The 119,285-nt window shown below is 41.7% G+C and overlaps 5 protein-coding genes across 8 annotated transcripts; 3 read left to right on the top strand and 2 right to left on the bottom strand.

Moving 5' to 3' along the window:
• The first annotated feature begins 6,305 nt into the window (after positions 1–6,305).
• Positions 6,306–20,823, top strand: LOC111671107 (integrin alpha-6-like). Of its 2 annotated transcripts, XM_023428119.2 has the most exons (26): positions 6,306–6,549; positions 12,285–12,412; positions 12,549–12,628; positions 13,032–13,293; positions 13,381–13,512; positions 13,634–13,847; positions 13,942–14,135; positions 14,252–14,349; positions 14,630–14,757; positions 14,838–14,927; positions 15,038–15,099; positions 15,306–15,475; positions 15,571–15,711; positions 15,822–15,937; positions 16,085–16,241; positions 16,381–16,464; positions 16,568–16,647; positions 16,811–16,888; positions 16,989–17,091; positions 17,264–17,434; positions 17,614–17,712; positions 17,824–17,934; positions 18,585–18,680; positions 18,878–19,003; positions 19,233–19,316; positions 19,922–20,062. In XM_023428119.2, exons 1-25 carry the CDS (start codon positions 6,374–6,376, stop codon positions 19,299–19,301), a joined length of 3,165 nt encoding a protein of 1,054 aa, XP_023283887.1. In that variant the 5' UTR covers positions 6,306–6,373; the 3' UTR covers positions 19,302–19,316; positions 19,922–20,062. The 2 variants fall into 2 exon arrangements, with proteins under 2 accessions (XP_023283887.1, XP_023283886.1); XM_023428118.2 differs by lacking the exon at positions 19,233–19,316 and having other exon boundaries at positions 19,922–20,823.
• A 60-nt stretch (positions 20,824–20,883) lies between these two features.
• Positions 20,884–31,022, bottom strand: LOC111671072 (uncharacterized). Of its 3 annotated transcripts, none has more exons than XM_023428064.2 (18): positions 28,997–31,022; positions 28,159–28,291; positions 27,621–27,741; positions 27,391–27,495; positions 26,746–26,836; positions 26,479–26,646; positions 26,142–26,195; positions 25,558–25,658; positions 25,227–25,355; positions 24,992–25,088; positions 24,836–24,905; positions 24,596–24,726; positions 24,282–24,511; positions 24,049–24,114; positions 23,322–23,538; positions 22,970–23,068; positions 22,602–22,790; positions 20,884–21,545 (listed from the first exon to the last, which is right to left on the bottom strand). In XM_023428064.2, exons 1-18 carry the CDS (start codon positions 30,734–30,736, stop codon positions 21,297–21,299), a joined length of 3,990 nt encoding a protein of 1,329 aa, XP_023283832.1. In that variant the 5' UTR covers positions 30,737–31,022; the 3' UTR covers positions 20,884–21,296. The 3 variants fall into 3 exon arrangements, with proteins under 3 accessions (XP_023283832.1, XP_023283833.1, XP_023283834.1); XM_023428065.2 differs by having other exon boundaries at positions 24,596–24,711; XM_023428066.2 differs by lacking the exon at positions 22,970–23,068.
• Positions 31,023–37,046: 6,024 nt separating this feature from the next.
• LOC111671130 (rap guanine nucleotide exchange factor 4-like) lies at positions 37,047–61,103 on the top strand. The gene is made up of 30 exons (XM_023428152.2): positions 37,047–37,200; positions 41,272–41,414; positions 42,965–43,053; positions 44,096–44,242; positions 48,414–48,486; positions 48,795–48,850; positions 49,842–49,948; positions 50,108–50,229; positions 50,737–50,920; positions 51,299–51,383; positions 52,240–52,300; positions 52,925–53,001; positions 53,515–53,661; positions 54,051–54,145; positions 54,333–54,418; positions 54,958–55,036; positions 55,881–56,031; positions 56,124–56,212; positions 56,325–56,352; positions 56,440–56,515; positions 57,153–57,299; positions 57,499–57,596; positions 57,909–58,034; positions 58,324–58,502; positions 58,650–58,740; positions 58,869–58,919; positions 59,232–59,319; positions 59,439–59,503; positions 59,638–59,692; positions 59,805–61,103. Exons 1-30 carry the CDS (start codon positions 37,133–37,135, stop codon positions 59,930–59,932), a joined length of 2,991 nt encoding a protein of 996 aa, XP_023283920.1. The 5' UTR covers positions 37,047–37,132; the 3' UTR covers positions 59,933–61,103.
• An 882-nt stretch (positions 61,104–61,985) lies between these two features.
• map3k20b (mitogen-activated protein kinase kinase kinase 20b) lies at positions 61,986–72,842 on the top strand. Its single transcript, XM_023428114.2, has 11 exons — positions 61,986–62,484; positions 64,504–64,591; positions 65,836–65,937; positions 66,659–66,724; positions 66,892–66,920; positions 67,060–67,197; positions 67,395–67,481; positions 68,963–69,037; positions 69,162–69,268; positions 71,018–71,198; positions 71,319–72,842. Exons 1-11 carry the CDS (start codon positions 62,326–62,328, stop codon positions 72,276–72,278), a joined length of 1,992 nt encoding a protein of 663 aa, XP_023283882.1. The 5' UTR covers positions 61,986–62,325; the 3' UTR covers positions 72,279–72,842.
• Positions 72,843–72,884: 42 nt separating this feature from the next.
• On the bottom strand, positions 72,885–109,505 carry dnah9l (dynein, axonemal, heavy polypeptide 9 like). Its single transcript, XM_023428069.2, has 91 exons — positions 109,293–109,505; positions 108,574–108,717; positions 108,108–108,298; positions 106,965–107,160; positions 106,582–106,681; positions 106,029–106,240; positions 105,709–105,942; positions 105,242–105,409; positions 104,589–104,705; positions 104,190–104,327; positions 103,831–103,955; positions 103,225–103,420; positions 102,280–102,384; positions 101,945–102,136; positions 101,444–101,644; positions 101,007–101,342; positions 100,783–100,860; positions 100,644–100,699; positions 100,368–100,488; positions 100,060–100,229; positions 99,705–99,927; positions 99,503–99,619; positions 99,192–99,278; positions 98,894–99,052; positions 98,617–98,700; positions 98,348–98,506; positions 97,954–98,076; positions 97,380–97,502; positions 96,880–97,104; positions 96,533–96,751; positions 96,148–96,315; positions 95,764–95,889; positions 95,569–95,676; positions 95,341–95,472; positions 95,105–95,265; positions 94,495–94,651; positions 94,249–94,394; positions 94,019–94,135; positions 93,796–93,934; positions 92,997–93,089; positions 92,635–92,829; positions 92,217–92,294; positions 90,835–90,967; positions 90,346–90,473; positions 90,078–90,226; positions 89,829–89,979; positions 89,522–89,653; positions 89,238–89,411; positions 88,942–89,146; positions 88,254–88,419; positions 87,703–87,805; positions 87,232–87,369; positions 86,965–87,066; positions 86,578–86,739; positions 86,229–86,312; positions 85,722–85,831; positions 85,394–85,556; positions 85,086–85,209; positions 84,398–84,540; positions 84,109–84,270; positions 83,825–83,884; positions 83,557–83,730; positions 83,319–83,465; positions 83,019–83,132; positions 82,607–82,750; positions 81,710–81,892; positions 81,265–81,366; positions 80,799–80,933; positions 80,396–80,569; positions 80,055–80,187; positions 79,822–79,924; positions 79,439–79,561; positions 79,128–79,332; positions 78,784–78,948; positions 78,486–78,626; positions 78,021–78,191; positions 77,827–77,949; positions 77,503–77,696; positions 77,090–77,238; positions 76,678–76,805; positions 76,290–76,427; positions 76,085–76,174; positions 75,814–76,005; positions 75,516–75,635; positions 75,154–75,213; positions 74,635–74,817; positions 74,238–74,420; positions 74,027–74,142; positions 73,571–73,683; positions 73,335–73,475; positions 72,885–73,235 (listed from the first exon to the last, which is right to left on the bottom strand). The coding sequence occupies exons 1-91, from the start codon at positions 109,488–109,490 to the stop codon at positions 72,988–72,990; spliced, it is 13,398 nt and encodes a 4,465-aa protein (XP_023283837.2). The 5' UTR covers positions 109,491–109,505; the 3' UTR covers positions 72,885–72,987.
• Between the last annotated feature and the right edge of the window lie 9,780 nt (positions 109,506–119,285).

Raw genomic sequence — 119,285 nt, 5'->3', positions numbered from 1 at the left:
TGTGTGTGTGCTGGAGGAGGACTGTTGTAAACTCGAGTCACCAGACTGGCGCAGGGAGGGTTCCCTCCTGATTGACACTTACAAGGTGGAAAACTTTCTCTGTTGACCTCCTAACTCCCTAAGTGCAAGGAATGCCTTTTTAAACAGTGGAACTATTTTGGAGGAGTGATCTTTCAGATCACAGATAAGAATCCAAAGCTATCCACACATCCCTTGATTCCTGTATCTCTTTGGCTTCTGTGTTTCTCTTTGTTACTTCAACACCCTTCCTGTGCTTAAACAACCAACGTGGACTGACAAAGTAAGAGAAGGGGTGCGTTTTGTATGTGTGTATGTGTGTGTGTGTGTGTGTGTGCGTGTGTATGTGTGTGTGCGTGTGTGTGTGTGTGTGTGCAAAGATGGTATGCATCGCCTGAGGCAGCTCTAAAAGGCCTCTGATAAATGGTGTCTGTCTTCTTCTGTCGTCTTCTCAGATTCAAAATCTCTCTCTCTCACACACACACACACTCACACTCACATAAACACACACTGGAGCTCACAGCACTGCACAATGCCCTCTGCGTGGAACCTGAGAAAAACCGGTTATACAAAAGCAATACCCTTTTAGCTGTGTGTATGGTGTGTGTGTGTGTGTGCGTGTGCGTGTGCGTGTGTGTGTGTGCGTGTGCGTGTAAGTCTCACTGAGAGGTGTGGAGAAATTTGGCTACAATCAGATAAGCTTGAAAAGAGAACAAATGCTTTGGTTCTTTATTCCTGTGAAAAATTCCCCTATACTCATTTTCTTTGATCTATTTCAAAAGAGCCCACACAATGCCATAATATTGATATCATTGTTGGTATTCAGTGCAATACTACGATATGATATATGTGATGTTTATATTAGTGTCCTGTGTTAATGTGTATGTGTCTGTATGTGTGTGTGTGTGTGTGTGTGTGTGTGTGTGTGTGTGTGCGCGCATTTACAGAATAGTGCAGTGGACAAAAACAGAGGGAAGGAAGTTCTCTCTGTGGAGCCAAAAGAAATGGTGGAACAGTGGAGGAATTTCTAAAACAATCCTCACGAGTTCAAAGGTCCCCGTCAGAATCCTCAAAGTGGCATTAAAACAGAGCAACTCAGTGTGTGTGTGTGTGGATTCTGGATTTTTTTTTAAATTAGATTCACTCTATTACTTCAAAAATAAAATTTTTTGTTGCTTTTGACTAAATATAGTTTGAAGATTTTAATGATTAAGACACATGCTGTACGACGTGTGTAAAGCCCAAAACGTTCTAACAAGAGTAACAATAAGATTTTAAACAAATTACAACGGAGGCTGATGGAAATGCCATTAGTTTTTTCTTTAATAACATATACAGTACTGAACACAGTACTAGGAATGTTTAGGGATCACTAAAGTCATGACAATTCATCTTGAGGGGAACAAAATCATTACCATCATGGCAATTTATCCAATAGTTGTTGAGATTCCTAGAGCAACACTGCTAGCATGGCTAAAATGAAAAAAAAAAAAATCAGTCAGAAATGAAGACGTAACAATAAAAAAAAAATTCTGAGATTAAAAAAATGCATTAAAACAGGAACAAGCATTTCAGTCTTATAATCATTGATGGTTTGCAATCAGGTTGTTTCAGAACCTCCTTGTTTTGTCTTCCAGCTGCTACAGCTTCACATGTGGGAGCTTCACAGTACAGTAACAGTCTTTTACTGTTCGCCACTGAGACATTATACTGGAGCAATTTGGACTTAACGATCTTTCTCAAAGAATGGGGGAGAGTGATATTTACTACCCAGCCCATATTGTTCCAGCTAGCTGAGGGATTATTCTGTCAACTTTTGCTATTATTGCCTGATCAACTTTCACCAGATATAATTCACAGCTTTACTGCTGTCAGAGAGAGGATGATGTTGTTTGAAGCGGAAGTTGTGATGCAACTTCAGTGTTGCAGATACAAAGGGCTTAAGAAATAAAAATTCAAAAGACAATTTATCATTGAAGTGCACTGGGAGGAGAAAATATAATAAAACAATTCAGTACATGTGGTGTTACTGGAATCAAACACCTTATCTAATCAGGGAGAGACAGTGACTCAAATGTTGTTATATAAGCTGAGATAAGCATCTGTTAACAACCTGAATCTGTCAGGAAAAAAATGAACAGAATGAAAGTTGGTGTTAGTGTCTTTTTGAAACACACCTGGACTCACTAACACTGGGTCCCCTCTTACAACTACTGCCATCTCATATTACATCCTCTGGCCAGGGATGGGATACACACACACACACACAGACACACACACACACACACACACACACACCAAACACCCTGCTCACTCAGGAGCTAAATTAACAAAAGGCAATTATCCCAAGGGTGTTACAGCCCTGCTGGACAAGAGAAGACATCAATTACTTCTTATTGACTGTAATCAATACACTCATCAAGATGGGTAGATGATCTGTTACAGCCTGCATTGTGTGTGAGTGTGTCTCTTTATGTTTTAACCATGAGAGTATAAGTTGCACTAAGACATAGGATCAATACTGTGAATATGAGACACCCATAGAGGAATTTAAATTAGACGCTTGTCCCCACAATGTCACTTGATTGCTAACTGATAGCTCCCTGCTTTCTTGTTTTTTTTTTTTTTTTTTTACAGTTCATGACACACACAGTATCCTCACCACCCTAACACAGTATATATAGATATCTTGTAAAGTGACGCTCCTCTGGAATGAAAGCATTAAAATCATGATTTTCCTGAGTATTACACTTTCACATGTTAAGAATGCATTAAAATGCATTAGACCAGGGCTTCTCTTTGTTTGATTTGTATTATCTCAACATCATTGTCATGTAGATCCCAGTTGTGTGACCTATATTTTGTCAACAACACATCAGTTTCGAATATGAAAATTTATATTTTTCTGTCCATTCTTATCCTCAACACTTCCTTGACATTTTGGGAACGTTTGTTTCCTTTCTTCCTGACAGGTAGATGACATTATTATTATTATTATTATTAGACATTATACCAGTTATACATTTTCTCACTTAAATCTAGACAAGAAAGCGAAAACTGTTCCTTTATTATATTCTACTGTACAACAAATTTACTCAAACCCATAAGGCCTTGTAAAGAGCTCAGTCAGCAGCGCTCATTAATCTTCCTGCACTGTGGTCAAAGTGATTCTAGGTTTTCAGCTGACCACTGGTTCATCGGTTTCTCTGATCTGCGTCACAGTCAGCCATAAACTCTGAGATGAACTGCTGTCAACACATTTACAGGTTTACATAGTGCTGAGGGAGAGTGCAGTGCAGCTGTGAAACACCTTGGGTGTGGAGTTCAATACGATTGTGAAACTGATGCATGTGTGTGTGTGCGTGTGTGTATGAGTATCCCAAGGCTACGTGTTTCTACAGTGTCATAAACACACACCCTCACCACTCAGCTTGCTGTGCCACACCCTCAGGTGAGTGTGCGTTTCCCTCAGAGCTGTACCTTTAAGAACAAACACGGGGCTGTGGCTCGGGCGAGTCCAGGCGCTGCATTTTCAACATGCGTGTGTGTCAGAGAAAATAGCTTTTCACTGTCAGTCCTCTGCTTTAGCACCGCAGGGAAGGGTTTTGCTCCTCTGGTGTCGTAACACAATATAGATGGATAGATATAACTCAATTCTTAATTTTGTGTGGAGATAATTCAAATAATATACAGTGTGTGCATGAATAGATAATATTTTATCAGAAAAAATGATTAAAATCACTGAGCAGAGACTGAATGAATGTGACATTTAGATCATGATTCAGATTTAATCAGCAGTGATTCACTGATAAAATGATCAGCCTATTCAGAAGATATGTACTGTATCTAACTGATCATTTATGACTGGGTCATTTGACAGTCTGTTCTCAAGTATCTAATCAGTATGTACCATATTTGTATTTATTCAGAGCCAGAAACTACTTGTTTACATTTCTTTAATTTGCGGTTAGTCCCTGATTCGTTCCTTAGTAACTATGCAGGATTTTGTGGTTAAGTGTCACCCTAAAATCATGACTGAACGTCAATACATTGACGCTCAGCTGTAGCTGCAGTGGCCTCCAGTTCTGTTTATGTGTGGACAAGATATGTGACCTTTATTTCCCTGGTGGATAGTAGAGGAGAAGAAGAAAGGGGGGGGGGGGGGGGGGGGGTTAATGATGTTGACAGGCTGTGGTGTGTGAGGTTAGATGAGTGGGACAAATAGCATGAACACAATCACAGAATTCATTTTGGCTGTGATCAAAAGCAACAGTAGCCATGGAGAGATGGATGACAGTTGGTGAGACTGAGAAGTTAAACACCAGAGACAGAAGGAGAGCTGTGGAGGACGTAGCTTCACTGTGGTGCTTAATACCTATACCAAGATGTTATGTAATCACCTGTGCCTGCTGGTTTGTTGGCTTGTCAGCAGGGTTACACAAAAAGTACTGAACCCATTTGCACTGAACTTAATGGATGGATGGCACATTGGCCAGGGAAGGACCCATTAAATTTTGGGGCAGATCTGGATCATTTTCAATTAATTTGAATTTTTCCTCTTAAGTTTTGTGTATGTGGTTTGACATTGGCCTTGGCAGAAATTCTAGTGTTGGTACTGTGTCAATATCTTACTACAGTGACAGAAATCCACAATCCAAGGGCATACTAAGGTAACACACTTCATCTTATTTAACACACTGCTGTTCTTATCAGCGATAGAACTGATTCCTGTTTGTGACCTTTTGCAGATAGAGTAGTAAATCACCTAGAACTAGATTAAACTAGATGGGACAAAAAACACACAGATGCAGAAAGATAGTGAACAGGCGGACGGTCACATGATTTAGGGATGCCTCTACTTTCAAGAAAGTGATTTTTATAAGCTACTGTAATATTATCAAAACATCTGCCCAGCATGTGACTGACCAGGACAAAAAAGAGCCTTTTGAAAGTCTAATTGAGGTAGGCCTTTGTGGTCTTTAAATACAAATCAAATGTACCTTATTTTCCCCACTTGTTAATTTAAAAAACTTATACTTCACTGCTCTTTTTTGTGCATTCCTAAGTAACAAGTAATGTGGAATCACAGAGGTGATCCATGTTGGAGCTATTTCCAAAGCCTGTTCATTAAGACTTAAGTAGATAACAGACCTATATAGGCACCACATTCTTCCCCTGCCCTTTTCCCTTTCTACACTCCCCTCTTCCACCATTATTTGTGCCTTTTATACTGTATGTGGGCAGTTTCTTTCTCCCTCTCCCTTTCTGTCTGCCCTCTTTCTCTGTGTGCAGACAAAGCCTGCGTTGTCTGCTGAAATGCTGTGTTGCGAGGACAAGCTTTGGGTCAGTGTCTCATGGAATGCCTTGAAAACCATCTAGTGAGGGAGTTTGTTAATGTGCGGGACTGTGCCCAGTCCAATCTCTGGGCTCCTTCTGGCTCCATGACTCATCCAATGAGTCAATACAGAAGAGACAGGCCCTGCGGTGATAGCATGAAATGATCTGCGCAAGAATGCCTTAGGGATTTTAATTCTAAATTCTGACTAATTTCTAGCTTTGGATTTCTGGGCAATGGTTTGTACAGGCCAGCTACTGTACTGCAAACACAACAGTTGCTGTATCTTTCTATTTCTTCTTTCCTTTAGTTCAGTCTCTAAGTGTCTTTATTCTCTCTTTCCATCCGTCTCTCCCACTCTAGGTCATTGTGTTGCTGTTGTTGTCTGGACCAAACAGAGAGACTAACTGCTGTACCAGCATGTTTCTCTCTCCCCTCTCTGCCAGCCTATTGTCTCATCTTCTCCTTGTTAACTGCAAGGATATTTCATGTCAGGAAACACAATTTATTATAAGAACAAGAAACAAGTGTGCGGATTGCACTCTTATGTCACTTAGTCAATATTTCCCCTCTTGTGGGCCTTAGGTTATGTTTTGTTTACTCTTGTTTCCAATTGAGTTTAACTGCAGCCTTTATTATAGTGTTCTACTTAGAGATCCTCTGCCAAAAGCTGCCAGTGTAACCTCATGTACTAGTTTGGATTGCTGCAGCCTGAGGCATCATTGTTAGATTACAACTGCTGCAAAATAACAACAGACTAACAAGGTATTATTCGTTTCTTACTCAAATGTACTTGACAACATCAGCTAGATTTCCAGGCACTTTTGAGGTGTGGTGGGATAGTTTGTGTGAGTGAGAGTGTGAGTGTGTGTGTGCCAGGAGAGGCCTGTGGGAGGGGCAGCTGTAAGCAGAGTGGACAACATCCAACCCTCAAGCAGCCAGCCAGTTGCACTCTGCACCTCCTTCAGTGAGGACTCACCTTTCGGTAGTTTAAGGGAGTTTTACCTTTGATAGTTTGTCATGGAGGGCAGGATCACCTGTGGACTGTGGCTGCTCGTTCTCCTCTCGGGATGTGGGCGACTGTCGGCTTTCAACCTGGACACCGAGAATGTCCAGCAGAAGAGCGGGGATCCAGGCAGCCTGTTCGGCTTCTCTCTCGCTATGCACCGGCAGCTTGAGCCGGAGGATAAGAAAATGTAAGACCCAGAGTTTTGTTTTGACGGGGAGCATGTTGGAGGCCATTTCTTCTGCTTTTACTTCTGTGTCGTCCGAGCCGTGGAGAAACGCTTTTAATGTCTTTAAAATAACTTCTGTAACCATGTAATTAAAATGTCACAGCGGTGCAGACGACTCAAGTTCATTTTTGGTTGTTAGAGAGGATAAATCCTCTTTGAACCCAGTTATGAGAACCGGTGAAGAAACCGTAGAAATACCACAAGAGTGCTAAATGCTATGTGAGCTCAGGTATGTCGCAGGTAGTTTCAAAGCAGTAACTTATTTTCACCAAATCTCAGCAACCCATTTAATTCAACCCCACAAAAGAATGTACTGTACCTTTGATACACCTGCTGCGAGTTTAACCACAGGCCTACCCCTTGTTAATCTTTATTAAGTCTTTCCTTCCAGGTTACTTATTTGTGAATTTTTACCGGACCACCATAGAAGCTTTTTGGTACACGGACACGAACAGGTGCGCGCGCACATGTTTCTCTTTTATTTTTTTGCGGTCTTAAGTGAGACCGAGCCTTGGCTTTTATGGCCAAAACATCTCCTTGAATCATTGTTGGCGTTTTTATGGGCATTGATTCAGAGGGTCTTGTCGGTCTGCATTAAGGCTAAATGCCATCAATTGGTCACTGGTTTGAAATGCTTAAATATAAACTGAGCTGAGATCAGGGGATATTTTAAATTCTTAAATCTGGGAAGCAGTTTGACTTTGTAATAATGAACCAGCCAGAAATACGTGTTCGCCTATCGCTCAAATTGTTGTGTAACTCCATGATCACTGGTGTAGGAAGTAGCCTTTATCAGAATGTGCATCACCTTTTATGAACTCATCATATGTTTTGTATGTAAAATCAAAATAAAATGAAGTAAAATAAGTAAGAAATAGAGCTGTCAAATAAAAACATAGGAGTAAAAAGCAAAATATTTCTCTCTGAACTATAGTGGAGTAGACGTATTGTGAAATGAAGTACTCAGGTGTACAAAAAGCCCAGATGGTACAGTAGTTGAGTAAATGTACTTGGCTATACTCCACCACTGTCCATAATATAGCACAAGATGCTACCTTGTAGATAATGTAATTTAAAGTATTTTACAGTACCAACAGGCCAAACAGCTCCTGGTAATGATAAGTTGAGTTATGTTACTATTAAATGCCCTTTTATACAAAAACAATCAATACACAGACTTTTCTGTCTGGTAATTAGTCAAACACATGAAACTGTAACCAAGTAGTTGTATTTGTCCAACTAAAGCCTAAAGGTCACCACGGTTTGTTTACCCTCTGTGAGATATTCTGGACTATGAAGGCTCAGAGCCACTAAGCATCCCCCAAGTCTTTAACCTTCTCCACAGAGGTTAATCACTGTTCTTAAACTTATGTACACATTTCTTCTGCAGCTGCTACACACACAGACACACACACACACACACACACACACACACACACACACACACACACAGTAGCAGTTTGTGTCCTAGTTTTAGGCTGTGTCCAAATGAAAGACACATGGTGATCAGCACGAGACCAAAGCTGCCACAAAGTCGTTCTGCTTCAGGTTGTAAAGTTAAATACATGAAAACAAAGCACTGTTGAGTTCTGTGAACTGGAGAACAACAGCTACCAGTGTTGTTGATGTAGACTTAATCTGCAATTTAGTTTTTTTTTTATATATATATAATTGATTAATTGTTTAAGTAAATTTTAAGCAAAAATGCCAAACATTTGACTGTTCCAGCTTTTTAAATGTGAGGTTATGCTGGTTTTCTGTGTTTTATATGATAGTTAACTGAATACCTCTGATCGTTCAAACAAAACAAGTCATTTTAATATGTTAACTTTGGCGCTGGGGGAATTGTGATGGGCATTTTTCACTAGTTTATGACATTTTATTGACCAAACTATTAAGATATTAATCGATAATAAAACAAAATGTCTATTCTAACTCTCGCTGTTGTGAGATGTGATCTCAGACGGGATTTCAGTGGGTGTATTTAAGATGATGCAGAGCTGTTTGTCCTCATCTGCTATCAAAATACAAAAATATTCCACGTAACTGAAGTCTTTTTCAACAGAATCTTAAACAGATAAGATAAACTTTAAGCATCAGGAGCATGTGCGTGTTACATCATAATACAAGCTTGAATTTGTGTGTGCTTGTTTGAGCAGGAAGCCATGTTTGTTTGGCAAGTGATGGTGCCATTACTGCTGTTACAGAAGTGGAATGTGCTCTCACTGTGGACTGTGTATGCACATGCACTGATGTGATGCCTGTGGATGTGTGTGTGCGTGTGTGTGTGTGTGCGCGTGTGTGTGCGTGCGCGCGTGTGTGTGTGTATGTGTATGAGATGTTATGTGTTGTAATGGTGCTGATGCATGCTGTGGCTGAGCACTGAGGCGTTGCCTTGTTGTCAGTCATTTGGAAGATTGTCAGAGACCTCACTGTGCCGCTTGATACATTCCTAACCTGAGGCAAAAAAAAGAGTGATAGATAGATTGATTGATAAATAGATAAATAGATACATTAGATTCCTTGTGCTGCTAGTGTTTTTCTTTTCTTCTGAGAGTTCACGTATGTACATTGCAACAACGTGTGCTGAACAAAGTGTTAGCGTGTGTGTGCTTGTGCCCCCCCCATGTGTGTGTCCTAGCTGCTGGGTGTGCACTGTGAGTCACAATCCTTTGCCAGACATGCATTCCAACTTTTATTCAGACTTATGTCTTCTGCTGTTTTTCATGCCCTACAGGGATGAGTGCTGCATGTACCTGCAGGAGAGGGCAGGAGCTGATGGAATCATGTATATGCATGTGTCTATTTAGGTGTGTGTGTGTGTGTGTGTATGTATGTGTGTGTGTGTGTGTCTATGTGTTTAGCATTCCACGGTCAGTTATAATTGCTAGATGGAGCTGTCTGTATCAAAAAATCAAGAGGGAAAGTGCTAAATGCATAAGGAGAGTTTAGGGAAATTCAAGAACTTGGATGGAGTGTGAGAAATGTGGGGGAGAAAATAAATTCATGTGTGTGTTCGTGTGTTTCTGGCTCTGAAGAAATGTAGCAAGAACAGTAAAGGATATCGACATGTTGTGAGAAAGACTAAAGCAAGACAAGCTGACACGTTAAATACTAATGCCAAAAAAATGATAGAAGAGATAGGAAGTGCGAAGTTCAATACTGAAGTCAGCTTTGTGTGTATGTGTATATGGTTTGTGTATATGAGAGACAGGCTCAGTCTCAGGTTAGTCAAGGTTATCCAACATCAAAGAGAGAGAGAGAGAGAAAGGAACTGCAGAAAAGAAAGAAGTGATGACTGAAAGAATGCTGAGAGGAGCATAAATCAGTTTTACATCTGGGTACCAAACATAAGCTGTTATTCAACCAGCAGGCTCGAGCCTGGCAGACGGATGCAGAGAGAAGTTGGATAACACGTGACATGAACCTCTGGATCTGCAGCCCATTTGGAGTTGAAGTTGATCGGGTGCCACTGGCTGTTGCTAAGCAACGGGCTGTGCCCTAATCGTCAGCCAGTTTTCTGCTAAAAAAACAACACACCTCTCTCCACGGGATACCTCTCTAATGGTCACTTTGCATGCCTGTGTGTCCAAGTGTCACTGCCAGTGTGTGTGTGTCTGGTTTTACGAGTCATTGCACACATGCCCCAAACATACACACACACTCTCTCTCTGTTTGTCTTAGTGCTTCCTGTACACTAAGCCTGTGTGTTTGGGGCTTCCTCTGCTGGTGGTGAATGATTAGATAAACGGCTGGGTCACTTGTCAATGGAGCAGCAGGTCACTCTTATCGCAGTGATAGTCCATGACACATTATGTCAGCATTTCAGTTTATGGTGCTGAAAAGTAATCATGCGCAGCAATAAAGACAACATGTGTCCATTGGGATATCTTAAGTCTTTTTGTGATTTGGATCATATGTTAGCAACTAGTGTAATTTTCTGCTGTTTATTACATATTCAATTCATCAGTAACATAATCTTGATATAATGTGTTACTTTAGTATTACATCACTTTCGCTGTTTTTGAACTATTGTTGTATTTTCCTGAATGCACTGAACAAGACATTGTTCACTGCCACCGAATGAGTCTCATAAAATGAATATGTAGAAGGAGGAACTATAGTATCCATTCATTCTTCTGTTAAACAGAGACCCCAAGACACAGTGACCCCTTTTCCCAGAGTCCATATGTCTCGGCAGAGCTCTTTCCGTCTATTCTCCGGACTTCCTGTGTCTCATAGAACAAGAGTGGAGATGTGCCCATCTGGGACTCACTGTTAGTCACAAATCCTTTCTTTGAAGAGCTGACTCATTCAAATAAGACTCATCTTTGATAGACAAGCACAGGCCCTAACAATTTCTCTTAGTGTGAAAACATGTTTTCTGTTTAGTGTGGCTGTGCGCGTAGAGGTGGAGAATTTACTCAAGACTATGTGGTATGAAGTGCTAAGAGGCATTCGCTCCCCTTGTTGTTTTAAAAAAAAGACTGGATTGGAAACTAAATAGCTGGGATGAATTATAGTGTTCTGGTTTTTGAAGCAAAACCAAACCAATACAGTGGTTAAAATAGGATAAACAGTGTACACTTGTCCATCATGAAGAAGCAGTGTGTCTCTATTGTGATGACTTCTCTAACTGCAGTTTATTGTAGTGAAGTTAAATCATATTTTCTTAAAATTTCCTGCAAAACTCACATAAATTCACCTCCTAACGGCAGCATTGAGAGACTTATATTTTTACGTCAGATAAATAGATTTATTGCTCCTTTGCTAATCCTCATCATTCCTGCTGAAATCAATATTCATAATGATTTACGCTGTCTCAAAAAGTTAGCTTTATAGTTTGAAATCTCCCATGTGCAATCAGTGTTTGCGGTGCTGACTGTGGAGGTCTACCCCGAGAACATGCTGATCACATTAGGGCTTGGGCTCTTCACTCTGACTATATGTCTTTGTAAATTCCCTCCCAGATGGTGCGCGCATCTGAGAATGCTTTGTGTCTCAGCTAAAAATGGCTTCGCTTAATGTCATCTGGTGCAGACTAGTGTGCTGTGCAACGTTAACTCTGAAGGTCAGGGGACAAACGAAGCAAATCAGAGAGAGAGAGAGAGATCCTGGAGCATACGTGGACCGAGTGTGTATTGAGAGAGTGTACGTGCCCAACTCTCCACTGTAAACCTCCACAAAGCATCAGTTTAAAGGGGGACGTCCTTGACTTGTTTGATTTACTCTGTAGGAAACCCTGGGAGCTAGATGCCCAGCGTCAAGGCTTGGGTGTGTCATTTGCCCTTGTCCTCGGTCCACAAAGGCGGCCTCTGTGTGTGTGTGTGTGTGTGTGTGTGTGTGTGTGTGTGTGTGTGTGTGTGTGTGGAGAGAGAGAGATAGAAAGCCTGGTTCAATCAACCCAAGCAGGCGTTTGAAAGGGGTCTTTGACTCGATCGGACCGTGAGGACATGGAACATCAGTTTGTTGGCGGATGTGTGTGTGTGTATGTGAGATTGTGTGAATATGGCTGCCGTGTGACACAGTAGACTGGAATGTGTTATAACTTAATGTTCAAGTGGAAGAAATGCCAGAGCGCTTCTCGTTTTGAGTCTCAGATGACAGAGGAGTGTCGAACCTCTTTCACAGTGTGCATTTGATTGAGCTACATATGAGTATTTGGCTTTAAGGATTCATGTGTGTGTCTGTTGCAGGTTGCTGGTTGGTGCTCCAAGAGCGAAAGCCTTACAAGGTCAAAAAGCTAAAGTGACAGGAGGACTCTACAACTGTGACATGAGCTCCAGCTCACCTGGCTGCAGCAGAGTTGACTTTGATAATGAAGGTGAGATATCTGCCATTAGCGCCTGTGCATTTCCCTGAGATAGTTTTAGTTACTTGGGACACATTTCTTCCCAAAGATCTGAGCCTCAGTATCCTCTTTATCTCTATTTCTGTCCCCGCCTTCTGTCTCTGTGTAGAGGATTTAAAGAAAGAAAGCAAGGAGAACCAATGGATGGGAGTGATAGTCAACAGTCAGGGGCCAGGAGGCAAGATTGTGGTAAGACTGTTTGTCTTTGTGTCTGAGCACGAACAGCTTCAGCAGCATTTTACACTCAATGGAAGGGTGCAGCCATTCAAAAATTGTCTTGGATTTTAACAAGCCAGTTTTTTGTATGATTTATATGACAACAGAAATAGATTATTAGAACAGCAGCTAATGACTATTGTGATTGTCGAGTCATCTGTTAAGCTTTTAAAATGTATGAATACACACATCACAATTTTGACATGTTTCTGTGTCTGTTTATGCTTATACTAGATGTTTATTCTTGTGAGTAGGTGTCTCTACAAAAAGAGATCTCAGTGACATTATCTGTTCAAATAAAGGACAAAAAAAAAAGAAAACTGGTTAAAACATCTAAACGACTAACGGTCACTCATCACACTGTTTTCCCTGGTAGACCTGTGCCCATCGCTACCAGCGACGGAGCAATGTGAACACACCCATCGAGTCCCGTGACATTATCGGTCGCTGCTACGTGCTGAGTCAGAACTTGGCCATCGATCCCATCTCAAGTGAAGATGGCGGCGGCTGGCACTTCTGTGACGGCCTGCCCAGAGGCCACGAGATGTTCGGCTCCTGCCAGCAGGGCCTCTCTGCCACGTTCGACAAGGACTACCACTACCTCATCTTTGGGGCTCCTGGAGCATACAACTGGAAAGGTAGTCTAGTGTGTCTGTGTGCGTGTTTTATTACAAGCCAAATCTATTCCATCTTTCCTCGTCTTAATCGCTGCTCCTCTCTTTAAGGCGTGGTACGCTTAGAGCAAAAGAACGACACCCTCTTAGAGCTGGGCATCTATGACGACGGTCCTTTTGAGGCGGGAGATGAGAGAGAGAGGAACCCCGACCTGGTCCCTGCCCCTGCCAACAGCTACCTGGGTAAAACGCTCAGTCTTCACCTTGAATCCATTTGTTGATTTACGCAAAAGAAGCGTATTCAAATGCCTGTACCTCGCCATCCTGACCTTTAAGCAAGCATTCCTCAATCTCTTTCTCTCAGGCTTCTCTCTGGACTCGGGGAAGAGTTTGACTAAGAAGAACCAGCTGACGGTGGTGGCGGGAGCTCCTAGAGCGAACCACAGCGGGGCGGTGGTGCTGCTGAAGAGAGGCCCGGAGTCAAGCAACATCTTGCTGGAGGAGTACACCCTGGAAGGGGAGGGGCTGGCCTCGTCTTTCGGCTACGATCTCGCTGTGCTGGATCTCAATGGGGACGGGTGGGTGACGAAGGGTGATACATATTGACCTGTAACTTCTGCTTTGAAAAATGCTGTTGTTTACTCACAAACCTGCGATGTTGCTGTTGGTTAGTTGGCAGGACATAGTGGTGGGAGCACCTCAGTACTTTGAGAAGGACGGAGAAATTGGTGGAGCCGTCTACGTCTACGTCAACAAGGCAGGAAACTGGAACAAAGTCAAACCAATCAGAATAGACGGAACTGAGGACTCCATGTTTGGCCTGGCTGTGGAAAACCTGGGAGACCTCAATTTGGATGGTTACCATGGTGAGGCTGCAGTGTTTGTACATATACTTATGTATCCTACTGTCACCCCTCTGTGAATGAAATGTGTGTGCCTGTAAAACCACGCTGTAAGTCACTGTTGTCCTTCTGTGTGACAGATTTTGCAGTGGGAGCTCCTTATGACAATGACGGTGCAGGGAAGGTTTACATCTACAGCGGATCAGCCACAGGACTCCACTCCACAAAACCTGCACAGGTATCTAATAAACTGGTTGAATAGCTGTCTTCACTTTTTCGACTATAACTCTGCTCCAGCATTTTGTCTTGTGAGGTAGGACGGCTGCCAGGCTGAGGAAAATACTTTGGTTTTAATATGTCTTGCTCTGATTATTGTTTGCATCCAAGAAAATAAAATCCTGTCAATAGCAAAAATAAATAAATAATCGGTTTCACCTTCATGCTCAAACCCTAAAAGTAAAAAAGTAGGTTTATACTGTTGTGTCTAGCTTACAGAAAATGTGTTTCTCTTGCTCTAGGTGCTGTCCGGCCAGACTTTAGGAGTGAGTCTGTTTGGCTACTCTTTGGCAGGAAACATGGACCTGGATGAGAACTCCTACCCCGACCTGGCCGTTGGATCACTCTCCGACTCAGTCTTTGTCTACAAGTGAGTAAACTGCTGCATTAGTCAGATCACGTGTCTCTGATCATGTTTACTGAGATGCTCACTGAGTTTGATTCTCCCAGAACCCATCCTGTTGTTAACATCAAGAAAGAAATCACGTTCAGCCCGAAGGAGATCGACCTTACAAATAAGAACTGTGACAACAGCTTCTGGTAAGTTTTGGCTGTGGTGTGGAAATATAGATTATTTTATTTATGTATATGTAGAACAAACTGTGCCAGTACTGTATCTGACAGTGTGTAAAACTGCACTGTGTCTCCAGCTTGAATATTGAGGCGTGCTTCACCTACACTGCCAACCCCACGAGCTACTCTCCCAGACTGAGTAAGCTGACCCACACTTTTCTTTATTTAAAATATATTTAATCTTTATCATGTTTTCTCTTGTCATCATCAGAAAATACATATTCAAAGTTAAATAACAGAACTTTAATAATAATGATACACAGTAATAAGGAGGTTAAAGTCTTGCACAATATTCTTTGTTTTCATCTGTCATTGTTTATACTTCATTTCTTCTGTCCCATCTAGCGGTGGCGTACACCATCGAGGCGGATGCTGACCACAGGAAGAACGGTCTTATTCCCAGGGCGACCATCCGCACCCCCCCCGCCTCTGAATCCAGCTTTGAATCCAAAGGAACCGTCACCATAAACACCAAAGGAGTGAAAGAATGTGTTACACGTCAGCTTGTCATTAAGGTAGTGACCCTCTCTCTGGAAAATTTCTCCCTTCTCTCTTGATCAAAGTGCATCATGGGTGGTTTGTAATGCGGCGTCATGTTGTCGCTCCACAGGAAAATATTCGAGACAAGCTGCATGGGATCCCTATCGATGTGTCCGTGGAGATCCAGGACGCCAAACGTAAACGCAGGCAGAGCTCAGCTCAACTGCCGCCGGTCCTGGACACCAACGAGCCAGCGACGACTCGATCAGAGGTGTGTATGCACGACACTCAGCGTATGCACTTATCGACGGATACATGTTATTGACATGTAGTAGATGTTCCCATGATGTTCTCTGTGTGACCTTTCATGTGTGTTTGTAGGTGCATTTCCTGAAGGAGGGTTGTGGCAGCGACAATGTGTGCCGGAGCAACTTGCAAGTGAAGTACCGCTACGGCTACAGGAAAGCTGACAAAGACACATTCTTTCCATTAGGACTGTAAGAGGACACACACACACACACACACACACACACACACACACACACACACACACACACACACACACACACACATACACGCACACAAATCCTTTCATTTTCATTATATCTAATTTTTATAAATGTTCATAAATTTTGTGTATGAAGGGAGGATGGTGTGCCGGTGATCACACTCAGCGAGCACAAGGACATCACCTTGGAGGTCACAGTAACCAATACCAATGGAGATGATGCACATGAAGCCTCTCTGATCGCCTCCTTCCCGCACTCTCTCACCTACTCTGCACACCGTGATGGACCCAATGTGAGTCTCTTTTTCTCTGACGCCCCCCCCCCCTCTTTTTCTCTCTCTCAAACACAAACATACACACACACACACACACACACACACACACACACACACACAGCAATTTGTGGTTCTGACTGGGACTTGTTGATTACAGGGGCGGCAGGTATCCTGCGAGGCCAACAAAGACGGTTCTCAGGTTGATTGTGAGCTGGGAAACCCTTTCAAACGTGACTCAGTGGTGAGAGAAAATCACCTTTTGCTCCTGTTTAGCTCCCCTGCACACAAGCCTCTTTGTTAATACCTTTTTGAAATTGTGTAAATCTGTGTGTTTGTGCATACAGACGACCTTCTACATTATTTTGGGTACATCACACATCTCTCTCAACATTACTGAACTGGAGATTGATCTTCAGCTAAATACGTAAGTATAACTAAGCTTGTAATCCTGCAGCACAAACGGCTAAATAACAAAGATCACAGAGGTTGCGTGATACAAAGATAGATTTTTAAATGATGGTTGGTTTGATGGTGGTTGTAGTTCCTTAGGGTCTGTGTTAACTTGTGTGTGACCTCTGATCCGACAGGACAAGCAACCAGGATAAAATAGCTCCTGTCAAAGCAAAGGCAAAGGTGGCCATTGTGTTGCAGCTGTCTGTATCAGGGTAAGAAACACACACACACACACACACACACACACACACACACACACACACACACACACACACACACACACACAAACTAATTTTGTTTCTGTCTGTCCAGACAAGTCCAGCCATCTCAGGCCTACTTTTCAGGAGAGGTCAAAAGTGACACAGCCATGAAGAGTGAAAGTGAGGCTGGCACTGCCATCATTCACCAGTTCAGAGTGAGTACAGGAAATCCACTAGATCAGAAGTCTCCTTAGCACTCTTACAATTTATCTTTCTGATTCACAGATTTTTTTAAAAATGTATCTGACCTTTTGTATTTACTTGTGCTTTAGTTAGATAATTAATACTGTATCAGCTGAGGTGGGACACTCTTCTTGTCTCTGTTAGATAATCAACCTGGGAAAGCGCTTGACAGGCTTGGGCAATGCCACCCTCAACATCCATTGGCCAAAGGAGACAAACCAGGGCAAGTGGCTGCTCTACCTAATGAAGATCAGCTCCACAGGAGTGGAGCAGATAGCGTGCACTCCTGCAAAAGAGATCAACCAGCTTGGCCTGGTCAGTGAAGGCATCACATTAATGTGTGGTGGTCACACTACACGCATGTGCACTTTTTTACTTGATGTTATTTTGAAATAGCAGCAGAGTCGTGTGGTGGAAGATGTAGACAATTTAAAATGTTTATATTTATATTGATTTAGACAAATAAAGAAGTACTTTTTCTTCTCTGCTTTAAGGAACCGAGTAAAACCAGGACAAGAAGAGCAGCAACAAACACCCAGGGAAATGATAAGGGCACCATTTCCTATTATAGTGACAAGAAAAAAGCATCTCTGGTAACACCACAGATCCTATTCTATTGTATTGTGTTATGTTGTATATTATGTGCATTTGCAACCAGTATTACAGGACTCCAGTAGTAACTTTACTCCTTTTTTTGTTGACAGTCCTGTGACAGTGGGGCAAACTGTGCGATCATAAGGTGCCCCCTGCAGGGTCTGGACAGTAATGCAGTCATCACTGTCCACTCTCGCCTCTTCAACAGCACCTTCATCGAGGTAACAAAGTGCTTTTACTCAACTACTACTTCAGGATTTGAGATGGGTAGAAACTCTCTGGCATTGGCTGTAAAAAATCAGGTTCACTGTCCTGACAAGAAAATGCTTTTTCACAAATGCTTTTTGACTTTTTGATTAATAATATAAATTTTATATTTCAAATTAAAATTAAAATTAGAATTATTCAAATGGGGTTTGATTTTCTGACTATTTCTTTTTCCTATTAATTATTTTCGAAGTCTCAGTCTTGATGTTAAAGAAATTACATCATATAAATTTAATTTTTAACTTACATGTGCATGTAAATAATTTAAATTAAATATAATCAGTTCATAAGTAGTATTACTTTTGCACCAGACAACCTCCATATAAAATCAGCCATCATTGCCATATATGATCATTAACATGTTCAGTTTAAAACAGTTTATAAATGAGGGTGCAGGCCTGTAGGTTTTATGTATGAGTTTAACTCTGATTTAGGTTAAATGAACAATTATTTAATTAAAATCACTCTCCTATCTTTGTAGGCTCTAGTTTATTTTTTTAATTAAAGGGATAAGTATCATTGCAGCAAATAAATGTGTTTTATTTTAGGGTTTTCTTTCTTTCTCACCATCTAAACTTGATATTCTCTTATTTTCTTTCTACAGGATTATTCCAAGGTACATTATGTGGAGATATCAGTGAAAGCCTCTCTACAGATCGATAGCGCAAGGAACACAGTGCTGGAAAAGGCTGAGTCACAGGTAATTAAACGCAACAGAGAGACACATGTGACTGTATCGCACCAAGAACTGGAGATGATTATTTACTGGCCTTTCATGCCGATTCTCGTTGTAGTGCATGGGCACCAACACCTCAGCGGGTGTACGGTGAATAAAAGCGTAGTTGAGAGTCTGATCCTCTTAACCCTGATGTTTTGCCGCTGTGTTGTATTCCCCAGGTGAAACTGACGGTGTTCCCAGAGCGTCGTGCTGCTCAGCATGCAGGAGTCCCATGGTGGATCATCGTGCTGTCCATCCTGTTCGGGCTGCTGTTGTTGGCCCTCTTGGCTTTCCTTCTCTGGAAGGTAGGACTGAAGGACACAGGGCCAGGATGCACCCACTGCCCCAGCTACTGAAACACACACACACACACACACACACTGCACAGCTACATTCACATGATTTCAATTGAAAAAGCCTTTCATAAGATTTGAATTTTGGACACCTAGTCTAGCCTGTATAGCATTTACGAAACAATTGAAGGAACACATTACAGCGATTACACACATTTTCTAACGATTTGCCTTTCCTCAGTGTGGAGTCTTTGGACAAAAGAATAAAGAGGACTCACCAGAAAAAGAGACACTGACATCAAATGCATAAAAAAAGAAAGAGAGGGTAAAATTACCCGGCCTGCCATGAATGAGTGAAACTTCTTCTCTTGCTCCTTTTTGCTAAAAAAGCACTGCTTTCTGGTGTTATGCAGGAAGTGGGCGATTCTCACACTGTGACAGGAACGCTATTATCAAGACTTATTTCTGCAAGGAATTTTCAACTAAAAGATTTTCACACATGATTATATGTGTGGGTCATTACAGTTTACCTGCATGGCGAGGGGAGGTGGTGGCTGACGAGCAATGTCTATGTTATTGAATGATCTGAGGAACTACACTGTGGGGGGGGGGCTGCTCTGCATCTTTTTGATTCTCTCCTCCTCTATTTCAAGTTTCTTTTGTTGCTCTTGCACATGCAGTCACTTGGTCTGAAGGTTTCTGTCCCTCTCATTTTAAAAACTGGGGCAATAGAACATGTTCCCTTTCTTTAACAGGAGCGCAGATGGCTTTCTGCACCTCTTCATAGATTCACTGCATCTTGGCTCTTGCCTGTGAAAACAGACTGATGACAATAAAAGTCTCATCCACTCCCTTTGCTTTCTCCTACTTTCTTTAAATAGCCTTTTCTCAAACAGAATATTGACTTTATTTTCCCTGTCTTCTCTGCAGTGTGGCTTTTTCAAGCGTGCCAAATATGAAGACAAGGTTCCCAGTTACAATGCAGTTCGGATCAAACGGGAGGAGAGAGCGATAAACCCTGGAAATGGTAAATGGGAAAACCTGGAAAAGAAGCCGTGGATGACAACCTGGCATGACAACGAACATTATTCTTAACAGCCAATGAAATCTGACTCCACACAGATTCCTGTTGCTTACTGTTGAACTCCTAATTTCACAGATTTTTTTTTTTTACTGCCCTGTCTTTGCACAGCCTGGACTGTAAATATCAAGGAACAAAGAAAATCTTTTGTAAACTTTTGTAGGATGAAATACTTGATTGAAACATTCTGATTCAGGGGCTGATTTGATCTTGGATGGTCTGTATGAATCACTGGAAGGAGAGTTGCAGTGTGGGAGATGGTCCTGCACAACTACCGTTTGTCTGAGCTTGTTTTGTACATTGACTGTGTTCACAGTGTTGACCGTGGGGAGGGAGGGTGGAAGTATGGGAGAGTTTCTAGATTTTTGTACATTTTTTTTTTTGAATGTTTTGCCGAATTGTTTGTATTTATTCTTCGTGAGGAGTACTTTGTTACGTGCTGTACAGGCCAAAGACTCATGCAATGCATCACCTAAAATGCATTTATTTTCCCCAGTTTACAAGTGCATTTTTCTAAAATAATATCTCCAGTGCAAATGCGTTAACTGGTGAACAATCGGCTTGTATTTCACACTCGAGGTGCCTCAGATTGTACATTAAAAGGAGGAACTGCAACTTATCCACATTTCTCAAATGCTTGGTTTGTAAACTTATTAAGCTTCTGCAGAATTCACCTTCAATTCCCTGACTCTAAAATAGGAACAAAGTGAGAGCGAACAAAGAGTTTTTTTGAATAAAGTTTTTTGTCATATCCATGTGTTCTGTGTCTTATTATTCAAGGCCAAGTTGAATGAGAGTTTAAGAGAACAGCAGGAAGTTTAAAGCATTATTTATTAATAGATAAAAAAGCATTTACAGCAAATACCTGAACGCGTAAAATCAGCACATTGTCAAATAATTTAGGAGGATAATTTAAAGTTCATGAAAGAAAAAAAATGGAAAAAAAAGGAAAACAGTCACACACTTGACATATACATAGACACATAATTGCTGTGAGTGTGAACTTTGGTGCTGGAGTCCTAGTCTGAAGATCTTTCAGTTAAAACCAACTAGTGATCTGTATACTAAATGATAATTATGAACATATGAAGAAGAGAGGATGTGTGCGACAGATCTATTTCTATTAGCTAAATAGAAATAGGTTCAAGTGTATTTGTGTGTGTATCAGACTGCAAACACATCCTCATGCTGGTGGTGCATCCGACGTCACCTTTGTCTTTCCCTTCATAAGAGTGACTCAGTTCTTACGGTTTTGCCGCTGCGTCTGACGTCTTTTACAGACTTCTCCTCCGTCGTCATCCTCGCTCTCTCTCTTCCTTCACCGTCTCTGTCCAAAACTGCATTCTTCTCTTTCTCCTTTTCTTCTTTCAGCCTGGTCTCTCCTTTCCTCTGTTCTTTCTCCTCTCTTTTCTTCATCTCCTTCAGTTTCTTCTTCAGGACAGAGCGGTCACTTTGACTGCACACACCCAGAGCCTGACGTTAAACAAAAGAAACACGTGTCGACAGACGTTTACAGGCTCAGGTTAATGATCCTTCAACAAGACCAGATTGCAATTGATTAAATATAGCTACATCTGGCAGTGAAAGTGGTTTAAGCCCAATACAGAGGCAGTCTCTCTGAGGTAGATACTTCCAGTTGCACACACTATTATCACATATAACGGTATTGCCATATACTGTAGTGTATGTTGACTGATAAGATATGTCTTAAGTTAGAAAGTGAGGACATCACATATTTTGTACACCAGAAAGCACTGTCAAGTGTGTTTTTTTAAACTGAAAAGTTGGCAACAATTCTGTTTTTTGGGGTTTAAGGGTTCCCCATGTTTTCTTATGTTACATTTTTAAGTCAAAAACTTCATCCGAGATATCCTTATCAGACTTTTTAAACTCTTAAATACTGATATTCAAAAATACATTATTGGTAGGTATCGGTCTACATCTCATACCAATTGGTATTTCCAAACATTTCGAGCTTCAGTTCAGATTTGAATTAAACATAAAACTGAACACATAAGAAAAAAAAAATAGTGGAAAGAAAAAAAATACACATACAAAAAGGGGAATTTGGCAACATATGATAAATAAAAAGTTGTATAAACAAGATAAATATAAATTCACACACACACACACACACACACTAGTGGCACTCAAGAACGAAAAATGAAATGTAAGAATAGAAAAGTGTAGGAGTTTGTCAGCCTGGGATGGAAGGATTAATGAAAAATGGTATCCTCCTAAAACTGGCAGGTGAACCCTAGGAGTAGTTATTTTGAGAGTTTAAAAAATGTTAATATAAAACAAAGTGTAATCACATGGACTATTTGATATTCATTAAATTAGAAAAGGTAAAACATGAAAACAACAGAGGTTCAGCCCAGTGCCTTTAACAGCTAATTAGTTATGGTCTTGAAGTTATAATATTTGAAATGTGTAAAATTTTCCTTTAATTAAATTAATGTAATGCAATATATATAAAAAATACAGAATCAGCACATCTGTGACTCCAACAAGATCATAACTGCTCACCTTGAGTTTCTCACTGTCCATGTTGAGCAGCTGTGTCCCATCCACTCCTCTGGCAGCGAACTCTGACGTGTATTGATCCATGTTCAAGGCGACTAACCACAGACAGACCTGCTGGTTGTTCCACTCCAAGACGGGTCGACTTTTCCACTGATTGTTGTTATTGGTGGGAACTGGGTCATCGTCCAACGTCTGACAGGACACCAGAGATGGTGCGAGGAGGAGACAAGGAGAGAGAGAAATCAGAGGAAGCTGTAATTAAATTAGAGAGTAGCTCGGGAGAAAAGAAAAAAAAAAAAATGTAAGGCTAAGGGTCCTCCGTGGGGAAAGAAGCAAGGGAAAAGGAAATAAGGAGGGAAGGATAGACTCACCTCAGTGGAGGAAAAGGTGAAAGTTTGAGAGTGCCCAGAGAGGGAGTGATCAGAGGCGTGACACACCATGCTGGAGCTGCCCACGGGAGAGCCAGCACTCTGGAACCAAGACAAAACAAACCTGGGCTCCCTACACACTCCACATCTGCTGCATGCTCACTCATGCATGCATGTTTATTTTAAAAAGGACTTTTGTTTATATGTAGAGAAGAATCTCAATTAGAAGGTGGATTGGGGGGGGGTGTCATGCAGAGAAGCCTGAGAGTCTAATCTGTTACTTCAACTGCACGTTGCTTAGTCACCATGGAGCCATGTGCACATATTGTCTGCATACATGTCCAGCTTTTCTTACCTGATCTCTTCTGGCTGTGGTGGTCAGGTATGGCAAACTGCTGCTGGACACAGACCGAAGCCTCTCCCTGCCTCTCCCCCCCCCGCTCTCCTGTGCCTCTCCTTTCTCCTTCCCTTTCTCTCCAAACCAGGGAAAGGGCAAGCAAGAGGGCATGGAGGTGACTGAACCTGATGGAGAAACGCCAGTGTTCTCATCCACCAGGTCACCGCACGACCCCCTGGTAAAAAACAATGACTGTATTTTAATTAACACATAAATAAACCCAAGTGAAGTCAAACGCTCACATATGCTCAACACTCAACTTTTATTTATTTATTTATTTATTTATTTATTTTTGGGCTTTCAGGTTGAGTGGAGGGAAGTAGAGCATTCATATCACGGATGAAGCAGAAATACTTACAGCACTGTCGAGGTATATTCAGAAAATCTATTTCCGTCTGCCTTCACTGTACCGCCAAATAAACTTGTTTGTGATATTTCTGCTTTTTTAAAATTTCTGGCATTATTGTGCATAAATTAAACTGTGGATAAAAACAGGTGACGAGGCGCTTGAATACCATCAGGAGCGGCAGTGTGCAACAGAAATAGATACAATAGTTTGGATCATCAGTTTTATTTATCTATCAAGTGACAAGTCAGGGAATTCAACATTAATAGCTTGTTTTTGTACAAGGTATACAAGCATTTTGCTTAGTTTAGTTTTTGTGCATATGTGATGTTATCACACCTGTTGCTCATGGACCTTCTGCTGTGTTTTTCACTTCTCCTTTTGCTGAGAGACTTGCGAAGGCCACTGAAAAAGAAAGTCAGGAAAAAGCAAGGTTGGTCAGTGTCCTCATTAAACCAGTCGCTGTTGCAAAAAAACAGGGCTTTGCTATGGCTGAAAGGGAAGCTTTGAAACTGGGGAATACTTTATATTATAATCCCAAATCTTAGGCATAAGAGACAGAGACGCTGCACCTGAAGTCTGGAAATTTCCTTTTGGACTTTCTGGAAGCTGAGGATTTGCATGGCGAAGGAGTGACGGTGTCAGTGATGTAGATGGGAGGGGTGAAGACGGAGCTGGTGGGAGGATGAGGACTGAGGGCTGAGAAGGAGGAAGTGCTGGACATGTCATTTCTACTGCTCCTTTGTGCCAGTGTGGGAGCGGACAGTGGTTGGCTCTCATGCGGTGTCTGGACTTCAACTTCCTAAAAGCGACACGTGAGGACACGTTTAAGTTCCACCGTCTGAAACACAAAATTTAAATTTCGTCTTTCAGCGCCGTCACTCACCTGTTTTCTAAAGCTCTCTCGGAGTTTGTCTCGAGAGGGTGGATGGCGCTTGGATTTCTGGGCCAGCTGAGCTCTGGCTATATGAGCACTGGAGTCTAGACGTCCTGTATCAGGGACTGGAATAATCCAGTCTGGAAATTAGACAAACAATTTATCTTGCTTGGTAAAGACACACATTTACTACTGGATTGATATTCAACAAACAAACAAAACAGTACACTCAGTAACACAGCTACATACCTATGACTGAAGAGTCCACAGAGTGGTTCTTTCTTTCAGCTACAGGCTCTTTTCTCTCTAGCTGTGCTATCTGTGACAAATGATGTGAAACAATGACTACAGAGAAATGGCAGGCTATGTAAAGTAAATCCACACAGGACTGAAGTCTCCTCTCACCTGGATTTGCAGCCTTTCAACAGTGTCTCTATGCTGCTTATCTCTCTCCTCCATTTCTCTCCTCAAATCCGCCTCCCTGTGCTCCCTCTCCTCATCTCTGAAACACATTTAAAACCTTTCATTCCAAACCTATAGGGGCAAAGACTGTCAAATTTAATCTTACTACACTTCTAGTAATTGATGAGTAGTATCATTTTGTCAGAGAAATAAAAGAATTGGCAGTCTTCATAAATACCTGCTCTGGTATTCTCTGACCAGTCTCTTGGCTTTGCTGTATTTGATCTCTAAGCTTTCTGATTGGCTCTGGGCATCAGCCAGTCGCTGGCTCACAACCCTGCACAGTGTCTGGGCCTCTTGCCAATACCTGATAAATAGAGGGAGGGTCCGTTAACACATTTTCAAAATTCACTCTCTTCATAATGTTCCTCAGCATGATTATCCTTCTGCCGGCTTTAAGCTCCCACCTGCTCTTTAATGGACTTTCAAATTTGGAATCTATCACATCAACCATTGCGGAATACACTACAGAAAAATGGAGATGAAACATAGAGTCTGTAGCATCGTACTTCTCTAGTTTGTCAGCTTTCTCGTCTCCATCCTCTGCCCTCTGCTCCAGCTCAGCCCTCTGGTTCCTCCAACACACCCGCTGCTCCTTCCATGCCTTTAACTGGAAAACACAGCAAAAGATTATGTTTTCATGTATGCATGTCTACAATTCTTCTCATATGCACAGGGGCAAGACAGGGGTTCTAAAAAGTTATGTCACACACACCAAGAACTATTCTTACAGTAAAGGAATCAGTTTACTTCTCCAATCCTCTTACATCAAGCGTGTTGATACAACAAATGGAGTATTCACTGATCTAATGCAGTTGGATAGAAGAAAGGCAGATTTTTCAACTGAAAAGGCTTTTCGCCAACCCACTTATGTCACAGTCGTGATTACTTCAAGGCAAAGGCAGAAAAAGCAGGGCTGACGTGGAGAAGTGTTGGAACACAGCCCGTGTCCTAATAACTCCACACCGAGCCATCTCATACACAGTTAAATGGGTCACACTGTTCCAAATATGGATGCAAAAGGTAGCGTATTAAAGTGAGTACAGTTATTGGTTTGTGTGTGTGAGATCTCAATCTCAGCAGAGTGACCTACCTTTTCTCTAGTGTGGTGAAGTTGGGTCGTTCTGTTTCGTAGTTTTGACTGAAGCTATGGAGAATAAGGGCGGAAAGGAAATAGACATTGATCAGTTTAGTATATTAAAATTCATGTGAAACAAGACGGACTTTTACACAGACGTTTTACATCACAAACAAGGGATAATTCTGACTACTACATATTGATTTTCCAATATAAAACTAAGATGATATGAATGTAAATATAATTGCTTCGTCTTCGAGTCTAAAAACCTCTCAGTATCAAAAAAGTTTTTTTTATGCATTGTTTTAATGGATGTTAATTAATCAATTAATTCATGCTGAATGTAAAGTACCTGCTGGTATTTGAGGCAAAGCTGGTAGCTGTCCAGACTGGAAAGAACAGACACATCCTGCTCTTCATCTTCCTCTTCATCCTCCTCCTCTTCTTCTTCAGCCACTGAACCCTTCTCTGACATGCTGCCATCATCATCATCATCCTCATCTCTGCTGGCTCTTTCTCTCTTCATATATAAACACAAACACACAGTAAACAGCGCAGCAAAACCATATGGTGAGGCTTAACAAGTCTGAAAGCTCCACTCTTCTTCAAGGAAACACACCTTTCTGGATGTTTTATCCATTTCCAGGCTCTCATTGATCAGTCGTGCCACCTCGCTCTCCACCCCCTCTTTCTCACGACCAATCAAAAACCTGCAGACAGAGAGGCAAATCAGTTACAGCTGTGTGCGATCGCCACATCCCATAACACACAAACAGATTGTGTTGTGGGACATTTCACACAGCAGACAAAGCAGCTAAAACACAGGTGTTACTAATAACATTAATTAAATCATGACACTGTGACATGCACCAAGCAAGCAACTAAACAGAATTCACCCGTCGTTAACTTGAGTATTGACACCTGTGCGTTTTCTGCTGTGAAGAAAACATCCATCCAGTTGTTGCAGTATTGTTGCTACAAGTTTTCTTACTGTTTTGACTTACTGTAGTACTTACTGTACTGGCTCTGCCACTGATTAACTGAAAAGGTTTTTTTAAGTGAAATTTTCAAAGCAACAGGCCAAAAATGAATTTTGATACCTTCTAAATCTCCTATGAGCAAGACAATATATTCACCCTTACTCCCAAGTAGAGAGTAGTTAATGGAAATAGTGGGAAATACAAAATAGTACAAAACAACATTTGCTACATGCATGAAGACATTGCAAACCTTGTACTATAATAAACATTGCTCTGTAACTTACTTGACAAGGCCTGATGTATTCTTGAGGACTGTGGCTGCAAACAGCTGGGAGACTCCAACCAAACTCAACCCATCCACCTCCACTATCTGGTCATTCACCTGAATCCTGACACATATACACACACAATACACACACACAGACACACACGCAAACACACAGACAAAAGAGAATGTCACTTTTTTGGAGCCATGCTGAATCCCAAGTAAACAAGACTGATGCCAAAAATGCACCTTCCATCCTTCTGTGTTGCTCCTCCTTCAGTTACTGTCTTGACAAAGATTCCCAGTTTTTCCAGTCCCTGGTCAGCCCCTACACCCATTCCTATGATACTGATACCCAGGCCGTCGTCTCCTAGAGGGAAAAAACATCAGAAATGTATCCTCAAATTAACAACATCAGTCAGCTGCTGCACCATACAGAAGCAACAAATCTGTAATGAAAAGGAAAACTCCTCACAGGAGAAACTTACTACTCGAAGTAAGGTGAGAATATCTCTTAATTCTGTTTTTTTAAACCTACTATATGTCAGCCTTGTATTATTTTTAGACCAACTAAATTGTTTGGTTTTGGTTAAGAGGCTATGCTTTGAATAGTTGCAACAGCGCACACACAAATAGCTGTAGTGACATAACTGACCCAATAGACCTCTATGCATAAAAAGGTAGAAAAAATGTATAACCAGTTACATGATTTCTTTTCTTTGTGGTTTCAGATGTTGGCCCTGAAATTCAAACGGCCACCAAAAGGACAACAGAGGGAGATACAAACCCTTTTCTATCTCCACTGGAAAGACGTCCATCCTGTCCACTCTCTTCTCCAGCTCATACTCAGCCGAGGCGGACACTGGGTCAATATCCTCATTGTGTCTGTCGTACTCTGCGTTGGAATAGGTGCTGTACACCTGACAGACAGCAAGCAGTCAATATACATTTAAGAAAAAAAAAAAAATCACTGGAACGGTCTCAGATTACAGCAACACTGATGTCAAATTCAGGCCTAGTGAAAATCTGTTTTATGCTCTGATGGCTCGTACACGTGTTCACCATGGAGCAGACTGCAAGGAGAACCATCTGCAGCTATTGACACAACAAGACACTGTTTGTGTTGGCAAATCTGCCAATGAGAGTGTGTGAGAATCAGAGTGACAACACTTGAGCAAACTGTACAAACAATTATAGGATTGTAAAAAATCTGTGCACACACACACACACACACACAGACTTGCCGTGTATCAATTACTGACACTACACTGACCGCCGCTGCAGTAGTTAGTCATGACCTGAGTTACTCTGCTGCCGTATGCGTCCACAGGAATGTTTTCTGTACATTTATATCTTGGCAGCTCGGAGCTGAGAGCTGACACAATGAAGCATGTGGGATCTTGCCTCTTCTCCTCCCTCTATGAATCAGAAAAATGGCTTTGGGCTAAAACTTCTCTTATATGGATTTAAGCTGCAGCTGAAAATGACAGTCACATAAATCTACAATAAAGAGCTTCCTTAAAGGCACAGCTTTAGAGACAAGTGACCCTGCAGCTGTCAATAAAGTGAATAAAGAATGCTGAAAGCCAAAATGTGTACAAGTTCTTTCTTAAAGATTTCCTTACCTTGATTGGTGCTGAGGAGAATCTGACCTTTCTCGTTGCCGCCTCTGATGCATCCTCATCATCCTGATCAGGAACACCCGGAATTTCCTCATATTTCAATAAAAGCTGATTTTCTGCATGCAGTGACTGTCCAAAACCCTGGCTTGGTGATGTGGAATGCTCTGGATGACACTGGGATTCCTGATCATACAAAAAAGCCCTGTTCTCAATCCCACAGATTACTGCAGATCCTGTCTGGTCCTCTTTGTCTCCTCCTATGTCACCTTTTCCATCACTACCTCCTCTGCATGCCACGTGCTTCACCTCCTCATTGGTGTGTTTAGACATTGTACCTTCTTCTCTCTCGCTCTTCTGTTCTTTCTCAGTTCTTTCCTGCTCTTGACTTTCTCTATATTCTTCCTCTCCACTTTCCACTTTCCTCCTTCCCTCAACTTCCTTGTCAACATCCTCCTCTTGCATCATGCCCCTCTCTTTCCTTCCAGCACTTTCTTTCACTCCTGCATCTGTGTTTTTCTCCCTGTTGCCCCCCTTTTCTGTTGACTTCCTATCAGCCCCTGCAACGAACTCTCTGTTCTGCTCCTCCCTTTGACCCTCCCATGGTTCATTCACCTGCTGATACTTGTCTCTTCCACTTTCTCCGTCATCTCCAGTCTCTCCTTTACATGGCATGCTGGTGGATAACTGCCTGTGGTGTTCTTTCGAGGGAGCCGCTGGCCTACCTACTTCTCTTTCCAGCATGTAAGATCCCGGTGTTGTTTCCATGCTTGATTCAAAAACATCATCCACTAGGGCCTCCGCACTTTCTTCTACATTTTTGTTGATATACTTTTCCCCCTCATCCTTAATCCATTTTATGATCTCTTTTTGCTCCTTTTCTTCTTCATTCTCATCACTTTCTGATGACTCTGTCTTTACGTCGACAAGTTCTGCTCTCAGTGGCTCCTCAGGGGTCAAGCTGAGGTCAGGAGGCTTTGGCGAGGAAATATTTATGAGAGGTAGGTTTATGGATTTGTCTTTATCAAAGTCACCCTCCTCCGTGTGCTTCCTTTTCTCACTTGCTTCTTCCTCTCTTTTCACCTGGTTGCCTCCTCCTCTCCCATCCTCTCCTTCTCCTTTCTCATCTGCCATCCCCTTGCTTCCCCTGCCAGTCACAGGTTTTGAAACTCCTCCATCCTCCATCACCTTGGTTTCAAACAACCTGCGGGTTACAGAGAACTTCTGAGCCAGAGCAGCTCTGTCAATATCCGTTATCTCATCTGATCTAGAAGGTTTATCTTGCAGAGAGGATTCAGGAGTAGAAATGCAGGCCACAGTGCTCACAACAGATGAGGAAGTCATGACTGGATGTCTGGATCCAGAGAAAGGTGAAGTTTGGAGCTGCAGGCTAGGATTTTGGGGGGAAACGAGGGGTGTGACGCCAAGACTCAGCGCTGGACCACCATCTTGTTTCAGCTGCTGGCTGTCCATTTGGAGGAAAATGTTGTCTCTGATCTTGGTCCCCCTCGTGCTTTGGACCCTCCCTCTGCTGCCTGTGCTGCTGCTGGTGCGGGACATCATGGGATCTGATATGCTGGATGGCAGCCTGTTTGGATGCACAGCAGAGCGCTGGGCAGCAGCAGCTTTGGTCCCTTGTTGTAAACTGGTCCCAGAGTCGAATGAACACTTAATGGCATGGAAGTCAGACTTGTACGTTATCCTGTGAGGGGAGGCACTTCGGCCTTTGCTGTCCGTCCTCATCATTTGAGATTGGATGCTCTCGGGAGTGAGAAGAAAACTGTGAAGAGAAGTTTTCACAGCTAATGAAAGCACCTGGGCAAGTGTTGAGCGGGTAGATAATGTTTGAGGATTTGCTGGTACAGTGGGATGGTAGCTATAAGGCAAAAAAAATTTGCTGGATAATAGGGCTGGTGTTTTAAGAGGTTACTTCATTTGTTGGATGACAGCAGGTGACAAAGGCAGGCTCTTGGTCTGTAAACTTCATGGTGTTTAGGTAGCCTTCAGATATTTACACACTTTCCACATCAAAAGTATCCTGGAAATACAGTTTGAGAAGAAGTAAAGTTTTGGCCATTAGAACACTTTCATTGGGGTCAAATGGCACAATTCAGTCGGCATATAGTACAAATTACAGCCAGGAAAAACTATCAAACTACAAAGCTATAAACACTGTCATTTAACCAGTAATTTGCAGATTGAGTACTCACTTAGCAATTGGAAGATCAGCTCAGCCAAAAATTTAAAAAACGTAGCCTGAATACGTCTTGTTAACCGTGTTACTCGACACAGGTATTTATGATTAACTTGTTTGCAACAGTGGCAATGAAGAACTCTGGTCGCTGCTTTCAATTGGTATCGGAAAATGAACTGACAGTAAATAACACAGAAACGTGGTAAATATATCTGGCGGAAATGCGCACTTTTTAAAAATAAATAATAGTCATTGTGAATACGCTTCTTTTGTTGTAAAGTTTGTGTGTCAAACAAAGAACCAAAGATGATATTTTGAGTTTTTTTTTTATTTAGTGTGCCGTGCTAATTCTGGTAACTGAACCACAGTTTGATAGCTGGTGTGTTCTGTCTTTTCTTCATTGTAATACACGTAGTTTAAAGCATATATACACCAAAACTAAGTCACTAAAAAAACTGATTTTGCGACACTAGGCTTGTGGCTAACTGTGCCAAAACTGATACAAAACTAAAGCGTAATGGAAAGAGCAGGAGTTTACGACAGCATGTGAAGGCAACAAATCTCACCAACTAAGTGGAGTGCGCGCGCAGTTTAAAGGTTGTTACAAACGTTGGGTCGCTCCGAGAGTTAAACAAACTGCAAACTACACTGGAAAATTAAAAGGTAAATTTTAATGTTAGCTATTTTTCTCATAATATTCCCGACAGCTTCGTCTTACCGTAGCAGTGCTGAACGTTTGAAGTCAGCCGGTGCTGACGGCTCCCTCGCTGTGATAAATACAGACAGATGGCGACTCATGTCTCTAAATACTGTAACTGGATTATCCCGAGGTAATCCTGTGTAAACTACTCCAGTTAATGTGAAACACTGACGGTGAGCGGGTACCAACTCTAGGGCGAGTTAGCCTACATTTTAAGGGCCAGTTCTTACACCTGTGCCTTGTAATGTATTTACCCACAGTAGGGAGTCTTAATAATTTTAATTACTGGTAATTTCAGCCTGTTACAGTCCAGTAATGCCATTGTGTTAAATGAGCATTTGTAGTATGAGTGGAGGCTAATGTTGTGCCAGTGATGCTAACCATCACAACAAACATTGCATTTATTTACTGTGTCTATTCATTATGGCAAGTAATTGACATTTTAGCATCATAAACTGCACATATAGTCTATTTGTATCTTACACTACTATCAAACTTGCATGTCAATGCTACATCCACTTACCTTTACCTGTCTTTCAGCATCACTGCCAACATTGCCATCTGCTGTGAAAACCGATATCTCTGTGACAGAGGCTCTTCTGGAGTCAGAGGTAAGCTTTGTGTGAATATTCACCTGTGTGCATGATGCAGGTTATTGCAGTCAGCCAGATCTCCCACTATCTACCTGTGCATGTGTGAGGCAAACAAGAGCAGTGATGCAGCACCTGCTGATGTATGTGTGTGTGTGCCTACCTGTGTGTGTGTGTGTGTGATGCAAGTGGGTGAGTCGGTGCAGTACCTATGTCTGTCTGTGAAGCAGGCTTGTATGGCAGATGGACTGGACTTGACTGGACTGGACTGATCAGTGCAGAGTCGAAGAATGGTTCTGCTTGCTGTGACCTGGATCTGACAGGAGACCATTGTCCCAGGTGGCACTGGGACCTAGTTGATATAAATACTAGCCAATCACAAAAGCCTACTTCTGAATGAGGCTAACCAAGAGAGGGAGGGGAAGTAGGGAAAGTGAATTGAAGTAGAGATGGAAAATGAGGGAGTGATGTCAGGGTGGGTGGCAAAGTAAATTTAGAGAAGTAGAGGAGGCAAGAAAGTGAGGGAAGCAGAGTAGATTGGAGACAAAGAATGAAGTGAGAAATTTAACCCACATTTGTTGAGGCAGTGGAAATGTGAAAGACTCAGGGGGTGGCTGTCATAAGAATTGAGAGGTACAGATGGAGAAAAAAAATTACAGGTATTATAGGTGCTGTGGAATAATGGCACACCCCTTCTGTTTAACCCAACTGTGGTATTTGTAATTGAAGGCAAGTAAGATAAGTTGGGAAATACAGGGATCTGTGTGTGCTGGCATAATCCTCAACTCCTATTTCTCTCACCAGCAGCAGGTCACCTTGACTTCTACAGAAGTTTTTGTTCCTCCCTCCTCAGGCACACATAGGGATTTTTCTTTCAATTTAGACACTATGACAGCTATGTCTACACACACACACACACACACACAGTCAGTGTTCAGTACCATTCTGTTTGAGTTTGTGGAGTTGAAATGTATTTCAGGTGGAGGGATAGTGGGGTGGGGGTGCGGCAGGAAAGAACCTGACAAATCTGTGTCAGTGCCTTTACACAAAACTATGAGACACAGATTTATGAGAAAACAGCACATTTTTCTTGCTGTCCCCATTTTTTATTAACTTGACTGTATTGGCTGATTTCAGGTTACCACAGATACTGTATAACTGTATCGGGTATGTCAGTGTATATGTCAGTTGGTAAGTAACAAGAATGTTTGAGATTAGTGTTGTGAGATAGTTTGTCCACCAGAGAGCACTGACCACTTTATTTGTGTCTAACTTTGAACTGTAAAATACCCAACTCAGTACATATCTTGGTCACTGTTCTTTCATAAAATAATTTAATCTAATATTTTACTTATGAATTTACAACTGAATTATGTTCAGATAAACAATTATCAGCTAGTACATTATTATGTGAACTCAAATATTCATATCAAAATTGAGCATCTGTGTGCCTTTGGTACTAATTACAATTTTAGCTTTAACTTTAATGAAAGGTTACTACATTAACACTGTTAATTTAAAGAGTCAAAGAGGGGGATAGGACAGATGCTGTCTTTAGACTGAGATACTGTCTGACAGCTGATGATATCAGCTCTGTGTGTGTGTGTGTGTGTGTGTGTGTGTGTGTGTGTGTGTGTGTGTATGTGTGTGTGTCATGTAGGCTGCATTTGGCAGACAGTCATGCCCCATATGGTTATCTGTTCAGTCAACCATATTTTGAGTTCCCCAGCTCCACGAGGAAATTGCACTCAATCCCCTGAACATTTAACTGCAGACAGACAGACAGACACACACACACACACACACACACACACACACACACACACACACACACACACACTCTCTCTCTCTCTCGACCCATGGCTGGGATGAACAGACAAGTCAGCAGTTTAAATGAGCAAAGCACGATGTAGCAGTTCTGCAGCTCTGCACAGTTAGTTTTATACGGTGCTGTGAGTAAGTCTGACGTGTCCCTTAAATGGTGTGTTGATGCATCTATGAATCCATAAACAATGACACTGCCGCTTTGTGTCTAAATGTGTGTACTGCACATGTATTATTTTAACAACATCAGTAATGATGTAATCCTGTGCAGATTGATATGTAAAGCTTGGCATTACAGAGTCATTGATTCAATTCCTACCAGAGCCAAACATAATAAAAACTGATCTTCATAAAGCTGTGATGTGCTTTGAAAGAGGCTTATGCATAGATATTTTTGACCTGCAGAGGCTTCAGGTGCACACGCATATGCACTTGTTTAAAAGTTTTTGTCTTTTCAAGCCTTATGTTAAGTTAAACCATATTTTATTGCTCTGTCTTCATGAAATTTAGTGCCCTGGTGTTCTTTTTTATGCTATTGTGATTTAGCTTTCACTTCTCCACATTTTTCAAAAAGAACATTTTAAAAATAGAACATTACCCTTTCTGAGACAGCTGGCAGTGACGCACACATACACTTCATTTATGGTGAAAACTTGCCCAATCAGCCCCCAGTATTACAGTCATGCATGCTGAAGTGCCATTTCAAACAGATGCGGCAAGGCAAGCGCAAACATCCATACGCAGCGTCCATAGTTTCAACAGGTGCATTTGCACATTTCACACATTGTGAGTGGCCTTGTGCAGCAGAACTAACAGCTTTAACGATGTCAGTGTGCTGGATGAGCGGAAGAAAATGTGGTCCCAAGATGCTGTTTTAATTCTCCTCTCTCCATTATGTCTCATTTATCATGTTACAAACAATCCTTGCTCTCCTGTCTGTCTGTCCTGCCATGCTTTTCCTGAGCAAACTATGAACACAGAGTATGCCCAGATTCCTCTTATAACTGCTGCTCTCTCTGTTATTCTCTCCCTGTTTTATGGGACATAAGTCATAGTTTTAGGCAGGGCCGAATGCTTAAAACATCCCTGCTCCTCATCAACTGCTCCCTCTCCATCTCCCTCCCATCCTCCCTTCGCTGCGGTGACAGACTGCATCCCTGCTGCTGCTGCCTCTCTCATCACTTGGGTTGAAACAAGTTGCTGTTCATATACAGGAATCCTTCAAGGCCACAGCAGCTGCATCTTGCAGTGGTCTTTATTTAGCTATATCAAAGCTGCTGTATACAGAATCAATGTTCATATACAGCTTGTGTATGCCATGCTGCCTTATAAAGCCAGTGTAATAATGACACTGCACAGATTTGGTTGTTTTTCTTCTTTCTCATCACAAGACCTTTAACCAAATGCCATTTTTCATTATGATACTTTGAATATCAAGATGGTCATACAGCGCTGGGTCATGTATCAGTAAATGTAGGAGGTAAGGAGGTATATAGGTATATTATAGGAGAAGAGGAGATCATACTTCTGGAACTTTGGTCATTATAATATTGTGATATTGTGTTAAATCTTGGCTTGGTTAATCTGCAAACATTAACTAAGATTGTTTTCTTATGTAACTAGTTAGATTGTTCCTGTTGTTGTTACTCTTCCAAATGGTTAAGTTGCATACCACTTAATGCCCACAGTCCTATTCCTGGGGGACCATTTGCTGCATATCATACCCCTCAAATACAGGCAAGATGCCAAAAAATAATATTTAAAAAAAAAAAGAGTGGATAGGAACTGGATAGAATTGGGCGTGTCGTTGTGGTGGACTGTTGTGATGGACTGGACTGGTTTTTACAATAAGGTTCAGGGAGTAAGAATATGCTGTAAAGTGTGAGCAAGGTCATTATTTTCAATTAAATTTTGACCCCAAATATCCATTGCTGACGATGATGTGCATCCGATACACCTTTTTTCACAGCAGACATTTTGACTTGCTGTAGCAGGCAAAAAGCAGTGACGATGACTCTTGACTCTGGTGTACTCAAGTGTCCCACTGAGCCATCACAATATGACAGTGAGGCAACACACCAAGACTCTGAAACACTGAAGCTGCGATTTATAATGATTTGTACCTGTGGCTGTGATACGTCAAAATGTGTTCTGTGAAAAAGACCACTGACATTTTGGCACATTAATAAGACACTTCACCAGCAGCTGAACAAATCAGAAAGCGGTTCAGGCTGACCAGAGAGGGAGCACACTCCCCACCCCTGTACACTCCACTGTTATAAAATATCATTTTTTTTAAAAGCCCCATAGTGCCACCCCCAAAATATGGGCATGTCAGAGGTACATTAATGAAGTATCTGATATATTATATTTTGTAAGTCGGCTGTTGTTGTTGATTGCTGGACACCACAGTACCAAATACATGTACCACACTACTTTACAGCACTATATGTGAAATACTAACAGTAATATTAATTCAAGGTACACTGCAACTACATGTTGTATTCTTTCCTAATGAGTTGGCAAAAGTTAGTAAAATGTGAAGTAATTATCTGAAGCATGTGCTGCAGTGTGTTTGTCTGTGAGCCCTCCAGCTGCCCTCAAAATGCCCAATGAGGCAGACTGACACTAGTCATCTGCACATGCCTTGATGAAGGCAACAGCAACAGCAACAGCAGCAGCAGCAGCAGCAGTCGCAGCCGCCTGTAGTTGTGTTGGCAGCTCGAAGCAGAGGGGCGGGGAGGGGGCGCAGTCGGTGCTCACGTTCATTAACGACCACCGACAACCGGGAAGGGAAGCCTCCTCCGGTAGCATCACACACACGGCCGGGGAAGATGGTCGCGGTGCAGACGTCCCCCAATTCGTCTCCGTCTGCGGAGTGGATCTGCTGTCTGGATAAAAGGTGGGTGAATCCACTCCACGATGCACCTCCACGCCGCGCATCCACACACGGCAACGACCGTACGTGTTTTCTCAGCCCTCTTTCATTCATTCGCGTCAACGTGATTAATCGGAACCGGCGATCGCTGCTTGTGCAGTGTGCGAGTGTGCAATACTAGCGTGATACGCCTTGTTTGTAGCACATTATAGGTTACTGTGGTTATCAGTGAATATATGCCCCTCATCGCGTGATTGTAAAGGCTGCAGGGCATAACAATACACACCCTCGTTTTTAAATTCCTGTTTTTGTATCTCCTCGGTCAAAAAGGCGTTGGTGGCTTCGAGGTTCACTGGGATGTCTCTGCACTGCATGGGCTGTGGTAGATGGCTCAGTAGACGCACATGGTTTGTCTGTCTGCCTAAATCAAATAGCTTTACGTTTTCAAAATACTACTGAGGGGTATATGTGAGTGATTTCTTGAAAGATAAGGATTAGGGGCATTGTTTTTCCCATTTTTGCGACAGTGCTGCATGTGAGGCTGTGTCTGTCTGCTCTCAACAGAACAGGTTAGAATAACTGAACAGATAATTTACAGTATGTTTATTATCAACTCTCATCCTCATTTCAGAAGCTGCTGTAAGGTTTAACTGGTTTAGTCTATACCATCCCTGTCCAGTGACATAAAGGTCCTATGCTGCCAGCATACTGGGCTGTATCTCCCAGTATGCCAGGGAGAGGGCTTTAATAAATAAACATGATGGAAAGGCCACCTGTACACTAATTACTGTAGCTGAGTAGATGATATGCCTTACACCTAAAAACAACAAAGATATATAAGACATGCACCCCACAGCTCATACACCCACACATACTGTACACACCTCACTATGACACATCCCCACGTTACCATTGGCAACCTGAAGCTACCATCTTGTCTTCTCATCCCCACCTGTAATAAGATTGGATGTATGATCTGAGTACAGTGTGCAGTCATATTCACTTTGCTATACTAAAAGACTTCATTGCATTAAAATGAACATTTTGCCAGTTCATTTGGTTATTTATTTATTTATTTTTGTTAAATTATATTTGTCAGCTTTAGTTAAGTGTGATTTGTTGTTTATTTTCTAAATGTGGAAAATTCCATAATATAATATAAAATCACTGTGAGAGGGGTGTGACCCTTATAGAGCTAAAATGCTGACAAATCTGGTGTTTAGGATGAAAACATCCAGCAAACAGAAAGCTATGATTCTGTAAAGCTTAAACTAAATGCAGCCCATAAGCAGTAGTAGCTGGGTGTCAGTAAGGGCTGGCTGAGTCAACAGAGTAGACTGGACAGGATCTTGTTGTAGAGCACTGAGTGCTCCTCAGCTATGCACCTCTTACTCAATCAATATCCAGCTCAGTGTGTGTGTGTGTGTGTTTGGGACCTTTCATCTAGAGTATCTGTTGATGTGAGCAAGTGAAGAGTGAGAGGCGGGGAGGGGGAGTAAGGACAAGGGAGTATAGGCAGAGGTTAAGATGTGACTGTCTCTAATATATCTGGCAAAGACATTTATTGCCAGTGAGTGTGAAGTATGTGAGATAAGATCTGATTTGTTTTGTTGAGTGTAACTCCAGACTGGTAATGGACGGTCCAGTCAACACACACAGCACCGGTCCAGATGTCATTTGAGGCTTAATGTCCCTTTACGGCAGGAAAATAGTAGCACACATCATTGTGGGATACACTATCAGATGACATAGTAAACAATTAATCAGGTTAATGAGTAAGCAGGTTAAACTTATTCTCTCCTACACAGAACGTGTAAGTTAATTTGTAAATATGTCAAGCCTGAATGAGTAATTTGATGAGTAATTTTTAAATAAGTAAATTGTAGTCTGAGCTGTGTGTGGTGATTTAATATTCAGTGTTTCTAACAGGATCTCAGGTCGTTGGTGGTGATACAGATGGGTGCTGTGTACACACAATTCAAGAGTCACTGCTACAGTTACGTATTAATCTGCCAGCTCATGAAATCTGTTTGTGTTGTGGCTGTCTGACATCTTGGATAGCTGCCACAAATCAACCTATGATTTATTTGTCTGGAAACACCAAATTTTTCCAGATGGATGTTTCTTCAAACAAGCTGCAGAACCTTCTGGTGTCTCTCAATTTTCTCCTCATTGTGTTGTGTGTGTGTGTCTGTGTGTGTGTGTGTGTGTATGTGTGTGTGTGTGTGTTAGTCATAATTTGTGGTTGAAAGCTGAGATCTTTGCTGACATGGACAGTGGGGGTGGGGGGGCTGAGGAAGGAGAAGTCAAGGAGGAGAGAAAAGGGAAATAGAGGGAGGGTGAGTGAGGTAAGGTGAACAGCTCTCAGGTCACATCCGTTGCACACCAACGGGCGAGGCAGATTCCTCTGGACAGGCAGGGAGCGAGCAAGCACAGGACATCAAAAGAGAAAGAACAACAAAACAAGGATTTAACCAGGGGATTATAAATGACAGATCTTAACAGTTTCATTGTAGACGAATAGGTGAAGGGTGATGCTGGTATTACCAACTCAACCCTGAAGAGTTAACCTCTCTGTCTCTCCCTATTGTAGTGTGTGGGAGTCCACCTGTCTAAACCATTAACCCAGCCTACACAGGGATATGATGCCCTGCTGGAGCACCGAGGGCCAATATGCAGCCAGTAGGTGGATGATGGGAGGATGAGTCAGAGACAAAACAAGGGAGAAAAAGATAGAGAGACAAAGAAAAACCTGTCTGTAATCACCCAGAGCTCGTAGCAGATGTTGTGGGACTGTAAGATGTGTTGTGCAGTGTAGCCCTTTAGGCGTAGTCTGTGTTTATCTGGGAGTATCGTCCCTGCTACTGAGGGCAATCTACTGCTCGGGGACACAAATATATGTGTGTTCATCCCTGTATGTACATGTGCGTGTGTGTAAAGAGGCAGTCATTGCTGGCTGTGAGCTTGGAAAGCAGAAATAAAAGGATGATAATAATGGGATGTGAGGGTGTGTTAGTGGTGGGACTTAATGGAAATGTGGTTTGTGCCAGTAATGGAGAGGAGAAAATGGGTAGCTTAAAAAAGAAGAGGGGTCATTTTTTTCTTTTCCATCTTGCCTGTTGTGTTCCTGAGAGGAACAGGCAAGTCTTGAGAGAGGAGAGGAAAAAAATGGATGTGATAAGATTAGAGAAATGTTTAGTGGAGGCAGACAAAAAAGAGAGCTGGGAGTGAGGGAAAAGGAAGGAGCTGAAGGAGGAGAGGGGATAGACAGCCTCCTGTCTGTGAAGGAAGAAGCCCACGGTGCATTAGCTATTCTGTATGAACACACACATACACACACGTGCAAGGATGAGTCACTAGGAGAGGGAGTTTAAGTGAATGAATGGGGCTAACTACAGTGTGTGTTACTCTGAGACGTTTTGGCTCTGTAGTTTTTCATCACCACATCGCAGAGAAGAATGTTTAAGCTCTTAGATCAAACTTCAAACTGTGTGTGTATGAGTCTGTGTGTGTCTGTGTCTGTATGTGTCTGTCTGTCTGTCTGTCTGCGTAGATGTCTAACAGTGACGTGCACGTGTGTGTGCTCAGATTTAAGCGTATTAGAAATAGCAGCAGTACAAATGAGATCTTGCATCAACACCCTGTGGGGGGTCTGAGCTGAGTGAAGTAACGCCTGCAGCTCTCCACTGTTATCAGCAGACACCAAGCCGAAAAATGAAGCAGCGTGCACAGACACACACACACACACACACACACACACACACACACACACACACACACACACACACAATTGCATACATAACACTAAAACAATAGTGCTGTCTTTAAATTTAGAGGACAACACCACTGATTTTTCAGGGTTTAGTCCATTGACTAGTGTGATTACAAACATTAAACATCACTGCTAACCAATTTCAAAAGCACATTGTAGGTTTTTGATCGATTTCCTACCCTTCAGGCAGATATGGGCTTGCATTAGATGGATAATCCATCACAGTGAGCAAGTTACATCATGCAGTTAATCATTTTGCAACACCACTGATATGCTTATTTAACACCTAATGCAAGATCTAATGGTGGGTCTTCTCTGCACAGGCCCTCGGAGCGCTCAGGAGAGGATGTGGACATTATTCTGACCAGACTGAGAGAGGTCAAAGCCTTTCAGAGGTTCCCATCTCCGCTTTTACTGCAGATCTGTGCCTGTGCCTTCTATGAATGCCTGGAGAAAGGCATCACCTGTAAGTACACACACACACACACACACACACACACACACACACACACACACACACACACACACACACACACACAGGCTATAGCTGGATTATAAAATAATGCTGTTTTGCAGAGACTGGCTCTCTATAGGAAAGCACAGTAAAGCATTCATCATACGGTATACAGAATTATTCTGTTCTATTAAGTCATTATACTGTATGACAGTCATGCTATAGAAGATCTTTGTTGTCTTCTTAAGACTGTTTGAAGTATGATGGATGGGAATGCAAAGTACTGTGACCATTTTAATTCAAATCATGCAAATGTTATTTTAACTCTTCACAGGATATAATTGTTTTCGCACAAGACCACTCTCTTTAAGAAACCTTTTTAGAGCTTCAACTAATGATTATGTCATTATCATGTAATTTGTCCATTATATTCTTGATTAGTAGTTTCGTCTATAAATCCTCAGTGAATAGTGAAACATTTTTCCAAACCCAAAGATACTCACTCCACACTGAAGTATAAAAGAGAGAAATGCAACAAATCTTCACATTTGAGAACCAGGAACCAGCAAATATCTTGCATTTCTACTTGGTAAATAACCTGTCATGATTAATTTACTGGTCATTTCAGCTTTAAAGGGCTAGTGTGTAGCATTTAGTCAGGCCCATTAGAAATGCAATATAATATTCATAATTAGATTTCTATTAGTGTATAGTGTTTTCATTAGCTTAGAATGAGCTCTTCACATCTAAATAAGGAGCTGGTCCTCTCCCATGGAGCACAACATTGCACTGCCATGTTTGTACAGTAGCCCAGAATGGACAAACCAAACACTGGCTCTAGAGAGGGCCTTTCATTGCATTTTTACGTTACTTTAAGGCCACGGCTTGGAAAAGGAGGGGTGAGGTGAAGGGTTAAAATCAGAACCTTACAATATGCAACCTCACTGCTAGATACCACTAAATCCTACACACAGGTGCTTTAAAGCATGTATTTTTTTCTTTATTTCATTTTAATTTATAGCAGGCATTTCTTTCACTTTCTATTAGGGATGTAAAATTAAAAGTTTTTTTTTTATCATAATGCAGTTTCTACCATTTCTTACAAAAACACACATTTATGACATGATTGTTTTATGTTTTGGACCCATCTGTATCTAACTAAGCGAGTTCTAAGTTTTTGTTTTAATTTCCATTTTGAAGAAATAGATGAATAGATAATCTTGATTGTCCCAGAGGGAGTTTTGTCTTTCCAGCCTGTATATATTCCACATAGCAATACTGTACATGAAATATACACTTGTCACATCTATGCATACACACTCATGCCCCTGCCTGTATCCCAGCCTGTATTTATAAGCTGACATGATTGACTGTGACATCGCAGCAGAGCACGCGCCAAGAAGAAACATTTGAGTTTGAAATGGAGAAATGCTGGTGATATATTGGGGAATAGTCGTATGAGTTTTTATGAATGAATCAATCTGGTAATAGTAATAAAAATGTGTACTACATACTATGTACTGAATGTATTTTTACATGCTGTTACTCTACTGTTTCTGCAGTGTTTCGACAGGGAGACATAGGCACCAGCTGGTATGCTGTTCTCTCTGGTTCCCTGGATGTCAAAGTGTCAGAAACAGCCAACCACCAGGTAACATCAAGTTCAAATTCATGCAATTAAGTTCACATGAAACTTTCTCATTCTCAGTTGTCCCGCTGTGTATCTGCTTTGGGTTTTTCCTGTAAATCATTTGAATCACCAATGAATGAATTAATGAATGAATCTTCCGTCATTAGCACTACTGGGTGCATTTGTTACTCTCCCCTCTGTTTTTGTCGAGATGTACTATTTGTTATGGCTGCTATTTTCCTATTGCCTCTCATACAGTTTCTGTCCTAACCTTCACTGTCAAGATCCAGGCTGCTCTACAAGTGCTCCTCATGTTAGAGAGCTGGTCCTGCATGACTCTCTTCAGTGCTGACATTGTTCTGCTACATTAGCTTGTGTCTTCTTGCTTAAATATGCCAGAGCAAAGCTGCCACAGCACAGAAAACAAGTCCACTGAGGATGGTGTTTTCCGCTACACTTTATACCCTTTATTCTTGAGTGTGGAAAATAGGGTTATACTGTACATATAGAGGAGAAGAATGACATGTGGGAGAAGAGAGAGGGAGGATTTATTTCTCAGTGAAAGACAGAGATAAGAAGCCCCTCCATTGTGAAGCGTCCTCTTCATGTATGTAGCCCTAAAGTGCCATTGGTGGCCTAGTTTCTGTGGCTATATTTGAAATGTCAGTTTGGACAGCTGGAAAGGTTTGCATAGCATGCGGAGTATTTGTCTAAATAAGTGGACAGTGTGGGTATATGTGTGTGCACATGTGGATGTGCATTTGCTTGTCTCTAGCCTCTCCAATTATATCTACCACCTAGAGATATTTTTCTTACAGGAGACTCTGTTTACCAGGCCCTCGTATTTTAATTTATTTGCATTAATTACCACATATTATTCTGTCTGCTCTCTATGTTTGTCCATGTTCATAAATAAAACCTTATACATATTGCTGGCTATTACTGCTGTGTGGTATCACAGTGTCGTGTTTCTCGATACTGCTAAAAAACTGCACCATTATAACTGACTATTACTCCTCTGTGACAGCAGCAGTTTAAACAAATATATTTTGTTTATGTGCAGGATGCAGTCACGATCTGTTCACTGGGGATTGGGACAGCGTTTGGAGAGTCTATCCTGGACAACACGCCACGCCATGCTACCATTGTCAGCAGAGAGACCAGCGAGCTGCTCCGCATCGAACAGAGGGAGTTTAAAAGCCTCTGGGAGGTGAGAGACAGAGAAAGAGTGTTAAAAACTGTTTGTATCTGTGAGTATGAACTTGAATTTCACGATTCAGCATGAACTCTGTCTTGGTAGCGCACCAAAAGGTTTCCATCTGGGGAAGAGCATCCCTATTGAGACTGAAATTTTCAGACTACCTTATATTGTAATTGTGCTTTTAACCACAAGAGGGCTGTCCACTATAACAGTGCCTTTTGTTCCACCTATTAGATACACACCTCAGGTGACACTCTACAGTGAGTTATTTAAAGCACAAAGACAGAGAGAGAGTGTGAGAGAGAGAAAGACAGAGAGAGAGGACAGTGTATATACAATACATGCCTGTGTGTGCTTGTGTGCAGTACTGAATTTCTATTGTTTTCAGAGCCTCATGTGACTGCAGGATTTACAGTACAAGAGATAATGCACCAAACCAATGCACCAAGCTGCATACATGTAATATTTTGATATTTTAGTGCAGGCAGTGAGATAAGAGAATCTAAACATGATAAGTGCAGGGATTTCCTTAAGCTGGCGTAGATGACTTAATCTGCTTGAGTAAATACAGTATTTATTTGTATAAATATGCAGAAATGTGTGATGTGTCTTAGTGAAAAAATGTTGATCTCATGGCAGATTTTCTGATATGTTACTGCAGGAAAGGCACAGGTGTAATCAATAACTTTCCTTTGCAGTAAATAAGGTCATTACTTACATCTGTTCTTTTCCTGCTACAACAAGTCAAAAGACATAAGAACACATTTATTGTCAAAACAAGTTTGAGGAGGACATGTCCCAACTGGTGCCCACTCAGTGCTTATGAAACAAAGGACAGTCATACACTGGAGGCATTCCAATGGGTAAGAATATTTATATCCCTACATAATATTGGTACATTACAGATACAGCTTAACACATTAAAACAAAGAGAGAAAAAATAAGACTGTTGTAATGAATGGCTTAGATGATGCATGTCCAGAATACAAAAAATTCCCAAATATGTCATGTCAACAGCTCAGATATAGCAAACAGATAACTGTATGATACAGGACTCCTGGTACAATGAATAAGTGCTCAGTAACATGGCTTTGGCCTGAGGACTGGCATCGTCTTTGGGAGTTGGCATCGTAGTAGCTGCCTCTCTGTGGGCCTCCTTGTTGAGGTTACTCTCTCAATGCACTGGGTCCCACTCAGAGAGGAAGTCCTGGCAGAGCGGTAGGTCGGTTTACTGTGGCTTCACAGTCAGTACACAAAGGCCACAGGTGTCTACCCTAAACTTGTTTTACTGTTTGTCTTTAGTTTTTTCACATATACATTATTACTGTCATACTTATTATAATATTTATAGTTACCTCTACCAAGGAGGTTAAGTTTTCACTTGTTAATTTATCAGCATGATTGTACAAAAAGTACTGATCCAATTTGCACCAAACTTGGTGGAGGGATGGGGCATTGGCCAGGGAAGAACCCATTAAATTTTGGTTCAGATCTGGTTAAAGGGGCTGATCCAGGAATTTTTTTTTATCACTTTCCTTAACAAAGTGAGATAGGGAATTTTTTGACACTTTCACCGATTTCTCAGGAAATAATGTATGTATCTTGGTGTGAAAAATCACATGACCTTGTACAATTTGGTTCAGAGCCAGATAATAATCTTGATCTGACAGACATGATTGTCTGGCCTTGGCGTAGGTAATGGTAATGTTATTATATGTAATGTATTATGTCAGAATTTCTATCGGACATTTTGTTTCTAATTGTAGGGAAACAGTTGTTTGTTCACATTGAGTTTAGAGGTCAGGCTCAAAGTAAAGAGTAATTTTGTGTGTCTTGCTTAAGGACTCTTATGAACCCTTGAATCTTGAATCCACCTCATAGACTTTCATTAACTTAAGCACATCATTGACTTCAAAGCAGTGAGACGGCTGAAGCGAAGGCTTTTATTTTTATTACCTAACGTGAAAGGTTGTTTTTTTCAGTAATGAAATGATGCGTTTGTGGCTTTTTACTGTTTGATGACTAACAATAGATACATTTTCATTGGTATAAGTAAATTATAAATTGAATGATGCAGCATTTTGCACATAATAAAGGTTTTGGTTCCATGCATTATCCATGGTTTATAAATGTTTAGAACTCACTGCTGATAATTACAATGGCATAACAATATTAGACAATTATAAGATGTATATTTTTTAAATAGTTATTATGCATTAAAAATGTGAGTACTGTTTTTCATGTTTACAGTTCCTCTCTGTTTAAAAGAGTACTTCAGAAATAATTGCTGCTTTGACAGCTTTACTGCTCTGTATCTGTACAAAACACATTTATCTATTAATTGTTGCGATTTATGAGAATAATAATGTCCTCTTCAGTATTATTATTACGGAAACGTGATACCTCCATTTTATGTCACAGGAAAATGTAAAAGCTAGATAAGGCAATAATTGGGTATTAGAGCATGTGTGCTATCTTATTATTGGGCTTGTAGTGTTTTGTTTGTGAACTAAGTGCACTCAGTCTCCCTCTCTGCTGTCTATTTTAGGACAGTAGACATAAAGCAGAAAACATAGCCTGAGGTTGTTCTCTTTTGAATCTTATTCAGCTCATAGTAAAAGGATCTTTGTGTTTTATGTTTGTGTGTCTGTGTGTGCATGTACGCATGGGCTAATTTGTGTGCATGTGCTTGTGTATGGTGAGGACTAGAAAGCTACGAGATGAATGCAGTCATGTGTTTGATGAAAGGATGAAAGAAAAAAAAAGCGCTGCTCCATAATTTTAACACCAAGTGAAAGTGAGATGAATAAATGGGATGTGAATGTTAAACAGCTTGTTGTTCCTGACAGATGTGTGTAAATACACAGTGTATCAAACCGCTAGCGGTTGCATGGCTCTGGACTATGTCCGGCTGTTATTGTAAGTCTTTCCCACTTTCTTTCTCTTTCCTTATTTACTCCTCTTCCCCTTTGACCAGCTCTACATTTCTCGTGCCCACTTCCTCTCTCCTTTACGGGCCAGGTTGTGTCTTTTGCCAGCCTCCTTCCTTTCCTCGCTCCCTCCCTCTCCATCCTCATCCTCACGACTCCTTTCTTTCCTTCCTCTGGTTGCTCTCTCTGCCTCTCCCTCCCTCTTTCTCTTCCTCTGCTAGAGTAGCTCAGTCATACAGAGACTGAGATCACCGTGGTAACCTGTAAGGGGAAAGTGGTCTGGTTCTTGGCCCGATCACAGTGAGCGAGTGAGTGAGGGAGAGTGGGAGACAGAGAAAGACATTGAGGCAACTGTGTGAGAGGAAGAGAGAGCGAAAGGAAGTGAGCAGCTTGTTTTGAGCAGGATGCTATCCGGTGGCATGTGTGTGAGTTGTAAAGGAGCAGAGGGCAGCTCTTTGGGATTTCAATCCCTCCAGCTTTAGGCAGCTGAGTGTGTTACCCCAGGTGAGTAGTCTGTAGTGTGCATGTGGGCAAGATAGACTTTCACTGTAATTTTTCATGTTATTTATTTTTGTTGTTTTGTTTTTTTTTCACAAAACTTCCAGAGATTGTTTTGTAATGTTTGTAATGTTTGCTTGTCTTTAATATTGGGATCAGGTAAAAATAATTTGATTGTCTTGGTTACATAGAAAGGTGGTGTTTGTGTCTTTAGATCTAACAGATGCTCTTTCTGTCTCTCTCTGTAAGAGTGTGTCTGTGTTTATGTCTGTCTATGTGTGTGTGTGTGTGTGTGTGTGTGTGTGTGTGTTCCTGGCAGTCCTCAGAAGGCTCATAATTGCCTGCTGTGTGATTTCCAGTGTCTCTGCTATAGAAATGCAAAAACACTTTGTTTTTAACATCTGTAAGAATAGCATCTGTACACATTTAACAACCTCAACTGCTCTCATTAACCCTGGTGTGTGTGTGTGTGTGTGTGTGTGTGTGTGTGTGTGTGTGTGTGTGTGTGTGTGTGTGTGTGTTATATAATGTTAGTTGTTCTGCATGTAAATGATCTTGGTTGTACAAAGGGCTTTGTTTTGAGGCACTTGCAGTGTGTGTGTTTCAGAGTAACACTATGTGTGTGTTGAAATGTAAGGAGTTTGATGTTTAATAAATGATGTATTATAAAAGGTGCATCATAACAGTAGAGGTGTAAATGTTTTCAAGTCTGACGCTGAGTCTGATGTGTGCATGCACGTTTTGTCTTGTAGAAGTATCGTCAGAGCCTGGCTGGACTGTTGGCCCCTCCTTATGGAGCAATGGAGAGTGGATCCAACAATGACAGTGAGTACACACACACACACACACACACACACACACACACACACACACACAAAGAACTGTCAATGTTGCTAATACAGTTAATTAGAGGTCAGGAAAAAACAAGTATAATAAGTTATGACAAGGAGAATGTATTTTTCTCTTCATCTTATGAAATGAAGACTATGCTGTCATCCTGAAGTGCTGCCGTGTCCTTTTCAAGATATTATACTAAGCTACATAATGTGTTTTAATGATTTGTGAATGAGAGGTATCCACCTTCTGTAGACATCTTTAAATTGACCAGGCTGATGACAGTTTTTCCTCCTCAGGACTCACAGACAAAGACAACATGAACTCCGACTCGGCCAACAAAGCTCACAACAAGGTAAACACTCACTCCACCTCACAGTTTGAACTTAAAGGTTTGTCTCGGATTTGCATAGGAAATTTAAAAAAAAAAAAAAAAAGAGAGAGAGACAACATCGCAACTTGATCCTTTTAAATAAACTTGTTTCAGAGAACTGTGCCCTTCCTGACAGTACACAAAGCATGAATGAACTAAACTCACAACCAGTATACTGTTGTATAATATACAGCATCGTCTCCAGCAGTCTTGGATTCCTCTGTGTCCTCACTACTTGTGTCAGAATATCTGTGTGGGCATGGAATTTAAGGTTGAGCAAAAACGCATGTTTCAGTCTCATAGAGAGCAGATGAGTTATTTTAATGTGTGTTGTAGTTCATATTTGAAACCAAAAGGTACGTGAGTCTTTACAGAAAACATCCTCTTTGTTTTGAACAGTGTAGTAAGAACATGGTGAACCAGGCCACAGTGTCATAACATCCAGCACTGCTGCAATCTTTCATGTTTGTGAATGAACCAGAATGCCAGAATGGATTTTGGAGGTGTGTGTGTGTTCTGTGAAGAGACAAGTGACGACTCACAGCTGTGATCCTCTGTAGTCATGCTAATGCAAGCTAATTCATGCACATAGAAGAAAGATCCCATCTGCCCAATTAGCATGCCTTTCTTTGTTGTTTTCATTAGCAGCTGTGTGCGTGCGTGCGTGCGTGCGTGCGTGCATGTATGTATGCGTACACATCTGCCATTTTCCTCTCTGTCTGAGATGCAGGTGTGATCTGTGCAGGATGTATTTGCTTGTCTGCGCTGTGTTTTGATGCACTTTTACTGGTACTGTATGAAGGATGAACCACAATCTAGAATGCACATATGCTCACTTATGTCACAATGTGGTTTCAGATTGGTATTAACCTACTCTTAACTTTGTCCATATAAATGTTGCAGCATAGGGTAAGCAAGAATATGTCTTGTCTTGTATCACAATCAACATCCGTGCCACTCTGGTATTCGATAGATCCCCTCAGAGAAGCTGCAGAGAGCAGGGAAGGTTCTCCGCAATGCCATTCTGTCCAGAGCCCCACACATGATTCGAGACAGGAAGTACCACCTCAAGACATACAGGTAGGAGCATGGTTGTATAAAATCCAACTGTGTGTATTTGTACTGAATTATGAACACGCAGCAGCTTTGGGAATATTCCTGGGATGATAAAGATATGGGGGCTATTTTTAATGATTCCGCATTTGCTATTCGAACAATGTATTTTTTTGTGTATTGCAGACAATGCTGTGTAGGCACAGAGCTGGTTGACTGGCTGGTGCTGCAGAGTGCGTGTGTGCTCACGCGGTCCCATGCTGTTGGGATGTGGCAGGCACTACTAGAAGAAGGGGTACTAAACCACGGTAACTAAAACCACAGCTGTCTTTATTACTTTATCTTCATAGTGCATTTTGTTAAGTTTAGTTCCTCATGACATACTGTAGTTATTCCTTAAAACTCTATACAAAACAGGTAGAAAGTTAATGTTTTCATGTTGTCCTTTTTTTAATTTGTATTTTGTTCAATGCATAAATTAGAATTCGTTGCTATTGCAAGTGCAAAATAGAGGCTGAATTCTGTAGACAAATTTTAGACTAAAAGCAAAGTTTCACTGGTTGACTCTGAGTTGGAGTGTGGGTTTTTAATCTTAACATAATTCACAGTGAGAGAGTCAGTATGAATACCAGAGTGAAAATTAATTAGAAGTTTTGAAGCACAAACATAAAATATAGATGTAGTCTTGATCTCAGATTCTTACACTTCAAAGATGATGTCTGAAATTATGTTTTCAGATAAAAAAAACAACTCTGATTGCATTTAAATGTTTACACTTGTGTCTTTTGACCTGTATGTGCTTGTCTGCTCTTCAGTGGACCAAGAGCTGGGTTTCCAGGACAAGTACCTCTTCTACCGTTTTCTTGATGATGAGGAAGAGGACACACCGTTGCCTAGTGAGGAAGAGAAGAGGGAGAGTGAGGAAGAGCTGCCAGAGACCATCCTCTTCCTCGCTCAGATTGGACCTGACGCACTGTTGCGCATGATCCTCAGGAAATCGTCAGTCACTCAATAGTATTTCTCACATCACACTGGCAACACATTACAGTTCTTTATATATAATACTTTGAATTAAATCATGAAAGATCATCTCACCATTCCTGGCTTCCTGCCACATTTTATACATCATTTATAGCTCTATATTTTTTGTATTTCAGTTATGCCAGACAGTTGGCATATTGAATCAAATGTCATCCAAAACCAACAGTAACATACAATATATAATAATAATAATATGACCAAATCATCTGTAGTCTCTACTTTTGAAACAACATTCCCTAACCCTAACCATTCTGACTAACGTGTGTGTGTGTGTGTGTGTGTGTGTGTGTGTGTGTGTGTGTGTGTGTGTGTGTGTGTGTGTGTGTGTGTGTTTAGGCCTGGTCAGAGGACAGGGGATGACCTAGAGATCATCTACGATGAGCTCCTTCACATCAAGGCCTTAGCTCACCTCTCCAACACTGTGAGTCAGACGGTCTACTTCTCTTTTAAAGGGACAGTACAGACTTTTCACAGTACAGGCTGTTAATTCGCCACAACCACTTGCTACAGACTTTTTGTGTTTAAGACTAGAGGGAGACGTTGTTGTCACTGTCAGCAACCCTCCCACCCGTGTAATGGGACACACTGTTACACACAATCTGCTCTGTGTTGGCAAGCGTTCACCGTGTGGAGGAGGTCTTAAGTCTGTACCGGCTCCAAAAGTGTTTTTGTTTTTGCTTGCATATTCTATACAGAGCATTTCCCTGCCAGAATAAATATTACATATACAACTACTAGATGCAGTCACATTATTATACTACTATAAGTTACATGAAGCACATTTCAAGAGTTGACAGTTTCCCACCCAAAGGGCTTAAATCACAATATTTTTAACCAGTTTTTAGTCCCACTAACAAAGCTGCTTTCAATCAATTTGATAACTTTGTTATTATTACGTACATACAACAAAACATTATTTTGTCATTCCAAGATCATGCAATCTGCTAAAAATATAAAATTGTCTGTGTGTGTTTATATAAAAATAACAGTAAAGGTTATTTGCAAATTTCAGCAAGGTAAGGTAATCCAGCAAGTGCATGCTGTTTCATACTCTGTGAACATACTGTAGAAACAGACATAGAGATGCAAAGATACTGTATATCTTCAAGGGCAGAAATAATGTAACTTATCCTCATGATGGACTGTGAGGACTCCCGGGTCACTTTGAATAATCCTGAAAAACCCTGATCTGTGCATTTTCCTGTTCCCACACATATTTCTGCAGTGCAGCAAAATCCAATACGACCTTAGTTTTGAAACCGTATTCTGTTTTGCAGGTGAAGAGGGAACTGGCAAGCGTTGTGATCTTCGAGTCACATGCAAAAGCTGGAACCGTGTGTGAGTTTTCACTTTGTTCTTAAAATACATTTTTGTTTGTGTACCTATTGTGCATCTGATCTGCACCCTGGTTTTCAGGGACAACATCTGTACATGAATTGATAGAGAAGTGCCACTGTTCCTGGAATATAAGAACTGTGTTCATAAGACATATAGGGCATGTCTTAGTACTGCAAAAAAATATTGATGCCTTTATTTGTTGCCTTGTGGTAGTGTATGCACATGTTTTCTGATGCATAGGAATAAAGAATGCTATGATGACAATTAGTGAATTACTATTTTACTGAAGAAAACATTTTGTTTCTCAGGCAAATTCTGCAGGTATAATGAGTGAATGAATGTCTTTATTTTATGATTTCCAAGTGTATCTGTAGACATTTATTTTTTATGGACAGGATATCCAGTGATATCTTTAGGAATTATAAATCACATTGAATGTAAAAATATGTGTATCATTTCTGTGTGTGTAGATTAGACTGAGTTATAACTACAAGGACTACGAATTTTGACACGACACACGCCTCACGTCTCTCCCTTCATACCCCCCTCCTATAGAGGGGGTTTACAGATTGAGCATATTTGTCATGAATGTGGGGTAATATGTGTTTGTTCTTTACCTTCCAGTGTTCAACCAAGGAGAGGAGGGCACATCATGGTACATCATCCAGAAGGGCTCCGTCAATGTGGTTATCTATGGCAAGGTGTGTGCATACATGCTTGAATGCCTTCATCCACCTACATACTTATGTTTTCTTTGTTTGACACATGAGCATTGTTGTAGTTTTCTGCTTCATTTGATGATATTTCATGTGTATGCACTGGATTAACATGCGTAGCTCATCATGTCTGTGTGGAGCAGACCAGCAGGCTTGGAAACACCAGCAGTGGAGTTTGGCAAAGTCTGCTCAGCTCACCGTGAATCATCACTATGATTAAATGGCTTAAGGGATTGTATGCATACACAAATTCACACCACACAGCCACTGTAGAGGCAGATGTACTGTACACGCTCATGTGTGCATCCGCACATTTATCACGCGTACATACAGAAATGCTCTATGCACACATACAGGCATGCATGTGATCCATCCTAGTCCTGAATGCTCCTGCTTCTTTCTGATTTTTCTTTAGGGTTTAAGAACTAATAAACTCTGTCTGTGTCTGTGCTTCTATGTACCTTGCTATGTCTTTGCATACGTGTGTGTGTGTCTTAGGGTGTGGTGTGTACACTCCATGAGGGTGATGACTTTGGGAAGTTGGCCCTGGTTACAGATTCACCTCGTGCTGCCTCCATTGTCCTGAGAGAGGACAACTGTCACTTCCTTCGTGTAGACAAGGAAGACTTCAACAGGATACTCAGGGTAGGTGGACAAGAGCTGGACATTTATCCTGAGTCTGATGGGTAATTACATTAGAATCAAATTATTCCCTTTGTTCCAAACTGTTCTAAATACTGTTATTAGCAATGTATATTCACAAAGTCACTGCAGAGTCTACATTCTTTAACCAGTAAATCAAAGGTTAGATGCATTGCATTGAACACCACCTTAAGGAAAAGGAAAAATATATATAGATCCATTCATTCATGCTGTCTGAGGCATTATACTGCACTGTGTGCCTGGTAATGCCGTCTCACAGTGATGTTTGTCTCCCTCCTCTGGCATATGAGTTGTATTGCATTTTAAATGTCACACTGTATCTTCTTATTCCACACACAGTGATAACTGTATTGTGGATTTTGTACATGCAGGATGTGGAAGCCAACACAGTGCGTTTGAAAGAACATGAACAAGCTGTGCTGGTGTTAGAAAAGAGTCCTCGCACCTCCACCCTGGGAAGCATCAAGTATGTGTGTGTGTTTGGGTGCACATATCTACACACAGTACCAACAAATGTTCATACAAACATAGCTAGGAGTAGACAAAAAAAGCAAGAAAAACAAAATATTGCTTATTTCTCTCACTGTCTTGTGTAAAAGTGGCTATGTGTTTTTCTATTAATGCAACACTTTGCATCCTCTCAACTTCTGAAGGTACACTGTGATATCAGGAACACCAGAGAAGATTCTTGAGCACTTCCTGGAGACCATGAGGATGGACATACATCACAGTGAACCAGGTAGCCGGAGAAAACTATGAAACGAAGGCCAGCAGACCTAAACTGGAAAGATGATGGCTGAGATTATTGTGTGTCATATGCTGAATTTGAAAAGTGTATTGAGAGCTACTCATATTGCATAAACGTGTAAACAAAAATGAATTCATTAGTATTTTTCCTCTAAAACAGCACATCTCTGTTGAGCCTACATTATTCATTGATATTTATTCAGTGATACTATGTTGTATGGTATGTACCATGGATTTATGTAATAAAATGTCCCTTTTACCTCAAGTTTTAAATTCACAATCGGAAAGGTTGGGCACACTGAGTTTAGATAGGTTTCCTCTCAACTCATCCCTTAGTTAAAACCCAAAACACAGATCATTGTGTCAGATTACCATACCAGGGACCAGACAGCTAAGAAAGATGAATGGGTTAATGATGAATGGTATTTTCACAACCTTTTGAGCCTCTTGGTTCTATTGCACTTCATTTCCTCCCTTTCCCCTCTGACCATCTTCCCTCTTGCCCTCTCTATTTTTCTTCTCATCTGTTAGACCCAGCAGTGGATGATTTTGTCCTCATGCACTGTGTCTTCATGCCCAACAGCCAGATGTGCCCTCTACTCATGGCACAATATCCTTTCTGCCTTTACTCTGTCTTGCTCTTTCTGCCTTGGTATGGACTCAGTATTTCCTTTTATTTTTAATTCATACTTTCTGTGATACTCATTTAACCAGATGCACCTACAAATTTCTAACAGTAGCCAGCATGTTATGTTGACAACGTGTCCAATGTTTGCTGCATACTATATCAGTGCTACTGACAGCATCTTGGATTGTGCAACTTACAGTTCTGCTTAGGGAAGCGCTGAAGCAGCAGTTGACCATCCAGCACTAATGAACTGCTGACTGACTGCTCACCTCTTCACACCATAGTATGAAGTTGTAATCCCAGCTGAGAAGGTCTTTTCTTGTTGTCTTAGTCATTGTAGTGCTCAGCGACTTGTTTTACCACTGCTGCACTGATCATTATACATAATAAACAGTACCCTTGTGTGGTACCTGGATGTGGTGAAAAGGCTTAATTATGGCCTTGAGTCGATTCTCCACAAGTATCAGTTCTATTTTCATTAAAGCGTTTAGTTCTCGTCATGTGTTCCCTGATCAAGTTGTATGACAGTTGAATGAGCTTGGGGAGCTACACTGCAAATAGAAAATGTGCTTGAATCGTGCTATGATAGGTTTAAACACAACTATATCTCTATCTAATTTTGTTTGAGAACCTAACCTTTATCTTAAACTGCAAAAAAATATGGATTTGGTCGCCTTGCTGATTTGTTGAGATGCATGCTGTGGCCGAAAGGTTTTGAGCACCGGATGAGCAGCTGACAAACTGGATCTCTCTGTGTTTACAATCTCAGAAACATGAGATCTATTTATTTATTGATCTTTGTATTTATCTTTAACCTTGTGTGCACCTACCATGCGGCATCTCCGCCTGGCTCTGAACAGGAGAGGTTGGAGTATGCGCTCAACAGTAAGAGGAGGGCCCTCATTCTGGCCCTGCGCTGGGCCAACGCACACACATACCTGCTACAAGAGGAGCCTGCTGCAGTCTCGTTCCTGGAGGTAAACATGAGCAAGCTTTCAAATGCAGTAAATTACTCACACCGATCCTGTGCATGGTCTGAGGGCAGTTCTTCCTCTCTGTCTCTCTGCAGGAGTTGTATGGAAGTTTATCAAATGATTCTCGGATGCTGAGAGCTCTGAAGGACTTGGTTCCTGACCTGGAGAAAATCATCAAATTACAGTATGTTTCTCAGCCCCTACACATTAAACTTTCTCTTGATGTTTAATGCCCAAACCCAGCCCAATTTATTTATTGAATAATTTTTTGTTGCTACACTTTTTTCACTTTGTAGTTCAGAAGAAGCCAAGTCAACAAAAAAGGTACGCCCAGACTACAGTTTTTTTTTTAAATGTTGGCTGCATCATTATGATGTGGACACTGACACATTGCCCCATTTCATTTAACAGAAAAGCCTAATACGACAGTTCAGCAACGGAGAGGAAAGGCTGCAAAAAAAACAACCCATTAGGAATCAGGATGACAGTAAGTGTGTGTGTTTGTGTGTGTGTCTGCTAATGGCAGAACTTCCCAACATTAATGTTTGCCAGATTGCCATTAAGTTTTAATGAGGGTATTCATGGTCCTGGGGAGATGAATTCTAACATTACAGTTATCCCCTGACCTCTTCTGTAAAGCCACCATCACACCAGAACCAAAATTCATAGTTTTACACCATGTCATGACATTTTCTGAGTAAAAGTATGTAAAATCTGAAATCCTGAGTACAATGAATTTTCCTGCCATTCATGTGTGTGCAGCAGCTGACTAGTGTCTGGTATGACTCATAGGTTATGGTGCACAAAGCTGGGAGCAGGAGTAACTATTTTGGTATAGACACTGGGTGAGCAGCTTTTATTGCAAGGAATAGGCTCCCATATTTGGATTCATACATCCATGACAATGAAAAGCAAGATCTTCAGTACGATGCTTGTTGTATCCAACTGTTTTTTGGGTGTAATAACCATCACAACCTTTAAGGCTGCTAGTCGGGCTGTAGACTTTACATCGTGTTTTGCTTGTTGTGGACAAATGCATCTTCATCTTGGACATTTTATCCATCACAGATCAGATGTGGCCACATACATATTGTATTTGAGTATTATTTTTGCATTGTGTCTAGTCCTACTGAAGGTGTACTGCAGTGATCACACATACACAACTATCCGGATCGCTGTGTCAGCGACAGGAAGAGAAGTGATCGGCGCTGTGGCTGATAAACTTGGCACAACGGACGAGCTCCTGTTGGTCCACCTCAGCGCCGCTGGTGGTAAGAAGACAGTTTCGATTTAGATGGGAAAGACATGTTCAACTGTGACATCACCAACAGACTGATGATCTGTAATTTCAGTGGCTTCAGTAGATGAATAGAACCTCAAACAACTGGTGCATATTTTCCTAGTGTCTTTGAGTTAGTGTTGGGAGGTATCTGGGTGGTACAGCTCAACTATTCTCTCTATGTGTTTCAGAAAAACAAATGTTGAAGCCTAATGACGTCTCAGTGTTTTCTACTTTGGGCATCAACGGGCGATTATTTGCCTGTCCTCGAGACCAGCTCAACAGTCTGGTAAATGTTTCCCCTGTTTACTTCGAATATGTTTTTATTCATCTGTTTCACAATACTAAGGGTGATATTTGAGCAACAGTTAAGAATATATAGGAATATATACATTGACAAATTTTTTACTTTAACTTAAAGTATATTGGACATTGAACCTACAAACCAAAACAAGAAACCAAGAGTGCTGAATGTAATACTTGTCTTAGGTTTTAATACATCTTTGGCCAAAACTACATGTGTAAAATGTGTGTGAACCTGTGAATACTCACTATTTATATTCTTTTGTGTGCTTGCACATTTGTGGGTTGTGTGTCTCAGACTCCTCTTCCAGAGCAGGAGGGCCCCTCTGCAGGCTCCATGTCAACGTTTGAGCTGATGAGCTCTAAGGATCTGGCTTACCAAATGACCATGTTTGACTGGGAGCTCTTCAGCTGCGTACATGAGGTATATCGCACAGACACACTAAAAACAACCTCAGGCCATTACAGTGTTGTGTAGGGCCTAATTTTACACACCAGAAACAATCTCATAGTCAGATAACTGTGTCGGTCCATACATATGTAACCTTTTACTGCAAGTTGGCTTTTTACAGGCCTTCTCCTGTGCTGGTGCAGCATTATTGTTCTTAACAAAAACCCTGCAGGACAAATGCTTAATAGATGCATGGTGGCAGGACCTGTCCATTGGATTAACTCTAAACCTGCTGCTCCTGTTTCCTCCCTCTTCTCCCCAGCACGAGCTGCTCTACCACACATTCGGCCGGCAGAGCTTCAGAAGAACCACGGCTAATTTGGATTTATTCCTACGGAGATTCAACCAGGTTCAACTGTGGGTTGTCACTGAAGTCTGCCTCTGCGGACAGCTCAGTAAGAGAGTCCAGCTCCTCAAGAAGTTCATCAAGATAGCCGCACAGTGAGTAGGACTTGCTGGTCCTTCACACACTTCATACTGTATACACATTGTTTTGTACACATGCACTGAGATGAAGACTTTCTTATATACTTTAGTTGCATTCACTTTATTTCTTGCTTCTGTGTGTGTGTGTGTACTTGTCTGTAGCTGTCGAGAGTTTAAGAACCTGAATTCATTCTTTGCCATCATCATGGGGATGAGCAACCCTGCTGTCAGCAGACTGAGCCAGACGTGGGAGGTAAACATCTTCTTCGAAAAACCAATTAATCTGAGTCTAGATCTTCAGCGAACCTTGTTTGTATTCTGCTGTTGCTAAAGTACTACATTCATGTCTCCTGTCACTGAGATCTTATCTGTTTTTGGCAGAAACTCCCCACAAAGTTTAAGAAGTTCTATGCCGAGTTTGAGAGCATGATGGTAAGCTGCATTTCGAAATCTTTTAAAACACATTTAAAGTGGCTTTTGATTATATATTTAATGGGTCAGCTGTCGTCTCAGAGAAAAAGAGATACTTTGAGTACCAGAAATGAAGTTCCATTCATCACAATTATACTGGGTTGGCAGCAGAAATATCATTGACATACCTAAAAACCTGAGTGAATAAAAGCAGAATAATAGCTAACTAAATGTATATATATCACTAGTGTTAATCAAGAAAAGTAAATAGTGTTTTTAATAAACACATTTAAATGTATTAGATATTAACTCTATTAATTCTTCTGATGACAGGACCCATCCAGAAACCACCGGTCCTACCGACTCACTGTTACCAAACTGGAACCACCAATCATCCCCTTCATGCCCCTCCTTCTCAAAGGTATGACTCACTGTGGAGAATGTCTACATGTCTTTATGGGAGCACACCAGTTGCTATATCATATAGGAATTCATTATGAGACACGGCTACCATTAAATTTAATAAATGTTTTTTTTCAGATATGACATTCACACATGAGGGCAACAAGACATTTATTGACAATATGGTCAATTTTGAGAAAATGGTGAGTTTCTGATAACAATGAAAAGGCAAATTATTTATTTATTTATTTAGCTTAAGTTATATGCCAATTTTTAACAGTGTTATCATCTTCCTCACTCATGCGTGACTAATATGTTAATCTCTTTATTTCATTAGCGTATTATAGCTAACACGATTCGGCAAGTGAGGCATTGTAGAAGCCAGCCTTTCAGTAAGTGGCATGTTATTGATCAGTGCACCTACATTACATTTGTCTGCTGTCTTTGCAAATATTCTTTCTAATGATGCGTTCTCTTATCCTGTCCTTTCTCTTACTGCGTTAGATCCCGACATATGCCAACCAAACAAAAACCAAGCAGAGGTACGGGGTTACGTTAGGAAGCTCTGTGTGATTGACAACCAGAGGGCACTGACGCAGCTCTCCTACAGGCTGGAGCCTCGGCGGACATGAGTTCCAAATCTTCCACCACCATCGCCTTGTCTGTGACGTTAGCATAAAACAAACAAACAACAAACAAAACACACAAATTACCTGGATAAAATAACTCAACACACGTGGACATTCAGTAGCAAATCACAACAGTCAACGACTTTAGCACTATAATGGACTCTTATGGATCAAGGACTTATACTGTGCCATTAAAAGCCTCTTCTTCCTGGACAGACAAACTGTTCAGCTGCTCCTGTCGCTGTGTCTCAGCCCCCAGACTGATGGTTTATACCATACTAGCTATTACTGTTTGGGACCTGTTAGATAGAACTGTAATGTATAGAACTTGAATCAATATCCTGCATGACTGAACTTCATAGGCTCTGTGTTCTATACAGTGGATTTCTATCGAAGTGTCCTGTAACGTTGTGCTACCCCAAAATAAGCCCTAGTTTACAATATATTACTGTATCTGCCTGTAAAGCAAATCTTACTCTCCTGACGGTCCTACTCATAGACGGAAAACACACAAACTGTAGTGAAATCTAGATTCCTCATTTTCCCTGTTCAATATACGGATGAATATGAAATCTGAGAGTACTTATTTATTTCATAATCTACAAGTATGTCAAAGTCTTTGAGAATCTTTAGGATTTGATGTCCTTTAGGTGAATATCAGTGTCCCTTAACTAGTCAGACATTTTCAAAACTACTTAACAGAGCATTAGTTGAATTAAAGCCCTAATGGTATTACAGTGTTCAAATTTGTCACTATACTATTGCGTTTTATTTTTGCATTGGAGGAAAACTCCTGAAGAATATAAATAATTCTAGATGATGAAGTTGCTTGGTCGGATCTGTTCTGAGGTCAGCTGTATAACCAAATTGTACTCCCTTGATTTGGAAGCACTGACTGTGGGTATGGAGTCTAAAAGCAACTTCTACTTCGAGAGGAAGTCTTGTCATCTCCCAGTTGTGTTCAGTCCCTGTAGTTTTATTTTTGTATATGTGGGTGTAGACTTTTTGAGTGTGTTCTTGACAAATGTCATTCATTTTCCTTTTGATCTCAGGAGCTTTTGATGTGATGGTGTGTGTCGAGAACTGCCGTGAGGCTGGCTTCCCCCAGAGCAGCCTGTAACTGTACTGTATGTGTAGTCTGCCTTGTAAATAAAAAATAGCTAATTTAACAGTGCTAATGCTCTGATCACGTTCTTTAGAGTTGCTGTAAGTGTCTTTTATCTCTGTCAAAAGTAATTTTGCTCCTTTTTAGCTTTTGATTTTTGCAAGTCATCCAATTAATTTTGTATATTCACGTCTCTCCTCATCGGACAGGGCCTCCGGTTGAGAAAGACAGGCTAGCTACATAATGACCTCTTCACAGTGCCATCCATCCAGTGGTCAGACTCTCAAGAGAATCAAAATCATCAGTTTATTACATCCATTACTTTTGTCCTCTGAGGTGTAATAATTCATTACAGCTTCTCGGAGCTACCAGTAAGTCCCCAGCCTTTTAGTGGTGCTTTATTTATTCAGTGAATCACTATGAAGCTCTGCTTTTGCACTTGATTACTGTCAACAACTGAGAATTGTAACTAACTTCCCCGAGCTGATCTCACCTGTCCCCACACAGTGATGTCAGTGCGGCTATCTTGCTTGATGATGTCACTGGGTCATTCCTGTCGGGTTGAGTAACACGCTGTCCCTGCCTGGCTTCTCGGGTGAGTGTGTGTGTTTTTAGCTGCTGAGTGTGTGAGAGATGGACTTGGGTATCTGTGACCGTCAACCTTGTTGCTAACTGATTTACTGTGTCTGACACGCTATAGGCTGGAGTTGTATATCTCTGTCTATCTGTGTGTGTGTGTGTGTGAGTGTGTGTGGTGTATGGAGATCTTTATATAGCCACAGTTATCCAGGAAGGAGGAATGCCCTGGATGCCAGTGACCATATTTGAACAGTGTGTCTGCTACAGGCTGACTGCACACACTGACTGCAAACTGTAATTTACACACACTCAAACATTCACCTCCCCTTCATCTTCACACTCTGCTGTGTCTGATCTGTATTGCAGTTACACTGGATCACCACTATCAGGCAATGTAATACCTTGTCTAGGAGTGACAGCGGGGCTTCGACTTTTCCTGACTCACAGGGAGCAAACTTCTCTCTCTCTCTCTCTCTTTCCAGCACTTTCTAGTTTCTTCTCTCTGACAATCTCTTCTGCCGACTGACAACATCCACTCCAACCCTGTGGAGGAAACTACCCCGCCTCTCCTTATTTTCTTATCCTTCACTTGGTCCTCGCTGATCCGTGAATTGTATATACTTTTGGGGAAGCAGTTGGTGCTTAAGCGTGCACGCTTTTTGAGCTCCGTGTGTGTGTGTGTGTGTGTGTTGTTAGCGCGAGTCAGTATGCCATGTCGTCCCCTGGCTCGTCGTTTGTGCAGATAAAGCATGAGGACCTGCTTTTCTATGAGAACTGTGGAGGAGGCAGTTTCGGGAGCGTCTACAGAGCCCTCTGGATATCCCAGGACAAGGAAGTGGCTGTGAAGAAGCTTCTGAAGATTGACAAAGAGGTAAGAGGGAAGACACACACATACACACACACATACACACACACACACACACACACACACACACACGCACACTGAGCAATCATAACACTTGTGCGGCAGAGTCACACACAAAATTAAACATCCAAATCTGCTGTCAGTTATAGCCTCTCCTCTGTGGCATATCACTGCTCCAAACTTCAACATGAATCAGTGTCCACTCATTTCCCAGATTCTCTAGATTGAACTCAAAGCCCCCTCCCCTCCCTCCCACTCTCCCTCCCTCCTCCTCCTCCCATGTTGTCTGCCGTTGAACATGTGTTTACTTTAAACATACTTCAGTGTGTCCCCCTCCTCCCCACACTCTTTTGTGCATGGAGTAGTTTTATTTATGCCAGCACTCCCCTGTTCCTCCCATTGTATGTCAGGGCGAGGTGTGTGGTCATTAAGGGGCTGTAATGCTCCGCGGTCCAGCCCGGGTGGATCTCCATGAGTGTGACCCCGATGGTAATCCAAACATAACTTCCCTCCATGTTATTAATACTGCTGTGGTGGAGGTTCACAACGCAGCGTCAGGAGATTAGGGCGACCTGTGGGTGAATCGGGCACGGTGTTACTGTTGTGGCAACAGGTTTTAAACAATGCAACGAAAAGTGTTCAGAAATTACAAAGACAATCAAAGGTTATGAATTTAATACACTGTCACACATGATCTGGCTACATGAAACTAGCGTTTGATTTCTTCTTTGACTTACTTCTCTCACACTCACTTTCTCACACCCACACACAAACACATGCAGGGTGGGCAGACACTGTGAAACTGTGTGTGCAGTTGGAGTGTAAATACAAATTGATGGATCATGGGCTGAGCTGCAGCTTAGTGGATTCTTCATGAATGTTTTCCTGCAACACTTCTTGTGAAATGGAGCTGCTTTTGAACATTAAAATCATATTTCAACCGATCTTTGATGTCTGCACAAACACTATACTAACTCACACTGTGGCGGCAGAAGGATTGAAATCATTCATACTTCAGTAAAAATAGAAACACCACTCTATAATAATTACACTACTGCAAGTAGAAATCCTGCATTCAAATTGACTTCAGTAAAGGTAAAGAAGTATTTGTGATAAAATGTACCTAAAGTATAATAAGTAAAAGTACTCATTATGCAGAATGACCTGTGTTATATTATTGGATTTTTACTATTAATGATCTATTACAGTAAAATGTTTGTGGAGGTGGAGTTAATTTCACATACTGTAGTTTAATCTGTGCAAAAGTGGATTTGTTTCTTTTAATGTAAAGTCTTAATCTGAAAAGTAACTAGTACATAGCCAGATATAAAATAAATAGTGGATTAAGAAGTTTGATATATCTCTGCAATGTAGTGGAGCAGAAGTATAAAGTGGCTTAAAATGGAAAATACAAATACCTTAAAATAGTACTTCAGTATTTGAGTAACTGTACCTAAATATTACTTTCCATCACTGTATTCACAAATGTAACATTACCTGTACAATTGCACGCACACACACAGTGTTTGTACACACTGATAACCTCACATGTGGAAAAAATAATGGGAATGAAATAGAAAGCTAAATGGCTCTTTGGAAGAAAAACAAGTTATTCTGATAATATTGTGGTGTTCGATTGCAGTTTTTTTGTGATTTCATAAAATTTATGGTTAGTTATTGTGTTGCTTGGCAACAGTTGCATATTCCACATATGCAGAGGTTATGACCTATATGTCAGTTGAGATTAATAGCATGTTTGTCACACCAGTGTGAAAGGTCTTTGTTTGGACACTCAACCTGTGGTATGACAGAGGTTCAGACATCCCGGAGACACTGAGAGGCTTTAGTTTAAACTTAAGTCAAAAGCTCTAACTTTTAGGTTTTACATCCTATCAGGGATGATTATTTTCTTCTTCTTCTTTTCATGTTTCCTCGCCAGTGCCAGATATTGCAAAACTGAAGTAGGCTGCTAATGAAGCTGTTCATATCCCTCTTGTTTTTCTTTTTCCTCGTCTCCTCGTCCAGGCTGAGATTCTCAGTGTCCTGAGCCATAAGAACATCATTCAGTTTTATGGAGCCGTGCTGGAATCTCCCAACTATGGCATTGTCACAGGTCAGACCCCGTGTGTGTGTGTGTGTGTGTGTGTGTGTGTGTGTGTGAGATCCAATTGTTTAATACCTACATTCATTCAGATAAAGGTCACCTTTTGAAGAAGTGCTCTACCATTGAAGATATGTATTATTATCCTTGGGGTTAAGGTCTGATGGAAACAAGTAACATTAGGTCGGGTCAGTGTTTGAGGTGAGGCGAGGCATAAAAGGGTTAAGGCCAGAGCAGGTTATTCTCTCATATAAATCTACACAAGTGTGTGTGTATATCAACTTTATTAGTTTGTATTTGATCCTGGACGTGCCACTTACGGACACGTTAGCACATGCTCTGATGGCCCACCAGTGTTTATGTGTGTGTTTTGAAGTATCGGTGTGTACTCTGCGCACTGGTTCTTGCTGTGTTTCCTGGCAGGACATTTGTAACTGAGACCAGCATGTTTGGATGTGGTTGTAATCCCGATGGGGTCATATGGTTAAGATAAAGCACCGACACCACCACTGCAAACTTGTCCAGCAATAATTCTCGCTGCAGCTGAGCGTTACCAAGTATAACAATTACTAAAAATAAGAAAGTACAGTAAGGCATACATGAGAGAATTGGTTCGGGAGAGAGATTTTAGTCCTAGTGAATTTGCAAATGGTAATATTTAGTAATTTAAAAGACAGATTTTTCCATTTTCTACCCACCAGGCTGCACAGACCTTTCACTGGACACTATCCTCTGTCTTCCACGTGTCGCTTTGAATTGTCGACATTACAGGAAAATGGGAAAGGTTGAAAGTTCAGAGATAATCTGGATTAGACAGTCAGGGTGTGAAGGTTGTGAACTTTTCCACTGATTCGAACTGGCTCCTCTGTGTTTAGGTATGTGTAGTGTGCAGCACTTAACTGTGTCTGATGTTTCTCACACATTGTAATATTTTTAGGTAGACTACAACTGCATTAATAACTGCATAATAAAAGCTTATATTTATTCCTACAGCAGCTAGTGTTAAAAGATTTTAAAGATCAAACTCAAACAGATATAATTAATTGTTGTCTACTTTTCTGCTCATGGCCACATTGTATAGAATATGTCGCTGTGTACAGGTCCACATGATTTCTCTTTTATACCTGTTGTCTTATGGTGACCATTGCTTGTGTGTGTGTGTGTGTGTGTGTGTGTGTGTGTGTGTGTGTGTGTGTGCGTGCGTGCGTGTGTGCGTGCGTGCGTGCGTGCGTGCGTGTGTGTGTCACTTCTTACAGAATATGCTAGTGCAGGGTCTCTGTACGAGTACCTTTCCAGTGAGCAGAGTGAGGAGATGGACATGGAGCAGATCATGACATGGGCCATACAGATAGCTAAAGGTACAACTGAGGAAATACTAATAAACTGTGTGTCAGGGTTTTATCATGAAGTCTTAAGAGTCAAGCTCCTCAGAGGCACGATCACTGACACAATCCTGTGTTCTGTTTTACTTTACTCATCATGCACCAGATGCAAATGCTTTTTATTTGCATTTTAATCCACATCTCCAACTTGTGTATGTTCACCACCAACAAGCTTCTTCCATTTAACAGGCAAAGTAATTGGATAAAACAAAAAACACAAAAAGCACCATTAAAAAAAACATAGTTCTTAGATTTTTAACCACCACAAAGTAAAAAAAAATAAAAGTTGCAAATGACACCTTTGCTGATGACTCCAGTGATAAATGATGGTGGTGAATTGAGGAGAAAGATTTACATTTTCACATGTTCCCTGTGATTCATTTTAAGGTAATTGAACATTAATAATTTGCGCAGAGTATCAGTAAAAGCATCTCACCACCTAACTTCAGATGAGCCCGTTCATATTTAATCTGTTGAGGACAGCCCTTTGTATTTTACCCTTTTTATTCATTTCATTTGTTTTTAAATGTTGTTTTTAAGCCTAAAATTTTGAATCCAAGTTCAGTGTGAACCTAAAGCTGATCCCAAAATGTGCAAATTTGATATTTTACAATGAAATTGCAGCCAAACCTATCACTAAATAAGTATTAAAAGGTTGTCATTTTTTGGCACTTATTAAAGGATGTCTTTCTTTCAGGGATGCATTACCTCCACGCAGAAGCTCCAGTCAAAGTCATTCACAGAGACCTCAAGTCACGGAACGGTAACATTTGACCGCAATCGCCTTCTGATTCATTCCTCAAACTCTCAGCTTCTTTTTCTCTTGCACATCTAAACACAAGTTCCCTTTGCCATTTGACTGCTAGATATAGTATGAATGCATATAACGTCACACAGAATTGACTGGTTCCTCTGTTCTCTCTTGTACAGTGGTGATGACAGCAGACAAAGTGCTGAAGGTTTGTAACACTGATCTTGTGATCTATGGACAAACACATACTGTATTAGTACATTAGTTTCACCCTGTTCAGGCACACAGCTTTTTGTTTTCCCTCATTGTTCTCTCTCTGTTTTTCTCTCACTCTGTTGGGATTTCAGATTTGTGATTTTGGGGCATCTAAGTTCCTCTCCCACACCACCCACATGACGGTGGTGGGCACTTTCCCCTGGATGGCTCCTGAAGTCATTCAGAGCCTGCCTGTGTCTGAGACCTGCGACACCTACTCCTATGGGGTGGTGAGTTGGTATCACTGTACAAATATAAGTATTGTAAGGCCAGTAATCAAACTTGTCTATTCAGACACCATCAGAACTATTCAAGAAAGCTATAGAAAACAAATGAGACCCAAATATACTGTATTTGGAGCAACCAGCAGCACATCAAAGCACTCATGTCTGTCTGAATGAGCCAGCACAGTCTCTTCTGTGGCCAGGTGCTATGGGAGATGCTGACTCGGGAGGTTCCTTTCAAAGGCTTCGAAGGGCTGCAGGTTGCATGGCTGGTGGTGGAAAAACAAGAGGTAACAGACACACACACACACACACACACACACACACACACACACACACACACGTGAGCACACCTTTTTGAACACTCTCTAAGCATGTAGACCCACCAGAGTTTGAGAAGGCTGGAGGAACAATGCGATGCTCTCATGGTTTCCACTGTGAGCTGGTGAGGCTGAAGCTGGGTATTTTTAGGCCTGATGTCAGTTCTCTGCTCTTGTAAGGCCTGGATACACAGCAGTGGAGCTCGGCCAGACCCCCCCCCCCCTCGGCTAAAGCCTTTACGAGAGAGAGAGAGAGACAGACAGACAGACAGAGAGAGTGGGGGGGTGGGGGATAGAAGAAAGACTGCAGCGATGGGAGGGTTGATTCAAGAGGTTTATGGGTGGTGGGGGATGATGGTTACACAGTGTATGTGTTTCAGTTATTGACGTGGCTGAATCCACTTCAACAGCCACACACACTCACACACACACACACACACACACACACACACACACACACACACACACACACTGGGGGCCAACAAACAACTCGGAGAACATGATTCCTGCGTAGTTGTTGGCTAATCTCCAAATACTCTCCCTAAATAACTCACTCTCTCTCTCTCTCTTTTGCTTTCCCAGTCTCCCTCTGATTTTCCCCTCCACTGCTATACCTCTTCCTGACCCTCTAACTTGCCCTCTCTCCACTCCACAGTCAGTGATATTTTAGGATTAATCCCCACAGAAAACTGTTTCCATTTGCTGCACAGTACTATGGAGCTGTCTGGGCTCATTCAGAGCTCTGGTGATGCCAGGGGATTTTTAATGTGGGAACATTATCTCAGTGGCATGGTGCTGCAGTTTACAATGTTACAGAAAGATAAACACGGACCCAGACATTTTTATATTTTCCTATTTTATGCCAAAACATTTCACTAGAGTGCACATTTTAAATTCAACACATGGTTGAACTTAACTACAATGTAAATCTATAAACACATAAAATAATCTGTTAAGAGTCCCCCTGTCTCATTATGTGCCTGGGTGATGGGTTTCCACATAAAAACACAATCTTTTCTGACAGAGACCAGTTATGGTTATTTTACATTGGACACTTTTTCTCTGTGCTTTTATCAGTGGTTTGAAGTGGGTGAAGTGGGGTCTGGTAAGGTGACATTGAGTTTTAGCAATAATTGATTCAAAATGAGACAACAGTTATTGATGTTATTTTATTCATTGTCTTTCAGTTTTTGAGTGTGATAATGGCATGCCACTGTGCCGTACAGGCTCACAGAGCAGCAAGCATGGCTTTAGGATCATAGTCTTGTTTTACCTTTGACTGTTACTAATTAACTCATGAATATTTAATGTTTCAAAGAAACACTTTCAGTTTTCAGGGGCTTTACGTTGCTTTTTAATAGGTTATGAAAAAAAAAAATAAGGTGGCCGGATATGACATCTGTAAAAAGTAACGGCTTCTGCTTCTTGTGTTTGTGTGTCTGCATATCTAGAGGCTGACCATCCCCACCAGCTGTCCAGCAAGTTTTGCTGAGCTGATGAGAAAATGCTGGCAAGCAGACCCAAAGGTAAACTAAGGACGGATATGATGATCTCATTGAAAATTATATTATGCCTCACTTGTATGCTTTTAAAGATAATAAAAATAGGTACAACAGGTTGTTATTTTGGTTTGTTTGCTTGCATCTTCAGGAGCGTCCACAGTTTAAGCAGGTGCTGGTAACCCTGGAGACGATGTCTAACGACAGCAGACTACCGGACCAGTGTAACTCTTTCCTACATAACAAGGACCAGTGGAGGTACACACACACACACACACACACACACACACACACACACACAGTTACACACACATACAATCACAGCAGTGATTGTATCTGCACTGTGTCTGAGTATGAGATGTCATCTGTAATTTGTATACAGTAAAGTCTTGGTCTTTTGTTTGAATGACAAATGCAGTCTGTAGTTTACTGTACTCCAAATAAAGCTCAATATGTATGCACACAAATGAATACACACACACACACACACACACACACACACACACACAAACATCTCTGTGCACTCTTAAGCTCAGGAGAGAAGTTGAATGTGTGACCCTGTACTCTACTTCAGTCTATAATAAGCTCTCTGGAAAGTGTCCATGGAAGAGATTCCTCTACTCCTCCACTCTGCCCTCGCTCCACCATGGGGGGAAAGACAGAGTGGGGGGTGGGGAGGTGGAGTAAGAGGGAGAGGTGGTGGAGAAATCAAGTTTGAACTGAAGAGGAGGAGAAGTTCAGGGAGGAACAGAAATGTATTGGGTGCATGTGAAATCTAAAACACTGAGGATAAAGGGAAACGAGTGGACAAATGACACGAGTGAGAGAGGGGAAGGAAGAAGGGAGAGAGAAAGAGAGAGAGAGAGGGATGGGGGACTGAGCAGAGGAGAGAAGGTGCGAGATTCTGTGCATATTTAACATGAGTACAGCGAGGCAATCAATTCTGAGTGAAGTTTTGGGTACGGGTGGAAAAACTTGGACAAGAGGGGAGGAGGAGAGGAGGGAGGAGGGAAAGTGAGGGAGGTGAAGGGGCGGGATGAATGAATAGGGAGGTATGGCAGTAACACAGGAAGAGGTATGGCTGTGCGTCAGATCTCTTGTCTATATTTAGTTGCTGTGAGAGCTGATTGTGTTTGTGAATGCAGGTTCACAGACACACTCACTAACTGCCACAGTGACCTCTTGTGGTAGCAGACAGTACTGCAGTGAAATATTTTCACTGATGACACGTTGACAACTTTTTGTGGAAACAATATTGTATTCTGCAGGAGTAGTTATGACATTACTAATTTTATTGCCTTGTAACGTTGCCACGGTGTGTCAGAGCTGGAGCTTTGCTTTTGGCCAAGTAAGTGAAGTCATAATTGGTAACTTTCCAACTCCAATCCACATTACATAGAAAATCTTTTTAATGTTTTGAATATGCAGTTTGTCCATAGTGAAAGTCACAAAATCAAGTGTCTTCAGAAAAATTGCACAAATTAAATTAAAATGAATTGTGGATGCTGATGAGACAGTTTTTCCCTTAATACTACATAATTAATATTAACCAAATAAATTGTGATTTGTCGAAACAGTGTTAATGGATGAAAGGCCGTATTTTAATTGATGTCTGTGCAGTTGTTGTATAATTTTCTGTCAGTATAGAAAGGACTGGTATATTGATTTCTTAAGTATAGTATCCATCATTAGTATTTAGTATATTGTATTTACTTACTATGTAAGTTTTGTACACAAACACTAAAGCAAACCTTGGGCATATCGGTAATGACTGATTTTAAGATTGTCTTTGAAAAGAGTAGTTCATTTGATATTGATAAATTTTAACAATATTTATGTACCTCTGAAACATTATCAGTTATTGTTTCCTTGGTCTGAGGAACTTTTTGAAACTGAATCTGTCATTTGTTATTTATTTGTGGGTGTGGTAAAATTGCTGTTAAAACTAGGCCACAACAGATCACTGATATTCTGTCCACGGATCTGCTCTATGTGCAAATACTACAGGTGTGAAATTGAGTCGACCCTGGAGCGGCTTCGGAAGCTGGAGAGGGAACTTTACTCCAAAGAGAAGGAGCTGGAGGAGAGGGAGAGGAGGCTCAAACTGTGGGAGGAGAGGCTGATGGAGAGGTCCAACATGACTCCCAGTCCGACCTCCCTTCTCATGGAGCGCTCAAACATCTCACCAGTAAGTAAATGTGGAACTAAGTGAATGTAAATCTGTTCAGACAGCTGAAAGCAAAATCATCTTATACCTTATTATGACCTTGGCCCTCCTCTTCCTCCCTTCTCTCTCTGACTTTAACAGTTCTTCAGTTCTGGTTCTTTCTTCCGCTCGCACTCTCAGGACTCCAACAGTACAGGGGTTAGCAGTGCTGGTGTCAGCTGTCTCCTCCGCACCCTCAGCAACGGAGACACGGAGAGGGGGAGCAGTGCGGTGCTTGAGAGGGGGATGGGGTCACTCGACAGCGGGAGGCTACACGCAATGCTCCGAGGGTTGCAGGGGAGGTTCGGAGAGGAGGACGAGGAGGAGGAAGGAAGCGTGGAGGAGAAAAGCTGGGGCCAGAGGGAGAGAGATGATAGTGGGAGTATGGAGGGAGGAAGAGTGCAGGTGACGCTCCGGAGCTTCCCAGGTGGTGTAGTGGAGAGGGAGGAGAGGACATGGGAAGAAGGGGACAGGGAGAGAGGAGGCATGCAGCGGAGCAGGGTGACGACCATAGTGCGCGGATACTCAGGTGGGTTTGGAGAGGCAGAAGGGGAAAGGGAGAAGGAGGGAGGATGGGAGATAGAAAAACTCGGGGACAGGCTCAGTGAGAGAGGAATGGAGGGAGGGATTGAAGGAGGGCGGCTCCCGACCATGTTCAAGGGCCTCCATGGGAGTTTGGGGGGCTTGGGGGACATGCTGTCCTTAGACATGGATGACATGGGGGAGATGGAGAGACTAGGTGACATGGACATGGACATGAACATGGGTGACCTGGGAGTGAAAGTGGTAGGTCATGGAGCCAGGAGTGAGCTTGGGGTCAGGGGTCGCAGGAGTGACGTGGGGGTCGTTGTCCAGGGAGTCAGAGGTGACGTCAGCGAGGCCATCAGCCAAAAGATTAGAGGTGAGGTAGGGGTCATCGGCCATTCGGGGGTGCAAGTGAGCATGCGGGCTTCGTCCAATCAGAACTCTGTGAAGAGCTGCAGTGTGCGGCATGGAACCAAGATCAACATGGCTACTGCAGCCATGGACATGATGGAGCTCGACTGGTCTGACAGTGACTAGAAAACACAGCAGCACCCACACCCACCCACACACACACTGACACACACACGCACAGAAAACACACAGAGGCCAAACTAGAAAGATTTTGACTTGTTAGCACATACAGTATCTGAGCTACAGTATGTGCATTAGAATCTCCAGTTGAAGAAGAGCTGGTATACACACATTTCTTTTGTTAATTTTTTTTATTGAATGGATGAATACTACACCCATGTGTACTGTGAAGTAGGAAGGAGCAAAAAGACAATTCGAGGTTGTCTTGTTATGCTGACAGAATGATTTCACCTGTGTAATTTAATGTGCTATTAAAACTGCTGCATAACATACTGTAAGAGGTACAAGTGTTACAAAATAACACACTTGAATGCCGCTCTAATGAGGCAGCACTGTCAGATTTTTTTTTTTTCTTCCTGCTTATAGGGTATCTTGTTAGTCTGTAGATTTGATTTGTTCAAAACAAGCTTTGACTTTTATCAGTTCTAACTGTGACCTAGTGTGTTTTTTTGGCATTTATCTCTGTATATTTTATCATTTTTCAATAAAAAGAAAAGAAACTTTCTGAAACATTCTGTTCCTGTGACTTTGCTCTAAGTAAGTTAAAAAGGGACATAAACCTCTCCTTATTAACACATGGTACAAATCTACATTGTATAATAAGATAAATTCCCCTCAACCTCTAAATCCTGAGCCCTGACCTCTAAACTCTGTCTCACACACTGAGCAGAAGAGCCACTCCAGCCAGAACCCACTTGGCCGGCCGCTCCCTGGTTTTCAGGCTGAAAGTCCACACATATGTGGGTCCTCTGATCTTGGTCTTGTAGAGCGGACACTCGTAGATGTTCCTGGTCTCCTGGCGGTCATTGGGCACAGCTCGGACTGAGATGACAGGCATGGAAGGGGTCAGTTCCTTTAGACGAGCCTCAGTGATGAATCCAGCCTGAGTGTCCCATCTTGCACCTGTGGAAGGACATGGGTTTAGAGGGGGGAAACAAAACGGGGGAGGATTCTCCATGCTGCCCCACAATAGAGAGGAAATGAAAGACAGTGTTTGTCTACCTTCCATGTAAAGTCCATACACGTATGCACCCTCCCTGGCCGGCTGGTTGAACTCTTCCTTGAACTTCTTGGTCACATCTACTGTCAGGTTCACTTTGTCCAGGGGCCACTCGTTCTTACGCGCCAGAGACTGCATCACCGCTGAAAAATATATACATTTCCATTTACACACAAGTATTACTTGTATTATATATATATACTTAAATACTAAATATAAGTATATGGTATATGGTTACCGGTGAGAAAGGACTGTGGGTTGAAAAGTCCAGACAGCCAGACGACGCTGGGCAGAGACAGGTCCTGAGTCCAGCTGTCCAGCTCCTTACAACGCTGCAACACATCATTATACCTGACACACACACACACACACACACACACACACACACACACACACACACAGAGAATGAGAGAGAAATATTTCGATCGAAGCGTTTGCTACATGCATTAGTATACATGATAGTGCCTAAAGTATCTCAAATAGTAAATACATTATTTTGGAGCATTACTATGCATTGGGCACTATGCAGTTAAATACAGTTCCTTATACACAATATATAACAACAATTAATTGCATTCTCAACAGTATTAAATATATAACTCATTTAGATATGCAAACACACACACACATATACACACACACACACACACACACACACACACACGCACACACGCACACACGCACACACACACACCATATAGCCAGGCTGTAGGTGGAGGGGTAAGCCAGCTTGGTCCAGGTGTCAGGGACATTGTCAAAGAACAAGGCCGTCTGCAGCTTCTCCATCTCAGAGGAGATGGCCAGTTCACCCTATGACAGACATTAATTCACAGAGATTATGGTATGTGAGATGCAAATATTTATATATATACACACACACATACACTGTATAAATAAAAGCATACCTTGAGACCTAGGTCAAGCTCCTTGAGTGAGCGTCGTATCTCAGAGATGAGTGTGTTCATGCGCTCACACTCCTGGAAGCAGACCAGGATGTACGGGGAGCGCTCAGCTGTCTTGGAGGTGATGTCGGACATATTGTACTCTTCTGGTAGCTTTTCCAGCACCTCATCTAAAATAGTTTTCACCTGAAGGTAGGTGGAGTGAGTAAAAGAAAGAGCATAGGAAGAGAATTTGCCATTGTTGATGTGCTCCTCTCCACCTTGTTTCTTTGTATAAACAGATTAAATAGTTAAAAAGGAGTTAATAAATGTGTCTGTATGTTTGTTTGTTTGGGACCGAGTTCTTTTATATATAAGAAAAAAAACTAATCCCTGATCTTAGAGGCTGATCTATATCTACCTTCTCCTCCAGCGTCTGTGAGGCTCCCTCCCCCATCACAGCATCAGGAGACTGCAGCTCCAGCAGAGTGTGAAAAAGGTTATCTGACGTCACCGTCAGGAACTCAATTTCTGCGTTGGGGTGCAGCCCATAATGCACTGGGCTCTCGTGGGGCAGCATCTCATCAATGAAATCATGGTAGCCCTGGAGATGTGTGGGAAGAAAACTGGTGAATGCCATCCATCTATTACTGTTGTCTATTCATAATAAATAACGCTGTAAGTCATTTGGTACTTTTATTAGATATATATATATAAATATATATATAGGTATATATATATATAGGTATATTTAATGTGTGCATTGCCCTTGTGGGACTTGAACTTTGAACCTTTATTTATCCAGTTACAGCTGAAAGGAACTCTCTAATATTTCATTGATTACTTGTTTTATATCCACACAAAGGACACACCACTTAAATGTTTAACCAGGTGTAACTATGAAGGTTAAACTTTTTCAAACTGTATTTTTTCCAGCTACCTGATAGTCCAGGTTGGAGGGGACAACAAACCCGGGAGCCAAAGCAAGCTTACGATCAAACTGGGAAGCGGAACAACAGAAAGAAGATTTTTTTTAGCTTCAGATCAGAGCACAGTACAAAACATAAAATTGTCCGAACCCAGACAGCCAAATTAGCTCGGTCCAAATCTGGCACGTCTGGTTGCCAGACACTCTTTAGTTTGCAGCACAACTGCTACCTTATTTGCACCAGAGCCAGTTTACATTAGGTCCTCTTGTGCTAGAACACAGCCGCCGTGTGTGCTGCCAAACTCTAATGACTACCCGTGGACGATCACATTCTTGTTCATCTCTCTTTGTCTCATTCAAGTACATGTACAAACCTGGTTGGGCTGCATGTATTCTTCCAGGTATGTTCTGCAGAGGCGTCTGTCCCAGTCATCAGTGATGTGTCCTCCATACATGATCTCCCCAAACAGATACCTCAGGTCCTCCCATGGCACCTTCATCATCATAATCATTACGAAAATCACTGCCAATGCAATCACCATCATAATCATCCCCATCAAGCTGTAGCAAACTGTAAAACTGCTCACTACACACCCAGAACGCTCTTACATGCACTTCTCTCCAAGTCAGCCAGTCACGCACCGTCTCATCCACTCAGACGACGCACCCCACCTGTGCATTGGCCTCCAGGTAGTTGTAGAGGACGTTTACGGATATCGTCAGGTCGCCGGTGTTGAAGGGATACTTTCTGTTCCAACCCTGAGGACCGAACTTCCTCCTCTCTGCCACGCAGGCATGGAAATAACACAGAGAGAAGAGGATGGTCTTAAACTCCTGCTCGCGACTGCACTGGTCCAGGATGTCCTAGAGAGGGGCCAATAAATCAATAAATCAATAAAAACATACAGGCAATGTTAACACAAAGCAGACAGCGGAAGCTCACCTGGTCAAAGTTATCCAGAGCAGCGTGCAAATTGGCATGCATGCCCGTGGGAGGCTCATTGGTGATCTTGATAGCGTTTTCCAGAATGCCCTGAGTAAAATATGTAAGATACAAAGATTTACACCTGCATTTAGCGCCACTACTAAAGTGCAGAACTGTAATCAACACACTCATCACGCCTATGTGTATGATACACTATCTCTACCTGTGGGATAATGTGCTCCTGAGGTGTTGGAGCTGACTGCGCGCTCATAAACACTCTGTAGTCGGGATGACTCTCTTCACAGCAGCGCTCCAGGAGCTTCTCAAGTGAACCCAGCCAGCGACCAACGAGGTGGATGTTCTGCGAGGAAATGGATTTGGAAACCCATAATCAAGACTGAATATAGTATATATAGCATGCACAGAAAATGACAGAGTGAAACAGCCAATTGCATTTATGAGACATTAAGGTATTTATAGATATTTTTGATTTGATTCATAAACTGTAAACTAAGCACATTTTAGATATTTAATATTGATAATTCGTTTCTATCCTATGTGTTCTGTCCATCCGGACGTTCAAAGGAAACCCATCTTTCTGGCATCCAGACCTGTAATATAACCCAGTGGCCCTCCTTGGCAGCCTTCTCCATGGCAACCTCTGCCACAGCTTCTTGGCCCTGCCCCAAGGACACATTGTGAAGCTTCCCAAGGTCGATAGTGAAACCAAGCTTCCTTCCTGAGAACACACAGGGCTGAATTTTTTATATGTTGACACAGACTAAAAAACTAACCTTCAGAAAAGAATAGCCTGTTGTTGTTGTTGTTGTTATTATATTTCCAGTGAAAAAACATGCTATGTTACTTTTTCTATGCATTTTCTAAATGGTAAAACACAAGCATTTCTTTATTAACATTTTTACAGCGCTACTGTCACTGCACTGTATAGCAACGTCCATTGTATATATGACTATGTATTTGTGTGCAGTCTGTGTGTGTTTGCAGAGACTTTGCGGACGGTACCCAGAGATTCCACGTCTTTAAGTGGGTCCACTCCAGGAGAGAGGATGAAGAACACAGGTGAGGCTGGACCACTTTCTCGGAAGGATTTTGCAAACTCTGTCTTTCGGCCCTCTGTATACTTAACACCAAGCTTCTCCTCCACAAAGTTCCTAGAGTATGTCAACAAAAAAAAAAGTGATAGAAAAGTGGATAAGAACCTAAACGCCTACGCTGTTAGATGCAGGTATAAACAAATTACAGTTAAGTTTATTTTTTATTATTTTATTAAGTTTTGAGAGCCCTTTATCCATTGCTGGTGGGAAAATAAACATTAGCCATCATCATTATGCAAATATCTTAAGAATAACACAGGAGGATTCAATGTATAAGAAGTAACATAAGTAACACAAGTAAAATAAGAAAATCCTCTGCACCTGAGAGCATAGGTCATACGGTCAGGTCTCAGTGCTCTCATCATGATGAGTTTCTGCAGGGAGCTTTTGCCTTTCCACTCCTGAGGAAACTTCTCCTTCTCCGGACACTCCGACTCCACCATCTTCTTCCAGCGCTTAGGAGAGCCTTCGATGTCCCGGTCCAGACCACGAAACTCATCAGTGAAACTCATCACCTGAGCAAAGCCGAGGAACAGCAGATGGTGATTTATGCTGTCATTTATTCCTGTGAGCCAACAAAAATAACAGTGTGTGTGTGTGTGTGTGTGTGTGTGTGTGTGTGTGTGTGTGTGTGTGTGTTTGCACCTTGATGGCGCTCCACGCTGCGTTGGACAGAAAGTCGAGGGGGCTGGTGTAGTTGTGATCAATGTTAAAACGTAGCAGGAAGTCTAGCTCTCGCACATCTATCTCTTTACTCATCAGGAGCAACTGAAAGTGGGAGAACACAGTTAGGGACAAAACACACACTCTCTCTAACACTGACACACACACACTCGCACCTGGAAGGCTAGCTGTGCAGTGAAGGTGAGCTTGTCTCTCTCAAATAGTCCCCTGCTGATGTAGTTGAAGGTGGAGTAGGTAACACGGTCTATGAGGGTGTTTACTCTGCTCTTCACGTCCTCACAGGCCTCCGCCATCTCAACCGCTTTGTGGAAAACCACATTGAAGGCCTGGGAACAAGGGATGGATGTTTGTTTTCGTTTAATAAATAGTTGATTAGCATCACTGCATGAACACAACATCACAGATTTCTTGTTAAGTTGTATGTTTTTCATCACTGGTTACGCAGAGTGCATTGCATGTGATCTTCACGAGGTATTTAGTGCCATCACAGTGAGAAATTGTATCGATGTGTTTTCTATTAGAATTTAAACTGTAGAGTCAATATGAGCGTCCGCTTCTTTCTAATCCACTTTGTCAGTTTCAGGACTGCGAGTGAATTCTCAGTCTTCCCCTCTGGTTACCTTGAGGCTGAACTGGTACATGGGGTTTATCTTGTTGAGATCGTTCATGATGAAGTAGAGAAGAGACGCTCTGACAGCGACAGGGCGATAGTGTTCTCTGGCTTCATTTATCTTCACCTCGTTAACTTTAGCTTCCAGGACCTGAGAACGAGGGATGAAAAGGACGCAGAGTGAATGAAAAGAGATGGAAAACGTAAAAGGTGGAGCACAGGAGGAGATGTGGAGGGAATATGTTTGGAGTTTAAAAGATGAACTTACTGTGATACTCAATCCACAGTAAGCCCCCCCCCCCCGTTACCTTCATCTCAATCTCAGCAGCAGTGTGCTTGGTGGTCTCGAGCTTCTCCACCAGCACGTTGTCACCCAGGAAGTTGCTCTCTGCAGCAGACAACCTGGTCAGCAGCTCGTCCTCCAGAAGCTTCAGCTCAATCTTAAACATATTCTGCTGTTTGGTCAGTTCGCTCTGCAGGAAGAGCAGACAAACATTTGATTAAAAAAAATCAGATTGAACCAAAACCAACAAAAAAACGAATTACTTTTTGTCATCACTGCCATTATTATATAGTTAATCACTGATATAAAAATTGTAAGAAAGGTGAACCAATTGGCCGTATAATGAAGGGAAATAAGACCCTAATTTACCTTGAGGTGCTCGAGGTCAGGTCTCTCCTGATTCACCACCTGGGCCAGGAGCTGGTCCTCCAGTCCATCCCTGGTCACAGTAAAATTAATGAGGGTGGTTTGGGCTTGAATCTCTGGTTTGTAGTGAGGATTGGCCAGTTTAGTGTGCAGGATCAGTCTGAAGCCTGGGTGGAAGAAACACTCCTTGTCCCCGACCTTTATACAACTGTGAGAGAGAAGAAACAGCCAAGAACAGAAAAAAGAGGAACACGTGGTTGTTTTATACAGTTGTATGTTGCGCACAGACGCTCAGATGTGTGTCCGTGTGTTACCTGCCCTTCTTGATTGTGTGCCGTCCCAGCAGAGGGTCAATAACGGGGTCGATGGTCTCCTCGAGGTTCTCGATGAGGACAGTGTCGCCAGCCACTACAGCCTGTTCTATCACATCTACATAACTGGAACATTTAAATATTAATACATGAAAACGAGAAAAGTAACACTTACACGAATTATGTCACCTCCCCCACATAGAGAAAATAATAGCACTGCTGAAGAATGAGAGTGGCAGACAAACGCTGATGCTAATAGATGTGTTGTGATAGATGCTGTGCTGCCAAACAAACTTAAACCCTTCAAAGTAAAAGCTTTCCCCTCCTATTTCGAAAGTCTTCATGACCACCTGAGGATTTTCGAAGTGGAACGAGAAAACACTCACCCTCTCTGCCCGAGGCTGACGACCTTGAGGCTGCTGCCATAGCGACTCTTGATCCACTTGATGCCCTGCAGCTGAGGGTCAATGAGGAGAGGCCAGCGCTCACCTGAAGCAATGCGCACATGACCCACACATGGAGATTTATCCGTATAGGAAAGAAAACCTCGCTCTGCACTGTTTGTCTGACTTTCATCACCATGGTGATGCGATGTTGTTGATTTAATGCCGCTACTCACAGTTGGTGAGGATGGTCGCATTCTGAGTGGACATTTTGTCTCCAGGTAAGCCCTCGTTGTTCCACTGGGCCACCATTGCATCATCAGTCAGCATTGACACTGGATCCAAGCCTTCTGTCATGGGGATGGGCATCTGATGGAGAGACGATATGGAGACATTAGCAAAGTAAGAACTTATGGTTATACCGACAGGCAGCTGAGGGGAAAACAGAGGGAGGGAAAAGTGGATGGGGAAGAAAAGAGGGACAGAAGATTATCACAACTAATCTTAAAATAGACCTCAGAAGTAAGACATTTTTTTATTTTTGGTAGAATGTGTTCAGTGTTTTGTAGATTGTGACCTTCTGGCTGCGCAGAAACGGCATCCAGAGATTGTCCAGCAGCTCTCTCCTGTACTTCTTGGAGAAAGAGCCGGCATAAGAGATGAACGCTGCGGTGAGGAGGACGTCCCCACACAGTGTGTCCTCCTGTTCATGGTACTGAGCCACTGAGTGGGCCCAACGCACATTCTCACTCTGAAACACACACACACACACACACACACACACACACACACACACACACACACACACACACACACACACACACAGTGAGCATGTACTATTACGAAATACTTCAAAACTACAGGCAAAGCATGAAAGATAGAAATATAGTACAACACATTGCACAATATAAAACATCAAAAATCAACTTTCACAAATCACAAATATCTCCGGATCTCCTCGCGGTCGCTGCTGTGCCCACCTCAAGCCCTTTGACCAGCCGATTGGCCAGTTCTATTGTCTTGTTGGTGCGGTTGACCTCTTCCTGAAAGCGCATTTTCTCTGACGTGGCTGTCTCAAATGCTGTTGTCAGAGTTTCCAGGCTACTGTCCAGCTCCTGAGAAACAGAGGAACAAAGGAAGGACCCAAAAAAAAAACAAATAAAAAAAAAAAAACAGTAGCTTTAAACCACATATGAACCTCTGTCTGGGCGTTGGAAGGGATTCAACTACTAGTGGTTGAAGGTGCTATTAAAGCACTTCCAGCAGGAATTAGTTGGAGAGAAATGGCTGCAGGAGAAGTGTATGGTGGTGTGGCCTGTAAAAGTCACTATAGCAAGTAGTTGGATTATACAGAGGCAGTAGGAGCTTTGTGAAGAAAAAAGAAAGAAGGAAAACAATGAATTTAAGACAAAGAAAAACGGGGAGAGAAAGGAACATATTGCTTACAGCGAGTTTCTTTCTGATGGCTTCCAATTTCTCAGCAGCCTCGGCCAGATCAGCGTTGGCCTGAGACAAACACATCCTCTTCATCTCTACCTCACATAACACCTGGTGATACAACAAACACACACACACATACACACTTTTTTCTGAGAGGGTGTTACAGTATAACCTGTTATCATGACTGGCATCAACATTAGAACTAAATTACCTACAAGATATTAAACAAAAAACAAAAAAGATAAAAAAAAACATTATACATACACTTAAACTCCTACAATAAAGACAGCGGAGAAGAGAGTTGTACTTACAAAAATCTATCCAGGGCAGCACAATAGTTTGGGAAACAAGAGAAAACAACCTATCAAACAACCATAACGCATCGCTGTACAGTGAACAACATCACACGGTGCGGCTTAGCTCGGGTGGCAGCTGGTGTAGATGCGAGTACCTCATGGAAGCGTATGATGTTGATCACCCAGGCGCAGAGCCCCGCAGCAGCCGAGGATTTCTGTCGTACAAACTCAGGGTTGAACTCTGGGTCACTGAGGTAGTCGTCTCTGACACACTTCACTGTGGCCTCGGGGATGTGCTCTTTGTCAAAGTTCACCAGAGCCTGCAGGAAGTCATCCACCTGGACGCACGCATTTGTGTGCAGGGGTGAGTGTGTGTGAGTTTGTGTGTGTGTGTGTGTGTGTGTGTGTGTGTGTGTGTGTGTGTGGATTAAATGAAATGGTGTCATATCACAGTCTCTCTCTATATATAATATGTTCACAGGGTTTTTGGATCAAAATCACTAGTGTGAATAGAGAAGTGGGATAAAATAAAAAGCTACACATCTTATTGGCAATCGACTCTTATAACACAGTGTTTCCTAAAATCTCATTTTCAGTTTTACATATGACTTTCTTTAATTAGGAAAGTGCCTTGTTTCTCTTTGTAATCTGGGCTGTGTGGATCAAGAAAGAAGCAGCACAAAGAACATAAAATATAGAGGCTATAAAACCTGTCACAAAGACTAATGAAGACTGATACTAGTAATAATAGGTAAATTTGAAAAGAGAAATCAGGGACTGCGTAAAGCAGATTTTTCAACTGTTAAAATACCATCAGTCAATACACCATTAGAAGATAAATGAAAACACAATAAACATAAATATTAACTTCCCGGTCGTGTCGACAGCTGGGACAAGATATGAGGCATAAAAACAGCTGCAGCAGTTGTGTTGGATGTGAAACAATGTTATTTCAGCAGTTCGGGGGAATTTATTTGTGATGGACTCTTTGGCTTTGTGGTAGAAAGCCATTAATCTGAGAAACACTACAAGGTGTCAGTGTAAAATATCACCTTGCTCATAACCATCTTGGAAGCCTTCCAGCTGCGGTCTTTGGGGATTCGGCCTTGGGGAGCCAGAAGCACCAGAACAGCTGCAGAGACGTTGGTGACGATAGCTGGAGGGTTGGGGAACGTCCTCAGCTCTGTCAAGTTCAACTGGATGAGACACACACACACACACACACACACACACACACACACACACACACACACACATACACACACACACACACACACAGATTCATTTGGGAGGGCTGCTGGAATGGAGACAACCTTGTAACACCTTTGTCTTTGTTTATTTGCACTGCTCGCGATGAGCACATATAAAAAAAGACTGAATGAAATCAAACACATCAAATCAAATTAATCAGTTGTGGTGAAAGGTTTCATGTCTCCGTGTTTATGTGTGTAGAAAATGTTTTACCCTGTTTAATGTATTGAGGGCTGCATTAGCTGCTTGTAGGGCGGGTTCAGCCTTGGCCAGGTCCTCCTCAGTCTCCTGCTGCTGTTTGGTCACTTTAGCTTGAATTGCTGCCACCTGAACAATCAAAAAAAAGAAAAACAGTCATGTACGAATGGATTGTAGCAGATTTGGCTTATTTCTCTCCCATGTAATTACTCCTCTTCCCTCTCTCCTTGGAGCTCTCTAATAATTTTAATAATACAGGGCTTCTTGTCTATTCTTTTGCATCTTCAGAGGCCCTAGAATCACACACATTCTTACCCTTTGCTCCTCAGCATCAGCCACAGCCCTCTCTTGGTTCAGCTTGTCTGTCTGCTGTCCGATCTTAGCGATGAGAGCTTCGATGTCTGTGTTCCTCTGCCACAGCTCCACCTCCTGCACCGCTAGCTTGGCTTTCAAATCTTCCACCTGAAAAAAAAAAAAAGAAAAAAGTGAGAGCAAGTTGGTAGGATATCTAACTTTGGCATGAATTCAGGCAGCACAGTGAACGTTATCTGACCTGTGTGGCGGTAGACTGCAGTTTCTGTAGACCATTCTCTAATCGTTCCATCTTCTGGGTCAGCTCCGTGCGCTTTTTCCCCAGCAGATTTCCGTACAGCTTCATAAACTCCAGGAAACTCTTTGGGGTGGTGTAGTTGAAGTGCTTCTCATTCTGCTGGTACTTGACACTCACCTGGATGGTGCAGTTATAAAGCAAGAGACCGAGAGACGATGTCAGAGAAGATGTCATGGTTGGTTATCACCCATGGTGCTTTGCAGTAACTCACCTCATTGACGCTGGTGTGGGCGTGAGAGATGAACTCACAGATTGATGCCCTCACATTCGGCTGCAACGGATGAAAACGCACAAAGATTTATGAATTTAACACACTGGCAGCCATTAGCTAAAGTAACCACATTTTGCTAATACCACTGACAAATCTGGTAATATTTCACTTTTGCCATGCAATTGCTTGCTCAAGTTTCTACTCTTAAAACACCAAAAGAGAAGAAGAAGAAGCAGTTGATAGGTGAAAGAAAGTGAATGAATACTAGCTGAATGTGTTGTTACCTCCAGACCAGGGATCTTCTCTATGAAAGTAGAGCTGACAGACTGCAGGGCATGCTGAGGCCAGGGGTGGAACCAGTCTATTGCTGTGCAATTCACCAGAGCTGGAAACTTTCGCGCACGTGTCCGCAACGTGAATCCGACCGGAGAGAAACACAAGACGACCTGGAGGACAAAGAGGATGACGGCCGACTTATTTCACAATTGATAATGTGGTAAAATGTTTCATATTATATTTTGATGCCATATCTTAAATGCTTTTTAATATAACATAATAAATGATGTTTCAGACCTTGAGCTGTCTTCGTATCCTCTCAATAAAGAAGCTCCAGCAGTTGTCTCTGGTATCTATGAGTCCCAGTCCTCTGAGCTCAACGCGGATGGATGTCACAATAATATCCACTTCTTCATCACTAAACAGGTCTGGAATATCCCCTGAATAACACAAACAATAAAGACTCAGAGTATGTATTTCTTCCTATTTATATAACGCTACAGCTTCTCCGAATACAGTTGCTGATGGCATTTAATGCCATTTTATCCCAATTATTTTTCTTGCAGACATTGTGCTGTATTTTAGCTGCAAACATTCAAAATGTCATTCATAACACACTATTTTTGGACAGAATGTGTAAAAAATATTAATTTTATTCCAATCAGATTCATATACCGTCCCATTAATGGAATATAATGTAAGTCAGTGCTAGAGTTTGGCTAGAGTCTGTCGTTTCACCAGCCAGTCTGTGTGAAATGTGCCTTCTCTGCTAGAGACAGAAAATAAATCTGGCTGATGAAATTTTCATTCTGTCGACTGTTAACTGAATGTATGCTCTGAGAGGCTTTGACACGATAAATTCACATGTAAAAGAAGGAAGTTGGCTCATTATTCAGGTTTGACAACAAGAGCTTTTACACACTAAAGCAGAAATCATTTGCTTATCAAAAGAGAGGACACTCATCCCAGGCCGGGGCAGCCAAACCTGAGGCCAGCATATCGTTGATGAGCACCAGGAAGCGTTCATCTGGAATCTGGGCGTCTGTGTGAAGGAACACTGTCCCAATGTTCTTCACCCCCACCTTTATATACAAGGCTGCTATATCACTCTGGACAGGAGGGGACAATGGATACGTTAATATGTCACTTAATTAATCAAGTGAAAGTAGGAAATAGAAAGAGAGAACAATGCCACAGTTTTATTGAGGGTTATTATGTCATTTTGCATCAGTTTCGCATGTGTGTGTGTGTGTGTGTGTGTGTGTGTGTGTGTGTGTGTTAATGCATATTTACTTTCAGGTCATTGATACCATAGCCTTTACGCAGTGTGATCTGGAAAACCTCCAGCATGCTGAGGAAGGCGGCCAGCCGACACAGACTCTGCTTCCCGCTCCCCCCAACCCCCACCAGCAGGGCGTTACCATAGGGGGCTTCCAGGATACGACTGATACGACACCTGAACACAAACAGCAGAATTAACAGCGTGAGTGTGTGTGTGTGTGTGTGTGTGTGTGTGGTCTGTGGTTCATGTTTGTACTCATCTGTGTAAATTCACCCTTGTGCGTGTTAGCATATGTTTGACTGAAGCTTGCGTACACATGTGTGTGTGTGTGTGTCTTACACATGCTGGATAGCTTCTTCAAACAGTACCAGGTCCATGACAGCGTGCAGCTCATTATAATGCTCCAGAGCATCAGCCAGTGTCTTCTGGAGTTTCTCCCAGTCTGAAGCCTGACACGATGGCCAAATAAACAAATTTGAAATGAAATTGATTCTCTTGTCACTATGTGGTTACTTCCAGATACGTAATGAAATTAAGTTCTTATCAAGACTTGAGTCGATTAACTTTCAATTCAAACCCCATAAAGAAATGAAAGGTAATTAGTTTGCTAATGACAGTGCATTCCTCCTCATTTATTTCCTGACAGATTAGACATGACAGCCGCATTTTTGCCATAAGCTCTCCAAATATGTGAGCTACAGATTAACCACATACTAAATTGATTTAAGTCAAAAACAATTAAATTCACCCATTTTTATTACCACAGTTATTAAAAAATAAATGGATGCTTGAAAGGAGCAACACAAAATCCAAACCGGAACACCTCTGACAAGCTTGTGTGTTTACCTGGTGATAGCGAGGCTCTCCCACTCCCTGGGCAAAGTGACAGTACACCAAAGGCTGGTGGATAAAGATGGACTCATCTATTCCCTGGAAAAAAAATTGTCAGAAAGAGATAAAAAAAAAAGCAGGAAAATGCTGAACCTACGACAGGCCAGTTTATTTTAATTTATACAGTGTGACACTGTTTGACAACCTCTATAAATTGCTTAGAAACATCATTCATGCTTTCTATGTTCTTGGATCTGCCACGCGGGTTGAAGTGTTGATTGTAAAAGGATGTTAATTGCCTAATATTGTATATTTTTGAACATTTTAAAGATTAAGATGCTACTGTATGGTCCTTGTTTCTTGCCTCAAAATATCTCTTGCCGGTGTCCAGCAGGATTTTATTGAAGAGCTCCACATCTTTTTCTTCCATCAGTTTGTCGGAGTAAACCCTGGAGCTCTCATGGAGCCACAGGTGAACCAGGTCCATGGGGTAACGGATACACTCTGGCAGGGCAAACAGGATGCCCTACACACCAGGTCAGGAGTAAATACCATGTGATGAGATTACAGACAGTTAACATTGACATTTATTTCCCACATTACCATCCAAACAAATCAGGAAAATGTAGTTTGATAGCTGAGGTCTGTATATCACTTATTCTTAAAAAAAACTTAATTATTACACCAATAATTTCACTTAGTGTAGTTTTGTGATGTATATATGCATTTTGAATGACTGTGCATGTGTGACCTGGAAGATGTTGGAGAAGTCTCGCAGGTTGAAGATGTAGTGGAAGCGTATGGCTGTAGGGAGGAAGTTCTGACTGATTTTCTGGTGCAGACAAATAGCTGCCTGGATGGATAGATGATAGAAATGGTTGTATAGATATCGGCACAGACAATATTTCTGGGCAACGTCATGCCTGTATTGGTTGATAAAATGACAGACCAGTGTTGGCGTGCATATAGGCTCAAAGAGTGTCATCAGGTTTTTAATGCACTGATACTAAAGATGCACCTGTATGAGAGTTCCCACTGAGCGAGAGACGCCGTAGCTGAAGCCTCCCTGAAGGAAGTGAGCCGACAGGATGCTGGAGAAGATGGTGGCCAATGCATCAGCACTGGGGAAATGTACCGCGAACACTGAGAAATGCCTCTGGAATGGAAACAGGGAGATTTAAGAATTATTTACCATCAGGAGTCTGGCTCAAAATCAATTTTACTTTCTGAACTGACTCTGAAATCTGACTTTAATGAGCTCAATTAGTGTTTTTATTGGTTTCTTTTGTTTATCATTTCTGTGCATAAAGTGTGTCTTTGGTTTTCACAACTGATTTTGTTCATTCGTTGTTTATATTCATTAGGGTAAATGTATTTCCTAACAATGTTTAAAAAGCTAGATAAGTTACTCTTATGATGAAAGTCATGCTCCTAGTATTTTGGTTCTATACTATGTACTGTATGTACCTGTGTGCGTTCAAGTCTGTACCTGTAGTCTGGGGTTGATAGAGAAGCTCCCAGCTGTTGGGTTCATACAGGTAATATACTGGCAGTTATGTATTTCCTTCAGTACCAGTCGTTGTCTGTCATACCTGAAAAGTTTCACTTTATTTAGATTCCACCTAGCCATCACATTCTGTACAATCTCTGTCTACCGTACAGTACACAGCGCTTCCCCTCGGCTGGTGTGGGAGGCGAAGCTTTTACTACGCTTAACCTAACGACTTATCAACCTGTCTCTACTCTGCTCTGCTCTGTGTGTGTGTGTGTGTGTGTGTGTGTGGAAGGGCTAAGACACACACACACACACACACACACACACACGGTGAAACAGAAAGCAGGAGGAGAGACATGCCACCGTAAATGACAGCAAAACGCAGGAGAGACTCACTGAAATGAAACAAGTGCACATAAATTAGGTAAATAACATAAACAAAATATTTTATCTATGTACTGTTTTTCTTGGTTTCTTGGGTGTACATTTCAGCAGCATGTAGGCTTTGAACATGAGTGTGTCCATAATGTTTGTCTCAGTCTTACCAATGGTTGTAGTCAAGGTGCTGGCGTATGAGTGTGTGCGGCTGGACGGTCCCATAAACGTCTACCTCAGGCATGTTGAGGTCGTCTATGAAGTAGATGAGTCTCTTAGCCGTAGGAGGAGCAAATTTACGACCAGCTTTCTTCTCCAGGGGTTTCTCTAGGACACCTGACGTCCGTGTAATGAATAAGACGGTTCATGAAAGGGAGAGAAAATTACTCACTTAACACAGAAGATGTGTAAATCCCAGAGGAGTGCTTCTCAATTCAGCATCAGGAAAAGAAACTTAAAAATACACGGATAAATCATCGAGTCAGAGCTTGTACTGTAGTGACTGCTGTGAAATTTAACTACTATTAATAGGCAAATGCAGTGAGCCACTAAAAGGAGACGTAATATATTGTGACACATAGTACGCCCAGGGTCAAAATCTTCTTTGTAGCGGGGATATTCACACAGTATATACAGTAGTAAGGGCAAGGGCATCTGAAAAAAGGAGAACTGGTATTCTATTTAAACAAGAACATCATGTCCTTCCTTATATATATAATAATTCATCAGAAACAGAAGTAACAATTTGGACGTTAATAGACAAAGTCAAGAGATACAATTATTTAGCTTTTCTTCTCTTGCACTTTTTGTGAGAACTGAGATCCCAGAAATATTTGTTCTCATTCCTGTGATTCTTACGCTGCAGCATGGCTGATGTGGTGTAATAGTTGAAGGGGACTTTAGCCACCATGTAGTCTTCCTTCAGCTTGGCGACTTTATCAGAAACCAGGATGGTCTTGCCCACTCCAGCGTTGCCCACTAACATGATAGGTTTGCCTCTCTGGAGCAGCAGGTCCATGAAGTAGGTCAGACAAATAGTTTCCGGGGTGTGGACCAGCACCGTCTGAAACAGACATCACATGACTTGATGTCCATTTACTTGAGCGTAAATATAATGCAAAGTAATTCTGTTCGTACACACCCTTTGTACACACCTGTAATGGTACATCAGGTTCCAGCTCAAATGACACCATCTTCTCGCTCCAGGGGGTAAACTTTTTAGTCTCAGAGTCTATGAAATAGTCAAAGACGGTGCCCTGGGAGGGAAACTTCACTGCCCGCATCTCTTTAGACCACCAGCGACTGAATTCGGCGCGATAGTCGTTCAGCTGAAACGGGTGTTTTGGAAAACGAATAACATGAATTTACTAATTGTAAGCAAAGTAAAATGATAGTAATACAAAAACGTTCATCCAGCAAACATTCAGTTAGTACGCACATGATCCTGGAAGAGAGCCCCGCCAAAGGCCCAGACACAGGCGAAGACAAAGTAGATTTCATAGAGTTCTCGGGGAGAGTCGGCTGGAGTGTTGTCCTTTGTCAGCAGGCAGTCCAACAAGGAACACAGCGTCTGATTGAGCAAAACATAGAAACGCAATAATCGATTAGACAAGATATAGTAACACATTTTTGGACAATATACAAAAACACAACATAGAAATTCAACAAGTGCACACTGAGAAGGCAGGATGACACTAATTAAGACTCTTCGCCTTATACAAAACTAGCATGCTCTGTGTCCTCACCTGCACCATGCTGTTCTCTGGTATGGGAGTGATAGTTTTCAGGTTGCATCGCACTTGTTCCAGGCAGTATGGCACATACTTATCAAAGAGAATGGTGACGTTGGCTCGTTCTGATTGGGCCTGTCGGGTGTCTATCCAGCTTGTCACATAACTGAGAGCAGAGTAAAGACAGCACTGCTTAGCCAAAATACAAATTCAGAAGAAATAGAAGTCTGTGATTTTAAATGTGCATTTGTGTGTGTGTCTCACGAGCTCCAGCCAAGGTCCTGTGGGTTGACAAAGAGTATTCCTGCTCTGGACACAGTAGCTGGAGTAGCAGCCCTCAGATGACAGATCTCAAACAGCAGACGCATGGAGGAGGACAAACTGATCCTCTCATTACTGGCAAGAGTCAGTACCTGGAGAGAGGAGAGTACTTATTATTGTTTGGGCTTTGGGTTGGTTGATGTAAAACTGAAATATCAGCATTAGAAGAACGGAAACAGGAAAATATCAAAGAGCAAAGCTGTACTTTCACCTTGTTGTCATCCATAACTGTGTTGAGAGACTCAATCCACATGGGGTCAATATCTCCATCCAGAACAATCCATTTGGGTCCATCATGGCCCACTGAGGTCAGCTCCCTCATGGTAGAGGAGAACAGACCTAATGTAAAGGGGAGAGTAAAACATCATTTTGAATTTTTTTTTTTTTAGATTTGTGCTGGTACCAGACCATAAGTGGGGCAAAAATGTCACAAACTATCATTTAATGTTGTACTAAAACAAACTCATGTAATGGAATCATAGTCAAATTATTCCATATCTAAACCATTCAAAGGAGAGCTAACTCTGAACCAGAAAAAGTACTTTAAGAAATTCTAATTAATTCTGAGAAGAGGCTTGGGAATAAATTATGGTCCTAGCACCAAAATAATTCCTGCTTGACAGTGACCTAAAATTTGGAGGAAACACTGGTTCCCTTGATCATCACTTATTTATTATTAAATTCCTTGTATAAGCCTCACCATCTTTCCATTCTCTGGTAGCAGGGTGCAGGTATCCAAACAACTCATCTGTGGTCACGGCTTTAGGGTTGATATCGTTCCATACAGGCTTCATCTTCATGTTTGCGTAGGTTCTATGGAGAGTCTTTAGGATCTGATGAATAAACATACTGTAAATCTATGACACGATGAGCACATAAGAATACTCTGTGGCAGTGCAGTGTCAACCCAAGACTGTAGCAATAGTGGATGTGTTTGACACCTCTTCTATGCAATAAATCAAAGATTTATGTAACCCAGAGAAGTTGAATCAGCAATAAAAGTGAAGAAATAAAAATAAATAAATCTCTGTGTTAATGCTGAGAAAATCATACAGATCCACCTGGAATAAACAGTCATTAAATATTGCACATGTATATGCTTAAAACAGTCTAATTGGTGAGAAAAAAGTGTTTTGTTGACAAGTTTGACAAACAGCCGACAAAGTCAAGTTCAGTTTCACTTTAGCCAATCAGAAGCTTCGGCCCGCCTTCCGGCTGTCCACTGATTGGTCACGTTAGTGAGGAGGCCAGACGCCATTGATAACTTAACCCTAATGAGAGTTATGCGTGTTTTGTGGTAGGAGTGGTAAGAAATTCGGTTAAGCAATGGTGTAACTCACTTAAAGTTAATGTTGTGTTTACATGCTATAAGTCATACTTTATCGTAACCATATAAAATCACAGAGTGGATAAAAACAGAGAACACTGTTCCGTTCCTGTCCGCGCACTGAGACCAGACGCCATTTTCCAAGCTAATGTGCTAATTCATTGCACTGGTGAGTTCAATCAGCTTCTAGTTGTTTAAAGATGTAAATTTAAGTGGGGTTAAAAAAATATTGCTGATTAGCAGATATGTTCTGGCACACTGGTGTGTTAAAGAGACTGTTATTTAACTGTTTTTAACTGTTAACTGTTTAAATTTTGATGCGTTTTTTACTATTCGCGTTAGTTGCTGCAGCAGAGCTACTGATTAAGATGTGTGCTAGTGAATCCCTCTTTCAGCATGTCTTTCAGTGCACAGATTTCAGAACATTTTAATTGTAACTTCAGTCTACCTGCTTTTTACTTGCTTGCCGTTCAATATAAGCAGTCAAACTCTACAACCATGTCCTGTGTCTCTATTTCACTATTATCCCGATTATATTGACTCCAATCGTTTCTTATACTGTACTTAGTGTACTAGTTTCAAACTGAAAATGTATGTGCTTTGTATGTGAGGACAATGGTTACAAGTCAACTCCCATATAAAGTGGCATTAAAAATAAGTAGACAAATACTATTTTGCATGGCGTCAATCAAACCACATGAAAACACAAACAATGTATGTGCTTTCATGAATACAGTAGTTATACAGAAGTTAACCTGGCTCTTTCCAGTTCCTGGTCCGCCAACTACAAACACAGAGTGCCTGACAGCCAACAGCTCCTCCAGCTGGGTCACCTGGAGACACAAAAACACAGCGTCATATTGATTTCTGATCATATAAATACTATTAATCACACATTTACATTTCATCCTGACAATTCACAGAGCTAAACTATAATTCTCAAGTATAAATTACTTTTGAACATTGATGAACTGTGCCTGTGAAGTTTATTCATCATAGTTACATTTTTTATACAGTATGAACCTTGTCTCTGATCCTAAGAATAGCTTTTTTCCCCTAACTATTCTTTTTTGCAGCAAAAAGACATCCTGGTGCAGCCATTAAAAAAGAGGAATTTTAATTTTGCAGAGGAGCACTTCCATTTCAATATAATATTCAAACAATGAGACACACCTTAAGTATGAAATTCTCCTCAGGCTGCAGGCGCAGTTCACTGACTGACTGGCGAACAGCGTTCTCCAGCTCAGGGTCTCTCTTCCTGGGCACATCCAGCTGAGGAAACAGGTCACTGATCAGCCCCAGGAATATGGGCACGTCACTGGTCACTATCTTAGGCAGGTTGAAGTCCCTGAGCGCCCGCATTAGCACCTGGGGAGAAAATGATTGTTTCCATATAGTAAAGAAATGCGATTATAAAATCAAATTTGTGGAAACTACAAGCTACATGATTGCACACCATTGGTCTTATATCTAATAGATATGATATGATTTAGTGTGAATGACGGCACACATCAGTGATGAAGATTGATGCATACCTGCTCCTCAGGCCTGCTACGTTCCTCTCTTTTTAGAGATCCTGCCACAACCAGGACTGACTTGATGGCTCTTAAACCCCAATCATAATGATCCTGACAGATAAAGGAATAAAGGTATGTAAGTCATCAAACAGGAATGATAATACATAACATCTTTCATAAAATTGTTTTAGTCATGTATTTCAATACTGTTGAAGAGGCTTATTGAAAGTCTAAGAGGCCTATATTAAATTGTGCAATTACAAGGATCAGCACATAGAGTAATTACCCTGAAAATTACTGAAAATTAAAAATGTGAAAGAATGAATGAACCTTATTCAAGAGCGCCTTCTATTTCTCTTCATATACTGTATATCCACCGTGGTATACACAAAAGGGTTGATTAAAGTGAAATATAAATAAAAAAGCTGTAGCGATTAATCATCCTGTCAGCCAGTCACACGGTGAGCATCTAATGAATGGGCAAACCACATATCAAAGTCAGGAAAATATGTCATAGCACCACTTAGTACATTTCTTTGCAGTACAATAAAAATACAGCCAAAAGTTGAATTAATGTCTAGAAATATGGTATCACATATGTTTTAAATTCAGAGTTAGAAGCAGAAGTCTTCTAACTGTAAAGATGTTGTTTGCTTAATTCAACCAGAGACCTGAGCTCACATGATAATCCAAATGAGACTTCTCTTTGCATTTACATTCACCCTAGATTTTTAGATTGTCTATACTCATCCTAAAAGAGCCCAGAGCGTAATCATTGTAGCGTCTGTGTCTTGACAAATCAGTTTTATGTACGTACCTGCTTGGAGAGCAGCTCTTTACAAAGAGTGTAGAGGCTGATGAATTTGCGTGCCAGCAGACGAGCGTCTATGAAGCCTTCTGCCACCAACATGATCTCACAGATTAGCTCAAAGTCTGGGATCACCATGGCACAGGGCCTGAAAAGTCAGCAAATCATTTTTGTTTTTAATCAGCCACCTTTAACATAAGTTAATTATCTCCTTAATCTCTCTGTATCAGACCTGAATAAAGCCTTGAGGTTCTCCGGGAGCTCAGCCCTGCCAGCGTAACCAGGGTTCAGAGTGATGAAGATTCCCACTGTTGGTTTCAGCTCAATCTCCTCTCCCAGGAAGTGGAACCTATATACGCACAGGACCAGGTACAGATTACAAAATGGGTGCATAGAAATCATAGACGGGATTAACAGAAAAAAGGGTGAATAACTTTATGGATAGTTTACAATGCAGTCTACCTTTGCTTCTTGTTGCGTACAGCATCCTGTATAGTTTTGACCTGTACAGCTACCACAGACAGCACTTCCACTGAGATCCTGTTAAATTCATCAAAGCATCCCCAAACACCTGTCTGAGCCAGCCCCTTATAAATGTTACCTATGGACTGAAGAAATGTGATAGAGAAAGAGTAAGGGTGGAATCAATAAACAAGTAAATGTGACATACATGGACACTACGGAGAACATCTGCACAGTCCATGCTACCTTGTAGTCCATCTGCTCTGAGCAGTTGAAAACATACACCATGATGCCCAGGGAGCGTCCAAGGTCCTTAGTAGTCTCAGTCTTACCAGTTCCAGCCGGGCCTGAGGGGGCACCACTCATAGTCAGATGGAGGGACTGGGTCAGGGTTATGTAACACCTAACGGAAGAAAGATTGAGGTATAAAACATATTTAACCAATGCAATAACTTTGGATTCAGTGGACCTGTGTATTTGTAGACAGTGTGGTATAAAAGAAACGCTGTAATGTGTGTGTATTTATTGGTGAATGCTATAGAACGTTGACACATACATGACTTCAGTGATTGTATTTTTTGCAGTTTTTTGATCGCAGGATGTTGACAAAGCAGTTGTGTCTATCATTACACTCACATTTTCACCTGCTTTAAACCACTACGCATCTTCAAGTGTTTATTGTGACCCTTATTGTTGCTGTTGAGGAAGAGGAGTCTGTTACTATTGTCTGTCTTCACTCTAACCAAAGAAAGGTCATATGCCACCCCTCTCTTTTAAGGACACATCTTTAATAATGTGTACAATCCGTCTGCATGTACAGTATATTGGTAGCATATTGTGCCATGTTTATGTGTACCTGTCCGTGAGTGGAGTGATGACCAGTCTGTTGGTGTTCCCCAGGTATTCATAGCTGAACTGGAACTGGGCATCGCAGATGTTTATGTAACTGTGTCTGGTTTCATCATCCCAGCGATGGCGTAACTGGGACAGCCAAGCAAATGCCTGTCCTGTTGTCACCTAAGGGACATGTAAAGTAACACCAACAGGTAGGTCTAATTGTTTGCATAAAACTAGGTCTAATACTGGCTTTACCTTCTGAGTTATGAGATTGGCGACCACGTCTCGAGCGTGGACATCAATTGTACAGACAGTCATAATTTTCTGTCTGTCTCCTGGAGTTAAATCTCCGAGCAACATGTGGATAAGCAAGTTCAGCTGTGTGATCTAGAAAACCAGAATTCAGCAAACATCACTGAATAAATCAAGAAGTATGTTCAACCATCAGTGTAACAATATCTTGTTCCAGTGTGTTAGTACTACCTGTTTTCTGTTGTAGTCTTTGAGAGCTGTCTCAAATCCCTCCTCCACCCTCTCGAAGGCAATGCCCACATCTGTGGCCCACCACACCTGACTGCCAGTCAACCCTACCTATAAATGGTAAGGAAAAAAAGATGCAGATTGTTTCCATGTTTGTAAAGTTAAAGTGGTAATTCTTCTGATCATACATAATCACACCTGTGCAGGGTAATCAAAGAGCCACTGGTCTCGTGGTTTGTCTTCATAGGCAGCTACGGCCTCCTGGATCTCCTTCTGAACAGTACAGCGCATGGTGCTCTCCAAGGCACTTAGCCAACACTCTGCCTGAAGACACACACAAAATGTCAAAAAAGTAAATAAAAATAAATGTAGAATCCCATGGTATAAAATGCTCGGAAAAAGCATGAAAATGATCGCACATGGCAAATGTATACACATAAGATTGTATACTTACTGTACATATTATGTCAATACAGAGAAAGTTGTTTATTATAGCTCTACCATAGTGATGTGATAGTTGAATACAGTGATAACTGTAATTGTACTTGCACACATGAAAAATCAAACTTTGTTGTTCAGTACCTGTCCTTCACAGACACACGGCTCAGAGAAGGGAACATACTCTCCCTCTCGGCTGTACATCCCTATAGCAACTGCCTCATCATCCTCCTCCCCTCCTCCATTTCTGTCTGAGTCCTTGAAGCAAAGATCTGCTATGTTGTCAAACAGCTTCAGCAAGTGTCTGGTCACCTAGAAATCACACACACAAACACACCGACTATGGCTCCATTTCTAACCTTTAGAAATGTTAACTGTAATCTCGTGACTGGAAGAAGACAATGAAAAAAAAAAAAAAAACAAGAATCAATGTTCTTCATTCCATAATGTTAAGACACAGTTTAAGAAAATGTTGAACTGATAAATCTGGCTATCTCTCAGAAAACATAATTCAATTGTAATCTATCACCTGTTTGGGCTGTGTTCCCTTGGAGACAATCTCCAGCAGGTCTGAGGCAGAGACAAAGTAAAATCTAGGGAACGTGAGCCTCTTGGTCTCCAGGTATTCGGCCAGGGCCTTCTCACACACAGACAGCCTCTGCTGCAAAGTCTCCAGGTTCTCCAGGAAGCTGGGCTGGTTGGTCACCTCAACCACATTACTGTTCTGCACCACCTCAGTCATCAAGCCCTGTGAGAGAAGAGGCAATGAAAAAGAAGAAAAAAATGCAAAGGAGATACAATGCAATGGTACGGTGAGATAGATGCACTGTTTATAAAGTTGACAAAGGCCCTCGCTCTACCATGTGGATGTGTTACCTGGAAGTCAGTATGGATTCCCTGGAAGCGCTCTGCGTCATTGGCCAGCTGGCAGCGGATGTCGTGGCTGTTGGTGAAGATGCTGTTAAGGTGGGCCCAGGTCCTCTGGACAGACATCCAGGAGGAGATGACCAGGTCAGCCACCATCAGCTTCTTCTGCCACCCACTCACCTCTGCCTGGAAGTACTCTACATATTTACTCATCAGGATGTTCTGCAGCTGCACCTGAACAGAAATAAAACAGGTGCTTTACACAGTGGTCTCTAAGAAGCCTCTCTGGTGCACTGTTCTACATATAAAATGAGAAATATTCTGTATTTCCCGTTCACTATTTTTACCATTTTGGTTTTGATCGGCGAGTCAGTTTGACACCAATAACCCCAAACCCAATGTTTCACACCAAAACTATATAATGAAACATCATAATATATATATTGAACAACTGAAGGAAAGTCATATATCACATGCTGTGGAGAAGCAGTACCATAACACCCACTCACCTGGTTGTCCTCCAGTGTCTCTATCAGATTCTCATCTGCCTTGAGCAGAGGGGTGCCTGTGCTGGTGTGAGTCTCATATGACAACGACATAAAACTCCATGTCTGGGTTATCTCTGCCAAAACCTAAGCAAAAGTATAAAATGTTTATTTTATAAATGTGACATCTGACATTTGAAGCATCTTAAACAAAAAAGATTTTACTAAGTTTATGGTTTGTCACATATCTGTGCCATGATCTCTGATTTGTGGTCTTTTGTACTTTAAATCAGCTACAGGTGAATTGAACCTTGTGTATCACTTAAATCTTATTAACTCTTTATTTAAGAATATGGTTGAATTTAAAATTAATGTTCAAAGATATTTGGACAGTGGTGTAGGTTCATTTTTTTTGTTAAGATTAGAAACAGTTTCTCAAATGTGCATCCATGTGAACTGATGTCTCTCAGTGACTTTGAACTATTACATGAGTGACTATAACACACTCAATAAGGAACTGTCTGTTGTGTTTAATAGTCTTGACCCTACAACATCAATATACATCCTAATATACTATTACAAGTTGGTCTCTTTCTACCTTCTCTATGGCCATTTCTTTCACAGCCTTGTCCACTATGTTTTTGACCTCATCCTCCACACGGTGAAGGTGCAGTTCCAAGAGGTCCCCCAGGGTGGTGCCCTCCCCCATTACAAACCTGACCTGAGGGCCAAAAAAAAAAACAAGGCAACCATGAGTGTGATTAGATTTCAGATCTGGATAATTGGGTTCACTGAACTGTGCTGGTCATTAAAGGCCTGGAGGAGTCTGTAGGATAGTTGAATGAAGGCACAGTACATGAAGACTAGATTAAAGAAGAAGAGAGCTCAACTCAATAGAATGGCAAATGCACAGTGCAGAACGTGATCAATGATGAAACGTTATTGAATCAGATGCTATGAGACACTGTGAAGCAGCAGAGATAGTCTCATACCCCAGTGGTGTTCATAAGCTGTTGCCAGTGTCTTTCTCTAACTGCAGAGTTTTGCAGCTCGTTGACGGCTCTCAGAGAGGTCAATAAGTTCTTCACAGTTGCCTCCAGACCCATGTAGACATCCCACACCCGCACCTCCTTATCCAGCATCTTCATCTCCTTCAATGTGTGATGCAGATAGTCATTAATTATGGAAAGATTTAACAGTTTTTCTTAATCCTACCCAAAATGTAAGATTATGTCTGTCTGTCAGTGGAAGCTTGCCATACTTTGGCAAATCGTCTGAGCTCCATGTCCATCTGCTCAACATTGATCTCCTTCCATGGAGTCTTGGTCCAATCCTCTATACTGGTCTGGCATGTAGAGGAGAATGGAAATATTTAATCTGTGATTCTCTAATGACTTTTACAGAGAAAAAAGAAATGAGAGCAGAGAGCAGTCAAAGGCTGGGCCTCACTGTGCTGTCTTGTGTGTTAACTGTTAATCTATTGGAGCTCAATCATAGTTAAGTGCCAACCTTTTCTTATTGTGATAATAACTGTGTACCTTGACAAAGATGACCATGTCCCAGACCGCTTTGACCAGTATGATGTCGGAGCGACACTGACGAAGCTGCTTGTAGTCCAGGAAACTGACCTCAAACAGATCAGCCGTGTCCTGCAGCTTCTTCATTTCCGCTTCCATCACTGCTACAGCTCGATTAGACTGGAGACAACGACATTTTGAAATGCTGCACATTACAATTTGATTAAAAACAATGGAATTTATTTTTCTATTTAATCATCTACTGCAAGGTATGACCTTTTAATTTTGAATGGGTAATCATGCACACTTCTCATCTCACCTTATCAATTAATCTATATGGCTCCTCCACACTGATTTTAAAGATAGTTTCAGTACGAAACTGTTCTCTGAACTCAAGCTGTTTCACCTAAAACATGGAGGCAAAGCAGGACATTTGAGTTTTCAAAGAAGCTGCAGGTTTTTTGTATATCTGTTTCCAGCTCTTCATCTGTGACTGTCCGCACTGGGGGGGGGGTACGGTCAGTCATATATAATGTAGGACAGAAAGTGAGAAGGTTTAAATGTCAGATATTGAGCTCTTTGTTAGGGGCTGCCACACTGACACCCTACCCCGCTCACACACAGCCTCACCTCAAACCGGACACATTTCCTGCGTATAACTGAAACTTCATTTGACTGTAGAGGCGCCACTTCATGTTTGACTGTGAAGGCAATTTTCCTCAGACTCTTCCACTTCTCTGGCAGCTCCTGTGTGAAGAACGTAACTTACTGACAAAAGCACAGATTCTGCTAGTATCCATGGAAATGTGTGTATCTGTACAATGGCACAAACTTCTAGCTGTGTGTAGACGCTCTCAGGCAGTTGCTGTCCGTATGTCTTGAGGAGTTCAGCAGTGGACTTGAGAGGTTTGAAGTGCTGCTCAGTGCTGATCTGTCTGTCTCGTATGGCCATGAGGTGTCCCATGATGTCCACAAGACCTGCATAGTCGCCATCTGACACCTTGTTACAGAGACCGTGGGCTGTGTCCTGGACAAAAGAGGATAATTCCCTCACGCTGCGGGATAGAGGGGAAGGAGGATGATGTTAGGTTTCACAGTGGAGAGGAATCTTAAAAGATTTTAAATCCATTTAGAGTGATATATTGTGTTTTTACACTCATCTGTCCTTGTGTGTGCTTGTGTCTCACCTCTGGTTCACATGGTTCAGCAGGTGCTCCTTGAACATCCAGCTCCACCGCTTGATGACATTCATCAGTGTGTGCTTGAAGGGTCTGATGTCGAGCTGCAGCCAGCCATAAAACACCCTCCTGTCCTCCATCTTGCTCACTCGTACATACAGGGACTCAAACAGGTTAATCTGGAATGACGAATGATACGACAACTCAGGGAACTCGGCCAAAGAGAAAAGAAAGAGACTGTGGTTGCTCTGACCGGATCTGTGAAAAACGCTAAATGGTGGTTAAATGCAGGAATATTAAAGGCTGGCGAAGCACACCTGCTCTTTGAAGTTATCCAGGGTGGGTGGGTTCTTTTTCAGTTCATAGTCGGCATACAGCTCAGCCTCTTCTGTACTTAAAACATGGCCATAAAGCAGAAACTGCCTCATGAATTCAGACCTGTGAAATGTAAAAAAAAAAAAAAAAGAGAGACAGAAAAAGACCGGAAAGGCTTTGCTTTTCTCTCAAAATTTTATTTATCGTATTTCAAGTAATGAGAATTATAATTAAGACATTTGTAAAATTACAGAGAACAACAGGAAACCACATCTGACCTGTCATCAGTCCAGAGGTAGCTGTAGCTGGCAAACGATCCCTGGTATTCCCTGACCTGAAAGTCATCAGTCTTTACATTTAAAAAACTGTGAGCATAATAAATGGGCCTTTAGGTGTGGACAGAAACCAAACACTCACCTTAGTGATAGCTGAACGTGCCCGTGAGCGGATGACATGGCACATCGCTGACAAATCATCCATTTCATTTATGTCACACTACAAGATGAGCAGACAAGATGGCGTGGCATAGCAGTGTTAAAGATTTCTGTGTCAGCAGGCAAATATATTTCTGTATGTGTATGCAGTATACATATGTATGCATGCATACTGTGTATAAGCCTATAATCTAAACGGTACAGCACCTGATAGTTTTCCAGTTGTTTATGATTTGCCACCCTGGGAATGAAGGACGCCATGTTTGTGATGTTGGCCACCATCTTATCCACAATATCATAGAAGTTACCGCTGTTGCTGAAGTCGAATGAGGGGTCAAAGGTCATCTCATTGCTGTTGAGTACCAGCTGGACCTCAAACAGTGGTGTAATGCGCTGGGCTGCATCTGTGTTGTCCATGAGGTACTGCAGGGAGCACCGCACTGCGCTGGAGAAACCTGCCAAGATCATCCGATCCACATGGTCCGTGTAGGCCTGCCACTCGCTGCTGTTCAGGTCTGTCACGCCGAGCAGAGACTGGTTCTCCTGGAGCACAGTGGAAAAGTGATGCGTTAGAGGGATATAAGGGAGATGTAAACATCTACAATATGTGAACAAATCCTTCTCGGTGAGGCGTGTCAATATACCTGCAGAAGTTTGTGTATCTGCTCCCCTGTGCTGGCGATGAGAGCATGCTGTTTGGAAACACTCTCCTCGATGTCAGAGAAGATGAGGAGAGCAGAACCATGGCTCTTTCTGGTGATGAAGGCCCGGTGGCTGAATTTACCCATAAGGGCCTGGATAGCCTCTACATTAGCTTTGCTCTTCTGGACATGACTAGAGATGCTCTGGTGATGGCAAAAGAGAACACCGATTACAGCCAGTAATTAGCCTTTGATGAACAGCTCCATGTTGCTTTTTGTTTTAGTTTTGTTGGGTGTTTTTTCTATAACTGAGCAAAGCTTGGAGCACACGAGGAGAATGCTATTAAACTCACTCTAAAATGAACCACAAGTCTTTTTTGCATTTCAACTAAAAATACAACTGAGACAAGCCGTATGTATAGCAGAATAGTGTCAACATGTGTACTGAAAATACTCACTCACTAGCATTAACATTATATACTGTAGATAAGAAATGTTCAGTACCTTAACCAGGTCTCGTGTGCTCTGAATGTAGTCCCATAGGTCATCCTGAGCCCAGGTAAGCTCCTGGAGAGCCGGATCAAGCTGTTGTTTTGTCCCGTCCATCTCGTCTTTCACCAATCCCAGCTCTACAGCCAGGATGGTACTTTGGAGCTGGTTGTACCACTGGGTCACCAAGGTCAGTGTCTGCGTGTACTACATGGTACAAAGTGTATCAGATGTTTTTGACATATAATAGATCAACAAACAATTCACTGTTGCTGTCTCCGCAGCTCATACATGAACAATCAGTCGTCAAACACAATGCCCAATGCGACATTAGGAGCTTTGCTACCCACCATGTAGAGTCTCTCCCGTTTGGAGTAGAGATGGAGAGCTGCTTTAGGAATGTTTTGGTTCTTCAACATACCCAGATACTTCACCTCCCTTAGCACTGATGTCAACTGGGGAGAGCGATGAGGAGAAAATGCAATCAACAATTTGATGAATCGAAAGCTCAAGTGTTTTTTTCCCCTTTTACCTCCACAGGAATAAATCTACAGATCAGGACCATAAACTGCAGATCTCATTTAGACTTATGAATAGTTGAGTGGTAGATACATAAAGGTCAATCATTGTTTTAACTAAGGGCACATATACATGATGTGGTATGTTAGAAGAAATGTGAACAGTACATCAGATAAGTTGTTTATCCTTGGATAAGAATGCTTGATTTTGACATTACTGGTTAAACATATTCATTGCTGCTGCGCTTTTCGGGAAACACAACATCTTGTTTCTCTGATTTTACGTTGATTATGTTTTATGATTTTCTTCATCTGTTCACACACTGTGGTTATTGCTGCTACTGCAAAATAGTTCCTCTGTTTCAAAGCAAACCACTAATTCTGGTAATTTGGGGCACAACAACTGGATGTTGGGAAAAGAAAATGAATCAGTGAAGCCTATACTAAATTCATGAAATCATGAATTTAATTCAGGCTAAATAGGTAATGTGTTGTAGTAATCAGTGACATGTTGCAGCAGAAATATACATATATGTAAAGGATTTTGCTTATTTATGATGTTAACTCAACTTACCAAGTTTGATTACAGAAGGATTTGTACAATGTTTCATTGTAGTTCACAGTTTGCATTATCCTTTATCTTATATGAGAGCAGGTACGACTTTAAAAGCATTTCTGCATCAATTCAACACCAGAAAAGCACACTACATTTAAAAATTTTACTCTGATTAATATGTTTAATATATGTTTCGGTGATTGCATCTTTTTTGTGCTTACAGCAGGACTGAAGTTGACCTGGAACAGGCCTGTGTCAGTGTCCAGTGTGAGCAATGGTTCCTTCTGGTGGGTTTCACAGATTTCCTCCAAGCCCTCAGTCCACTCTGAGAACAGCTCCTCGTCATGCTGGTCCAGAACCTCCAGAACATGCTCACACTTCCGGAGGACATCGTCCGCTTCAGCACACCCCAGAGGCCTGGAAGTAAGCGATGCAAGGAAGGATCTTGTTTGTACATTAGCTTGTATGCATTGACATTCTTGCAGTATGTATGCTAGAATTTTATTCCAAAATAAGATTAACACTGTTTTCAAAGATCTGATACCTCCTGTACTAAATACTGAAATCAAAAGTGAGTGCAGTATCAGAGTTATGAACTGAGGGAACATCTTGCAAATATTAACTTTCAAACTAAGTATTGAAGAGTTTAGATTTAGTTTTTTTTAAACAAAACATTTCAAGTAAACGTCACACCTCAGATGAGGATTTCTGATTGTGTGTCTATCCGTGAATATTATGATTAACACTACAACAGATCTGCTGGATCTCAAATGCTGATACTGATGAAATTGTGTGTGTGTGTGTATGTGTGTACAATCGGTCCGTACATATGGGCCAGCTGGCAAAGGTTACTCCTGTTGGTCAGGATGCGAGTTCGAAGCTCCTGTGAGCGTTTGAGGTTGCCGGCCACTGATGGCATATTTTTCCCCAGGACTGCACAGCCTGACCGCATCTGAAGAACAAAGACTTAATTAATTTGGTTCAGGTTGAGTCACATTCGTATCAGATGTTTAGTTAATTGTGTGATGCTAGTATCATAATAAGCTGTTAGGGGCTTTCCTGTTACTGTTGGTAACTGGCTGTAGTTTGATCATATGGTGTATTTTTATATATTCTGAAGTAAGTGTGTCAATATTCAAATTTCTATGACATATAAAAATGATTATCGCTGTTCCACCTCTCTTACCCCATCTCTGTGTTGATCAAGTATAAACTGACAGTGGTCTATTTCCTGGTTGAACATGGTCAACAACATGTTGTAGTTAGGAGAAAACAGCTGGTGGATCCTGGGTCTCTCAAGCAGGGTGCCGAAAATCTTTAACAACTAGATGGGACAAAAACAGTTTTAAGACGGTGTACAGAAGACACAGTATGATGCCCAAAAGTATCTGCATTACTTTGGAGATCGAATGACCTTTAATAGAAAACACCAACAAGTTGAAATTAATGAATAAAATGCTTCTCAGCTGATATAAATGTGATAAATGTTCTTCATGTGCTCCCCTGATGTCCCTTGATGTCCTTAAAGTACAGTGTATTTGTAAAGAGTGGGATTGTAGGAGGAGTTCAGGTGTAACAGACTTACCTTAAAGGTGGACTTCAGGTTTTTGGAGTGCTGGAAAGCCAGATTGAGGACAGTCCCAAGCCTCTGGTCAAAATCTCTGTTCTGCTCCATAAAGTGCCTGTAGTGACGCACAAAATCCTAGACAAAGGATGGCATTAGACAGGAAATTGTGGATATTTCCAGTCCCTTCTCTGATTATAAAGCTTTGATCCATTTTTATTATTGGGCTATTTTTATTTCATAATATTTTAAGTGCAGTACTTCAAGTTCACCTTAGCTCAGTTGATCAGCAGTTGCTGAAATAACACACTTGCAAAAATATATATTTTAACACAGATCAATTTCTGATTGAGTTCCAGTTTAGATTGGCTGAGTCACACTGGAAGATGTTGTAAAATAGCTGTAAAATATCTAGTAAATTAAATATTGATGCACTGACAAATAATAACTGCTGTCACTGGTTCTTGTGTGTTGCTTAGCAACTACTTTGCTTTGCTACTTTTCAATTACTCTACCGCTGGGCAGAAAAATAACATCTAATTGTTATTTTTTATTATTTGGCTGTGACTTTCAATTCCACTTACAAATGGCTGTGAATCACAGCCCTTTGGGGCTTATTCATCAAATAGCAGTATGATGTCAAACACAACTGCAACACTCTCATGAGGCCTCACATCATTAGTATAGTCCAAGGGATCATATTTGCTCTCCCTGAGGGCCCGCCAGCGGTCATGAAACTCCTCGCTCATGCTGAAGACCATCTCGCTGAGGACTTTCCCTCTGGATCCACCCAGTTCAATCTTCTCCAGCTTCAGAAAGTCCAGTGCTGTAGCAAAAAGTTCCTATAGATGAGAGAACCAAACAGCCACTAATGAGGGTCATTGGATGGGGGTAAAGGTAGTTAAAAGCACTTATGTGAGGTGGCGGTTTTTCTATTCACAACAATAAATCAAAAATATACCTTTAAAATTAATATACAACAGTTTCATTGATGTAAACTGTGTGTTGAAAAGAACATTTGTTGTTATTGATACCAAGATAAAATGTATTCTTGAGGAAAACTGTTCAAGAATCTTTTTTTTTTTTTTAGATGACAGCCAGGAAACCAACTACACAGAGCTATGCTTGTAAACCCATGCACCTCGATCATGAGCAGCCTTTCCATGATGCGGTCTGAACGCTGGAACACAAGTGTAGCTGGAAAGTCCCACAGCTTGATGGTCTGACTGTGTCTGTAGTACTTAGGGATCCGCTGACGGTGAGCATGAAACAACTGCTTGAAGGTGCGCAGAACTGAGATGGTTATCTGGACTCTCTCCACCCCCTCCTCAAGCTCCATCTTAAACAGTTCCTCTGGGATAAGGTAGGCAAAGGCCTGAGGACAAACACAATCATTTCCATGAACAATTATTTAATTTCTCCTCATTTCTTTCACAGAAGCATAGAGATGCATCACTGTACCTTTTCAATGATCAGGTTACAGAACTCCTGCAGGAGGACCACCATGCGCTGTGGAGTGCAGTAGTACTGGGAACGGCTCCAGATGAGACAGAGTGTGTGGAAGAGAGGAGGCAGCAGAGCGTCTACGCAAGGGAAACTCGTCTCCTCTAAGCTGCTGATCAGTCTCCTCAGAGGGCGTAGATACAAATCTATGTCCTCTGCTTCCAGTACAGCTAGAATTATCACATACAGATGTACTAATTTATAACATGGCCCTAATAGGGAGGTAATGCAACAGAACTGAAATCATACAGTAGACTAATAGCTGTGTTCTTAAATAGACAATTTCTAGCAAAAGCAGCAACGTGATTGTCATGTAAATGAGCATGAGATGATACAAAAAAGGTGAAATAAAGCTGCATTAGAGTGTAAATTTGAAATTCAGAACTAGTGAATATGAAGAAAAAAAACAAACTTTTGCATTGAAAGAATTATTTTTTTTCCTTAAGTAAAACAAAATAAGAAATGAGAAAATTAATTCATTTGCACTGATAAATGAGTAATGCTGATCTACCCTCGTTGACTTTGAGGCAGACATCCTTAAAGGATGAGTAGTAACTGCTTTTGACTCTTCTCAGGATCTCCATGATCTGGTCCACTTTGGGGCTCTGGATCTGAAAACAAAGACATCATAGTAGGATGTATATCACCTGGGCTGATGTGGAAAGATAAATATTCCATTAGTGTGACAGATTAAGTATGTCATTCAACACATTTGGGGTCTGCTGATATTAAGCAATTCAGTGCTCTCAAGCAAACGGTGGACCCAAAAAATAGTCTTCAAGAATAACAATAGCTAATATGACATAAAAACACCTTTAATCTGAGAACTGTCGTTTCAGTTTATATATTGAAGTGATTGCACCCCTGCCAGCCTCCACAGAACCCGTCTCATACTTGCGAGTTGATGCCCTGCAGGTTTTCTCTCTGAGTGGTCCAAAACTGGAGCTCCACGTTGGGGCCTGGGTGGTCTCCACGGAGCAGCACCATGCCAGAGTCTTTCTTCAGGATATTCCATATCTGTCCGGACCACTGAACTATCAGAGTTTCTATAGAGTATAACAAGCCACGGTCCAGTGGCCAACCAGTGGGGCTGATGGAGACAGAGAGAGGGACAATCAGTGTGGGTAAAAATGGCAATATGGACTGTGGAATATGAATGTCAGCCAACCAAAAACATAACTATGTTGTTTTAGGTAGTTGTAAATATGTTCATTAGTTTGACAGATGCTTTTATAAAAGCTACAAGAGAAACTTACTAACACCAACAGAGCTAACAATAGCGCAACTATTTAGTCAAACTGACAACACTTGTGGAATAACAGAGCTATTAATCCTCAAAGACTTTCTATATACTTCTATATACTACTCTTCTACTCTATATACTCTAGCTAACTGTAATTTAAATAGGCTGTCTGCTCCAAAATAAAAAAATTTGCTCGATCTCCCAAAGTTGTGACTACTATGACTCTTATGGCCTTTGAAATAGCGTTTGACTTTGCTTGTTTTGAACAACACTTGAAATGTTATTAAATACGAAGAAACACAATACAAGTAGATTAATGTAGATCATTTTAACTGCTAATAAAACGTTTAGTTCTGTGTTTTTCTTAAATAATTGTTTATCATTTCTAATTATTATTATTTTTTTGTTTTGTTACTGGGTCATAGGGTCATACAAGGAAAGCGGGCAGTCGTCATTTCCGGCTACAAGTTCACAGAAGTTCAGAGCAGCGTCGAGTCTTTACATCGGTGGAGCATTTAATGAATGTGGAGATGCGGTGTGGGTTTCCTAAAGCTTTTTAACTAGCGACAAAGACTAGCATGTCTTTCATTGTTAATCTACGATATGATAACGGCCATTTAAATACCGACAAGTGTTCGGGTTAACACACCATTTCTAGCGTCAGAATGTGCAATGAAAATACAAATTAAGGTTGGCAATTATTCGGCTATCAACCTAACACCTCTGTACTGGACATATTATTCTGTTACTTGCTAACGCACACACATGCGGACCACACATGAACACACACTGACCTGAGGCCAATGTCCTGAGGCCGTGCCCTCTCTACACACAGCGGCAGGGGAAGCAGTGTTCGCCCCTCCGCGCGGCCTCTCAGAGTCACCACCCTACTCCTCAGCTTCTCCAGGTGCCTGTGGATGTCATCAGACACCACCCGCGGCCAGTCTTCATGGTTCAGACCATTGGACAGCACACACACCAGCACCTGTGCATGCAGTGGTCACACAAGCTGTTTTCAAGGTAACTGTGGACATACACACACATACACACACACACACACACACACACACACACACACACACATACACTCGCAATGCATTCTACCTTTGTTACGTCATGCCAGTCTCTAGATTGTAAAACCCATGAGTTCCATCATGTACACAGACACAATGCCACCTGCATCTCTGTGTGAGTTGGGACACCTGTACGCTTTCTCACACACTCTCTCTCACACACACACACACACACACACTAGCCCACCTCTGAGATGACAACAGGAAGGTGCTCCATGGGATATCCAGGCACCTCTCCTAACCGGAGTTGGTGTCTGAATCCTTGCCGGGTGATTCTCTTTACGCCCTTCTTTAGCAGACACAGCAACTTGGTCTTCCAAGGTGGGGACATCTTCACAGATGCAAAAACAGTAGGAATGCTTTCAACAGCATTGAAAGCACCAGAAATAAGTAGTGACTTATTTCAAAGAATGTGTATGTTAGATGGGGTGGAGATGGCAAGCCCAGGAGATTTTGTTAAAGACTTACAGTATATACCTGCATGTCAGCTTATTGCCATGTTTAGCAGCTAAATTCATTTGCAGTATGTAATTGTGAATGCATAAGAGTGTGAGAAATTTTGCTGATATGTTTTTTTTTTTTTTTTTTTTTTTTTTTTTAAATGTGTCCTCCTAGACAAATAGATATTTTAATTTGCCTCAACCACTCTGCACGTCTCTTTACCTCAGGGATGTTTGTATACATAATTTTTAACATACAATGCATACAGGGAACAACAGATGAACTATTCTATTAAATATTTACTCAAGGCTATCACCATAATTGAATTTGCCTACAAAATTGACTTTAGATGATGGGGAGATGAAAAAGAAAATTATACTTTTATGAAGATAGGTGCCTGAACTTTCTAGACACTCACTGTGTTTCTGTGTGTATTTATCACTGGGTGTGTATTGTTTCTCTTACCTGAGCATCCCCTGCGTGCAGTGTCCCACCAGGTCCAGTGAAGAGCAGCAGCCTGTTGGTCCAGATGTGGTCCAAGTAATCCAGTAGAATCTTCTGGTTCTCCTCTGCTCCGATGAAGCGGTTCCACTTATCCGTTTTCACTCGCAGCACACAGAAGGCCTGCTCCCGAAGGAAGTCCACCCTCTCATCTGACAACATCACCCCAGCTTTGAGAGAGGGCTCCTGGGGTATACGGACTCCTCCAGTGCCTCCGCTGCCTAAACCACCACTGTTACTGCTGCTGCCGGTGGAATCAGCCATGAAGACTCAGCTGGCGGGAAGCAGAAATACAGGCCACTAGTACTTTACTCAGTGTGTAGGGGATGTGAAACCAGAAAAGAGAATCACACAGAGTGCGACAAAAGGTACAAACTCACCTCTCCTTCTTGTCAAGCTCAGAAGCTACAAATAGACATTTCCCGAAACGTAACACTGTCGAACTCTTTCTGTCGTCTCGACTTTATGTTTCCTATCTCCTCTGCAGCTCTGCGGGATGTCAGCTGGAAAACTGATACACACCTTGATGGACAGGTTAACTTATCACTGTGACAATGCAGTGTGGTCTCACTTCATTATCCTGCACGGCACAGGCTATTTGTGTAGCCTGCGGGGCCTGCAACCCTATCCTGTAACCTGAGCCTTCAGAGGAGACCTTACTACAGTGACCCCTCCAGGACAGGTAAGGATATTACACCTATAATACACTTAAAAGGTTTTCAGGGATATGGCATGAGTCAAAGATGTGTTGTTTGGTAACGAATAGTTAGTGTAATTTGAGAAATTACAGATTACTGTATGCGTCAGATGACAGAACATCTCGGTTCAGATTTTTAAAAATGTAATGCTGAGAAGAGAAAAGGCCTTTCAAGTAAAATTCATCCAGATAGATGAGTGCTGTGTGATTAGATTATGCAGTGTGTATCATCACCACACGGGGGCAGTGTGGTACAGTGTTTTTGACGGCATCCTGCAACTGTAATCCAAAGTGACCCTAGCCATGACATCCTATTACACATGTTATGCCATTTATGTGAAAACATGGAAAAATGGGACATTTCTCTAACTGTGTTACTTAAAATACCACAGCAATGATTACCCTTTTAAAGATCCTGCACATTCTGACTCTAACCTTAATACATGGATGTAATCATATCCCAATTTAAACTGGGCTGACTGGAGAGGATAGAGCTTTTCTAGGATGACTGACATTTGAGTGTAATGCTAACCTAACGGTCATACATTTGATCCACATATACTGCAGCGCTGTGCAATGCCTGCAAGTACATAAAATAAGCATCCTTTCACTAGACAGCCTGTCAAAACCAAGTGATTTAACACCTGTAAAATGTCCTCATCTCTATTATTCCTACAAAGTGTGTAAATGCAGTTTAAATGCTGCCATTACATTATACAACATTCCCTTGTTCATTCAGCCACTCTGCTTTCTGTAATCACTCCCCTTTTGACTTAATTTTCACTTTTAAATGTGCATACAATTGATGGGAGTGAGTTTTCAGTCAACATGACGTATAAATACTTAATGGATGTAAATGACCTTTGGAGGTTTATGGCTTTATTTTTAACATAAGTGCTCAGCATTAATCTACAGTGAATATTTCCATTGTTCACAACACTGGCAAATACCGGCCAATAATCCATGGCAGTTCTCCAAGGGAATTTGTCCTTTCTGAAATCTGTAATTCCATGCCTCGCTCTGTTTGCATAAGCGAATGCATGTGCGTAGGTTTTGTGTGTGTTTGCATATGTACTCTTCACACATTAATTTTGCGTATGTGTGTCAGGCTGCTCGATTGAATGTCCTTTATATGATATGTGAAGCTGCAGTTCTGGTTGTTCATAATGTACATATATGTGTGTGTGTGTGTGTGTATTTCTGTTATTACGTGCCAACGAAAGTGTGTGATTGAATGCGTGGGGTTTATGTGCGTATGGCTGTCTGGAGCCCAAGGCTTGTGGAGGGTGTCCCTTGGGTGTCTCCACACACACTGTATCTAAGCCCATTTGAGCCTGCTGACAGCAGGAGCATGACTGCCCATCTCTCCGACCTCAGGCCCAATGTCAGCTCTGCTCTGCAGGGATGGAGGGATGTAGGCCAGAAAAAGAGATCTTAGGACAACAGGGTGACAAGAGGAGCAGGAGAGGGAGCCAATGGAGAGGCAACGGGGGGGAGAGAGAGGGTGTGTGCCGGGGTGGAGAATGAGGAGGGGCGGCGAGCTTACAGAATACAAATGAGAAGGAGAATAGAGTGATGAAGGAGCAGAAGAGCAACAGCAGAATAGAGACTTGGCCGGCTACTGGTGATAAATATTCAAGTGTAGTTCCGAACAGAGTCATTGCCGAGTAATGTAAACATGAGGAGTAAGAGGACAAATGGAAAAACTTATCCTCAGGCGATATTTAAACTCCCAGCTCTTGATGTAACTGAAATATCACCTGTAAGTGAATGTAATATTCTGCCCCAGTGTAGCAAAGCACAAGCTAAACTCTTTTTTTAATCTCTCAGCAATATACTTTAACCTGAAGCATCTCCCTCATTTCTTTTCTTCTCCTCTGTTTCTCCACTTCTCGTCCTCACTTTCTCCATTTGCTGTTGCCATGACTACGTGTTGCTTGCCGATCGGGCTGCTGCTCTTGAGTCCGGAGCTTCAGCCTGGCTCGCTCTCTGTCTCTCTCCTTAACCGCTCCTCTACTCCTCTCCTCATCACCCTTTCCCCTGTCCTCAGTCAGGGGAGGAAATGACATGTAGATGAGCTTGAGGTCTCTGTATCTTTCAACCGTGCGCGCACACACACACACACACACACACACACACACACACACACACACACACACATGCACGCCATGATGACCATCATCTCCTCAGGCACTGGGTGTCTCGAACATGTCCGCACTTTGGTACTACTAGCCGTGGCCTTTTTCATTTTGTCTTGTAGTCTCTGGGGAGAAACCACAGATTCATGTATTTCTGAAGGAGATGGACTCAGGGGAGGCAGAGAAATGGATGGAAAAGAAGGATGAAGACGAGGGGAGGAAAAAAGTAAGAAGAGAACTGTACAGAGAAAAATGTCACCAGGGAAAGAGAGAAATTGAGACAGTGACAAAGATGGCAAATGCACACACACACTGTCACAAACACACATACACTCACACACACATATAATGATCATTTCAAAGCTTCCCTCCTGTTGCTGGCTGACTTCCCATGAAACCCTACCATGGCTGGCAATTGGTGTGTGTGTGTGTGTGTGTGTGTGTGTGTGTGTGTGTGTGTGTGTGTGTGTGTGTGTGTGTCTGTGTCTGTGTCTGTGTGTATGTGTGTGTGTTTGTATGTGTCCAGATGGTGCTGACCAGCCATCCCTCCCAGGGTAGATGAAGTAAATGGAGCGATTACAGTAATGACCGACACACACATCTGTCTCATACCTCTGCATGGCTGCCAGCTCTTTTGGACACACACATACAGACATGCACATGCACATGCAAAAGCAATATTGGCTGATCTGTGGAGTTGGTTAGAGCAAGCTAACACCATTTTAATGTGTATTTTATGCTAATGTATTGTACAACTTTGCAGTTTGATATTTTACTTTGGGAACTATATATGTGAAAATGTAAGCACTTAGTTGACGCCTTAGTTACCTTACAGTGAGAGTCAGTTTGGATGAAATGTGACCCCTCTTGTCAAGGTTACCAAGCTGAATCCCTCTCAGTTACTAATCCTCTGTCTGTCTCTTCATCCCCACAACCCTCTGCAACTTTCTCCCTCTCCCATTCATCACACCAATCTTGTCCAACTTCAAAATTGCCTTCCATCTTTTCTGTTTCTATGTCTTTGGTGTTTTTCTCCAACTAGAAATGAGTCAAGAAAGGGGGACAATTCGGACAAGCCACCAGGGGCAGGCAGTCTCTTTGTAGTTAGGAGAAAAGGCAGAGTGTCACCAGCAAGCTATTCCTTATCAGACCTCTGCTTTGTTCTGCAAAGGTCTTTCTCCTCTGTCTGGACTCAGTGATATTTGAGAGGCAGGTCTGTATACACAGGAAGGGGTTAGAGAGCATGGCCAGTCTCCCAGGATGTGTGTGTATTTAAGTCCTGAGCTTGCTCTCTTCTGAGTATATCAAGTGTGTGCGGGTGCACACGTGCATGTTTGTGCTTTCTAGTTGAGGGGACCCCAGCAACTTGTGTTGAGAAACGCTGAGTCCATGCTGACCACTTCCAGGATATTGTTCACTAAGTAGCACTCTGTGTAAGAGAACACCCTTATTTCACTGGCAAAGTACTGCAGTGTCCCCTCCAAAATCTGCAGATACAGTGTTTTCTGTTTATAAAAAAAAAGGCCAGCATTGTTCTGTGCTGTGGTAGACACAGGTAGTTTCCTCTTACAGCAAGTTCACCTGGGCGTGCGCTCAGGAGCCTCATTAAGCTTTGCTGAGACAAAGAGATGCACTGGAATTTAAAGTTAGGCACACAACCCTCCCTGTATGAGCGGAGGTGTGGGGGGTATGGGGGGGACTGAGTTGGTTTACAGTCATGCTTAAATCCTCTAGATGGGGCTGTTTCTCTATCAGGCTCCAGAGAAACTCCCCTGGATGATCTAATTCTAAATTTCTCCCATGCCTCATCCGTCCTCTTGTTGCTCATGTATAGCCATATAAAGCTCTGGGGAGATGTGTATTATGTTTGCTCCTTGTCAATAGCTGAATTGGATTTGGCATAACTCTCACTGCAGGTGTATAGTAAACATTGATATAGGTATTCACACAGATACTAGTACACACAAACCAATAGAAACATGTTTGCACAGATTCAGACTCTCACACTGAATGTTCCCTTGGTCTTTGATGTAGAGAGAAAGTATTGTTTCTATTGATTTATCATCATCTGCTCACCTCAGAGATATTAAGACCATAAAACAATAAAGCAGGAGTGAAATGCACCTGGGTAACCTCTGTGCAAATTACACATACCCCATTGTCTCATGTGGTGGATAGCAACACTTCGTTTGCTTAACTTTTATGAGAGGTGACAAAAGTAAAGCTCCTCAGCAGAGCTGTGTCACGTCAAAGACATTTCCCTTCCTTTAGAAGATCCTCCACCATGTGATTAGATAAAGAGTAATACCATACTATACCCTATATCTTTTTCATGCTCAGTGGTTTAGCCAAATGAGGTGAAAGCAACCAAGCTTTTCCACGGTTCCATTAAAATGTATGCGAGAACAAATCAGAGAATTGCACTGACACGCTAACTGTACCCACATCCTTGGTCTGATTGGCTGCCAGTGCTTGGCCATTACATGTGAAGACGTGCTAATGAAGGTAGACAGAGGCGAAATGATAGACTGAGGTTTCATACTGATGAATAAAATCGTAGGGCACAGAGACTGATTGTCTGTCATTTTGGTGCCATTCATTCGCAATTATTGCAGTGGCCGGCAATTAGTTTAATGTTGCATATAGGTTAACTGTGGTGCTGTCTGATGTCCTTGTTAGCAGAGAGACGCTTGATCTTCCATTGTTATTGTATGGAAAGTGGGCAGATTTGGACTGAAATGCTTTGGGAAACTCTGAGTAATTGTTAGTTGAGTGCAGAGTTCAGGCCACAGGCAAGGTTGGCTGGTCATGAGGACAGGGCTTCAAGCTGCCCACCAACCATTTATCAGGTGTGTGTGTGTGTGTAGTGTGCTGCAGGGACTACTCGGATGCTGTCAGATTTTTTTTTTTTTTTATGTGATGCTTGACTACCAAAGAGGGAATTCTCTCAGCTGCAGAACAAAATCTTGCTCAAGGACACTTCAGCAGACTGAATGCTTGTTGTAGCAGCACAGGCCAGAATCCCTTCTGGGTGAAAGATGGTCTTTCTGTTCACTAGACCAACTTGTTAATCACACTTTTATACACAGCAGAGCTACAGGAATGGCAATTCTGTTGGTCGGTTTTGCCAGTCAGTCCACTAGTTTGGATTGACATGAACAGTGGATGAATCCTAATGACTTTGCTGATCCCTTTTTTTTCCTCTAGTGCACTCATGTAGCTGACGTTTGTGGTTTTGAGTGAAATATTGGATGGATTGCTATAAATCCCCTCACTTTTCATCTTGGCATCATCAAGTCAAAAGTACAACCTCATAGATCCCCTAGCTAGAATGTCTACAAACTCTTAGTCTACATCAGAGTTTGGTGGCGAGGAAAGAGCCTGGTGATAAAATATGTGAAGTCTAAGACTATTAATGCAGCTAGAAAGATGGAAATTGAGATGATGCATAAAAACACGCGCACACACAAACAAACAGATTAGTCATTGATCCGGGTTAAGCCTTGATCTCTGGTTGAGAGCATGCCATGGCTGATCGATAACTTTAATTCAGCCTCGAGAGTGTGCTTGCACGATTCTGTCTCCCACAACTCTCACTCCTCTACAGTTGTCAACCACACGCACACACACCCAGTCATATTCTCTCTTTTCTCAAACCCTCGCTGACAGAATTAAACGCACACACACATACACAGCAACCTGATTAGGTGAACCACAGGGGTTAGACCTAATGACAAACAAACTCAGCGTGTGCACAAACACCTCAGCTTCTCGGATGAAATATAGATTTTCCTCTGTCCCAAAAGCTGATGGGTATTAGGTGAAGACATGTGTGTGTATGTGAGTGAGTGTGCGCATGTATGCTTTTGTGTGTGTGTGTGTGTGTGTGTGTGTGTGTGTAATCTTGTTCTCCAGATTGTTTTGTATGGAAAGAGGAGGCACCAGGGAAAAGCATGTAAGTGATTGGATGCTGCTTTGTTACTGTTAAAGACCCTCTCTCCAGGGAAATAGTGGGTTAAATAACTATGTGTTTTCTGCTTGTGTGTGTGTGTGTGTATGTGCTGGAAGGTGTGTTTGGGACTACCATCGTATCCCAAGGGAAATGCTTTGGTATTGTTTTTACTTGTTTTTACTGATGGCACGTCCACTGAGATTACTCAAAATGTGCCTAATGAGTGTGTGTCTATACCGATAGGACAGGATTAACAGGATTGATATACGTATGTTTGTGTTTATGTGTATGTGTATGTGTGTGTGTGTGTGTGTATGTGTGCGTCTACCTCATACTTTGTTATGAATCAATATAAACCTTTATTGCCCCCAGGAGAATTGGCTTTGCACAGGGGGCCCTTGAAAACATTGCGTACACATACTGAACCGGACATATTGTATATTGGCATGAATGTGTAAGTGTAAAAACTCAGCTTTGATTACACATTAAACTTATATTCATTTTGGAACAGAAATACATAAGTTAATTCCATAAGTGGTAATGTAGGAAAAGCAGTTTTTTACCTTCATTACATTTTGATTTATAAAGCCAAATCACACTGTAAATAAAATACCGACGACATAATGCTATTTGGATTCAGCAGAGAGTAAACAAAAACCAGCTGCTGCTCAAGAAAGAGAAAGAATACTTCAAAAGATTCAAAGCACAGTGCCTCAAGAAGGAGAGAATTGTCTCTGGATGCTACAATTTAGTGTCTTTCAGCTCATTGTTTTGCTTTTTTTTTATATATTTGATTTATAGGGTGGTAATATATGAATGCTGTGTTTACACTGTGTTGTGCTGCCCCTAGGTGGCCAGCAAGATCAATTACTATGCACAGTGGTATTCCCCAGGGTCAAACAATCACACACATACACAATAAACACATACCTCAGTCAAACACACAAGAGTTAGAGTAGAGAAATGGTATAGCTGTTCCTTCATGTCTACTGACACCAAACAAAATATTGTGAAGTTGAGGATAACTCATAGACTGTAAATTAAAATGGACATAACCTCCATGATGTCACCTATAGGTAGCTGAAGAGTGGTTTTAAAGCTTGGAGTGGGCTGCTCTGCCGTCACCATCTTGGCAGTGCCCGACTCTGCCTAACTCCCGGCTAATCAAAAAAATAGGCAGAGGTGTGGAGCTGAGATTTTGGTGCATACCGGTTTATGACAAGCATATGCTCCCCCACCTGTCACTCAAAGCAGTACACTGTCAGAACGGGTGAGTTGTATAAAAATGAACCCCCCTCCCCTACATTTGCCACAAACGGGAAAATTAGCTGTTGAGAAAAAAATGTTTACTTCTGCTGTAAAGTTAGTCATTTTAACATGAGTCTGTGGAGATTGACACTCTTTTGGAGCCAGCGTCAAGCATCCATTCGAATAACTGCAGTTTTTGGCACTTCCCTGTTGGCTTCATTTTTCAGCCCTGGAGGTTGCCTCTTGCCTCAAACATAACATCTTATGTCTGTTGGATTATTGAAGATCTCTGTCTTTCTCACAGTGTATGTAAGTCATCAAAAATATGTAAAGCACAATATGATTTCCCTCTCAATCATTGACTTTATGATGTCTTTCATGCTATTTCATCCCGATTTCATCTGAAATTCATCAGTTAACATTTAAACTGCCCAAATGATTGTATCATCAAAACCACGACTATTTTGGAAGCAAAGAGATTAAGATGACTCGTAACTTTAATTATAATCCATAATCGGCTTTACTTTCATGCCAGAAATCATTTTGTAGTAGTCTGTCAGTTTTCTTATTTTGGAATGAAACTCTCAAAATTGTTCCAAACCCTTCGATATCAGTGTCGTGAGGTGTGTAATATCTTGTAAGTATGTGTGTAACTATGTGCTTGTGTTTGAATGTGCTCAGCTCACTGTAGGTTAAGCTAAGTGGCTGTCTGGCACAGGCATCTTTGATTATCTTTATTTATCCCTCCCACCCACTGTTTCTCTGCTCCCTCTCTCTCTTTCTCTCTTTCTCTCTCTCTCTCTCACTCACACACACACATACACTCCCCTCCTGCTAAAAAGCTAATCTTTTTGTGCTAATGAAAGGTATTGGGTTTCCTAACAGGCTTTTAAAGGAAGGTGATGGATTGAGGGATAGATGGATAGAGGGAGGGGAGACGGGACATGAGGAGGGGAAAGAAGTGAGAGGGAGGTGAGGTGTCAATAAGCACATCAACCTGATCCCTTTCAGACTGCGAGGTGTGCATATGCTGCTAATGTATGCATTCGTGCACGTACACACATGCAGCCACACGCGCCTTTAGTTGCCCATAAATCTCTGGGCAAAGCATAAAAGCAGGTCTTTTGGTGCCAATAAGCTGAGAGATGGATTGCTGGAGATGTCTCCACCTTGACCAGTGCTGTGATAAATGCCTGAGGGTGTGTATGCATGCACTTCAATGTATTACATCAGTTGGGAGCTGTAGGCCTGTGCAGATTGGTGCAGAACCACTGTTATTTTGTTGTAGAGAGGAATTCATTATGTGTTGCGTGCAACACATGAACACATTTGTGGGAAGAAAAATCTTACTTTAGGACAAACCATAACTGCATACAAAGCAGTTAAATGTGTTAATTAGCATTGAGCTGTGCACTGTAATTGATGGGATGTTGGGCCAGATTCAAAGATGCGTGAGAGTAATCTTAATCATACAAAGAATAAACAAAATAAAATAAATTTTGTCTTACTGTCCACAGTGTTAAATCATTCCCTGGCCCCTTATATCTCAATTTTGCTCTGTCTTCCACCTCACCTCTGTCTCCAGGTGAAACAGTCATGGGGTGTCCTGGGGATCACAAGCCCCTGCTCTTTTCCCTATTCTAATAAAGCTGATAATCATTTGTTTCCCAATCACATTAGCATGCCAGTAATGAGAGGGGTAAGTCAACCATTAGAATATGATCCATAATTCATTGTTGACTCTCGTTCATTACCCCATCCTCACTCCGATGAATGTTTAATAAGTCTGTGTGTGTGTGTGTGCTTGTGTGTGTGTGCCTGTGTGACTTTGCATCTCTGTTTGTCATCTGGGCCACAGAGTAGTGTCAGGCTCCGATGGATTGTTTGTGCTGATGGAAATTTACATGATGGACTCTGTCATC

This window comes from Seriola lalandi, unplaced genomic scaffold (genome assembly GCF_002814215.2).
Source record: "Seriola lalandi dorsalis isolate HSWRI2012SDOR001 ecotype SW California unplaced genomic scaffold, Sedor1 jcf7180002054866, whole genome shotgun sequence".
Classification (NCBI taxonomy): Eukaryota; Metazoa; Chordata; class Actinopteri; order Carangiformes; family Carangidae; genus Seriola; species Seriola lalandi.
The sequence above is the reverse complement of the archived record's forward strand: the minus strand, read 5'-3'. Positions and strand labels throughout refer to the sequence as shown.

Coding starts and splice junctions, on each gene's coding strand:
- LOC111671107 (XM_023428118.2), top strand. CDS start 6,374: ATGGAGGGCAGGATCACCTGTGGACTGTGGCTGCTCGTTCTCCTCTCG. Junction 14,928..15,037: donor AACTGTGACAACAGCTTCTG/GTAAGTTTTGGC, acceptor CTGTGTCTCCAG/CTTGAATATTGAGGCGTGCT. Junction 16,648..16,810: donor ATTGATCTTCAGCTAAATAC/GTAAGTATAACT, acceptor CTGATCCGACAG/GACAAGCAACCAGGATAAAA.
- LOC111671072 (XM_023428064.2), bottom strand. CDS start 30,736: ATGATGAGGACGGACAGCAAAGGCCGAAGTGCCTCCCCTCACAGGATA. Junction 27,496..27,620: donor GCAACACAGAAGGATGGAAG/GTGCATTTTTGG, acceptor TATATGTGTCAG/GATTCAGGTGAATGACCAGA. Junction 26,647..26,745: donor TGGATAAAACATCCAGAAAG/GTGTGTTTCCTT, acceptor TTATATATGAAG/AGAGAAAGAGCCAGCAGAGA.
- LOC111671130 (XM_023428152.2), top strand. CDS start 37,133: ATGGTCGCGGTGCAGACGTCCCCCAATTCGTCTCCGTCTGCGGAGTGG. Junction 58,741..58,868: donor GACTGAGCCAGACGTGGGAG/GTAAACATCTTC, acceptor TGTTTTTGGCAG/AAACTCCCCACAAAGTTTAA. Junction 59,320..59,438: donor CATGCCCCTCCTTCTCAAAG/GTATGACTCACT, acceptor GTTTTTTTTCAG/ATATGACATTCACACATGAG.
- map3k20b (XM_023428114.2), top strand. CDS start 62,326: ATGTCGTCCCCTGGCTCGTCGTTTGTGCAGATAAAGCATGAGGACCTG. Junction 62,485..64,503: donor TTCTGAAGATTGACAAAGAG/GTAAGAGGGAAG, acceptor CTCCTCGTCCAG/GCTGAGATTCTCAGTGTCCT. Junction 66,921..67,059: donor CAGCAGACAAAGTGCTGAAG/GTTTGTAACACT, acceptor TTGGGATTTCAG/ATTTGTGATTTTGGGGCATC.
- dnah9l (XM_023428069.2), bottom strand. CDS start 109,490: ATGTTGTCAGATGAGAGGGTGGACTTCCTTCGGGAGCAGGCCTTCTGT. Junction 106,241..106,581: donor CTGCCTCAAAGTCAACGAGG/GTAGATCAGCAT, acceptor TGATAATTCTAG/CTGTACTGGAAGCAGAGGAC. Junction 90,227..90,345: donor CAGTTATGGATGACAACAAG/GTGAAAGTACAG, acceptor TCCTCTCTCCAG/GTACTGACTCTTGCCAGTAA.